Genomic DNA, 144,179 nt, shown 5'->3' with positions numbered 1-144,179 from the left:
CACCAGCACGTGTCAGACAACATCATCCGTGCCCTGACCAACGCCGTTTCTGACAAGGTCCACCTGACCACGGACACGTGGACGAGTGCTGCCGGGCAGGGCCACTATATATCGCTGACGGCACATTGGGTTAACTTGGTGGAGGCTGGGACCGAGTCTGACCCTGGGGCTGCTCATATACTGCCGACGCCGAGGATTGCGGGGCCTACCTCGGTCCAGGTGTTTCAGGCCTACTATGCCTCCTCCTCCTCCCACCCCTCCTCCACCTCCTCCTCCGAACTACCATCCGTGGGCACGGCGCCATCAGTCGGTAGCTCTAGGCACAGCAGCAGTGCCGTCGCTAAGCGACAGCAGGCGGTGCTCAAACTGCTGAGCCTAGGCGACAAAAGGCACACCGCCCAAGAGCTATTACAGGGCATCACGGCGCAGACTGATCTGTGGCTGGCACCGCTGAACCTCAAGCCGGGAATGGTTGTGTGTGACAACGGCCGTAACCTGGTGGCGGCTCTGCAACTCGGCAGACTGACACATGTGCCATGCCTGGCCCATGTGTTAAATCTGATAGTGCAGCGTTTCCTCAAGACATACCCCAATCTGTCTGATTTGCTCACGAAGGTGCGCCGCATCTGTGCGCATTTCAGGAAGTCCAGCCCAGATGCTGCCACTCTCAGGGCAGCGCAGCGCCGCCTCCAACTGCCCGCTCACCGACTGTTGTGCGACGTGCCCACGAGGTGGAATTCAACACTGACCATGTTATCCAGAGTTTACCAGCAGCGCAGAGCGATTGTAGACTGCCAGATGTCAACTTCCACCAGAACTGGTAGTCAGGTCAGTCAGCTTCCTCAAGTCTACAATGAGGAGTGGACGTGGATGTCTGATATCTGTCAGGTGCTGAGTAACTTTGAGGAGTCAACACAGATGGTCAGTGGCGATGCCGCCATCATCAGCCTCACCATCCCGCTGCTTGGCCTGTTGAAAAACTCTCTGGTCAGCATGAAGTCGGAAGCTTTGCGCTCGTCACAAGAGACGGGGGAAGAATATTCCCTTGTTGATAGCCAAAGCACCCTGAGGTCTGTTTCTCAGCGCATATCGGAGGAGGTGGAGGTGGAGGAGGATGAGGAGGAAGAGGAGGAGAATGTTGGCGAGACACAAGAGGGGACCATTGTTGAGTCCTTCACTGTTCAGCGTGTATGGGCAGAAGAAGAGGAGTTGGAGGAGTTGGAGGAGGAGGAAATGGACAGTCAGGCCAGTGAGGGGAGTGAATTCTTACGCGTTGGTACTCTGGCGCATATGGCAGATTTCATGCTAGGCTGCCTATCCCGTGACCCTCGCGTTCAAAGAATTTATTCCAGCACCGATTACTGGGTGTTCACTCTCCTGGACCCACGGTACAAGCAAAATCTTGCCACTCTCATCCCTGCAGAGGAAAGGAGTGTGAGAATGCATGAATACCAGCAGGCCCTGGTGCACAAGCTGAAACAGTATTTCCCTTCTGACAGCGCTAGCGGCAGAGTGCGTAGTTCTGCGGGACAAGTAGCGAGGGAGAGTAGGCGAGCAGGCAGCTTGTCCAGCACTGGCAAGGGTACGCTTTACAAGGCTTTTGCCAGCTTTATGTCACCCCAGCAAGACACTGTCACCTGTCCCCAGTCTCGGCAGAGTAGGGCTGATCTTTACAGAAAGATGGTGAGGGAGTACGTAGCTGACCATACCATCGTCCTAAATGATCACACAGCTCCCTACAACTACTGGGTTTCAAAGCTGGACATGTGGCACGAACTGGCGCTGTACGCCTTGGAGGTTCTTGCCTGCCCTGCCGCTAGCGTCTTGTCCGAGCGGGTTTTCAGTGCAGCTGGTGGCATCATCACCGATAAGCGTACACGCCTGTCGACTGACAGCGCTGACAGGCTGACGCTTATTAAAATGAATAAAGGCTGGATTTCTCATAATTTCCAATCTCCACCAGGTGAAGGAAGCTCAACCTGAATAATTGATCCACTCCTCCTCCTCCTCATTTTCCTCCTTCTCCTCCTCTTTGTACAGTAAAGCAGAGGAAAATGGCTATTTTTTGACAGGGCCCACTGGCTCTTGCTATAGTACTTCATGCATTTAATTTTTCTGGAGGGCCACCTACCCGGTCCTCTGTTTGAAACAATTTTTGTGAGTGCCACATACAGGCACTCAATCTATTCCATTTTACTGCAGGGCCACCTACCCGGTCCTCTGGTTTGAACAATTTTTGGGACTGCCACATACAGGCACTCAATCTATTCCATTTTACTGGAGGGCCACCTACCTGCTCCTCTGGTTTGAAGAATTTTTGGGACTGCCACATACAGGCACTCAATCTATTCCATTTTACTGGAGGGCCACCTACCTGCTCCTCTGGTTTGAAGAATTTTTGGGACTGCCACATACAGGCACTCAATCTATTCCATTTTACTGGAGGGCCACCTACCTGCTCCTCTGGTTTGAACAATTTTTGGGACTGCCACATACAGGCACTCAATCTATTCCATTTTACTGGAGGGCCACCTACCTGCTCCTCTGGTTTGAAACATTTTTGGGACTGCCACATACAGGCACTCAATCTATTCCATTTTACTGCAGGGCCACCTACCTGCTCCTCTGGTTTGAAGAATTTTTGGGACTGCCACATACAGGCACTCAATCTATTCCATTTTACTGGAGGGCCACCTACCTGCTCCTCTGGTTTGAAAAATGTTTGGGACTGCCACATACAGGCACTATCCAAATTAAATTGTCTCCATAGCAGCCTCCACACGTTGTCTCCATTGCTACCTCCAAAAGTCGTCCATATAGCTGCCTCCATACATCGTCCCTTTATCAAACGAGGTGTGTCAGGCAGAAATTTGGGTTGTTTTCATGGATTCCACATCAAAGTTGTTAACTTTGTCGCCACCCTGCTGTGTTATCCACAAAATATACTGGCAAACTTTTATCATTTACCAATAATATTTCAGCGCTTCTTGCGCATCTGTTTACATTCCCCTCACCCGCCATATCCTAAACTTATAAGAACGCTACTACACTTGATCTTATACAAAAGTGCTGTTTGGGGAGGAGCCTAGAGACAGGGGCTTGGATTGGCGAAAGCTCGCCTGGCAGCGGAACGCCAGCTCCATGCGCATCATGCGCTTCTTGCGCATCTGTTTACATTCCCCTAACCCGCCATATCCCAAACTTATAAGAACGCTACTACACTTAACTTGGTGCAGGCTGGGACCGAGTCTGACCCTGGGGCTGGTCATATACTGCCGACGCAGAGAATTGCGGGGCCTACCTCGGTCCAGGTCTCAAAGGCCTACTATACCTCCTCCCACCCCTCCTCCACCTCCTCCTCCTCCGAATTACCATCCGTGGGCATGGCGCCATCAGTCGGTAGCTCTAGGCACAGCAGCAGTGCCGTCGCTAAGCGACAGCAGGCGGTGCTGAAACTGCTGAGCCTAGGCGATAAAAGGCACACCGCCCAAGAGCTATTACAGGGCATTCCACATCAAAGTTGTTAACTTTGTCGCCACCCTGCTGTGTAATCCACAAAATATACTTGCAAACTTTGACCATTTAGGGATATTATTTCAGCGCTTCTTGCGCATCTGTTTACATTCCCCTCACCCGCCATATCCTAAACTTATAAGAACGCTACTACACTTGATCTTATACAAAAGTGCTGTTTGGGGAGTAGCCTAGAGACAGGGGCTTGGATTTGCGAAAGCTCGCCTGGCAGCGGAGCGCCAGCTCCATGCGCATCATGCGCTTCTTGCGCATCTGTTTACATTCCCCTCACCCGGCATATCCTAAACTTATAAGAACGCTACTACACTTGATCTTATACAAAAGTGCTGTTTGGGGAGTAGCCTAGAGACAGGGGCTTGGATTGGCGAAAGCTCGCCTGGCAGCGGAGCGCCAGCTCCATGCCAAGATCCAACTAACATAGTTTTAACTGCAGCACCTTTAATCTACTACTAGTTCACTGCCTCCATACATGGTCCCCTTATCAAACGAGCTGTGTCAGGCAGAATTTTGGGTTGTTTTCATGGCTTCCATGTTAACTTTGTCGCCACCCTGCTGTGTAATCCACAAAATATACTGGCAAACTTTTATCATGTACCGATATTATTTGAGCACTTCTTGCTCACCTCCTTTGGTTCCTCTCTGCCACCCATTGGTTTGAAGCCTGAGTCCATTTAGAGTATGTCGCCATGCCACTCTCTAGCCTGCCGCTGCTGCCTCTGCATGCCGTCCCCTATAGTGTCAGGGTCAATTATTGGATGTTTTAGATGCTATCTAGCTTCATTCTGTCACTCTGTCATGGCCATGCTGTTGCCCATAATTTTGGCATAATGGTGCGTTTAAGCAGCCTCAGAGGCATCCATGCATGCTGCCCCTGCTGTTTCCTGTCCATTTCCGTGGTGTTTCCATCCTTTTCTGAGGTTCCCAGGTGTTTGGCCAAGCTTCCCTGTGCAGAGCCTTGGTCCCCTTGAAAAATGCTCGAGTCTCCCATTGACTTCAATGGGGTTCGTTATTCGAGACGAGCACTCGAGCATCGGTAAAAGTTCGTCTCGAATAACGAGTACCCGAGCATTTTAGTGTTCGCTCATCTCTACTAGTAACCTATTATAACTTATACTGAGTGCACATGTTTGTTACTTTCATTTATAAGTCCCATACTACTGTCTGTTAGTTTACTTTGTATGTCCGATTGAGGACATTTTAATGGTTTTTAAACTGTGTTTATGTGTATGTATAATAAAAATTATCTTGTTGATTTTGCACATATGCATCCCTCTTTTTTTTCCTTTAATCTATCTGATATCCTGCATGTGTCGCTTCCCCGCTCAGGTCCCCGGAGTTCACCTTCTTCTTCCTGGTGCATGTAAGTGCATTGTCTGTGTATAATGCGATGTGCGGGGAGTCACTAAGATCATGCCCCCGATATCCTGCATGTGTCGCTTCCCTGCTCAGGTCCCCGGAGTTCACCTTCTTCTTCCTGGTGAATGTAAGTGCATTGTCCGTGTATAATGCACTGTGCAGGGAGTCACTAAGATCCTGCACCCGATATCCTGCATGTGTCACTTCCCCGCTCAGGTCCCCGGGGTTGACCTTCTTCTTCCTTGTGCATGTAAGTGCATTGTCCGTGTATAATGCGCTGTGCAGGGAGTCACTAAGATCCTGCGTCCGATATCCTGCATGTGTCGCTTCCCCGCTCAGGTCCCTGGAGTTCACCTTCTTCTTCCTGGTGCATGTAAGTGCATTGTCCGTGTATAATGTGCTGTGCGGGGAGTCACTAAGATCCTGCACCCGATATCCTGCATGTGTCACTTCCCCGCTCAGGTCCCTGGAGTTCACCTTCTTCTTCCTGGTGCATGTAAGTGCATTGTCCGTGTATAATGTGCTGTGCGGGGAGTCACTAAGATCCTGCACCCGATATCCTGCATGTGTCACTTCCCCGCTCAGGTCCCAGGAGTTCACCTTCTTCTTCCTGGTGCATGTAAGTGCATTGTCCGTGTATAATGTGCTGTGTGGGGAGTCACTAAAATCCTGCGCCCGATATCCTGCATGTGTCGCTTCCCCGCTCAGGTCCCCGGAGTTCCCCTTCTTCTTCCTGGTGCATGTAAGTGCATTGTCCGTGTATAATGTGCTGTGCGGGGAGTCACTAAGATCGTGCGCCCGATATCCTGCATGTGTCGCTTCCCCGCTCAGGTCCCCGGAGTTCACCTTCTTCTTCCTGGTGCCTGTAAGTGCATTGTCCGTGTATAATGCGCTGTGCGGGGAGTCACTAAGATCCTACGCCCGATATCTTGCATGTGTCACTTCCCCGCTCAGGTCCCCGGAGTTCACCTTCTTCTTCCTGGTGCATGTAAGTGCATTGTCCGCGTATAAGTCGCTGTGCGGGGAGTCACTAAGATCGTGCACCCGATATCCTGCATGTGTCGCTTCCCCGCTCAGGTCCCCGGAGTTCACCTTCTTCTTCCTGGTGCATGTAAGTGCATTGTCCGTGTATAATGCGCTGTGCGGGGAGTCACTAAGATCCTGCACCCGATATCCTGCATGTGTCGCTTCCCCGCTCAGGTCCCTGGAGTTCACCTTCTTCTTCCTGGTGCATGTAAGTGCATTGTCCGTGTATAATGCGCTGTGCGGGGAGTCACTAAGATCCTGCACCCGATATCCTGCATGTGTCGCTTCCCCGCTCAGGTCCCAGGAGTTCACCTTCTTCTTCCTGGTGCATGTAAGTGCATTGTCCGTGTATAATGCGCTGTGCGGGGAGTCACTAAGATCCTGCACCCGATATCCTGCATGTGTCGCTTCCCCGCTCAGGTCCCTGGAGTTCACCTTCTTCCTGGTGCATGTAAGTGCATTGTCCGTGTATAATGCGCTGTGCAGGGAGTCACTAAGATCCAGCGCCCGATATCCTGCATGTGTCGCTTCCCGCTCAGGTCCCTGGAGTTCACCTTCTTCTTCCTGGTGCATGTAAGTGCATTGTCCGTGTATAATGCGCTGTGCGGGGAGTCACTAAGATCCTGCCCCCGATATCCTGCATGTGTCACTTCCCCGCTCAGGTCCCTGGAGTTCACCTTCTTCCTGGTGCATGTAAGTGCATTGTCCGTGTATAATGCGCTGTGCGGGGAGTCACTAAGATCCTGCGCCCGATATCCTGCATGTGTAGCTTCCCCGCTCAGGTCCCTGGAGTTCACCTTCTTCTTCCTGGTGCATGTAAGTGCATTGTCCGTGTATAATGCGCTGTGCGGGGAGTCACTAAGATCCTGCGCCCGATATCCTGCATGTGTCGCTTCCCCGCTCAGGTCCCCGGAGTTCACCTTCTTCTTCCTGGTGCATGTAAGTGCATTGTCCGTGTATAATGCGCTGTGCGGGGAGTCACTAAGATCCTGCACCCGATATCCTGCATGTGTCGCTTCCCCGCTCAGGTCCCCGGAGTTCACCTTCTTCTTCCTGGTGCATGTAAGTGCATTGTCCGTGTATAATGCGCTGTGCGAGGAGTCACTAAGATCCTGCGCCCGATATCCTGCATGTGTCGCTTCCCCGCTCAGGTCCCTGGAGTTCACCTTCTTCTTCCTGGTGCATGTAAGTGCATTGTCCGTGTATAATGTGCTGTGCGGGGAGTCACTAAGATCCTGCACCCGATATCCTGCATGTGTCACTTCCCCGCTCAGGTCCCAGGAGTTCACCCTCTTCTTCCTGGTGCATGTAAGTGCATTGTCCTTGTATAATGCGCTGTGCGAGGAGTCACTAAGATCCTGCGCCCGATATCCTGCATGTGTCGCTTCCCCGCTCAGGTCCCTGGAGTTCACCTTCTTCTTCCTGGTGCATGTAAGTGCATTGTCCGTGTATAATGTGCTGTGCAGGGAGTCACCAAGATCCTGCGCCCGATATCCTGCATGTGACGCTTCCCCGCTCAGGTCCCAGGAGTTCACCTTCTTCTTTCTGGTGCATGAAAGTGCATTGTCCGTGTATAATGCGCTGTGCGGAGAGTCACTAAGATCCTGTGCCCGATATCCTGCATGTGTCTCTTCCCCGCTCAGGTCCCCGGAGTTCACCTTCTTCTTCCTGGTGCATGTAAGTGCATTGTCCGTGTATAATGCGCTGTGCGGGGAGTCACTAAGATCCTTCGCCCGATATCCTGCATGTGTCGCTTCCCTGCTCAGGTCCCAGGAGTTCACCTTCTTCTTCCTGGTGCATGTAAGTGCATTGTCCGTGTATAATGCGCTGTGCGGGGAGTCACTAAGATCCTGGGCCCGATATCCTGCATGTGTCACTTCCCCGCTCAGGTCCCTGGAGTTCACCTTCTTCTTCCTGGTGCATGTAAGTGCATTGTCCGTGTATAATGCGCTGTGCGGGGAGTCACTAAGATCCTGCACCCGATATCCTGCATGTGTCGCTTCCCCGCTCAGGTCCCCGGAGTTCACCTTCTTCTTCCTGGTGCATGTAAGTGCATTGTCCGTGTATAATGTGCTGTGTGGGGAGTCACTAAGATCGTGCACCCGATATCCTGCATGTGTCACTTCCCCACTCAGGTCCCCGGGGTTCACCCTCTTCTTCCTGGTGCATGTAAATGCATTGTCCGTGTATAATGCGCTGTGCGGGGAGTCACTAAGATCGTGCACCCGATATCCTGCATGTGTCGCTTTCCCGCTCAGGTCCCCGGAGTTCACCTTCTTCTTCCTGGTGCATGTAAGTGCATTGTCCGTGTATAATGCGCTGTGCGGGGAGTCACTAAGATCCTGCGCCCGATATCCTGCATGTGTCGCTTCCCCGCTCAGGTCCCAGGAGTTCACCTTCTTCTTCCTGCTGCATGTAAGTGCATTGTCCGTGTATAATGTGCTGTGCGGGGAGTCACTAAGATCCTGCACCCGATATCCTGCATGTGTCACTTCCCTGCTCAGGTCCCAGGAGTTCACCTTCTTCCTGGTGCATGTAAGTGCATTGTCCGTGTATAATGCACTGTGCGGGGAGTCACTAAGATCCTGCCCCCGATATCCTGCATGTGTCGCTTCCCCGCTCAGGTCCCCGGAGTTCACCTTCTTCTTCCTGGTGCATGTAAGTGCATTGTCCGTGTATAATGCGCTGTGCGGGGAGTCACTAAGATCCTGCCCCCGATATCCTGCATGTGTCACTTCCCCGCTCAGGTCCCCGGAGTTCACCTTCTTCTTCCTGGTGCATGTAAGTGCATTGTCCGTGTATAATGCGCTGTGCGGGGAGTCACTAAGATCCTGCCCCCGATATCCTGCATGTGTCACTTCCCTGCTCAGGTCCCAGGAGTTCACCTTCTTCTTCCTGGTGCATGTAAGTGCATTGTCCGTGTATAATGTGTGGGGAGTCACTAAGATTGTGCACCCGATATCCTGCATGTGTCGCTTCCCCGCTCAGGTCCCCGGAGTTCACCTTCTTCTTCCTGGTGCATGTAAGTGCATTGTCCGTGTATAATGCGCTGTGCGGGGAGTCACTAAGATCCTGCCCCCGATATCCTGCATGTGTCACTTCCCCGCTCAGGTCCCTGGAGTTCACCTTCTTCCTGGTGCATGTAAGTGCATTGTCTGTGTATAATGCGCTGTGCGGGGAGTCACTAAGATCGTGCCCCCGATACCCTGCATGTGTCGCTTCCCCGCTCAGGTCCCAGGAGTTCACCTTCTTCTTCCTGGTGCATGTAAGTGCATTGTCCGTGTATAATGCGCTGTGCGGGGAGTCACTAAGATCGTGCACCCGATATCCTGCATGTGTCACTTTCCCGCTCAGGTCCCCGGAGTTCACCTTCTTCTTCCTGGTGCATGTAAGTGCATTGTCCGTGTATAATGCGCTGTGCGGGGAGTCACTAAGATCCTGCACCCGATATCCTGCATGTGTCGCTTCCCCGCTCAGGTCCCTGGAGTTCACCTTCTTCTTCCTGGTGCATGTAAGTGCATTGTCCGTGTATAATGCGCTGTGCGAGGAGTCACAAAGATCCTGCGCCCGATATCCTGCATGTGTCACTTCCCCGCTCAGGTCCCTGGAGTTCACCTTCTTCTTCTTGGTGCATGTAAGTGCATTGTCCGTGTATAATGCGCTGTGCGGGGAGTCACTAAGATCCTGCACCCGATATCCTGCATGTGTCGCTTCCCCGCTCAGGTCCCTGGAGTTCACCTTCTTCTTCCTGGTGCATGTAAGTGCATTGTCCGTGTATAATGCGCTGTGCGGGGAGTCACTAAGATCCTGTGTCCGATATCCTGCATGTGTCACTTCCCCACTCAGGTCCCCGGAGTTCACCTTCTTCTTCCCGGTGCATGTAAGTGCTTGGGCTCTCCACACTATTTGAAAGTTAAATTCCGCAGCCGGACAAATCCCCAAAACATCGTAAAGTGTGTCCGCGGACTCTTAGTAAATAAGCCCCAATGTGTTTGCAGCTCTGGATGTGACTGGAGCTCGGGGTTGTACATTCGGCGGCGCCTCGTTAGCGGGAGGATAATAAGCGCTGAAGCTCCTGATGGCAGAAATCAGCGTCTCCCAGTGGTAAAATTTCGGGATGAGTTTGTGGAGACGTTGATGCTCTACAGGTGGAGGCTCCTGGGGGAACGAAAACTCCCAAACACAACATCTGCATCCGAGAGCGGCAGCAGCACCCAATTATATCTGCACCCACAAACGAGCCGCAAGTCCCAGAACTAGGAGCGACAAAGGAGCAAATGGAGAGGGGGCAGCACAGGGAATGGGGGCTAATGGAGAGGAGAGGGGGCAGCACAGGGAGTGGGGGCTAATGCAGAGGAGAGGGAACAGCACAGGGAATGGGGGCTAATGGATAGGAGAGGGGGCAGCACAGGGAATGGGGGCTAATGCAGAGGAGAGGGGGCAGCACAGGGAATGGGGGCTATTGCAGAGGAGAGGGGGCAGCACAGGGAATGGGGGCTAATGCAGGGGAGAGGGGGCAGCACAGGGAATGGGGGCTAATGAAGAGGAGAGGAGAGGAGAGGGGGCAGCACAGGGAATGGGGGCTAATGAAGAGGAGAGGAGAGGGGGCAGCGAAGGGAATGGGGGCTAATGCAGAGGAGAGGGGGCAGCACAGGGAATGGGGGCTAATGCAGAGGAGAAGGGGCAGCACAGGGAATGGGGGCTAATGAAGAGGAGAGGGGGCAGCACAGGGAATGGGGGCTAATGCAGAGGAGAGGGGGCAGCACAGGGAATGGGGGCTAATGCAGAGGAGAGGGGGCAGCACAGGGAATGGGGGCTATTGCAGAGGAGAGGGGGCAGCACAGGTAGTGGGGGCTAATGCAGAGGAGAGGGGGCAGCACATGAAATGGGGGCTAATTGAGAGGAGAGGAGAGGAGAGGGGGCAGTACAGGGAATGGGGGCTAATGCAGGGGAGAGGGGGCAGCACAGGGAATGGGGGCTAATGCAGAGGAGAGGGGACAGTACAGGGAATGGGGACTAATGGAGAGGAGAGGAGAGGAGAGGGGGCAGCACAGGGAATGGGGGCTAATGCAGGGGAGAGGGGCAGCACAGGGAATGGGGGCTAATGAAGAGAGGAGAGGGGGCAGCACAGGGAATGGGGGCTAATGAAGAGGAGAGGAGAGGGGGCAGCGAAGGGAATGGGGGCTAATGGAGATGAGAGGGGGCAGCACAGGGAATGGGGGCTAATGCAGAGGAGAGGAGAGGAGAGGGGGCAGTACAGGGAATGGGGGCTAATGCAAAGGAGAGAAGGCAGCACAGGGTGTTGGGGCTTATGCAGAGGAGAGGGGGCAAGACAAGGTATGGGGGATAATGGAGAGGAGAGGGGGCAGAACAGGGAGTGGGGGCAGAACAGGGAGTGGGGGCTAATGCAGGGGAGAGGTGGCAGCACAGGGAATGGGGGCTAATGCAGAGCAGAGGGGGCAGCACAGGGAATGGGGGCTAATGGAGAGGAGAGGGGGCACACAGGTAATGGGGGCTAATGAAGAGGAGGGGAGAGGGGGCAGCACAGGGAATGGGGGCTAATGGAGAGGAGAGGAGAGGAGAGGGGGCAGCACAGGGAATGGGGGCTAATGCAGAGCAGAGGAGAGGGGGCAGCACAGGGAATGGGGGCTAATGCAGAGCAGAGGGGGCAGCACAGGGAGTGGGGGCTAATGCAGGGGAGAGGGGGCAGCACGGGGAATGGGGGCTAATGGAGAGGAGAGGGGGCAGCACAGGGAATGGGCGCTAATGCAGAGGAGAGGGGGCAGCACAGGAAATGGGGGCTAATGAAGAGGAGAGGAGAGGGGGCAGCACAGGGAATGGGGGCTAATGGAGAGGAGAGGGGGCAGCACAGGGAATGGGGGCTAATGGAGAGGAGAGGGGGCAGCACAGGGAATGGGGGCTAATGCAGGGGAGAGGGGGCAACACAGAGAATGGGGGCTAATGGAGAGGAGAGGGGGCAGCACAGGGAATGGGGGCTAATGAAGAGGAGAGGAGAGGGGGCAGCACAGAGAATGGGGGCTAATGGAGAGGAGAGGGGGAAGCACAGGGAATGGGGGCTAATGCAGAGAAGAGGGAGCAGCACAGGGAATGGGGGCTAATGCAGAGGAGAGGGGGCATCACAGGGAATGGGGGCTAAGGGAGAGGAGAGGAGAGGGAGCAGCACAGGGAATGGGGTCTAATGGAGAGGAGAGGGGGAAGCACAGGGGAGGGGGAAGCACAGGGAATGGGGGCTAATGCAGAGGAGAGGGGGCAGCACAGGGAATGGGGGCTAATGCAGGGGAGAGGGGGCAGCACAGAGAATGGGGGCTAATGGAGAGGTGAGGGGGCAGCACAGGGAATGGGGGCTAATGGAGAGGAGAGGGGGCAGCACAGGGAATGGGGGCAAATGCAGAGGAGAGGAGAGGGGGCAGTACAGGGAATGGGGGCTAATGCAGAGAATAGGGGGCAGCACAGGGTGTGGGGCCAATGCAGAGGAGAGGGGGCAGCACAAGGTGTGGGGGCTAGTGCAAAGGAGAGGGGGCAGCACAAGGTGTGGGGGCTTATGCAGAGGTGAGGGGGCAGTATAGGGAATGGGGGCTAATGGAGAGGAGAGGGGGCAAGACAAGGTATGGGGGCTAACGGAGAGGAGAGGGGGCAAGACAAGGTATGGGGGCTAACGGAGAGGAGAGGGGGCAAGACAAGGTATGGGGGCAAATGGAGAGGAGAGGGGGCAGCACAGAGAATGGGGGCTAATGGAGAGGAGGGGGCAAGACAAGGTATGGGGGCTAATGCAGAGGAGAGAGGCAGCACAGGGAATGGGGGCTAATGGAGAGAAGAGAAGGCAGCACAGGGAATAGGGGATAATGCAGAGGATAGGTGGCAGCACAGGGAATGGGGGCTAATGCATAGGAGAGGGGGCAGCACAGGGAATGGGGGCTAATGCATTGGAGAGAAGGCAGGACAGGGAATGGGGGCTAATGCAGAGGAGAGGGAACAGCACAGGGAATGGGGGCTAATGCAGAGAAGAGGGAACAGCACAGGGAATGGGGACTAATGCAGAGGAGAGGGAACAGCACAGGGAATGGGGGCTAATGCAGAGGAGAGGGAACAGCACAGGGAATGGGAGCTAATGCAGAGGAGAGGAGAGGGGGCAGCATAGGGAATGGGGGCTAATGCAGAGGAGAGGGGGCAAGACAAGGAATGGAGGCTAATGGAGAGGAGAGTGGCAGGACGGGTAGTGGGGGCTAATGCAGAGGAGAGGGGGCAGCACAGGGAGTGGGGTCTAATGCAGAGGAAAGGGGGCAGCACAGGGAGTGGGGGCAAATGGAGAGGAGAGGAGGCAGCACGGGTAGTGGGGGCAAATGGAGAGGAGTGGGGGCAGCACGGGTAGTGGGGGTTAATGGAGAGGAGAGGGGGCAGCACGGGTAGTGGGGACTAATGGAGAGGAGAGGGGGCAGCACGGGTAGTGGGGGCTAATGGAGAGGAGAAGGGGCGGCACGGGTAGTGGGGGCAAATACAGAGGAGAGGGGGCTGCACAGGGAATGGCGGCTAATTGAGAGGAGAGGGGGCAAGACAAGGTATGGGGGCTAATGGAGAGGAGAGGGGGCAAGACAAGATATGGGGGCTAATGCAGAGGAGAAGGGGCAGCACAGGGAGTAGGAGCTAATGCAGAGGAGAGGGGAAAGCACAGGGTGTGGGGGCTAATGCAGAGGAGAGGGGGCAGCACAGGCAATGGGGGATAATGCAGAGGAGAGGGGGAAGCACAGGGAGTGGGGGCTAATGCAGAGGAGAGGGGGTAGCACAGGCATTGGGGGATAATGCAGAGGAGAGGGGGCAGCACAGGGAGTGGGGGCTAATGCAGAGGAGAAGGGGCAGCACATGGATTGGGGCAAATGCAGAGGAGAGAGTGCAGCACAGGAATTGGGGGCAAATGCAGAGAAGAAGGGGCAGCACATGGAATCGGGGCTATTGCAGAGGAGAGGGGGCAGCACAGAGAATGGGGGCTAATGCAGATCTGAGGCGGCAGCACAGGGAATGGGGGCTAATGGAGAGGAGAGGGGGCAGCACAGGGAATGGGGGCTAATGCAGAGGAGAGGGGGCAATAAAGGGAATGGGGGCTAATGCAGAGGAGAAGGGGCAACACAGGGAATGGGGGATAATGCAGAGGAGAGGGGGCAGCACAGAGAATGGGGGCTAATGCAGAGGAGAGGGGGCAGCACAGGGAATGGGGGCTATTGCAGAGGAGACGGGGCAGCACAGGTGGTGGGGGCTACTGAAGGGGAGAGGGGGCAGCACATGGAATGGGGGCTAATGGAGAGGAGAGGAGAGGGGGCAGCACAGGGAATGGGGGCTAAAGCAGAGGAGAGGGGGTAGCACAGGGAATGGGGGCTAATGAAGAGGAGAGGGGAGGAGAGAAGAGGGGGCAGCACAGGGAATGGGGGCTAATGCAGAGGAGAGGAGAGGGGGCAGCACAGGGAATGGGGGCTAATGCAGAGAAGAGGGGGCAGCACAGGGAGTGGGGGCTAATGCAGGGGAGAGGGGGCAGCACAGGGAATGGGGGCTAATGCAGAGGAGAGGGGGTAGCACAGGGAATGGGGGCTAATGAAGAGGAGAGGGGGCAGCACAGGGAATGGGGGCTAATGAAAAGGAGAGGAGAGGGGGCAGCGAAGGGAATGGGGGCTAATGGAGAGGAGAGGGGGCAGTACAGGGTGTGGGGGCTAATGCAGAGGAGAGGAGAGGAGAGGGGGCAGCACAGGGAATGGGGGCTAATGCAGAGCAGAGCGGGCAGCACAGGGAGTGGGGGCTAATGCAGGGGAGAGGTGGCAGCACAGGGAGTGGGGGCTAATGGAGAGGAGAGGGGGCAAGACAAGGTATGGGGGCTAATGGAGAGGAGAGTAGAGGGGGCAAGACAAGGAATGGGGGCTAATGGAGAGGAGAGGGGGCAAGACAAGGTATGGGGGCTAATGCACAGGAGAGGGGCAGCACAGGGAATGGGGGCTAATGCAGAGGAGAGGGGGCAGCACAGGGAATGGGGGCCAATGCAGAGGAGAGGGGGCAGCACAGGGAATGGGGGCGAATGCAGAGGAGAGGGGACAGCACAGGGACTGGAAGCTAATGCAGAGGAGAGTAGAGGGGGCAGCACAGGGAATGGCGGCTAATGCAGAGGAGAGAGGGCAGCACAGGGAATGGGGCTAATGCAGAGGAGAGGGGGCAGCACAGGGAATGGGGACTAATGGAGAGGAGAGGGGGCAGCACAGGGAATGGGGGCTAATGCAGAGGAGAGGGGACAGCACAGGGAATGGGGGCTAATGCAAAGGAGAGGAGAGGGGGCAGCACAGGGAATGGGGGCTAATGCAGAGGAGAGGAGAGGAGAGGGGGCAGCACAGGGAATGGGGGCTAATGCAGAGGAGAGGGGGCAGCACAGGCAATGGGGGATAATGCAGAGGAGAGGGGGAAGCACAGGGAGTGGGGGCTAATGCAGAGGAGAGGGGGCAGCACAGGGAATGGGGGCTAATGGAGAGGAGAGGAGAGGGGGCAACACAGGGAATGGGGGATAATGCAGAAAAGAGGGGGCAGCACAGGGAATGGGGGCTAATGCAGAAAAGAGGGGGCAGCACAGGGAATGGGGGCTAATGCAGAGGAGAGGGGACAGCACAGGGAATGGGGGCTAATGCAGAGGAGAGGAGAGGGGGCAGCACAGGGAATGGGGGCTAAAGCAGAGGAGAGGAGAGGGGGCAGCACAGGGAATGGGGGCTAATGCAGAAAAGAGGGGGCAGCACAGGGAATAGGGGCTAATGGAGAGGAGAGGGGGCAGCACAGGGAATGGGGGCTAATGCAGAGGAGAGGGGGCAGCACAGGGAATGGGGGCTAATGCAGAGGAGAGGGGGCAGCACAGGGAATGGGGGCTAATGCAGAGGAGAGGGGGCAGCACAGGGAATGGGGGCAAATGCAGAGGGGAGGGGGCAGCACAGGGAATGGGGGCAAATGCAGAGGAGAGGGGGCAGCACAGGGAATGGGGGCTAATGCAGAGGATAGGGGGCCGCACAGGGAATGGGGGCTAATGCAGAGGATAGGGGGTAGCACAGGGAATGGGGGCTAATGCAGAGGATAGGGGGTAGCACAGGGAATGGGGGCTAATGCAGAGGAGAGCGGGCAGCACTGGGATTGGGGGCTCATGCAGAGGAGAGGGGGCAGCACAGGGAATGGGGGCTAATGCAGAGCAGAGGGGGCAGCACAGGGAGTGGGGGCTAATGCAGGGGAGAGGGGGCAGCACGGGGAATGGGGGCTAATGGAGAGGAGAGGGGGCAGCACAGGGAATGGGCGCTAATGCAGAGGAGAGGGGGCAGCACAGGGAATGGGGGCTAATGGAGAGGAGAGGGGGCAGCACAGGGAATGGGGGCTAATGGAGAGGAGAGGGGGCAGCACAGGGAATGGGGGCTAATGGAGAGGAGAGGGGGCAGCACAGGGAATGGGGGCTAATGCAGAGGAGAGGGGGCAGCACAGGGAATGGGGGCTAATGCAGAGGAGAGGGGGCAGCACAGGGAGTGGGGGCTAATGCAGAGGAGATGGGGCAGCACAGGGAATGGGGGCTAATGCAGAGGAGAGGGGGCAGCACAGGGAGTGGGGCTAATGCAGAGGAGAGGGGGCAGCACAGGGAGTGGGGGCTAATGCAGAGGAGAGGGGGCAGCACAGGGAATGGGGGCTAATGCAGAGGAGAGGGGGCAGCACAGGGAATGGTGGCTAATGCAGAGGTGAGGTAGCAACACAGGGAATGGGGGCTAATGCAGAGGATAGGGGGCAGCACAGGGAATGGGGGCTAATGCAGAGGAGAGGGGGCAGCACAGGGAGTGGGGGCTTATGCAGAGGAGAGGAAGCAGCACAGGGAGTGGGGGCTAATGCAGAGGATAGGGGGCAGCACAGGGAATGGGGGATAATGCAGAGGATAGGGGGCAGCACAGGGAATGGGGGATAATGCAGAGGATAGGGGGCAGCACAGGGAATGGGGGATAATGCAGAGGAGAGCGGGCAGCACTGGGATTGGGGGCTCATGCAGAGGAGAGCGGGCAGCACTGGGATTGGGGGCTCATGCAGAGGAGAGGGGGCAGCACAGGGAATGGGGGCTAATGCAGAGGAGAGGGGGCATTACAGGGAATGGGGGCTAATGGAGAGGAGAGGGGGCAGCACAGGGAATAGGGGCTAATGCAGAGTAGAGGGAGCAACACAGGGAATGGGGGCTAATGCAGAGGTGAGGGGGCATCACAGGGAATGGGGGATAATGCAGAGGTGAGGGGGCAGCACAGGGAAAGGGGCTAATGCAGAGGAGAGGGGGCAGCACAGGGAATGGGGGATAATGCAGAGGTGAGGGGGCAGCACAGGGAATGGGGGCTAATGCAGAGGAGAGGAGAGGGGGCAGCACAGGGAATGGGGGCTAATGCAGAGGAGAGGGGGCAGCACAGGGAGTGGGGGCTTATGCAGAGGAGAGGAAGCAGCACAGGGAGTGGGGGCTAATGTAGAGGAGAGGGGGCAGCACAGGGATTGGGGGCTAATGCAGAGGAGAGGGGGCAGCACAGGGAGTGGGGGCTAATGCAGAGGAGAGGGGGCAGCACAGGGAGTGGGGGCTAATGCAGAGGAGAGGGGGCAGCACAGGGAGTGGGGGCTAATGCAGGTGAGGGGGCAGCACAGGGAGTGGGGGCTAATGCAGAGGAGAGGGGGCAGCACAGGGAATGGGGGCTAATGCAGAGGAGAGGGGGCAGCACAGGGAGTGGGGGCTAATGCAGAGGAGAGGGGGCAGCACATGGAGTGGGGGCTAATGCAGAGGAGAGGGGGCAGCACAGGGAGTGGGGGCTAATGCAGAGGAGATGGGGCAGCACAGGGAATGGGGGCTAATGCAGAGGAGAGGGGGCAGCACAGGGAATGGGGGCTAATGCAGAGGAGAGGGGGCAGCACAGGGAATGGCGGCTAATGCAGAGGAGAGGTAGCAACACAGGGAATGGGGGCTAATGCAGAGGAGAGGGGGCAGCACAGGGAATGGGGCTAATGCAGAGGAGAGGGGGCAGCACAGGGAATGGGGGCGAATGCAGAGGAGAGGGGACAGCACAGGGAATGGGGGCGAATGCAGAGGAGAGGGGACAGCACAGGGAATGGGGGCTAATGCAGAGGAGAGGAGAGGGGGAAGCACAGGGAATGGGGGCTAATGCAGAGGAGAGGGGGCAGCACAGGGAATGGGGCTAATGCAGAGGAGAGGGGGCAGCACAGGGAATGGGGGCTAATGGAGAGAAGAGGGGGCAGCACAGGGAATGGGGCTAATGCAGAGCAGAGGGGGCAGCACAGGGAGTGGGGTCTAATGCAGAGGAGAGGGGGCAGCACAGGGAATGGGGGCTAATGGAGAGGAGAGGAGAGGGGGCAACACAGGGAATGGGGGCTAATGCAGAGGAGAGGAGAGGAGAGGGGAGGAGAGGGGGCAGCACAGGGAATGGGGGCTAATGCAGAGCAGAGGGGGCAGCACAGGGAGTGGGGGCTAATGCAGAGGAGAGGGGGCAGCACAGGGAATGGGGGCTAATGGAGAGGAGAGGAGAGGGGGCAACACAGGGAATGGGGGATAATGCAGGGGAGAGGGGGCAGCACAGGGAATGGGGGCTAATGCAGAGGAGAGGGGGCAGCACAGGGAGTGGGGGCTAATGCAGAGGAGAGGGGGCAGCACAGGGAGTGGGGGCTAATGCAGAGGAGAGGGGGCAGCACAGGGAGTGGGGGCAAATGCAGAGCAGAGGGGGCAGCACAGGGAGTGGGGGCTAATGCAGAGGAGAGGGGGCAGCACAGGGAGTGGGGGCTAATGCAGAGGAGATTGGGCAGCACAGGGAATGGGGGCTAATGCAAAGGAGAGGGGGCAGCACAGGGAATGGGGGCTAATGCAGAGGAGAGGGGGCAGCACAGGGAATGGCGGCTAATGCAGAGGAGAGGTAGCAACACAGGGAATGGGGGCTAATGCAGAGGATAGGGGGCAGCACAGGGAATGGGGGCTAATGCAGAGGAGAGGGGGCAGCACAGGGAGTGGGGGCTTATGCAGAGGAGAGGGGGCAGCACAGGGAATGGGGGCTAATGGAGAGGAGAGGAGAGGGGGCAACACAGGGAATGGGGGATAATGCAGGGGAGAGGGGGCAGCACAGGGAATGGGGGCTAATGCAGAGGAGAGGGGGCAGCACAGGGAGTGGGGGCTAATGTAGAGGAGAGGGGGCAGCACAGGGATTGGGGGCTAATGCAGAGGAGAGGGGGCAGCACAAGGAGTGGGGGCTAATGCAGAGGAGAGGGGGCAGCACAGGGAGTGGGGGCTAATGCAGAGGAGAGGGGGCAGCACAGGGAGTGGGGGCTAATGCAGAGGAGAGGGGGCAGCACAGGGAGTGGGGGCTAATGCAGAGGAGAGGGGGCAGCACAGGGAGTGGGGGCTAATGCAGAGGAGAGGGGGCAGCACAGGGAGTGGGGGCTAATGCAGAGGAGAGGGGGCAGCACAGGGAGTGGGGGCTAATGCAGAGGAGAGGGGGCAGCACAGGGAGTGGGGGCTAATGCAGAGGAGATTGGGCAGCACAGGGAATGGGGGCTAATGCAGAGGAGAGGGGGCAGCACAGGGAATGGGGGCTAATGCAGAGTGAGGGGGCAGCACAGGGAATGGCGGCTAATGCAGAGGAGAGGTAGCAACACAGGGAATTGGGGCTAATGCAGAGGATAGGGGGCAGCACAGGGAATGGGGGCTAATGCAGAGGAGAGGGGGCAGCACAGGGAGTGGGGGCTTATGCAGAGGAGAGGAAGCAGCACAGGGAGTGGGGGCTAATGCAGGGGAGAGGGGGCAGCACAGGGAGTGGGGGCTAATGCAGAGGAGAGGGGGCAGCACAGGGAGTGGGGGCTAATGCAGAGGAGAGGGGGCAGCACAGGGAGTGGGGGCTAATGCAGAGGAGAGGGGGCAGCACAGGGAGTGGGGGCTAATGCAGAGGAGATTGGGCAGCACAGGGAATGGGGGCTAATGCAGAGGAGAGGGGGCAGCACAGGGAATGGGGGCTAATGCAGAGTGAGGGGGCAGCACAGGGAATGGCGGCTAATGCAGAGGAGAGGTAGCAACACAGGGAATTGGGGCTAATGCAGAGGATAGGGGGCAGCACAGGGAATGGGGGCTAATGCAGAGGAGAGGGGGCAGCACAGGGAGTGGGGGCTTATGCAGAGGAGAGGAAGCAGCACAGGGAGTGGGGGCTAATGCAGAGGATAGGGGGCAGCACAGGGAGTGGGGGCTAATGCAGAGGATAGGGGGCAGCACAGGGAATGGGGGATAATGCAGAGGATAGGGGGCAGCACAGGGAATGGGGGATAATGCAGAGGATAGGGGGTAGCACAGGGAATGGGGGCTAATGCAGAGGAGAGCGGGCAGCACTGGGATTGGGGGCTCATGCAGAGGAGAGGGGGCAGCACAGGGAATGGGGGCTAATGCAGAGGAGAGGGGGCAGAACAGGGAATGGGGGCTAATGGAGAGGAGAGGGGGCAGCACAGGGAATGGGGGCTAATGCAGAGTAGAGGGAGCAACACAGGGAATGGGGGCTAATGCAGAGATGAGGGGGCATCACAGGGAATGGGGGATAGTGCAGAGGTGAGGGGGCAGCACAGGGAATGGGGCTAATGCAGAGGAGAGGGGGCAGCACAGGGAATGGGGGATAATGCAGAGGTGAGGGGGCAGCACAGGGAATGGGGGCTAATGCAGAGGAGAAGAGGCAACACAGGGAATGGGGGCTAATGCAGAGGAGAGGGGGCAACACAGGGAATGGGGGCTAATGCAGAGGAGAGGGGGCAGCACAGGGTTTGGGGGCTAATGCAGAGGAGAGGGGGCAGCACAGGGAGTGGGGGCTAATGCAGAGGAGAGGGGGCAGCACAGGGAGTTGGGGCTAATGCAGAGGAGAGGGGGCAGCACAGGGAGTGGGGGCTAATGCAGAGAAGAGGGGGCAGCACAGGGAGTGGGGGCTAATGCAGAGGAGAGGGGGCAGCACAGGGAGTGGGGGCTAATGCAGAGGAGAGGGGGCAGCACAGGGAGTGGGGGCTAATGCAGAGGAGATGGGGCAGCACAGGGAATGGGGGCTAATGCAGAGGAGAGGGGGCAGCACAGGGAATGGGGGCTAATGCAGAGGAGAGGTAGCAACACAGGGAATGGGGGCTAATGCAGAGGAGAGGGGGCAGAACAGGGAATGGGGGCTAATGCAGAGGGGAGGGGGCAGCACAGGGAGTGGGGGCTAATGCAGAGGAGAGGGGGCAGCACAGGGAATGGGGCTAATGCAGAGGAGAGGGGGCAGCACATGGAATGGGGGCGAATGCAGAGGAGAGGGGACAGCACAGGGAATGGGGGCTAATGCAGAGGAGAGGAGAGGGGGCAGCACAGGGAATGGGGGCTAATGCAGAGGAGAGGGGGCAGCACAGGGAATGCGGGCTAATGGAGAGAAGAGGGGGCAGCACAGGGAATGGGGGCTAATGCAGAGGAGAGGGGACAGCACAGGGAATGGGGGCTAATGCAGAGGAGAGGAGAGGGGGCAGCACAGGAAATGGGGGCTAATGCAGAGCAGAGGGGGCAGCACAGGGTGTGGGGGTTAATGCAGAGGAGAGGGGGCAGCACAGGGAATGGGGGCTAATGGAGAGGAGAGGGGGCAACACAGGGAATGGGGGATAATGCAGGGCAGAGGGGGCAGCACAGGGAATGGGGGCTAATGCAGAGGATAGGGGGCAGCACAGGGAATGGGGGCTAATGGAGAGGAGAGGGGGTAGCACAGGGAATGGGGGCTAACGCAGAGGAGAGGGGCAGTACAGGGAATGGGGGCTAATGCAGAGGAGAGGGGGCAGTATATGGAATGGGGGCTAATGGAAAGGAGAGGGGGCAAGACAAGGTATGGGGGCTAATGGAGAGGAGGGGGCAAGACGAGGTATGGGGGCTAATGGAGAGGAGGGGGCAAGACAAGGTATGGGGGCTAATGCAGAGGAGAGAGGCAGCACAGGGAATGGGGGCTAATACAGAAAAGAGGGGGCAGCACAGGGAATGGGGGCTAATGGAGAGGAGATGGGACAGCTCAGGGAATGGGGGCTAATGCAGAGGATAGGGGGCAGCACAGGGAATGGGGGATAATGCAGAGGATAGGGGGTAGCACAGGGAATGGGGGCTAATGGAGAGGAGAGGGGGCAGCACAGGGAATGGGGGCTAATGCAGAGGAGAGGGGGCAGCACAGGGAATGGGGGCTAATGCAGAGCAGAGGGGGCAGCACAGGGAATGGGGGCAAATGCAGAGGAGAGGGGGCAGCACAGGGAATGGGGGCTAATGCAGAGGATAGGGGGCAGCACAGGGTATGGGGGATAATGCAGAGGATAGGGGGTAGCACAGGGAATGGGGGCTAATGCAGAGGAGAGCGGGCAGCACTGGGATTGGGGGCTCATGCAGAGGAGAGGGGGCAGAGGAGAGGGGGCAGCACAGGGAATGGGGGCTAATGCAGAGGAGAGGGGGCAGTACAGGGCATGGGGGCTAATGGAGAGGAGAGGAGAGGGGGCAGCACAGGGAATGGGGGCTAATGCAGAGGAGAGGGAGCAACACAGGGAATGGGGGATAATGCAGAGGTGAGGGGGCAGCACAGGGAATGGGGGCTAATGCAGAGGAGAGGGGGCAGCACAGGGAATGGGGCTAATGCAGAGGAGAAGGAGCAACACAGGGAATGGGGGATAATGCAGAGGTGAGGGGGCAGCACAGGGAATGGCGGCTAATGCAGAGGAGAGGGGGCAGCACAGGGAGTGGGGGCTAATGCAGAGGAGAGGGGGCAGCACAGGGAGTGGGGGCTAATGCAGAGGAGAGGGGGCAGCACAGGGAGTGGGGGCTAATGCAGAGGAGAGGGGGCAGCACAGGGAGTGGGGGCTAATGCAGAGGAGAGGGGGCAGCACAGGGAGTGGGGGCTAATGCAGAGGAGAGGGGGCAGCACAGGGAGTGGGGGCTAATGCAGAGGAGATTGGGCAGCACAGGGAATGGGGGCTAATGCAGAGGAGAGGGGGCAGAACAGGGAATGGGGGCTAATGCAGAGGAGAGGGGGCAGCACAGGGAATGGCGGCTAATGCAGAGGAGAGGTAGCAACACAGGGAATGGGGGCTAATGCAGAGGATAGGGGGCAGCATAGGGAATGGGGGCTAATGCAGAGGAGAGGGGGCAGCACAGGGAGTGGGGGCTTATGCAGAGGAGAGGGGGCAGCACAGGGAATGGGGGCTAATGGAGAGGAGAGGAGAGGGGGCAACACAGGGAATGGGGGATAATGCAGGGGAGAGGGGGCAGCACAGGGAATGGGGGCTAATGCAGAGGAGAGGGGGCAGCACAGGGAGTGGGGGCTAATTTAGAGGAGAGGGGGCAGCACAGGGATTGGGGGCTAATGCAGAGGAGAGGGGGCAGCACAAGGAGTGGGGGCTAATGCAGAGGAGAGGGGGCAGCACAGGGAGTGGGGGCTAATGCAGAGGAGAGGGGGCAGCACAGGGAGTGGGGGCTAATGCAGAGGAGAGGGGGCAGCACAGGGAGTGGGGGCTAATGCAGAGGAGAGGGGGCAGCACAGGGAGTGGGGGCTAATGCAGAGGAGAGGGGGCAGCACAGGGAGTGGGGGCTAATGCAGAGGAGAGGGGGCAGCACAGGGAGTGGGGGCTAATGCAGAGGAGAGGGGGCAGCACAGGGAGTGGGGGCTAATGCAGAGGAGATTGGGCAGCACAGGGAATGGGGGCTAATGCAGAGGAGAGGGGGCAGCACAGGGAATGGGGGCTAATGCAGAGGAGAGGGGGCAGCACAGGGAATGGCGGCTAATGCAGAGGAGAGGTAGCAACACAGGGAATGGGGGCTAATGCAGAGGATAGGGGGCAGCACAGGGAATGGGGGCTAATGCAGAGGAGAGGGGGCAGCACAGGGAGTGGGGGCTTATGCAGAGGAGAGGAAGCAGCACAGGGAGTGGGGGCTAATGCAGAGGATAGGGGGCAGCACAGGGAGTGGGGGCTAATGCAGAGGATAGGGGGCAGCACAGGGAATGGGGGATAATGCAGAGGAGAGGGGGCAGCACAGGGAGTGGGGGCTAATGCAGAGGATAGGGGGTAGCACAGGGAATGGGGGCTAATGCAGAGGAGAGCGGGCAGCACTGGGATTGGGGGCTCATGCAGAGGAGAGGGGGCAGCACAGGGAATGGGGGCTAATGCAGAGGAGAGGGGGCAGAACAGGGAATGGGGGCTAATGGAGAGGAGAGGGGGCAGCACAGGGAATGGGGGCTAATGCAGAGTAGAGGGAGCAACACAGGGAATGGGGGCTAATGCAGAGATGAGGGGGCATCACAGGGAATGGGGGATAGTGCAGAGGTGAGGGGGCAGCACAGGGAATGGGGCTAATGCAGAGGAGAGGGGGCAGCACAGGGAATGGGGGATAATGCAGAGGTGAGGGGGCAGCACAGGGAATGGGGGCTAATGCAGAGGAGAGGGGGCAACACAGGAAATGGGGGCTAATGCTGAGGAGAGGGGGCAACACAGGGAGTGGGGTCTAATGCAGAGGAGAGGGGGCAGCACAGGGAGTGGGGGCTAATGCTGAGGAGAGGTGGCAGCACAGGGAATGGGGGCTAATGCAGAGGAGAGGGAGCAACACAGGGAATGGGGGCTAATGCAGAGGAGAGGGAGCAACACAGGGAATGGGGGCTAATGCAGAGGAGAGGGGGCAGCACAGGGAATGGGGGATAATGCAGAGGAGAGGGAGCAACACAGGGAATGAGGGCTAATGCAGAGGAGAGGGGGCAGCACAGGGAATGGGGGATAATGTAGAGGTGAGGGGGCAGCACAGGGAATGGGGGATAATGCAGAGGTGAGGGGGCAGCACAGGGAATGGGGGCTAATGCAGAGGAGAGGGGGCAACACAGGGAATGAGGGCTAATGGAGAGGAGAGGGGGCAGCACAGGGAGTGCGGGCTAATGCAGAGGAGAGGGGGCAGCACAGGGAATGGGGGATAATGCAGAGGAGAGGGGGCAACAGAGGGAATGGGGGCTAATGCAGAGGATAGGGGGCAGCACAGGGAGTGCGGGCTAATGCAGAGGAGAGGGGGCAGCACAGGGAATGGGGGATAATGCAGAGGAGACGGGGCAGCACAGGGAATGGGGGCTAATGCAGAGGAGAGGGGGCAGCACAGGGAGTGCGGGCTAATGCAGAGGAGAGGGGGCAGCACAGGGAGTGGGGGCTAATGCAGAGGAGAGGGGGCAGCACAGGGAATGGGGGCTAATGCAGAGGAGAGGAGAGGAGAGGGGGCAGCACAGGGAATGGGGGCTAATGCAGAGGAGAGGAGAGGAGAGGGGGCAGCACAGGGAATGGGGACTAATGGAGAGGAGAGGGGGCAGCACAGGGAATGGGGGCTAATGCAGAGGAGAGGGGGCAGCACAGGGAATGGGGGCTAATGCAGAGGAGAGGGGGCAGCACAGGGAATGGGGGCTAATGCAGAGGAGAGGGGGCAGCACAGGGAATGGGGGCTAATGCAAAGGATAGGGGGCAGCACAGGGAATGGGGGCTAATGCAGAGGAGAGGGGGCAGCATTTTGTGGGTGGGGGGATACTATGGGGAGGTTTCTGCAGATGATGAGGTTGTAGTCATTCCTGTAATGATCTCAGTCTCCGCCTTCAGTGACTCCAGTGCAGGGTCCGGCGCCCCCCGCAGTTCCTGTTAGGTTACCATGGATTCAGGACCATGAGGAGCAGCAGCGCAGAACCGGAGGGCGACTATAAAGTTACACATTAACCACTGATACACTGTAACAAACACTGTGTATACTGATACATTGTAACAAACCCTCAGCTGTATGAGTACTCACCATGATCATAACATGGACCCTGTGCTTGTCATATTCTAAGGGCAGAGAATAGAGAAGCATGATGCAAGGACTCCCATCCCCGGCCATGGGATCCCACAAGCACACGGTCCAGTCTCCAAGAACTGAGTGCGTGTCCAAAGTTATTTCAGCCTCTGGATTTAATCGGGATGGTTCCTATTCACTGTCAGAAAGCAGAGATGCTGAAAACTATAAGAAACTCTTCACAAACATTTCAGAAAGTTACAAACTTTTATTTCTCTTTTGGCCTTAAAAATTCTATACACAAAATCTCAACAAAATTTACCCCGACTGACCTGACCCCTACACCCGCCCCCTTACCCTCTAGCTCCTCCTCCCTCTGTTTCACCATTCCCCGCCCTTTATCTCCCCACATCCCTCATTCCCTGCCCCCCATCTCCACCTGCCCCCCTCATCCCTCATCCCCCTACCCCCCACATCCCCCATGACCCCTATTCACTGCCCCCCATCTCCCCCTGCCCCCCTCATCCCCTCCATCTCCACCTGCCCCCCTCATCCCTCGCCCCCCATCTCCCCCTGCCCCCCCACGTCCCCCATTCCCTGCCCACCATCTCCCCCTGCCCCCCCACGTCCCCCATTCCCTGCCCCCCATCTCCACCTGCCCCCCACATCCCCCATTCCCTGCCCCCCATCTCCCCCTGCCCCCCCACGTCCCCCATTCCCTGCCCCCCATCTCCCCCTGCCCCCCACATCCCCCATTCCCTGCCCCCCATCTCCCCCTGCCCCCCATCTCCCCCTGCCCCCCATGACCCCTATTCACTGCCCCCCATCTCCCCCTGCCCCCCCACATCCCCCATTCCCTGCCCCCCATCTCCCCCTGCCCCCCACGTCCCCCATTCCCTGCCCCCCTTGGAGTCCTGGTCACTCTGAATGTCCGATGTGACTGCAGCTTCTGTTACAATGTTTCCGCCACCTGATCAGTCATCATAACGAAGGCAGCAGCTTAGACTCCTCCCATTGCGTCTAGTCACATGACGTCACATTGCGTGGGGCTACTATAGACGGCCAACGTTTGGGGTTCCTCAGGGTCCGGTCGTAGTTCGTGATCTCTGCTGAATCCGCCATCTTTATTGTGTGTCCGTCTCCGTCCTGGCCGGGGGGTAGGTGGCCGCTGGATACATTCACCTTCACTAGGAATGTGCGGAGGGCGGCGGCTTCTCTGCGGAGGTCTCCATGGTGAATGGCGGCCGTTCTCTGCAGGACCCTCATCACATGCGTCTTCCGTGCCTCCTCCGCGCGGTTCACCACCCGCGCCCAGCGCAGAGACGCCGTGTCCTCCACCCTCCTAGTGGAAAGCTTTGTCACCCGTCCGGGGGCCAGGACTCTGGGGGTCTCCATCCCAAAGGATCAGAAGAAAGTTCTGTCTGCTTTATAGGAGCTGTGGGAAGAGAGTTAATAATTCCCGGATTCCTTGCATCACTGCTCGCGCCCCGCCCCCGCTGCGATGCTTTGAGGTCTTCACTTTACAAGGAACCAAAATACATTCGTATCAATCATACATGGAACAGCAGAATCTGCACAATCAGGGGTTAATGGGGGCCCTCCAGTGGCTTCACTTCTTAGGGGGCTGAGGAGTCCGGCGAGTTCTGGAGTTACTCCCCCAATCTCTGTAGTCGGCTGCTACCGGGCTCCATAGAATGAGGGGGTGCAGGGTGGTGTCACCTCCCGGCCCACAGATGCATCGGAGGATGAGAGATGATCCAACAGGTTCAGGTTACACTCCTAGAGGCACAAAATACAGACAGACACTGCCCCAGATGCTGCAGCGCATCATCATGATCCTCCTCTTTAGGTCCGGCTCCCGTCGCCCTCCTCTTTAGGTCCGGCTCCCGTCGCCCTCCTCTTTAGGTCCGGGTCCCTTTGTCCTTCTCCCTAGGTCCAGCCCCCCGTCGCCGTCCTTCTCCCTAGGTCCAGCCCCCCGTCGCCGTCCTTCTCCCTAAGTCCAGCCCCCCGTCGCCCTCCTCTCTGGGTCCGGTCCCCGTCGCCCTCCTCTCTGGGTCCGGCCCCCGTCGCCCTCCTCTCTGGGTCCGGTCCCCGTCGCCCTCCTCTCTGGGTCCGGCCCCCGTCGCCCTCCTCTCTGGGTCCGGCCCCCGTCGCCCTCCTCTCTGGGTCCGGCCCCCGTCGCCCTCCTCTCTGGGTCCGGCCCCCGTCGCCCTCCTCTCTGGGTCCGGCCCCCGTCGCCCTCCTCTCTGGGTCCGGGTACCTTCGTCCTTCTCTCTAGGTCCGGGTCGTGTCTCCCTCTTCTCTAGGTCCGGGTCACGTCGCCCTTCTCTCTAGGTCCGGGTACCTTCGTCCTTCTCTCTAGGTCCGGGTCACGTCGCCCTTCTCTCTAGGTCCGGGTCACGTCGCCCTTCTCTCTAGGTCCGGGTACCTTCGTCCTTCTCTCTAGGTCCGGGTACCTTCGTCCTTCTCTCTAGGTCCGGCTCCCGTCGCCCTTCTCTCTAGGTCCGGGTACCTTCGTCCTTCTCTCTAGGTCCGGGTACCATCGTCCTTCTCTCTAGGTCCGGGTACCTTCGTCCTTCTCTCTAGGTCCGGGTACCATCGTCCTTCTCTCTAGGTCCGGGTACCTTCGTCCTTCTCTCTAGGTCCGGGTACCTTCGACCTTCTCTCTAGTTTCGGGTACCATCGTCCTTCTCTCTAGGTCCGGGTACCTTCGTCCTTCTCTCTAGGTCCGGGTACCTTAGTCCTTCTCTCTAGGTCCGGGTACCATCGTCCTCCTCTCTAGGTCCGGGTCACGTCGCCCTTCTCTCTAGGTCCGGGTACCTTCGTCCTTCTCTCTAGGTCCGGGTACCTTCGTCCTTCTCTCTAGGTCCGGGTATCTTCGTCCTTCTCTCTAGGTCCGGGTACCTTCGTCCTTCTCTCTAGGTCCGGGTACCTTCGTCCTTCTCTCTAGGTCCGGGTACCTTCGACCTTCTCTCTAGTTTCGGGTACCATCGTCCTTCTCTCTAGGTCCGGGTACCTTCGTCCTCCTCTCTAGGTCCGGGTCACGTCGCCCTTCTCTCTAGGTCCGGGTCACGTCGCCCTTCTCTCTAGGTCCGGGTACCTTCGTCCTTCTCTCTAGGTCCGGGTATCTTCGTCCTTCTCTCTAGGTCCGGGTACCTTCGTCCTTCTCTCTAGGTCCGGGTACCTTCGTCCTTCTCTCTAGGTCCGGGTACCTTCGACCTTCTCTCTAGTTTCGGGTACCATCGTCCTTCTCTCTAGGTCCGGGTACCTTCGTCCTTCTCTCTAGGTCCGGGTACCTTCGTCCTTCTCTCTAGGTCCGGGTACCTTCGTCCTTCTCTCTAGGTCCGGGTACCTTCGTCCTTCTCTCTAGTTTCGGGTACCATCGTCCTTCTCTCTAGGTCCGGGTACCATCGTCCTTCTCTCTAGTTCCGGGTACCTTCGTCCTTCTCTCTAGGTCCGGGTACCATCGTCCTTCTCTCTAGGTCCGGCTCCCGTCGCCCTTCTCTCTAGGTCCGGGTCGCGTCTCCCTCCTCTCTTGGTCCGGCTCCCGTCGCCTTCCTCTCTAGGTCCGGGTACCTTCGTCCTTCTCTCTAGTTTCGGGTACCATCGTCCTTCTCTCTAGGTCCGGGTACCATCGTCCTTCTCTCTAGGTCCGGGTACCATCGTCCTTCTCTCTAGGTCCGGGTACCATCGTCCTTCGCTCTAGTTCCGGGTACCATCGTCCTTCTCTCTAGGTCCGGGTACCATTGTCCTTCTCTCTAGGTCCGGCTCCCGTCGCCCTTCTCTCTAGGTCCGGGTCGCGTCTCCCTCCTCTCTTGGTCCGGCTCCCGTCGCCTTCCTCTCTAGGTCCGGGTCACGTCGCCCTTCTCTTTAGATCCGGGTCGCGTCGCCCTCCTCTCTAGGTCCGGCGCTTGGTATGGGGACCGGAGGGCTGTCCTACAGCCTGGCAGCTCTCCAGCAGGTGGTGTGTGCAGGAAATATGGAAGGAGAGGCTGAGGTACTGGATCTCCCTGGGGCAAACCCTGAGTGTCTGTAAGATATGTCACTGGGTAATGGATGGGGAGCCCGTGGTGGTAACAGCCATATCCAGGGATCAGCTGGAGGCAACGTTGTGCAAATCAACCCACGGTTCTTTATTGAACAGCAGCAATGGCCAAATGGGTGACAGACGATTCTTAAGCTGGAAAAGTCATGAAGAGCCGTCCACGGGAAGGTCACGCAGCCTGGTAGTAGGTGCAGGACTGGGATGGTTCAGATGGAGCTGAGTCCTAGTGGAGGAAGCTGCCGTTCTGGGCTCAAGTCTCCAGATTTGCCCTGGGTGCCAGGCAGCACTGACATGTGCTCTCACCCAGCAAGGTGGTCAGGTGGTAGCGCCTCTCCAAGCACACTCCAGCTGCACACAGGTGCAGAGAGGAGGAACATAAGCAGGAGCACAGAGGGAGAACATGGGGAGGAGCACAGAGAAGGAACGCGGAGGAGCACAGAGAGAGAACATGGGGAGGAGCACAGAGAAGGAACGCGGAGGAGGAGCACAGAGGGAGAACATGGGGAGGAGCACAGAGAAGGAACGCGGAGGAGCACAGAGAGAGAACATGGGGAGGAGCACAGAGAAGGAACGCGGAGGAGGAGCACAGAGGGAGAACATGGGGAGGAGCACAGAGAAGGAACGCGGAGGAGGAGCACAGAGGGAGAACATGGGGAGGAGCACAGAGAAGGAACGCGGAGGAGGAGCACAGAGGGAGAACATGGGGAGGAGCACAGAGAAGGAACGCGGAGGAGGAGCACAGAGGGAGAACATGGGGAGGAGCACAGAGAAGGAACGCGGAGGAGGAGCACAGAGGGAGAACATGGGGAGGAGCACAGAGAAGGAACGCGGAGGAGGAGCACAGAGGGAGAACATGAAGAGGAGCACAGAGAAGGAACGCGGAGGAGGAGCACAGAGGGAGAACATGGGGAGAAGCACAGAGAAGGAACGCGGAGGAGGAGCACAGAGGGAGAACATGGGGAGGAGCACAGAGAAGGAACGCGGAGGAGGAGCACAGAGGGAGAACATGGGGAGGAGCACAGAGAAGGAACGCGGAGGAGGAGCACAGAGGGAGAACATGGGGAGGAGCACAGAGAAGGAACGCGGAGGAGGAGCACAGAGGGAGAACATGGGGAGGAGCACAGAGAAGGAACGCGGAGGAGGAGCACAGAGGGAGAACATGGGGAGGAGCAGTATTACTACTTACTGGCACTATTACTATTTAAAGGGGTATTCTCCTCTCGTCTGGGCAGTCACATTCAGTTTCATTAATCTGCCATATATAAACATTTCTTCAATTAGATGTTATTAAAAAAAAATGTTCCTGTGTGAAGATAATTTCTCATAAATGTAGTCACATGGTCCCTTAGAAAAGAGATAGCTTCCTCGGATACGACCACCTCTGCCCGAGGGATTGCACAAAGAAACAAAAAGGTTTTGTATATGAACTGTCCAGGAGTTACTACAAGTCCCTCAGCCGCCCTGTGGTAATGATCTCTGAGTCCAGGAGTTACTACAAGTCCCTCAGCCGCCCTGTGGTAATGATCTCTGAGTCCAGGAGTTACTACAAGTCCCTCAGCCGCCCTGTGGTAATGATCTCTGAGTCCAGGAGTTACTACAAGTCCCTCAGCCGCCCTGTGGTAATGATCACTGAGTCCAGGAGTTACTACAAGTCCCTCAGCCGCCCTGTGGTAATGATCTCTGAGTCCAGGAGTTACTACAAGTCCCTCAGCCGCCCTGTGGTAATGATCACTGAGTCCAGGAGTTACTACAAGTCCCTCAGCCGCCCTGTGGTAATGATCTCTGAGTCCAGGAGTTACTACAAGTCCCTCAGCCGCCCTGTGGTAATGATCTCTGAGTCCAGGAGTTACTACAAGTCCCTCAGCCGCCCTGTGGTAATGATCACTGAGTCCAGGAGTTACTACAAGTCCCTCAGCCGCCCTGTGGTAATGATCACTGAGTCCAGGAGTTACTACAAGTCCCTCAGCCGCCCTGTGGTAATGATCACTGAGTCCAGGAGTTACTACATGTGCCTCAGCCGCCCTGTGGTAATGATCACTGAGTCCAGGAGTTACTACAAGTCCCTCAGCCGCCCTGTGGTAATGATCTCTGAGTCCAGGAGTTACTACAAGTCCCTCAGCCGCCCTGTGGTAATGATCTCTGAGTCCAGGAGTTACTACAAGTCCCTCAGCCGCCCTGTGGTAATGATCTCTGAGTCCAGGAGTTACTACAAGTCCCTCAGCCGCCCTGTGGTAATGATCACTGAGTCCAGGAGTTACTACATGTGCCTCAGCCGCCCTGTGGTAATGATCTCTGAGTCCAGGAGTTACTACAAGTCCCTCAGCCGCCCTGTGGTAATGATCTCTGAGTCCAGGAGTTACTACAAGTCCCTCAGCCGCCCTGTGGTAATGATCTCTGAGTCCAGGAGTTACTACAAGTCCCTCAGCCGCCCTGTGGTAATGATCTCTGAGTCCAGGAGTTACTACAAGTCCCTCAGCCGCCCTGTGGTAATGATCACTGAGTCCAGGAGTTACTACAAGTCCCTCAGCCGCCCTGTGGTAATGATCTCTGAGTCCAGGAGTTACTACAAGTCCCTCAGCCGCCCTGTGGTAATGATCTCTGAGTCCAGGAGTTACTACAAGTCCCTCAGCCGCCCTGTGGTAATGATCACTGAGTCCAGGAGTTACTACATGTGCCTCAGCCGCCCTGTGGTAATGATCTCTGAGTCCAGGAGTTACTACAAGTCCCTCAGCCGCCCTGTGGTAATGATCTCTGAGTCCAGGAGTTACTACAAGTCCCTCAGCCGCCCTGTGGTAATGATCACTGAGTCCAGGAGTTACTACAAGTCCCTCAGCCGCCCTGTGGTAATGATCTCTGAGTCCAGGAGTTACTACAAGTCCCTCAGCCGCCCTGTGGTAATGATCTCTGAGTCCAGGAGTTACTACAAGTCCCTCAGCCGCCCTGTGGTAATGATCACTGAGTCCAGGAGTTACTACATGTGCCTCAGCCGCCCTGTGGTAATGATCTCTGAGTCCAGGAGTTACTACAAGTCCCTCAGCCGCCCTGTGGTAATGATCTCTGAGTCCAGGAGTTACTACAAGTCCCTCAGCCGCCCTGTGGTAATGATCTCTGAGTCCAGGAGTTACTACAAGTCCCTCAGCCGCCCTGTGGTAATGATCTCTGAGTCCAGGAGTTACTACAAGTCCCTCAGCCGCCCTGTGGTAATGATCACTGAGTCCAGGAGTTACTACAAGTCCCTCAGCCGCCCTGTGGTAATGATCTCTGAGTCCAGGAGTTACTACAAGTCCCTCAGCCGCCCTGTGGTAATGATCTCTGAGTCCAGGAGTTACTACAAGTCCCTCAGCCGCCCTGTGGTAATGATCTCTGAGTCCAGGAGTTACTACAAGTCCCTCAGCCGCCCTGTGGTAATGATCACTGAGTCCAGGAGTTACTACAAGTCCCTCAGCCGCCCTGTGGTAATGATCTCTGAGTCCAGGAGTTACTACAAGTCCCTCAGCCGCCCTGTGGTAATGATCTCTGAGTCCAGGAGTTACTACAAGTCCCTCAGCCGCCCTGTGGTAATGATCTCTGAGTCCAGGAGTTACTACAAGTCCCTCAGCCGCCCTGTGGTAATGATCTCTGAGTCCAGGAGTTACTACAAGTCCCTCAGCCGCCCTGTGGTAATGATCACTGAGTCCAGGAGTTACTACATGTGCCTCAGCCGCCCTGTGGTAATGATCTCTGAGTCCAGGAGTTACTACAAGTCCCTCAGCCGCCCTGTGGTAATGATCACTGAGTCCAGGAGTTACTACAAGTCCCTCAGCCGCCCTGTGGTAATGATCACTGAGTCCAGGAGTTACTACAAGTCCCTCAGCCGCCCTGTGGTAATGATCTCTGAGTCCAGGAGTTACTACAAGTCCCTCGGCCGCCCTGTGGTAATGATCTCTGAGTCCAGGAGTTACTACAAGTCCCTCAGCCGCCCTGTGGTAATGATCTCTGAGTCCAGGAGTTACTACAAGTCCCTCAGCCGTCCTGTGGTAATGATCACTGAGTCCAGGAGTTACTACAAGTCCCTCAGCCGTCCTGTGGTAATGATCTCTGAGTCCAGGAGTTACTACAAGTCCCTCAGCCGCCCTGTGGTAATGATCGCTGAGTCCAGGAGTTACTACAAGTCCCTCAGCCGTCCTGTGGTAATGATCTCTGAGTCCAGGAGTTACTACAAGTCCCTCAGCCGCCCTGTGGTAATGATCTCTGAGTCCAGGAGTTACTACAAGTCCCTCAGCCGCCCTGTGGTAATGATCTCTGAGTCCAGGAGTTACTACAAGTCCCTCAGCCGCCCTGTGGTAATGATCACTGAGTCCAGGAGTTACTACATGTGCCTCAGCCGCCCTGTGGTAATGATCTCTGAGTCCAGGAGTTACTACAAGTCCCTCAGCCGCCCTGTGGTAATGATCTCTGAGTCCAGGAGTTACTACAAGTCCCTCAGCCGCCCTGTGGTAATGATCTCTGAGTCCAGAAGTTACTACAAGTCCCTCAGCCGCCCTGTGGTAATGATCTCTGAGTCCAGGAGTTACTACAAGTCCCTCAGCCGTCCTTTGGTAATGATCACTGAGTCCAGGAGTTACTACAAGTCCCTCAGCCGCCCTGTGGTAATGATCTCTGAGTCCAGGAGTTACTACAAGTCCCTCAGCCGCCCTGTGGTAATGATCTCTGAGTCCAGGAGTTACTACAAGTCCCTCAGCCGCCCTGTGGTAATGATCTCTGAGTCCAGGAGTTACTACAAGTCCCTCAGCCGCCCTGTGGTAATGATCTCTGAGTCCAGGAGTTACTACAAGTCCCTCAGCCGCCCTGTGGTAATGATCTCTGAGTCCAGGAGTTACTACAAGTCCCTCAGCCGCCCTGTGGTAATGATCTCTGAGTCCAGGAGTTACTACAAGTCCCTCAGCCGCCCTGTGGTAATGATCACTGAGTCCAGGAGTTACTACAAGTCCCTCAGCCGCCCTGTGGTAATGATCTCTGAGTCCAGAAGTTACTACATGTGCCTCAGCCGCCCTGTGGTAATGATCTCTGAGTCCAGGAGTTACTACAAGTCCCTCAGCCGCCCTGTGGTAATGATCTCTGAGTCCAGGAGTTACTACAAGTCCCTCAGCCGCCCTGTGGTAATGATCTCTGAGTCCAGGAGTTACTACAAGTCCCTCAGCCGCCCTGTGGTAATGATCTCTGAGTCCAGGAGTTACTACAAGTCCCTCAGCCGCCCTGTGGTAATGATCTCTGAGTCCAGGAGTTACTACAAGTCCCTCAGCCGCCCTGTGGTAATGATCACTGAGTCCAGGAGTTACTACAAGTCCCTCAGCCGCCCTGTGGTAATGATCACTGAGTCCAGGAGTTACTACAAGTCCCTCAGCCGCCCTGTGGTAATGATCACTGAGTCCAGGAGTTACTACAAGTCCCTCAGCCGCCCTGTGGTAATGATCTCTGAGTCCAGGAGTTACTACAAGTCCCTCAGCCGCCCTGTGGTAATGATCTCTGAGTCCAGGAGCTACTACAAGTCCCTCAGCCGCCCTGTGGTAATGATCTCTGAGTCCAGGAGTTACTACAAGTCCCTCAGCCGTCCTGTGGTAATGATCTCTGAGTCCAGGAGTTACTACAAGTCCCTCAGCCGCCCTGTGGTAATGATCACTGAGTCCAGGAGTTACTACAAGTCCCTCAGCCGCCCTGTGGTAATGATCACTGAGTCCAGGAGTTACTACAAGTCCCTCAGCCGTCCTGTGGTAATGATCTCTGAGTCCAGGAGTTACTACAAGTCCCTCAGCCGCCCTGTGGTAATGATCACTGAGTCCAGGAGTTACTACAAGTCCCTCAGCCGCCCTGTGGTAATGATCACTGAGTCCAGGAGTTACTACAAGTCCCTCAGCCGCCCTGTGGTAATGATCACTGAGTCCAGGAGTTACTACAAGTCCCTCAGCCGCCCTGTGGTAATGATCTCTGAGTCCAGGAGTTACTACAAGTCCCTCAGCCGCCCTGTGGTAATGATCACTGAGTCCAGGAGTTACTACAAGTCCCTCAGCCGCCCTGTGGTAATGATCTCTGAGTCCAGGAGTTACTACAAGTCCCTCAGCCGCCCTGTGGTAATGATCTCTGAGTCCAGGAGTTACTACAAGTCCCTCAGCCGCCCTGTGGTAATGATCACTGAGTCCAGGAGTTACTACAAGTCCCTCAGCCGCCCTGTGGTAATGATCGCTGAGTCCAGGAGTTACTACATGTGCCTCAGCCGCCCTGTGGTAATGATCTCTGAGTCCAGGAGTTACTACAAGTCCCTCAGCCGCCCTGTGGTAATGATCACTGAGTCCAGGAGTTACTACAAGTCCCTCAGCCGCCCTGTGGTAATGATCACTGAGTCCAGGAGGTCAGGCAGGACTCTATAGCGCAAGTCTGGCCACCGCTGCCAGAGTGTGACGTGGTCGTATCCGAGGAAGCCATCTGGTTTCTAAGGGACAACATGACTACATTTATGAGAAATTATCTTCACACAGGAACATTTTTTTTTAATAACATCCAATTGAAGAAATGTTTATATATGGAAGATTAGTGACACTGAATGTGAGTGCCAAGACGAGAATACCCCTTTAAGGACCCTGTGGTACAGGTTGTGGACGGCGGCACAAAGTCTGGGGCACATTTACTTACCTGTACGACAGAGTCACTAAGATCGTTCGTCCGATATCCTGCATGTGTCCATTCCCCGCTCAGGTCCCAGGAGTTCACCTTCTTCTTCCTGGTGCATGTAAGTGCATTGTCCGTGTATAATGCGCTGTGCGGGGAGTCACTAAGATCCTGCACCCGATATCCTGCATGTGTCGCTTCCCCGCTCAGGTCCCCGGAGTTCACCTTCTTCTTCCTGGTGCATGTAAGTGCATTGTCCGTGTATAATGTGCTGTGCGGGGAGTCACTAAGATCCTGCACCCGATATCCTGCATGTGTCACTTCCCCGCTCAGGTCCCCGGAGTTCACCTTCTTCTTCCTGGTGCATGTAAGTGCATTGTCCATGTATAATGCGCCGTGCAGGGAGTCACTAAGATCCTGCGCCCCGATATCCTGCATGTGTCACTTCCCCGCTCAGGTCCCTGGAGTTCACCTTCTTCTTCCTGGGGCATGTAAGTGCATTGTCCGTGTATAATGCGCTGTGCGGGGAGTCACTAAGATCCTGCACCCGATATCCTGCATGTGTCGCTTCCCCGCTCAGGTCCCTGGAGTTCACCTTCTTCCTCCTGGTGTATGAAAGTGTATTGTCCGTGTATAATGCGCTGTGCGGGGAGTCACTAAGATCGTGTACCCGATATCCTGCATGTGTCGCTTCCCCGCTCAGGTCCCTGGAGTTCACCTTCTTCTTCCTGGTGCATGTAAGTGCATTGTCCGTGTATAATGTGCTGTGCGGGGAGTCACTAAGATCGTGTACCCGATATCCTGCATGTGTCGCTTCCCCGCTCAGGTCCCTGAAGTTCACCTTCTTCCTCCTGGTGTATGAAAGTGTATTGTCCGTGTATAATGCGCTGTGCGGGGAGTCACTAAGATCGTGTACCCGATATCCTGCATGTGTCGCTTCCCCGCTCAGGTCCCTGGAGTTCACCTTCTTCTTCCTGGTGCATGTAAGTGCATTGTCCGTGTATAATGCGCTGTGCGGGGAGTCACTAAGATCCTGCCCCCGATATCCTGCATGTGTCGCTTCCCCGCTCAGGTCCCGGAGTTCACCTTCTTCTTCCTGGTGCATGTAAGTGCATTGTCCGTGTATAATGTGCTGTGCCGGGAGTCACTAAGATCCTCCGCCCGATATCCCGCACGTGTCGCTTCCCCGCTCAGGTCCCCGGAGTTCACCTTCTTCTTCCTGGTGCATGTAAGTGCATTGTCCGTGTATAATGCGCTGTGCGGGGAGTCACTAAGATCCTGCGCCCGATATCCTGCATGTGTCGCTTCCCCGCTCAGGTCCCTGGAGTTCACCTTCTTCTTCCTGGTGCATGTAAGTGCATTGTCCGTGTATAATGCGCTGTGCGGGGAGTCACTAAGATCCTGCGCCCGATATCCTGCATGTGTCGCTTCCCCACTCAGGTCCCAGGAGTTCACCTTCTTCTTCCTGGTGCATGTAAGTGCATTGTCCGTGTATAATGCGCTGTGCGGGGAGTCACTAAGATCCTGCGCCTGATATCCTGCATGTGTCGCTTCCCCGTTAAGGTCCCCGGAGTTCACCTTCTTCTTCCTGGTGAATGTAAGTGCATTGTCCGTGTATAATGCGCTGTGCGGGGAGACACTTAGATCCTGCGCCTGATATCCTGCATGTGTCGCTTCCCCGATCAGGTCCCCGGAGTTCACCTTCTTCTTCCTGGTGAATGTAAGTGCATTGTCCATGTATAATGCGCTATGCGGGGAGTCACTAAGATCCTGCGCCCGATATCCTGCATGTGTCGCTTCCCCGCTCAGGTCCCCGGAGTTCACCTTCTTCTTCCTGGTGCATGTAAGTGCATTGTCCATGTATAATGCGCTGTGCAGGGAGTCACTTAGATCGTGCACCCGATATCCTGCATGTGTCGCTTCCCCGCTCAGGTCCCAGGAGTTCACCTTCTTCTTCCTGGTGCATGTAAGTGCATTGTCCGTGTATAATGCGCTGTGCGGGGAGTCACTAAGATCCTGCACCCGATATCCTGCATGTGTCGCTTCCCCGCTCAGGTCCCAGGAGTTCACCTTCTTCTTCCTGGTGCATGTAAGTGCATTGTCCGTGTATAATGCACTGTGCGGGGAGTCACTAAGATCCTGCACCTGATATCCTGCATGTGTCACTTCCCCGCTCAGGTCCCCGGAGTTCACCTTCTTCTTCCTGGTGCATGTAAGTGCATTGTCCGTGTATAATGCACTGTGCGGGGAGTCACTAAGATCCTGCGCCCGATATCCTGCATGTGTCACTTCCCCGCTCAGGTCCCAGGAGTTCACCTTCTTCTTCCTGGTGCATGTAAGTGCATTGTCCGTGTATAATGTGCTGTGCGGGGAGTCACTAAGATCCTGCACCCGATATCCTGCATGTGTCACTTCCCCGATCAGGTCCCCGGAGTTCACCTTCCTCTTCCTGGTGCATGTAAGTGCATTGTCAGTGTATAATGCGCTGTGCGGGGAGTCACTAAGATCATGAACCCGATATCCGGCATGTGTCGCTTCCCCGCTCAGGTCCCCGGAGTTCACCTTCTTCTTCCTGGTGCATGTAAGTGCATTGTCCGTGTATAATGCGCTGTGCGGGGAGTCACTAAGATCGTGCACCCGATATCCTGCATGTGTCACTTCCCCGCTCAGGTCCCTGGAGTACACCTTCTTCTTCCTGGTGCATGTAAGTGCATTGTCTGTGTATAATGCGCTGTGCCGGGAGTCACAAAGATCGTGCACCCGATATCCTGCATGTGTCACTTCCCCGCTCAGGTCCCCGGAGTTCACCTTCTTCTTCCTGGTGCATGTAAGTGCATTGTCCGTGTATAATGCGCTGTGCGGGGAGTCACTAAGATCCTGCATCCGATATCCTGCATGTGTCGCTTCCCCGCTCAGGTCCCCGGAGTTCACCTTCTTCTTCCTGGTGCATGTAAGTGCATTGTCCGGGTATAATGCGCTGTGCGGGGAGTCACTAAGATCCTGCGCCCGATATCCTGCATGTGTCACTTCCCCGCTCAGGTCCCTGGAGTTCACCTTCTTCTTCCTGGTGCATGTAAGTGCATTGTCCGTGTATAATGTGCTGTGCGGGGAGTCACTAAGATCGTGCGCCCGATATCCTGCATGTGTCGCTTCCCCGCTCAGGTCCCAGGAGTTTACCTTCTTCTTCCTGGTGCATGTAAGTGCATTGTCTGTGTATAATGTGCTGTGCGGGGAGTCACTAAGATCGTGCGCCCGATATCCTGCATGTGTCGCTTCCCCGCTCAGGTCCCAGGAGTTCACCTTCTTCTTCCTGGTGCATGTAAGTGCATTGTCCGTGTATAATGCGCTGTGCGGGGAGTCACTAAGATCGTGCGCCCGATATCCTGCATGTGTCGCTTCCCCGCTCAGGTCCCAGGAGTTCACCTTCTTCTTCCTGGTGCATGTAAGTGCATTGTCTGTGTATAATGCGCTGTGCGGGGAGTCACTAAGATCGTGCGCCCGATATCCTGCATGTGTCGCTTCCCCGCTCAGGTCCCAGGAGTTCACCTTCTTCTTCCTGGTGCATGTAAGTGCATTGTCTGTGTATAATGCGCTGTGCGGGGAGTCACTAAGATCCTGCGCCCGATATCCTGCATGTGTCACTTCCCCGCTCAGGTCCCCGGAGTTCTCCTTCTTCTTCCTGGTGCATGTAAGTGCATTGTCTGTGTATAATGCGCTGTGCGGGGAGTCACTAAGATCCTGCCCCCGATATCATGCATGTCTCGCTTCCCCACTCAGGTCCCTGGAGTTCACCTTCTTCTTCCTGGTGCATGTAAGTGCATTGTCCGTGTATAATGTGCTGTGCGGGGAGTCACTAAGATCCTGCACCCGATATCCTGCATGTGTTGCTTCCCCGCTCAGGTCCCAGGAGTTCACCTTCTTCTTCCCGGTGCATGTAAGTGCATTGTCCGTGTATAATGCGCTGTGCGGGGAGTCACTAAGATCGTGCGCCCCGATATCCTGCATGTGTCGCTTCCCCGCTCAGGTCCCCGGAGTTCACCTTCTTCTTCCTGGTGCATGTAAGTGCATTGTCCGTGTATAATGCGCTGTGCGGGGAGTCACTAAGATCGTGCGCCCGATATCCTGCATGTGTCGCTTCCCCACTCAGGTCCCCGGAGTTCACCTTCTTCTTCCTGGTGCATGTAAGTGCATTGTCCGTGTATAATGCGCTGTGCGGGGAGTCACTAAGATCCTGCGCCTGATATCCTGCATGTGTCGCTTCCCCGCTCAGGTCCCTGGAGTTCACCTTCTTCTTCCTGGTGCATGTAAGTGCATTGTCTGTGTATAATGCGCTGTGCGGGGAGTCACTAAGATCGTGCGCCCGATATCCTGCATGTGTCGCTTCCCCGCTCAGGTCCCTGGAGTTCACCTTCTTCTTCCTGGTGCATGTAAGTGCATTGTCCGTGTATAATGCGCTGTGCGGGGAGTCACTAAGATCCTGCGCCTGATATCCTGCATGTGTCGCTTCCCCGCTCAGGTCCCTGGAGTTCACCTTCTTCTTCCTGGTGCATGTAAGTGCATTGTCTGTGTATAATGCGCTGTGCGGGGAGTCACTAAGATCGTGCGCCCGATATCCTGCATGTGTCGCTTCCCCGCTCAGGTCCCAGGAGTTCACCTTCTTCTTCCTGGTGCATGTAAGTGCATTGTCCGTGTATAATGCACTGTGCGGGGAGTCACTAAGATCCTGCGCCCGATATCCTGCATGTGTCGCTTCCCCGCTCAGGTCCCAGGAGTTCACCTTCTTCTTCCTGGTGCATGTAAGTGCATTGTCCGTGTATAATGCACTGTGCGGGGAGTCACTAAGATCCTGCGCCCGATATCCTGCATGTGTCGCTTCCCCGCTCAGGTCCCCGGAGTTCACCTTCTTCTTCCTGGTGCATGTAAGTGCATTGTCCGTGTATAATGCACTGTGCGGGGAGTCACTAAGATCCTGTGCCCGATATCCTGCATGTGTCGCTTCCCCGCTCAGGTCCCAGGAGTTCACCTTCTTCTTCCTGGTGCATGTAAGTGCATTGTCCGTGTATAATGCACTGTGCGGGGAGTCACTAAGATCCTGCGCCCGATATCCTGCATGTGTCGCTTCCCCGCTCAGGTCCCAGGAGTTCACCTTCTTCTTCCTGGTGCATGTAAGTGCATTGTCCGTGTATAATGCGCTGTGCGGGGAGTCACTAAGATCCTGCGCCCGATATCCTGCATGTGTCGCTTCCCCGCTCAGGTCCCAGGAGTTCACCTTCTTCTTCCTGGTGCATGTAAGTGCATTGTCCGTGTATAATGCGCTGTGTGGGGAGTCACTAAGATCCTGCGCCCGATATCCTGCATGTGTCGCTTCCCCGCTCAGGTCCCAGGAGTTCACCTTCTTCTTCCTGCTGCATGTAAGTGCATTGTCCGTGTATAATGCGCTGTGCGGGGAGTCACTAAGATCCTGCACCCGATATCCTGCATGTGTCGCTTCCCCGCTCAGGTCCCTGGAGTTCACCTTCTTCCTGGTGCATGTAAGTGCATTGTCCGTGTATAATGCGCTGTGCGGGGAGTCACTAAGATCGTGCCCCCGATACCCTGCATGTGTCACTTCCCCGCTCAGGTCCCCGGAGTTCACCTTCTTCTTCCTGGTGCATGTAAGTGCATTGTCCGTGTATAATGCACTGTGCGGGGAGTCACTAAGATCCTGCGCCCGATATCCTGCATGTGTCGCTTCCCCGCTCAGGTCCCCGGAGTTCACCTTCTTCTTCCTGGTGCATGTAAGTGCATTGTCCGTGTATAATGCACTGTGCGGGGAGTCACTAAGATCCTGTGCCCGATATCCTGCATGTGTCGCTTCCCCGCTCAGGTCCCAGGAGTTCACCTTCTTCTTCCTGGTGCATGTAAGTGCATTGTCCGTGTATAATGCACTGTGCGGGGAGTCACTAAGATCCTGCGCCCGATATCCTGCATGTGTCGCTTCCCCGCTCAGGTCCCAGGAGTTCACCTTCTTCTTCCTGGTGCATGTAAGTGCATTGTCCGTGTATAATGCGCTGTGCGGGGAGTCACTAAGATCCTGCGCCCGATATCCTGCATGTGTCGCTTCCCCGCTCAGGTCCCAGGAGTTCACCTTCTTCTTCCTGGTGCATGTAAGTGCATTGTCCGTGTATAATGCGCTGTGTGGGGAGTCACTAAGATCCTGCGCCCGATATCCTGCATGTGTCGCTTCCCCGCTCAGGTCCCAGGAGTTCACCTTCTTCTTCCTGCTGCATGTAAGTGCATTGTCCGTGTATAATGCGCTGTGCGGGGAGTCACTAAGATCCTGCACCCGATATCCTGCATGTGTCGCTTCCCCGCTCAGGTCCCTGGAGTTCACCTTCTTCCTGGTGCATGTAAGTGCATTGTCCGTGTATAATGCGCTGTGCGGGGAGTCACTAAGATCGTGCCCCCGATACCCTGCATGTGTCACTTCCCCGCTCAGGTCCCCGGAGTTGACCTTCTTCTTCCTGGTGCATGTAAGTGCATTGTCCGTGTATAATGTGCAGTGCGGGGAGTCACTAAGATCCTGCGCCTGATATCCTGCATGTGTCGCTTCCCCGCTCAGGTCCCAGGAGTTCACCTTCTTCTTCCTGGTGCATGTAAGTGCATTGTCCGTGTATAATGCGCTGTGCAGGGAGTCACTAAGATCCTGCACCCGATATCCTGCATGTGTCGCTTCCCCGCTCAGGTCCCAGGAGTTCACCTTCTTCCTGGTGCATGTAAGTGCATTGTCCGTGTATAATGTGCAGTGCGGGGAGTCACTAAGATCCTGCCCCGATATCCTGCATGTGTCACTTCCCCGCTCAGGTCCCCGGAGTTCACCTTCTTCTTCCTGGTGCATGTAAGTGCATTGTCCGTGTATAATGCGCTGTGCGGGGAGTCACTAAGATCCTGCGCCTGATATCCTGCATGTGTCGCTTCCCCGCTCAGGTCCCTGGAGTTCACCTTCTTCTTCCTGGTGCATGTAAGTGCATTGTCCGTGTATAATGCGCTGTGCGGGGAGTCACTAAGATCCTGCCCCCGATATCCTGCATGTGTCACTTCCCCGCTCAGGTCCCCGGAGTTCACCTTCTTCTTCCTGGTGCATGTAAGTGCATTGTCCGTGTATAATGCGCTGTGCGGGGAGTCACTAAGATCGTGCACCCGATATCCTGCATGTGTTGCTTCCCCGCTCAGGTCCCCGGAGTTCACCTTCTTCTTCCCGGTGCATGTAAGTGCATTGTCCGTGTATAATGTGCTGTGCAGGGAGTCACTAAGATCCTGCGCCCGATATCCTGCATGTGTCTCTTCCCCGCTCAGGTCCCTGGAGTTCACCTTCTTCTTCCTGGTGCATGTAAGTGCATTGTCCGTGTATAATGTGCTGTGCGGGGAGTCACTAAGATCCTGCACCCGATATCCTGCATGTGTTGCTTCCCCGCTCAGGTCCCAGGAGTTCACCTTCTTCTTCCCGGTGCATGTAAGTGCATTGTCCGTGTATAATGCGCTGTGCGGGGAGTCACTAAGATCGTGCATCCGATATCCTGCATGTGTCTCTTCCCCGCTCAGGTCCCTGGAGTTCACCTTCTTCCTGGTGCATGTAAGTGCATTGTCCGTGTATAATGCGCTGTGCGGGGAGTCACTAAGATCGTGCATCCGATATCCTGCATGTGTCTCTTCCCCGCTCAGGTCCCTGGAGTTCACCTTCTTCCTGGTGCATGTAAGTGCATTGTCCGTGTATAATGCGCTGTGCGGGGAGTCACTAAGATCCTGCACCCGATATCCTGCATGTGTCACTTCCCCGCTCAGGTCCCTGGAGTTCACCTTCTTCTTCCTGGTGCATGTAAGTGCATTGTCCGTGTATAATGTGCTGTGCAGAGAGTAACTAAGATCCTGCGCCCGATACCCTGCATGTGTCACTTCCCCGCTCAGGTCCCCGGAGTTGACCTTCTTCTTCCTGGTGCATGTAAGTGCATTGTCCGTGTATAATGTGCAGTGCGGGGAGTCACTAAGATCCTGCGCCTGATATCCTGCATGTGTCGCTTCCCCGCTCAGGTCCCAGGAGTTCACCTTCTTCCTGGTGCATGTAAGTGCATTGTCCGTGTATAATGTGCAGTGCGGGGAGTCACTAAGATCCTGCGCCCGATATCCTGCATGTGTCGCTTCCCCGCTCAGGTCCCTGGAGTTCACCTTCTTCTTCCTGGTGTATGTAAGTGCATTGTCCGTGTATAATGTGCTGTGCGGGGAGTCACTAAGATCCTGCGCCTGATATCCTGCATGTGTCGCTTCCCCGCTCAGGTCCCAGGAGTTCACCTTCTTCTTCCTGGTGCATGTAAGTGCATTGTCCGTGTATAATGTGCAGTGCGGGGAGTCACTAAGATCCTGCGCCTGATATCCTGCATGTGTCGCTTCCCCGCTCAGGTCCCAGGAGTTCACCTTCTTCCTGGTGCATGTAAGTGCATTGTCCGTGTATAATGTGCAGTGCGGGGAGTCACTAAGATCCTGCGCCTGATATCCTGCATGTGTCGCTTCCCCGCTCAGGTCCCTGGAGTTCACCTTCTTCTTCCTGGTGCATGTAAGTGCATTGTCCATGTATAATGTGCTGTGCGGGGAGTCACTAAGATCCTGCGCCCGATATCCTGCATGTGTCGCTTCCCCGCTCAGGTCCCTGGAGTTCACCTTCTTCTTCCTGGTGCATGTAAGTGCATTGTCCGTGTATAATGTGCTGTGCGGGGAGTCACTAAGATCGTGCACCCGATATCCTGCATGTGTTGCTTCCCCGCTCAGGTCCCCGGAGTTCACCTTCTTCTTCCCGGTGCATGTAAGTGCATTGTCCGTGTATAATGCGCTGTGCAGGGAGTCACTAAGATCCTGCGCCCGATATCCTGCATGTGTCTCTTCCCCGCTCAGGTCCCAGGAGTTCACCTTCTTCTTCCTGGTGCATGTAAGTGCATTATCCGTGTATAATGCGCTGTGCGGGGAGTCACTGAGATCCTGTCCCGATATCCTGCATGTGTCTCTTCCCCGCTCAGGTCCCCGGAGTTCACCTTCTTCTTCCTGGTGCATGTAAGTGCATTGTCCGTGTATAATGCGCTGTGCGGGGAGTCACTAAGATCCTGCGCCCGATATCCTGCATGTGTCACTTCCCCGCTCAGGTCCCTGGAGTTCACCTTCTTCTTCCTGGTGCATGTAAGTGCATTGTCCGTGTATAATGCGCTGTGCGGGGAGTCACTAAGATCCTGCGCCTGATATCCTGCATGTGTCACTTCCCCGCTCAGGTCCCCGGAGTTCACCTTCTTCTTCCTGGTGCATGTAAGTGCATTGTCCGTGTATAATGCGCTGTGCGGGGAGTCACTAAGATCCTGCGCCCGATATCCTGCATGTGTTGCTTCCCCGCTCAGGTCCCTGGAGTTCACCTTCTTCTTCCTGGTGCATGTAAGTGCATTGTCCGTGTATAATGTGCTGTGCGAGGAGTCACTAAGATCCTGCGCCCGATATCCTGCATGTGTCACTTCCCCGCTCAGGTCCCAGGAGTTCACCTTCTTCTTCCTGGTGCATGTAAGTGCATTATCCGTGTATAATGCGCTGTGCGGGGAGTCACTGAGATCCTGTCCCGATATCCTGCATGTGTCTCTTCCCCGTTCAGGTCCCCGGAGTTCACCTTCTTCTTCCTGGTGCATGTAAGTGCATTGTCCGTGTATAATGCGCTGTGCGGGGAGTCACTAAGATCCTGCGCCCGATATCCTGCATGTGTCACTTCCCCGCTCAGGTCCCAGGAGTTCACCTTCTTCTTCCTGGTGCATGTAAGTGCATTATCCGTGTATAATGCGCTGTGCGGGGAGTCACTGAGATCCTGTCCCGATATCCTGCATGTGTCTCTTCCCCGCTCAGGTCCCCGGAGTTCACCTTCTTCTTCCTGGTGCATGTAAGTGCATTGTCCGTGTATAATGCGCTGTGCGGGGAGTCACTAAGATCCTGCACCTGATATCCTGCATGTGTCGCTTCCCCGCTCAGGTCCCTGGAGTTCACCTTCTTCTTCCTGGTGCATGTAAGTGCATTGTCCGTGTATAATGCGCTGTGCGGGGAGTCACTAAGATCCTGCGCCCGTTATCCTGCATGTGTCGCTTCCCCGCTCAGGTCCCTGGAATTCACCTTCTTCTTCCTGGTGCATGTAAGTGCATTGTCCGTGTATAATGCGCTGTGCGGGGAGTCACTAAGATCCTGCACCTGATATCCTGCATGTGTCGCTTCCCCGCTCAGGTCCCTGGAGTTCACCTTCTTCTTCCTGGTGCATGTAAGTGCATTGTCCGTGTATAATGCGCTGTGCGGGGAGTCACTAAGATCCTGCGCCCGTTATCCTGCATGTGTCGCTTCCCCGCTCAGGTCCCTGGAGTTCACCTTCTTCTTCCTGGTGCATGTAAGTGCATTGTCCGTGTATAATGCGCTGTGCGGGGAGTCACTAAGATCCTGCGCCCGATATCCTGCATGTGTCACTTCCCCGCTCAGGTCCCCGGAGTTCACCTTCTTCTGCCTGGTGCATGTAAGTGCATTGTCCGTGTATAATGCGCTGTGCGGGGACTCACTAAGATCCTGCGCCCGATATCCTGCATGTGTCGCTTCCCCGCTCAGGTCCCAGGAGTTCACCTTCTTCTTCCTGGTACATGTAAGTGCATTGTCTGTGTATAATGTGCTGTGCGGGGAGTCACTAAGATCCTGCGCCCGATATCCTGCATGTGTCGCTTCCCCGCTCAGGTCCCCGGAGTTCACCTTCTTCTTCCTGGTGCATGTAAGTGCATTGTCCGTGTATAATGTGCTGTGCGGGGAGTCACTAAGATCCTGCGCCCGATATCCTGCATGTGTCGCTTCCCCGCTCAGGTCCCTGGAGTTCACCTTCTTCTTCCTGGTGCATGTAAGTGCATTGTCCGTGTATAATGCGCTGTGCGGGGAGTCACTAAGATCCTGCGCCCGATATCCTGCATGTGTCGCTTCCCCGCTCAGGTCCCTGGAGTTCACCTTCTTCTTCCTGGTGCATGTAAGTGCATTGTCCGTGTATAATGCGCTGTGCGGGGAGTCACTAAGATCCTGCGTCCGATATCCTGCATGTGTCCCTTCCCCGCTCAGGTCCCCGGAGTTCACCTTCTTCTTCCTGGTGCATGTAAGTGCATTGTCCGTGTATAATGCGCTGTGCGGGGAGTCACTAAGATCCTGCACCCGATATCCTGCATGTGTCGCTTCCCCGCTCAGGTCCCTGGAGTTCACCTTCTTCTTCCTGGTGCATGTAAGTGCATTGTCCGTGTATAATGCGCTGTGCGGGGAGTCACTAAGATCCTGCGTCCGATATCCTGCATGTGTCACTTCCCCGCTCAGGTCCCCGGAGTTCACCTTCTTCTTCCTGGTGCATGTAAGTGCATTGTCCGTGTATAATGCGCTGTGCGGGGAGTCACTAAGATCCAGCGCCCGATATCCTGCATGTGTCGCTTCCCCGCTCAGGTCCCCGGAGTTCACCTTCTTCTTCCTGGTGCATGTAAGTGCATTGTCCGTGTATAATGCGCTGTGCGGGGAGTCACTAAGATCCTGCACCCGATATCCTGCATGTGTCGCTTCCCCGCTCAGGTCCCTGGAGTTCACCTTCTTCTTCCTGGTGCATGTAAGTGCATTGTCCGTGTATAATGCGCTGTGCGGGGAGTCACTAAGATCCAGCGCCCGATATCCTGCATGTGTCGCTTCCCCGCTCAGGTCCCCGGAGTTCACCTTCTTCTTCCTGGTGCATGTAAGTGCATTGTCCGTGTATAATGCGCTGTGCGGGGAGTCACTAAGATCCTGCGCCCGATATCCTGCATGTGTCGCTTCCCCGCTCAGGTCCCCGGAGTTCACCTTCTTCTTCCTGGTGCATGTAAGTGCATTGTCCGTGTATAATGCGCTGTGCGGGGAGTCACTAAGATCGTGCACCCGATATCCTGCATGTGTCGCTTCCCCGCTCAGGTCCCTGGAGTTCACTTTCTTCTTCCTGGTGCATGTAAGTGCATTGTCCGTGTATAATGTGCTGTGCGGGGAGTCACTAAGATCCTGCGCCCGATATCCTGCATGTGTCGCTTCCCCGCTCAGGTCCCTGGAGTTCACCTTCTTCTTCCTGGTGCATGTAAGTGCATTGTCCGTGTATAATGCGCTGTGCGGGGAGTCACTAAGATCCTGCGCCCGATATCCTGCATGTGTCGCTTCCCCGCTCAGGTCCCTGGAGTTCACCTTCTTCTTCCTGGTGCATGTAAGTGCATTGTCCCTGTATAATGCGCTGTGCGGGGAGTCACTAAGATCCTGCGCCCGATATCCTGCATGTGTCACTTCACCACCGCTCAGGTAAGTGCATTGGATGCGACACAAATTGGAAGTTAAATCTCACACTCAGTCCGGATCAGTCGGATCGGCCCCCGAATTGTGGTGCATGGAAGCAGCTGCGCCAGAATCCGATGTTGTGTGACACAATCCCAGCGCAGCGGCTACTTATACCGGTCACAGCCGTGTAACCCCTGGAGAACAGGATCAGTCTGATGAAAGTGCAGGGTGACCCTTAGTGAATAAGCCCCACTGATCTGTAATCACCGAATAAAGTCTCAAACTCGTTTTTCCGCTTTCATGTCACTTTTATTGTAAAAGTTCGTTCTTTGTATATTTTTGCTTTATAGAAATCTGCTGAAAATACAAAACATCGCAGGCGTCTGTGACCGGCACGTGGATCTCACCGCCGGGGGGGGGGGCACATATTTTTGGCTTCCTCTATACAAAGCTCTCCTCCATATTAGAACATAGAAGGAAGGAGTCCACGAGCCGCGGGCGGACGAGCTGCTGCAGATCAGCCTCATCCAATCCCTCAGGACAAGCGATCGCCAACCGCCGCAGCGCAGCCTGCAGAGCCCAGGGGAGAAGGGGTTAATGAGCGGCTGTTATACAGAGACTTTATAATCAGTAACAGAAGAGGAAGAGAAATCTGAAAATCTATCAATAATAATCCTGTAATGTAATAAGACATGACTTTTATAACGCTCCAGTACTGATATAACCTGCAGATATTACATCACATGTGACTGATCTCCTCCTCTTATAACGCTCCAGTACTGATATAACCTGCAGATATTACATCACATGTGACTGATCTCCTCCTCTTATAATGCTCCAGTACTGATATAACCTGCAGATATTACATCACATGTGACTGATCTCCTCTTATAACGCTCCAGCACTGATATAACCTGCAGATATTACATCACATGTGACTGATCTCCTCCTCTTATAACGCTCCAGTACTGATATAACCTGCAGATATTACATCACATGTGACTGATCTCCTCTTATAACGCTCCAGTACTGATATAACCTGCAGATATTACATCACATGTGACTGATCCCCTCCTCTTATAACGCTCCAGTACTGATATAACCTGCAGATATTACATCACATGTGACTGATCTCCTCCTCTTATAACGCTCCAGTACTGATATAACCTGCAGATATTACATCACATGTGACTGATCTCCTCTTATAACGCTCCAGCACTGATATAACCTGCAGATATTACATCACATGTGACTGATCTCCTCTTATAACGCTCCAGTACTGATATAACCTGCAGATATTACATCACATGTCACTGATCTCCTCTTATAACGCTCCAGTACTGATATAACCTGCAGATATTACATCACATGTGACTGATCCCCTCCTCTTATAACGCTCCAGTACTGATATAACCTGCAGATATTACATCACATGTGACTGATCTCCTCCTCTTATAACGCTCCAGCACTGATATAACCTGCAGATATTACATCACATGTGACTGATCTCCTCTTATAACGCTCCAGTACTGATATAACCTGCAGATATTACATCACATGTGACTGATCTCCTCCTCTTATAACGCTCCAGTACTGATATAACCTGCAGATATTACATCACATGTGACTGATCTCCTCTTATAACGCTCCAGCACTGATATAACCTGCAGATATTACATCACATGTGACTGATCTCCTCTTATAACGCTCCAGTACTGATATAACCTGCAGATATTACATCACATGTCACTGATCTCCTCTTATAACGCTCCAGTACTGATATAACCTGCAGATATTACATCACATGTGACTGATCTCCTCTTATAACGCTCCAGTACTGATATAACCTGCAGATATTACATCACATGTGACTGATCTCCTCCTCTTATAACGCTCCAGTACTGATATAACCTGCAGATATTACATCACATGTGACTGATCTCCTCCTCTTATAACGCTCCAGTACTGATATAACCTGCAGATATTACATCACATGTGACTGATCTCCTCCTCTTATAACGCTCCAGCACTGATATAACCTGCAGATATTACATCACATGTGACTGATCTCCTCCTCTTATAACGCTCCAGCACTGATATAACCTGCAGATATTACATCACATGTGACTGATCCCCTCCTCTTATAACGCTCCAGTACTGATATAACCTGCAGATATTACATCACATGTGACTGATCTCCTCCTCTTATAACGCTCCAGCACTGATATAACCTGCAGATATTACATCACATGTGACTGATCTCCTCCTCTTATAACGCTCCAGCACTGATATAACCTGCAGATATTACATCACATGTGACTGATCTCCTCCTCTTATAACGCTCCAGCACTGATATAACCTGCAGATATTACATCACATGTGACTGATCCCCTCCTCTTATAACGCTCCAGTACTGATATAACCTGCAGATATTACATCACATGTGACTGATCTCCTCCTCTTATAACGCTCCAGCACTGATATAACCTGCAGATATTACATCACATGTGACTGATCCCCTCCTCTTATAACGCTCCAGTACTGATATAACCTGCAGATATTACATCACATGTGACTGATCTCCTCTTATAACGCTCCAGCACTGATATAACCTGCAGATATTACATCACATGTGACTGATCTCCTCCTCTTATAACGCTCCAGCACTGATATAACCTGCAGATATTACATCACATGTGACTGATCTCCTCTTATAACGCTCCAGTACTGATATAACCTGCAGATATTACATCACATGTGACTGATCTCCTCCTCTTATAACGCTCCAGCACTGATATAACCTGCAGATATTACATCACATGTGACTGATCTCCTCCTCTTATAACGCTCCAGCACTGATATAACCTGCAGATATTACATCACATGTGACTGATCTCCTCCTCTTATAACGCTCCAGCACTGATATAACCTGCAGATATTACATCACATGTGACTGATCCCCTCCTCTTATAACGCTCCAGTACTGATATAACCTGCAGATATTACATCACATGTGACTGATCTCCTCTTATAACGCTCCAGCACTGATATAACCTGCAGATATTACATCACATGTGACTGATCTCCTCCTCTTATAACGCTCCAGTACTGATATAACCTGCAGATATTACATCACATGTGACTGATCTCCTCCTCTTATAACGCTCCAGTACTGATATAACCTGCAGATATTACATCACATGTGACTGATCTCCTCTTATAACGCTCCAGTACTGATATAACCTGCAGATATTACATCACATGTGACTGATCCCCTCCTCTTATAACGCTCCAGCACTGATATAACCTGCAGATATTACATCACATGTGACTGATCTCCTCCTCTTATAACGCTCCAGCACTGATATAACCTGCAGATATTACATCACATGTGACTGATCTCCTCCTCTTATAACGCTCCAGCACTGATATAACCTGCAGATATTACATCACATGTGACTGATCCCCTCCTCTTATAACGCTCCAGTACTGATATAACCTGCAGATATTACATCACATGTGACTGATCTCCTCCTCTTATAACGCTCCAGTACTGATATAACCTGCAGATATTACATCACATGTGACTGATCTCCTCCTCTTATAACGCTCCAGCACTGATATAACCTGCAGATATTACATCACATGTGACTGATCTCCTCTTATAACGCTCCAGCACTGATATAACCTGCAGATATTACATCACATGTGACTGATCTCCTCCTCTTATAACGCTCCAGCACTGATATAACCTGCAGATATTACATCACATGTGACTGATCTCCTCCTCTTATAACGCTCCAGTACTGATATAACCTGCAGATATTACATCACATGTGACTGATCTCCTCCTCTTATAATGCTCCAGCACTGATATAACCTGCAGATATTACATCACATGTGACTGATCCCCTCCTCTTATAACGCTCCAGCACTGATATAACCTGCAGATATTACATCACATGTGACTGATCTCCTCCTCTTATAACGCTCCAGTACTGATATAACCTGCAGATATTACATCACATGTGACTGATCTCCTCCTCTTATAACGCTCCAGCACTGATATAACCTGCAGATATTACATCACATGTGACTGATCTCCTCCTCTTATAACGCTCCAGTACTGATATAACCTGCAGATATTACATCACATGTGACTGATCTCCTCCTCTTATAACGCTCCAGCACTGATATAACCTGCAGATATTACATCACATGTGACTCATCTCCTCTTATAACGCTCCAGTACTGATATAACCTGCAGATATTACATCACATGTGACTGATCTCCTCCTCTTATAACGCTCCAGTACTGATATAACCTGCAGATATTACATCACATGTGACTGATCTCCCCCTCTTATAACGCTCCAGTACTGATATAACCTGCAGATATTACATCACATGTGACTGATCTCCTCCTCTTATAACGCTCCAGCACTGATATAACCTGCAGATATTACATCACATGTGACTGATCTCCTCCTCTTATAACGCTCCAGCACTGATATAACCTGCAGATATTACATCCCATGTGACTGATCTCCTCTTATAACACTCCAGTACTGATATAACCTGCAGATATTACATCACATGTGACTGATCTCCTCCTCTTATAACGCTCCAGTACTGATATAACCTGCAGATATTACATCACATGTGACTGATCTCCTCCTCTTATAACGCTCCAGTACTGATATAACCTGCAGATATTACATCACATGTGACTGATCTCCTCCTCTTATAACGCTCCAGCACTGATATAACCTGCAGATATTACATCACATGTGACTGATCTCCTCCTCTTATAATGCTCCAGTACTGATATAACCTGCAGATATTACATCACATGTGACTGATCTCCTCTTATAACGCTCCAGTACTGATATAACCTGCAGATATTACATCACATGTGACTGATCTCCTCCTCTTATAACGCTCCAGTACTGATATAACCTGCAGATATTACATCACATGTGACTGATCTCCTCCTCTTATAACGCTCCAGCACTGATATAACCTGCAGATATTACATCACATGTGACTGATCTCCTCCTCTTATAACGCTCCAGTACTGATATAACCTGCAGATATTACATCACATGTGACTGATCCCCTCCTCTTATAACGCTCCAGTACTGATATAACCTGCAGATATTACATCACATGTGACTGATCTCCTCCTCTTATAACGCTCCAGCACTGATATAACCTGCAGATATTACATCACATGTGACTGATCCCCTCCTCTTATAACGCTCCAGCACTGATATAACCTGCAGATATTACATCACATGTGACTGATCTCCTCCTCTTATAACGCTCCAGTACTGATATAACCTGCAGATATTACATCACATGTGACTGATCTCCTCTTATAACGCTCCAGTACTGATATAACCTGCAGATATTACATCACATGTGACTGATCTCCTCCTCTTATAACGCTCCAGTACTGATATAACCTGCAGATATTACATCACATGTGACTGATCTCCTCCTCTTATAACGCTCCAGTACTGATATAACCTGCAGATATTACATCACATGTGACTGATCTCCTCCTCTTATAACGCTCCAGTACTGATATAACCTGCAGATATTACATCACATGTGACTGATCTCCTCTTATAACGCTCCAGTACTGATATAACCTGCAGATATTACATCACATGTGACTGATCTCCTCCTCTTATAACGCTCCAGTACTGATATAACCTGCAGATATTACATCACATGTGACTGATCTCCTCTTATAACGCTCCAGTACTGATATAACCTGCAGATATTACATCACATGTGACTGATCTCCTCTTATAACGCTCCAGTACTGATATAACCTGCAGATATTACATCACATGTGACTGATCTCCTCCTCTTATAACGCTCCAGTACTGATATAACCTGCAGATATTACATCACATGTGACTGATCTCCTCCTCTTATAACGCTCCAGCACTGATATAACCTGCAGATATTACATCACATGTGACTGATCTCCTCCTCTTATAACGCTCCAGTACTGATATAACCTGCAGATATTACATCACATGTGACTGATCCCCTCCTCTTATAACGCTCCAGTACTGATATAACCTGCAGATATTACATCACATGTGACTGATCTCCTCCTCTTATAACGCTCCAGCACTGATATAACCTGCAGATATTACATCACATGTGACTGATCCCCTCCTCTTATAACGCTCCAGCACTGATATAACCTGCAGATATTACATCACATGTGACTGATCTCCTCCTCTTATAACGCTCCAGTACTGATATAACCTGCAGATATTACATCACATGTGACTGATCTCCTCCTCTTATAACGCTCCAGCACTGATATAACCTGCAGATATTACATCACATGTGACTGATCTCCTCCTCTTATAACGCTCCAGCACTGATATAACCTGCAGATATTACATCACATGTGACTGATCTCCTCCTCTTATAACGCTCCAGTACTGATATAACCTGCAGATATTACATCACATGTGACTGATCTCCTCCTCTTATAACGCTCCAGTACTGATATAACCTGCAGATATTACATCACATGTGACTGATCTCCTCTTATAACGCTCCAGTACTGATATAACCTGCAGATATTACATCACATGTGACTGATCTCCTCCTCTTATAACGCTCCAGTACTGATATAACCTGCAGATATTACATCACATGTGACTGATCCCCTCCTCTTATAACGCTCCAGCACTGATATAACCTGCAGATATTACATCACATGTGACTGATCTCCTCCTCTTATAACGCTCCAGTACTGATATAACCTGCAGATATTACATCACATGTGACTGATCTCCTCCTCTTATAACGCTCCAGTACTGATATAACCTGCAGATATTACATCACATGTGACTGATCTCCTCCTCTTATAACGCTCCAGCACTGATATAACCTGCAGATATTACATCACATGTGACTGATCCCCTCCTCTTATAACGCTCCAGTACTGATATAACCTGCAGATATTACATCACATGTGACTGATCTCCTCCTCTTATAACGCTCCAGTACTGATATAACCTGCAGATATTACATCACATGTGACTGATCTCCTCCTCTTATAACGCTCCAGCACTGATATAACCTGCAGATATTACATCACATGTGACTGATCTCCTCCTCTTATAACGCTCCAGTACTGATATAACCTGCAGATATTACATCACATGTGACTGATCCCCTCCTCTTATAACGCTCCAGTACTGATATAACCTGCAGATATTACATCACATGTGACTGATCTCCTCCTCTTATAACGCTCCAGTACTGATATAACCTGCAGATATTACATCACATGTGACTGATCCCCTCCTCTTATAACGCTCCAGTACTGATATAACCTGCAGATATTACATCACATGTGACTGATCCCCTCCTCTTATAACGCTCCAGTACTGATATAACCTGCAGATATTACATCACATGTGACTGATCTCCTCCTCTTATAACGCTCCAGTACTGATATAACCTGCAGATATTACATCACATGTGACTGATCTCCTCCTCTTATAACGCTCCAGCACTGATATAACCTGCAGATATTACATCACATGTGACTGATCTCCTCCTCTTATAACGCTCCAGTACTGATATAACCTGCAGATATTACATCACATGTGACTGATCTCCTCCTCTTATAACGCACCAGTACTGATATAACCTGCAGATATTACATCACATGTGACTGATCTCCTCCTCTTATAACGCTCCAGTACTGATATAACCTGCAGATATTACATCACATGTGACTGATCTCCTCCTCTTATAACGCTCCAGCACTGATATAACCTGCAGATATTACATCACATGTGACTCATCTCCTCTTATAACGCTCCAGTACTGATATAACCTGCAGATATTACATCACATGTGACTGATCTCCTCCTCTTATAACGCTCCAGCACTGATATAACCTGCAGATATTACATCACATGTGACTGATCTCCTCTTATAACGCTCCAGTACTGATATAACCTGCAGATATTACATCACATGTGACTGATCTCCTCCTCTTATAACGCTCCAGCACTGATATAACCTGCAGATATTACATCACATGTGACTGATCTCCTCTTATAACGCTCCAGTACTGATATAACCTGCAGATATTACATCACATGTGACTGATCTCCTCCTCTTATAACGCTCCAGTACTGATATAACCTGCAGATATTACATCACATGTGACTGATCTCCTCCTCTTATAACGCTCCAGTACTGATATAACCTGCAGATATTACATCACATGTGACTGATCTCCTCCTCTTATAACGCTCCAGTACTGATATAACCTGCAGATATTACATCACATGTGACTGATCTCCTCCTCTTATAACGCTCCAGTACTGATATAACCTGCAGATATTACATCACATGTGACTGATCTCCTCCTCTTATAACGCTCCAGTACTGATATAACCTGCAGATATTACATCACATGTGACTGATCTCCTCCTCTTATAACGCTCCAGCACTGATATAACCTGCAGATATTACATCACATGTGACTCATCTCCTCTTATAACGCTCCAGTACTGATATAACCTGCAGATATTACATCACATGTGACTGATCTCCTCCTCTTATAACGCTCCAGCACTGATATAACCTGCAGATATTACATCACATGTGACTGATCTCCTCCTCTTATAACGCTCCAGTACTGATATAACCTGCAGATATTACATCACATGTGACTGATCTCCTCCTCTTATAACGCTCCAGTACTGATATAACCTGCAGATATTACATCACATGTGACTGATCTCCTCCTCTTATAACGCTCCAGCACTGATATAACCTGCAGATATTACATCACATGTGACTGATCTCCTCCTCTTATAACGCTCCAGTACTGATATAACCTGCAGATATTACATCACATGTGACTGATCTCCTCCTCTTATAACGCTCCAGCACTGATATAACCTGCAGATATTACATCACATGTGACTGATCTCCTCCTCTTATAACGCTCCAGTACTGATATAACCTGCAGATATTACATCACATGTGACTGATCTCCTCTTATAACGCTCCAGTACTGATATAACCTGCAGATATTACATCACATGTGACTGATCTCCTCCTCTTATAACGCTCCAGTACTGATATAACCTGCAGATATTACATCACATGTGACTGATCTCCTCTTATAACGCTCCAGTACTGATATAACCTGCAGATATTACATCACATGTGACTGATCCCCTCCTCTTATAACGCTCCAGCACTGATATAACCTGCAGATATTACATCACATGTGACTGATCCCCTCCTCTTATAACGCTCCAGCACTGATATAACCTGCAGATATTACATCACATGTGACTGATCTCCTCTTATAACGCTCCAGCACTGATATAACCTGCAGATATTACATCACATGTGACTGATCTCCTCTTATAACGCTCCAGTACTGATATAACCTGCAGATATTACATCACATGTGACTGATCTCCTCTTATAACGCTCCAGTACTGATATAACCTGCAGATATAACATCACGTGTGACTGATCTCCTCCTCTTATAACGCTCCAGCACTGATATAACCTGCAGATATTACATCACATGTGACTGATCTCCTCTTATAACGCTCCAGCACTGATATAACCTGCAGATATTACATCACATGTGACTGATCTCCTCTTATAACGCTCCAGTACTGATATAACCTGCAGATATTACATCACATGTGACTGATCTCCTCTTATAACGCTCCAGTACTGATATAACCTGCAGATATAACATCACGTGTGACTGATCTCCTCCTCTTATAACGCTCCAGCACTGATATAACCTGCAGATATTACATCACATGTGACTGATCTCCTCCTCTTATAACGCTCCAGCACTGATATAACCTGCAGATATTACATCACATGTGACTGATCTCCTCCTCTTATAACGCTCCAGCACTGATATAACCTGCAGATATTACATCACATGTGACTGATCTCCTCCTCTTATAACGCTCCAGTACTGATATAACCTGCAGATATTACATCACATGTGACTGATCTCCTCCTCTTATAACGCTCCAGTACTGATATAACCTGCAGATATTACATCACATGTGACTGATCTCCTCTTATAACGCTCCAGTACTGATATAACCTGCAGATATTACATCACATGTGACTGATCTCCTCTTATAACGCTCCAGTACTGATATAACCTGCAGATATTACATCACATGTGACTGATCTCCTCCTCTTATAACGCTCCAGTACTGATATAACCTGCAGATATTACATCACATGTGACTGATCTCCTCCTCTTATAACGCTCCAGTACTGATATAACCTGCAGATATTACATCACATGTGACTGATCTCCTCTTATAACGCTCCAGTACTGATATAACCTGCAGATATTACATCACATGTGACTGATCTCCTCTTATAACGCTCCAGTACTGATATAACCTGCAGATATTACATCACATGTGACTGATCTCCTCCTCTTATAACGCTCCAGTACTGATATAACCTGCAGATATTACATCACATGTGACTGATCTCCTCCTCTTATAACGCTCCAGTACTGATATAACCTGCAGATATTACATCACATGTGACTGATCTCCTCTTATAACGCTCCAGTACTGATATAACCTGCAGATATTACATCACATGTGACTGATCTCCTCTTATAACGCTCCAGTACTGATATAACCTGCAGATATTACATCACATGTGACTGATCTCCTCCTCTTATAACGCTCCAGTACTGATATAACCTGCAGATATTACATCACATGTGACTGATCTCCTCCTCTTATAACGCTCCAGTACTGATATAACCTGCAGATATTACATCACATGTGACTGATCTCCTCTTATAACGCTCCAGTACTGATATAACCTGCAGATATTACATCACATGTGACTGATCTCCTCCTCTTATAACGCTCCAGTACTGATATAACCTGCAGATATTACATCACATGTGACTGATCTCCTCCTCTTATAACGCTCCAGTACTGATATAACCTGCAGATATTACATCACATGTGACTGATCTCCTCTTATAACGCTCCAGTACTGATATAACCTGCAGATATTACATCACATGTGACTGATCTCCTCCTCTTATAACGCTCCAGTACTGATATAACCTGCAGATATTACATCACATGTGACTGATCTCCTCTTATAACGCTCCAGTACTGATATAACCTGCAGATATTACATCACATGTGACTGATCTCCTCCTCTTATAACGCTCCAGCACTGATATAACCTGCAGATATTACATCACATGTGACTGATCTCCTCCTCTTATAACGCTCCAGTACTGATATAACCTGCAGATATTACATCACATGTGACTGATCTCCTCTTATAACGCTCCAGTACTGATATAATGCTGCTGTGCTGTAATAACATGTGACCCCCGCTGTATAATATGATTAGTGGTGATTATTATAATATAAGGAATAATCGGAGCAGACGTACCAGGCAGGCCACGAGCACAGCGTCACTACTGAACCTCTCCTCCGGGTGGCGGCAGAGGGCAATGAGGCGAGGGATACCTGCAGGGAGCAGAGCGGGGGCTGTTACATATTATACGTCATGTATATCATAGTAGCACATGGACCAGCGCAGTCATGCTGTATTCTATAGGGACCAGCGCAGCCATTCTATATGCTATAGAGACCAGTGCAGCTATGCTATATTCTATAGGGACCAGTGCAATCATGCTGTATTTTATAGGGACCAGTGCAGCTATGCTATATTCTATAGGGACCAGTGCAATCATGCTGTATTTTATAGGGACCAGCGCAGCCATGCCATATGCTATAGGGACCAGTGCTGCCATGCTATATTCTATAGGGACCAGTGCAGTCATGCTGTATTCTATAGGGACCAGTGCAGCTATGCTATATTCTATAGGGACCAGTGCAATCATGCTGTATTTTATAGGGACCAGCGCAGCCATGCCATATGCTATAGGGACCAGTGCAGCCATGCTATATTCTATAGGGACCAGTGCAATCATGCTGTATTTTATAGGGACCAGCGCAGCCATGCCATATGCTATAGGGACCAGTGCTGCCATGCTATATTCTATAGGGACCAGTGCAGTCATGCTGTATTCTATAGGGACCAGCGCAGCCATGCCATATGCTATAGGGACCGACGCAGCCATGCTATATTCTATAGGGACCAGCACAGCCATGCCATATGCTATACTGACCAGTGGAGTCCTGTTATATTCTATAGGGACTAGTGCAGCCATGTTATATTCTATAGGGACCAGTGCAGTCATGCTGTATTTTAAAGGGACCAGCACAGCCATGCTGTATTCTATAAGGACCAGCGCAGTCATGATGTATTCTATAGGGACCATTGCAGCTATGCTATATTCTATGGGGACCAGCACAGCCATGCCATATGCTATAGAGGCCAGCGCAGCCATGCTGTATTATATAGGGACCAGCACAGCCATGCTGTATTCTATAGGGACCAGCACAGCCATGCTGTATTCTATAGGGACCAGCGCAGCCATGCTATATTCTATAGGGACCAGCACAGCCATGCTATATTCTATAGGTACCAGTGGAGCCCTGTTGTATTCTATAGGGAACAGCGCAAGCATGCTATATTTTATAGGGACCGGTGGAGTGCTGTTATATTCTATAGGGACTAGTGCAGCCATGTTATATTCTATAGGGACCAGTGCAGTCATGTTATGTTCTATAGGGACCAGTGCAGCCATATTATATTCTATAGGGACCAGTGCAGCCATTTTATATTCTATAGGGACCAGAACATTCCTGTTATTTTCTATAGGGACCAGAACAGTCATGTTATTTTCTATAGGAACTAGCACAGCCATGCTATATTCTATAGGGACCAGTGCCTGCATCATGTATTCTATAGGGACCAGTGCCTGCATCATGTATTCTATAGGGACCAGTGCAGTCATAGTATACTCTATAGGGACCGGTACAGTTCTGTTATTTTCTATACGGATTAGCACAGTCCTGTTTTATTCTATAGGGACCAGTGCAGCTATATTATATTCTATAGGGACCAGTGCAGCCATATTATATTCTATAGGGACCAGTGCAGCCATAATATATTCTATAGCGTCCAGCACAGTCCTGTTGTTTTCTATAGGGACCAGTGCCGTCATGATATATTCTATAGGGACCAGTGCAGTCATAGTATACTCTATAGGGACCGGTACAGTTCTGTTATTTTCTATACGGATTAGCACAGTCCTGTTGTATTCTATAGGGACCAGTGCATCCATATTATATTCTATAGGGACCAGTGCGGCCATACTGTATTCTATAGGTACCAGTGCAGTCCTGTTTTATTCTATAGGGGCTATTGCAGCCATGTTATATTCTATAGGGACCAGTGCAGCCATACTATATTCTATAGCGTCCAGCACAGTCCTGTTGTTTTATATAGGGACCAGTGCAGTCATGTTATATTCTATAGGGACCAGTGCAGTCATGTTATGTTCTATAGGGACCAGTGCAGCCATGTTATATTCTATAGGGACCAGAACATTCCTGTTATTTTCTATAGGGACCAGAACAGTCCTGTTATTTTCTATAGGGACTAGCACAGCCACGCTATATTCTATAGGGACTAGTGCCATCATGATATATTCTATAGGGACCAGTGCCGTCATGATATATTCTATAGGGACCAGTGCAGTCATAGTATACTCTATAGGGACCGGTACAGTTCTTTTATTTTCTATACGGATTAGCACAGTCCTGTTGTATTCTATAGGGACTAGTGCAGTCCTGTTATATTCTATAGGGACTAGTGCAGTCCTGTTATATTCTATAGGGACAGGCACAGTCCTGTTATATTCTATACGGATTAGCACAGTCCTGTTGTATTCTATAGGGACTATTGCAGTCCTGTTATATTCTATAGGGACCGGTGCAGTCCTGTTATATTCTATAGGGACCAGTGCAGTCCTGATATATTCTATAGGGACCGGAACAGTCCTGTTATATTCTATAGGAACTAGTGCAGTCCTGTTGTATTCTATAGGGACTGGTGCAGTCCTGTTATATTCTATAGGGACCGGTGCAGTCCTGTTATACTCTATAGGGACCAGTGCAGTCCTGTTATATTCTATTGGGACCGGTGCAGTCCTGTTATAATCTATAGGGACCAGTGCAGTCCTGTTACAATCTTTAGGGACTGTAATTCCGGGGTTATACCTATAGTACTGTAATTAGAGGTAATCTTGTAGGGAGTGGACACCGCAGGTCTGATCACCTGTCAGGGTACCCAGCTTTTCTATACAGTATAATCCACTTCTCTCAGAGACCTCTGGATGTAACGGCGGCCGCCATGTTCTTATTCTCTGCAATATTTCTCTATATTTCACTATGTTGTCATGTAACTCACATCCCCCACAATGCAATGCGTTACGTACACTCATGATTTATGGCGGATTTTGCAATCTCCGGATCCCGGCAGAGACGAGCGATGGTGATGGCCGACTTCTGCAGCACCCGCTCACAGGCCGCAACCTCCGCAGCACTGCCGCTCAGGGTCTTCTCCGTCAGCATCCCGATCAGAGACGTCATCCCTGCGTACAGAGGCAACGGCATACACGGAACAGTGAGTGCAGCTCTGGAGGGTAACACAGGTGATGGTGGTATGGAGAGAGGTATTGCTGGGACTAGTGGTGCGGCTATGGTGGGAGGTGATGATGTGAGTAGATACTGGTGTGGCTGGAGGTGTTGCTGGGACTTGTGGTGCTGCTATGGTGGGAGGTGATGATGTGAGTAGATACTGGTGTGGCTGGAGGTGTTGCTGGGACTTGTGGTGCTGCTATGGTGGGATGGTGTTGTGGGATGTTTTGCCGGTGATAGGGGGGGGTATGGTGGGATCTGGTCCTGTTGTGCCCCCAGCGGTGGCAGAAGTTATGCCAGTGTCACTGCTGGGGGAGATTTCGCATCCTCCTCGTCTTGGGGGCAATATTTTGCAGCATCGTCTTCAGAAGGCTCTGAGAAAAGGGGAAAGATCAATCACTGTAGAGGGTGGAGAGGTTGATCTGTCCTTCTGGATAGAGAGGCACGGCCTTGGAGCCTTCTGAGAAAATAGAGGGGGGGAAACTGCATGGTCCCTCCCGACAGCCGGGCCAGGTGGCGCCCGTAGGAACGTGGTCCGTCTTAGGTGGCGGGGCAGTGATGCGTGTCCTCCTAGAGAAGGGCTTCAGGGCGATGGACGTCTTTGGCTCGATCCTTCCTTATGGCACATCTCAGGTCGATGTCAGGTTTGTTCGCCCGGAGGGACTTGAGCTCTTCTGGGGGAATTATGAGCTGAGATAGAACGAGCCCGGGTGGCCAGACTTTGCTGTTCAGGCCGTGTCTCGCCAAAATCAGGTCAAGAAGGTGATCATCTTAACCCTTAATGAATCACTTTCTTGCTATGACATCATGACTTGGCTTGGGCAATATGGTGAAGTGTTAGAAACGATGAGTATGGTATCTGGTCAGGGGCCTGGACCTTCATGGTGAAGTTGAGGCGTTCAGGTAACTCAGTTGCCCACATCCCTTCATCAGCCTTCCTGGGGAGGGATCGGATCCTGATCTTCTACCGGGGGCAGCCTAAGCTCCCATTATGAGAGTATGGATGAGGATAAGAGGGCGTGGCTACAGGAAAAGCGCAAGCGTGGCGCCAAAAAGAAGGGGATTCACAATCTTCTCCCACCCTGACTCAGAAGCCTAAGGAAGGTAAAACTGATTCCCCTCCGGTTGGGAAGTGAGAGTGCTCCTTATGGAGAATGTAAATTAAGGCCACAGGTAGTCTGTTCCTTCTGGAGTAGATAGACGGGTTTGGGTTTAACCCCGCATAATGTCCTTAGGCTTCTTGTAGGTCAGGCCTGATGTCAAGGGAGCCGCCTTACAAGGAGCTACAAGAGGCGTGGTGTTCCTTATCCCGTCCTGGAGAACTTTGCATATTTTTCCAGAATCCCCTCTGGTTGGTCTTTCCAACCGGTTACAAGCCCCTCACAACATCTCTGCCTCAGAGGTTGAGGGTGAGGTCCCGGAGAGGGCGGGAGGGCTTTCAGGAGATGCTGAGTCCTCAGAATGGGAGACTGACCTGGAGTCCGGAGACGAGGATGAAAAAGCTAAAATGGACACAACAGCGTCAAAAAAGAGAGGGAAAGGGTCCTCTTCCGAAACTGAGGAGAAGGGCGGTGGGAAAAAGAAAGCCGTCTAACTCAATCACTCATGATGGCGGCACCCACTCCGTTGATGCTGGCGTCCATTAATGTCGCCAGCATTAAGTCTGATGCGGCTAGATTTGCGGCCTTTGATTTTCTCGGCCGTGTTGAAGCCGACATTTTATTTTTGCAGGAAACCAGGCTGCCGGATTTGGCGGCCGTGTTTAAAGCTAAGAGGGAATGGAGACACGGGCCTTCCTATTGGTCTCTTGCGGCCGAGCCGTATAGCGGAGTGGCGGTCCTTTTTACCGCACCGGTAGAATGCCGACGAGTTATTGAGTTAGAAATGGGGAGGTGCCTGATCCTGGATGTCCTCATGAAGGGACAAGAACTTCGCCTAATTAACATCTATGGTCCCCAGTCCAAGTGGGACAGGAAGTGTCTCTTTATGAGGATCAAGCCCTACCTTTTTACAAGTCGGCAGGTGGTCTTTGGAGGGGACTTCAATGCTGTCACGAGGTCCCAGGATAGGGGAGGTTCCAGAGACGAGCTGACTTATGATAGCGTCGCTCTTAATAGCATAGCCAGTGAGGCTCGCCTGGTGGATGTCCACATCCGGCACACCCCAGGCCACGCGGGGTTCACCTATTATAGGGGTAGCTGCAGGTCTAGAATAGACAGGTTTTATTTAAAGGAGGAAGCCATTTCTTCAGCGGTGTCCGTTGTTGAGGTGGAGTTCTCCGACCACTGTCTAATTTTGTTTTCTCTGAATGTTACAGAGACCCCCCGGATGGGAAGAGGCTACTGGAAGCTCAATTCGTCTCTCCTGGAAGAAGCAGAGATAAGACAATCCTTTGAGGACTTTCTTCAGAGCCAGGTACCATTGCTGGGCCTTTGTAGCAGTAAGTCAGAGTGGTGGGAGATGCTCAAGAAAAGGGTGGCGAGATTCTTCCGCCAGCTCTCGAGCCTCAGGAGTCTGGACAGGTACCGCCTGTATCAGGGCCTGAGGAGGAAACTCCAGCATCTCGTCTCGACTGGAGGTAGTCGTGAGGACATCTCCAGAGTGAAATCCTTGCTGAAGAGGTGTCAGTACGATAGACACGCATCTTTGGTTTTTGAGAGGGATTACGGGAAATACCGCTCTCCCGACCCTTACAGGAACTGCAAGATGTCAGTGAATGGTAAAGTTGTCACAGGACTGGTTGACAGTACGGGATCCCTGAAAAGGTCCAGATCAGGGATTCTGGAGGTCGTCAGATCCTTCTACTCGCACCTCTTGGGCAGGAAGGATCTAGATCGGGATGTGATGTCGGCTTTCCTGGCTGAAACTGTCCCTGAGCCAGGAGTAGACCCCTCTCTTGATGTTTTGACAGAGATGATCAGGGAAGAGGAAGTCAGCCGGGCGATTGAAGGGCTCGCCCTCAAGAAATCGCCGGGTACAGGCTTAACATCTGAGTTCTATAAGACCTTTAAGGACGCCTTGGTTCCCCTCTTGACTGAGGTATTCAATGAGTGTCTTTCCTCGGGCGCTCTGCCGAAGTCAATGAGGAGGTCAGTCCTGATCATCCTGTCAAAGGGTAAGGACCGATCTCGTATTGAGAACTGGCGTCCCATAGCGCTTCTCAATACGGACAGAAAGGTTTTGGCAAAGGTGCTGTTTAATCGGCTGGTGCAGTTTGCACCCCGGCTCCTTTCGGGGACCCAGCACTGCTCTGTTCCAGGCCGCAGTACATTTAGTGCTGTGCTTTGTGTCCGGGAGGCAGTGGAGCAGGGCAGGGCTGGTAACTGGAAGGGGTACTTGCTGTCCTTGGACCAGGCAAAAGCGTTTGATCGGGTTGACCACGAGTACCTCTGGTCTGTCCTTCTGAGGTATGGCCTGCCGGGGGAGTTTGTTGATTGGCTGAAGGCTTTCGCCAGGGTTGTCCTCTGAGCTCACTTCTGCACGTGTTCACAATTGAACCATTCCTTAGGAGGGTTGATCGTTGGGTGCTGGTGGGAGTCGAGATTGACCAGGCAGCACCAGAAGCCACTCTAAGGGCGGTAGTATATGCCATTAATGTCACCATTTATGTGTCCTTGGGAGAAAAGGCACAGTGGGTGATGTTAACCAGTGGAAGGGTTGGTCTTTGACCCTCAGAGAAAGGGTTAACCTGATTAAAACTTACCTGCTCCCGTTGCTGATATATCTGGGCAGTGTGTGCATGTTGCCAGAACCCCTCTGGGCTCGGGTCTACAGTCTGTTCTTCCAGCTGTTATGGGGGAATAGGCTGAACCTTATCAGGAGGGAGGTTACTTACCGCACGAGGAGACAAGGAGGGTTGTGTATGGTCAACCCTGTGGTGTTCCTAGTGAATACCTTTCTTAAGATCAATGTAGCAAACCTCTGAAAAGAGAGGGCTCCTCCATGGGTATACTCCTGCAGGGGATGGGCTCCTCCGTGGGTATACTCCTGCAGGGGATGGGCTCCTCCGTGGGTATACTCCTGCAGGGGATGGGCTCCTCCGTGGGTATACTCCTGCAGGGGATGGGCTCCTCCGTGGGTATACTCCTGTAGGGGATGGGCTCCTCCGTGGGTATACTCCTGCAGGGGATGGGCTCCTCCGTGGGTATACTCCTGCAGGGGATGGGCTCCTCCGTGGGTATACTCCTGCAGGGGATGGGCTCCTCCGTGGGTATACTCCTGCAGGGGATGGGCTCCTCCGTGGGTATACTCCTGTAGGGGATGGGCTCCTCCGTGGGTATACTCCTGCAGGGGATGGGCTCCTCCGTGGGTATACTCCTGCAGGGGATGGGCTCCTCCGTGGGTATACTCCTGCAGGGGATGGGCTCCTCCGTGGGTATACTCCTGCAGGGGATGGGCTCCTCCGTGGGTATACTCCTGCAGGGGATGGGCTCCTCCGTGGGTATACTCCTGCAGGGGATGGGCTCCTCCGTGGGTATACTCCTGCAGGGGATGGTTTCGGCCTTTCTTCCAGGAATGGGAGACAGGAGGACAAGTGAAGGATCTCCGTACACCGCATGGGCATCTTCCGGCTTACGCTACCCCGGTTCTGAAGGTGATTCGCCGGTGGGGTCTGGGAATGTGGGAGATCAGGACCATGTCGAGGAAACTCCTTGACAAGAGGGTTCTGTTGACCCATTTCCAGAAGCCTCTGGCCCTCAGGGATTGCCCAAGTCGGGATCTTGGGGGTGGGTTTGAGTTTATTGAATTCCATCAGGATCCCCTTGAAGTTTTGGGACGTGACTTGGCGCTGCTTCCATGGAAAGCTGTGTGTGAGGGACAATCTGAAGTGTAGGAGCTCTGAGGAAAGGGGTTGTCCCCGGGAGGAGTGCGGTGGCCTGCTGGAGAGCATGGACCACTTCCTGCTTCAGTGCCCCTTTAACACAGAGGTGTACAACCGGGTGGGCGCTTCCATCCATTGGCCCAGGTTGGCCGGTCTCTCCTATGCGGAGTGGGCCTATGGAGTATTCAGAGGCCTGGGTGGCCGGGACCGATGCACGTTATTCCTAGTTAGCCTAGTGGTCAGGTACCACACGTGGAATGCACGGTGTTTAGTATCGACGCAGCGTAAAATACTCCCGGTGGATGAGGTGGATAGGAACATTCTGGGTGACCTGGTGAAGGTGCGCTCTCTGGAGTATGAGAGGCTGGGCACGGGGAGGACCTCTCTCCTTAGTGTCCCTAAGTCTCTCCTCTCCCTCCTGGTGAAGGTGCGCTCTCTGGAGTATGAGAGGCTGGGCACGGGGAGGGCCTCTCTCCTTAGTGTCCCTTAGTCTGTCCTCTCCCTCCTGGTGAAGGTGCGCTCTCTGGAGTATGAGAGGCTGGGCACGGGGAGGGCCTCTCTCCTTAGTGTCCCTTAGTCTGTCCTCTCCCTCCTGGTGAAGGTGCGCTCTCTGGAGTATGAGAGGCTGGGCACGGGGAGGGCCTCTCTCCTTAGTGTCCCTTAGTTTGTCCTCTCCCTCCTGGTGAAGGTGGCTCTCTGGAATATGAGAGGCTGGGCACGGGGAGGGCCTCTCTCCTTAGTGTCCCTTAGTCTGTCCTCTCCCTCCTGGTGAAGGTGCGTTCTCTGGAGTATGAGAGGCTGGGCACGGGGAGGGCCTCTCTCCTTAGTGTCCCTTAGTTTGTCCTCTCCCTCCTGGTGAAGGTGGCTCTCTGGAATATGAGAGGCTGGGCACGGGGAGGGCCTCTCTCCTTAGTGTCCCTTAGTCTGTCCTCTCCCTCCTGGTGAAGGTGCGCTCTCTGGAGTATGAGAGGCTGGGCACGGGGAGGGCCTCTCTCCTTAGTGTCCCTTAGTCTGTCCTCTCCTCTCCTGGTGATGGTGCGCTCTCTGGAGTATGAGAGGCTGGGCACAGGGAGGGCCTCTCTCCTTAGTGCCCCTTAGTCTGTCCTCTCCCTTCCTGGTGCAGGTGCGCTCTCTGGAGTATGAGAGGCTGGGCACGGGGAGGACCTCTCTCCTTAGTGTCCCTTAGTCTGTCCTCTTCCCCCTGGTGCAGATGCGCTCTCTGGAGTATGAGAGACTGGGCACGGGGAGGGTCTCTCTCCTTAGTGTCCCTTAGTCTGTCCTCTCCCTCCTGGTGAAGGTGCGCTCTCTGGAATATGAGAGGCTGGGCACGGGGAGGGCCTCTCTCCTTAGTGTCCCTTAGTCTGTCCTCTCCCTCCTGGTGAAGGTGCGCTCTCTGGAGTATGAGAGGCTGGGCACGGGGAGGGCCTCTCTCCTTAGTGTCCCTTAGTCTGTCCTCTCCCCCTGGTGAAGCTGCGCTCTCTGGAGTATGAGAGGCTGGGCACGGGGAGGACCTCTCTCGTTAGTGTCCCTTAGTCTGTCCTCTCCCCTCCTGGTGAAGCTGCGCTCTCTGGAGTATGAGAGGCTGGGCACGGGGAGGACCTCTCTCCTTAGTGTCCCTAAGTCTCTCCTCTCCCTCCTGGTGAAGGTGCGCTCTCTGGAGTATGAGAGGCTGGGCACGGGGAGGGCCTCTCTCCTTAGTATCCCTTAGTCTGTCCTCTCCCTCCTGGTGAAGGTGCGCTCTCTGGACTATGAGAGGCTGGGCACGTGGAGGGCCTCTCTGCTTAGTGTCCCTTAGTCTGTCCTCTCCCCTCCTGGTGAAGGTGCGCTCTCTGGAGTATGAGAGGCTGGGCACAGGGAGGGCCTCTCTCCTTAGTGTCCCTCAGTCTGTCCTCTCCCCCTGGTGAAGGTGCGCTCTCTGGAGTATGAGAGGCTGGGCATGGGGAGGGCCTCTCTCCTTAGTGTCCCTTAGTCTGTCCTCTCCTCTCCTGGTGAAGGTGCGCTCTCTGGAGTATGAGAGGCTGGGCACGGGAAGGGCCTCTCTCCTTAGTGTCCCTTAGTCTGTCCTCTCCTCTCCTGGTGAAGGTGCGCTCTTTGGAGTATGAGAGGCTGGGCACGGGGAGGACCTCTCTCCTTAGTGCCCCTTAGTCTGTCCTCTACCCCTGGTGAAGGTGCGCTCTCTGGAGTATGAGAGGCTGGACACGGGGAGGACCTCTCTCCTTAGTGTCCCTTAGTCTGTCCTCTCCTCCTGGTGAAGGTGCGCTCTCTGGAGTATGAGAGGCTGGGCACGGGGAGGGCCTCTCTCCTTAGTGTCCCTTAGCCTGTCCTCTCCCCTCCTGGTGAAGGTGCGCTCTCTGGAGCATGAAAGGCTGGGCACTGGGAGGACCTCTCTCCTTAGTGTCCCTTAGTCTGTCCTCTCCCCTCCTGGTGAAGGTGCGCTCTCCGGAGTATGAGAGGCTGGGCACGGGGAGGGCCTCTCTCCTTAGTGTCCCTTAGTCTGTCCTCTCCCTCCTGGTGAAGGTGCGCTCTCTGGAGTATGAGAGGCTGGGCACGGGGAGGGCCTCTCTCCTTAGTGTCCCTTAGTCTGTCCTCTCCCTCCTGGTGAAGGTGCGCTCTCTGGAGTATGAGAGGCTGGGCACGGGGAGGACCTCTCTCCTTAGTGCCCCTTAGTCTGCCCTCTCCCCTCCTGGTGAAGGTGCGCTCTCTGGAGTATGAGAGGCTGGGCACGGGGAGGGCCTCTCTCCTTAGTGCCCCTTAGTCTGTCCTCTCCCCTCCTGGTGAAGGTGCGCTCTCTGGAGTATGAGAGGCTGGGCACGGGGAGGACCTCTCTCCTTAGTGTCCCTTAGTCTGTCCTCTCCCTCCTGGTGAAGGTTCGCTCTCTGGAGTATGAGAGGCTGGGCACTGGGAGGGCCTCTCTCCTTAGTGTCCCTTAGTCTGCCCTCTCCCTCCTGGTGAAGGTGCGCTCTCTGGAGTATGAGAGGCTGGGCACGGGGAGGACCTCTCTCCTTAGTGTCCCTTAGTCTGTCCTCTCCCCTCCTGGTGAAGGTGCACTCTCTAGAGTATGAGAGGCTGGGCACGGGGAGGACCTCTCTCCTTAGTGTCCCTTAGTCTGTCCTCTCCCCTCCTGGTGAAGGTGCACTCTCTAGAGTATGAGAGGCTGGGCACGGGGAGGACCTCTCTCCTTAGTGTCCCTTAGTCTGTCCTCTCCCTCCTGGTGAAGGTGCGCTCTCTGGAGTATGAGAGGCTGGGCACGGGGAGGACCTCTCTCCTTAGTGTCCCTTAGTCTGTCCTCTCCCTCCTGGTGAAGGTTCGCTCTCTGGAGTATGAGAGGCTGGGCACTGGGAGGGCCTCTCTCCTTAGTGTCCCTTAGTCTGCCCTCTCCCTCCTGGTGAAGGTGCGCTCTCTGGAGTATGAGAGGCTGGGCACGGGGAGGACCTCTCTCCTTAGTGTCCCTTAGTCTGTCCTCTCCCCTCCTGGTGAAGGTGCACTCTCTAGAGTATGAGAGGCTGGGCACGGGGAGGACCTCTCTCCTTAGTGTCCCTTAGTCTGTCCTCTCCCCTCCTGGTGAAGGTGCACTCTCTAGAGTATGAGAGGCTGGGCACGGGGAGGACCTCTCTCCTTAGTGTCCCTTAGTCTGTCCTCTCCCTCCTGGTGAAGGTGCGCTCTCTGGAGTATGAGAGGCTGGGCACGGGGAGGACCTCTCTCCTTAGTGTCCCTTAGTCTGTCCTCTCCCCTCCTGGTGAAGGTGCGCTCTCTGCAGTATGAGAGGCTGGGCACGGGGAGGGCCTCTCTCCTTAGTGTCCCTTAGTCTGTCCTCTCCCTCCTGGTGAAGGTGCGCTCTCTGGAGTATGAGAGGCTGGGCACGGGGAGGACCTCTCTCCTTAGTGTCCCTTAGTCTGTCCTCTCCCCTCCTGGTGAAGGTGCGCTCTCTGGAGTATGAGAGGCTGGGCACGGGGAGGACCTCTCTCCTTAGTGTCCCTTAGTCTGTCCTCTCCTCCTGGTGAAGTTGCGCTCTCTGGAGTATGAGAGGCTGGGCACGGGGAGGGCTAATGGGATGTTATTAGAGGGGGTGGGATGTTATTAGAGGAGGTGGGATGTTATTAGAGGGGGTGGGGTGATATTAGAGGGAGAGGAATGTTATTAGAGGGGTGTGGTCTTTTATTAGAGGGTGTGGTCTTTTATAAGAGGGGGTGGGATGATATTTGAGGGTGTGGTCTGTTATTAGAGGGTGTGGTCTGTTATTAGAGGGTGTGGTCTGTTATTAAAGGGTGTAATCTGTTATTACAGGGTGTGGTCTGTTATTACAGGGTGTGGTCTGTTATTACAGGGTGTGGTCTGTTATTACAGGGTGTGGTCTGTTATTAGAGGGTGTGAGATGTTATGTGAGGGGGTGGTCTGTTATTAGAGGGTGTGAGATGTTATGTGAGGGGGTGGTCTGTTATTAGAGGGGGTGGTCTGTTATTAGAGGGGGTGGTCTGTTATTAGAGGGGGTGGTCTGTTATTAGAGGGGGTGGTCTGTTATTAGAGGGGGTGGTCTGTTATTAGAGGGGGTGGGATGTTATTAGAGGGGGTGGGATGTTATTAGAGGGGGTGGTCTGTTATTAGAGGGGGTGGTCTGTTATTAGAGGGGGTGGTCTGTTATTAGAGGGGGTGGTCTGTTATTAGAGGGGGTGGTCTGTTATTAGAGGGGGTGGTCTGTTATTAGAGGGGGAGGATTTTATTAGAGGGGGTGGGATATTATTAGAGGGGGTGGGATATTATTAGAGGGGGTGGGATGTTATTAGAGGGGGTGGGATGTTATTAGAGGGGGTGGGATGTTATTAGAGGGGGTGGGATATTATTAGAGGGGGTGGGATGATATTTGAGGGTATGGTCTGTTATAAGAGGGAGAGGAATGTTATTAGAAGGGTGAGGTCTGTTATTATAGGGTGTGGTCTGTTATTAGAGGGTGTGGTCTGTTATTAGAGGGAGAGGAATGTTATTAGAGGGGTGTGGTCTGTTATTAGAGGGGTGTGGTCTGTTATTAGAGGGGGTGGTCTGTTATTAGAGGGAGAGGGATGTTATTAGAGGGGTGTGGTCTGTTATTAGAGGGGGTGGTCTGTTATTAGAGGGGGTGGTCTGTTATTAGAGGGGGAGGATTTTATTACAGGGGGAGGATTTTATTAGAGGGGGTGGGATATTATTAGAGGGGTGGGATATTATTAGAGGGGGTGGGATATTGTTAGAGGGGGTGGGATGTTATTAGAGGGAGAGGAATGTAATTAGAGGGGGTGTGGTCTGTTATTAGAGGGTGTGGTCTGTTATTAGAGGGTGTGGTCTGTTATTAGAGGGTGTGGGATGTTATTAGAGGGGGTGGTCTGTTATGAGAGGGGGTGGTCTGTTATTAGAGGGGGTGGTCTGTTATTAGAGGGGGTGGTCTGTTATTAGAGGGGGTGGGATGGTATTAGAGGGGGTGGTCTGTTATTAGAGGGGGTGGGATGATATTAGAGGGGGTGGGATGATATTAGAGGGGGTGGTCTGTTATTAGAGGGAGAGGGATGTTATTAGAGGGGTGTGGTCTGTTATTAGAGGGGGTGGTCTGTTATTAGAGGGGGTGGTCTGTTATTAGAGGGGGTGGTCTGTTATTAGAGGGGGTGGGATATTATGAGAGGGGGTGGGATGATATTAGAGGGGGTGAGATTATATTAGAGGGGGTGGGATGATATTAGAGGGGGTGGGATGATATTAGAGGGGGTGGGATATTATTAGAGGGGGTGGGATATTATTAGAGGGGGTGGGATATTATTAGAGGGGCTGGCCTGTTATTAGAGGGGGTGGGATGTTATTAGAGGGGGTGGGATGTTATTAGAGGGGGTGGGATATTATTAGAGGGGGTGGGATGATATTTGAGGGTATGGTCTGTTATAAGAGGGAGAGGAATGTTATTAGAGGGTGTGGTCTGTTATTAGAGGGAGAGGAATGTTATTAGAGGGGTGTGGTCTGTTATTAGAGGGGTGTGGTCTGTTATTAGAGGGTGTGAGATGTTATGTGAGGGGGTGGTCTGTTATTAGAGGGTGTGAGATGTTATGTGAGGGGGTGGTCTGTTATTAGAGGGGGTGGTCTGTTATTAGAGGGGGTGGTCTGTTATTAGAGGGGGTGGTCTGTTATTAGAGGGGGTGGTCTGTTATTAGAGGGGGTGGTCTGTTATTAGAGGGGGTGGTCTGTTATTAGAGGGGGTGGTCTGTTATTAGAGGGGGAGGATTTTATTAGAGGGGGTGGGATATTATTAGAGGGGGTGGGATATTATTAGAGGGGGTGGGATGTTATTAGAGGGGGTGGGATGTTATTAGAGGGGGTGGGATGTTATTAGAGGGGGTGGGATATTATTAGAGGGGGTGGGATGATATTTGAGGGTATGGTCTGTTATAAGAGGGAGAGGAATGTTATTAGAAGGGTGAGGTCTGTTATTATAGGGTGTGGTCTGTTATTAGAGGGTGTGGTCTGTTATTAGAGGGAGAGGAATGTTATTAGAGGGGTGTGGTCTGTTATTAGAGGGGTGTGGTCTGTTATTAGAGGGGGTGGTCTGTTATTAGAGGGAGAGGGATGTTATTAGAGGGGTGTGGTCTGTTATTAGAGGGGGTGGTCTGTTATTAGAGGGGGTGGTCTGTTATTAGAGGGGGAGGATTTTATTACAGGGGGAGGATTTTATTAGAGGGGGTGGGATATTATTAGAGGGGTGGGATATTATTAGAGGGGGTGGGATATTGTTAGAGGGGGTGGGATGTTATTAGAGGGAGAGGAATGTTATTAGAGGGGTGTGGTCTGTTATTAGAGGGGTGTGGTCTGTTATTAGAGGGGGTGGTCTGTTATTAGAGGGAGAGGGATGTTATTAGAGGGGGTGTGGTCTGTTATTAGAGGGTGTGGTCTGTTATTAGAGGGTGTGGTCTGTTATTAGAGGGTGTGGGATGTTATTAGAGGGGGTGGTCTGTTATGAGAGGGGGTGGTCTGTTATTAGAGGGGGTGGTCTGTTATTAGAGGGGGTGGTCTGTTATTAGAGGGGGTGGGATGGTATTAGAGGGGGTGGTCTGTTATTAGAGGGGGTGGGATGATATTAGAGGGGGTGGGATGATATTAGAGGGGGTGGTCTGTTATTAGAGGGAGAGGGATGTTATTAGAGGGGTGTGGTCTGTTATTAGAGGGGGTGGTCTGTTATTAGAGGGGGTGGTCTGTTATTAGAGGGGGTGGGATATTATGAGAGGGGGTGGGATGATATTAGAGGGGGTGAGATTATATTAGAGGGGGTGGGATGATATTAGAGGGGGTGGGATGATATTAGAGGGGGTGGGATATTATTAGAGGGGGTGGGATATTATTAGAGGGGCTGGCCTGTTATTAGAGGGGGTGGGATGTTATTAGAGGGGGTGGGATGTTATTAGAGGGGGTGGGATGTTATTAGAGGGGGTGGGATATTATTAGAGGGGGTGGGATGATATTTGAGGGTATGGTCTGTTATAAGAGGGAGAGGAATGTTATTAGAGGGTGTGGTCTGTTATTAGAGGGAGAGGAATGTTATTAGAGGGGTGTGGTCTGTTATTAGAGGGGTGTGGTCTGTTATTAGAGGGTGTGGTCTGTTATTAGAGGGTGTGGTCTGTTATTAGAGGGAGAGGGATGTTATTAGAGGGGTGTGGTCTGTTATTAGAGGGGGTGGTCTGTTATTAGAGGGGGTGGTCTGTTATTAGAGGGGGTGGTCTGTTATTAGAGGGGGAGGATTTTATTACAGGGGGAGGATTTTATTAGAGGGGGTGGGATATTATTAGAGGGGTGGGATATTATTAGAGGGGGTGGGATATTGTTAGAGGGGGTGGGATGTTATTAGAGGGAGAGGAATGTAATTAGAGGGGGTGTGGTCTGTTATTAGAGGGTGTGGTCTGTTATTAGAGGGTGTGGTCTGTTATTAGAGGGTGTGGGATGTTATTAGAGGGGGTGGTCTGTTATTAGAGGGGGTGGTCTGTTATTAGAGGGGGTGGTCTGTTATTAGAGGGGGTGGTCTGTTATTAGAGGGGGTGGGATGGTATTAGAGGGGGTGGTCTGTTATTAGAGGGGGTGGGATGATATTAGAGGGGGTGGGATGATATTAGAGGGGGTGGTCTGTTATTAGAGGGAGAGGGATGTTATTAGAGGGGTGTGGTCTGTTATTAGAGGGGGTGGTCTGTTATTAGAGGGGTGGTCTGTTATTAGAGGGGGTGGTCTGTTATTAGAGGGGGTGGGATATTATGAGAGGGGGTGGGATGATATTAGAGGGGGTGAGATTATATTAGAGGGGGTGGGATGATATTAGAGGGGGTGGGATGATATTAGAGGGGGTGGGATATTATTAGAGGGGGTGGGATATTATTAGAGGGGGTGGGATATTATTAGAGGGGGTGGGATATTATTAGAGGGGCTGGCCTGTTATTAGAGGGGGTGGGATGATATTAGAGGGGGTGGTCTGTTATTAGAGGGAGAGGAATGTTAGAGGGGTGTGGTCTGTTATTAGAGGGGTGTGGTCTGTTATTAGAGGGTGTGGTCTGTTATTAGAGGGTGTGGTCTGTTATTAGAGGGTGTGGTCTGTTATTACAGGGTGTGGTCTGTTATTAGAGGTTGTGGTCTGTTATTAGAGGGAGAGGAATGTTATTAGAGGGGTGTGGTCTGTTATTAGAGGGTGTGGTCTGTTATTAGAGGGTGTGAGATGTTAATAGAGGGTGTGGTCTGTTATTAGAGGGAGAGGGATGTTATTAGAGGGGTGTGGTCTGTTATTAGAGGGGGTGGTCTGTTATTAGAAAGGGTGGGATTTTATTAGAGGGGGTGGTCTGTTAATAGAGGGGGTGGTCTGTTATTAGAGGGGGTGGTCTGTTATTAGAGGGGGTGGGATGTGATTAGAGGGGGTGGGATGTGATTAGAGGGGGTGGGATGTGATTAGAGGGGGTGGGATGTTATGTAAGGGAGTGGTCTGTTATTAGAGGGGGTGGTCTGTTATTAGAGGGGGTGGTCTGTTATTAGAGGGGGTGGTCTGTTATTAGAGGGGGTGGTCTGTTATTAGAGGGGGTGGTCGGTTATTAGAGGGGGTGGTCGGTTATTAGAGGGGGTGGTCTGTTATTAGAGGGGGTGGTCTGTTATTAGAGGGGGTGGTCTGTTATTAGAGGGGGTGGTCTGTTATGTGAGGGGGTGGTCTGTTATTAGAGGGGGTGGTCTGTTATTAGAGGGGGTGGTCTGTTATTAGAGGGGGTGGTCTGTTATTAGAGGGGTGGTCTGTTATTAGAGGGGTGGTCTGTTATTAGAGGGGGTGGTCTGTTATTAGAGGGAGAGGGATGTTATTAGAAGGGGCGGGATGTTATTAGAGGGGGTGGGATGTTATTAGAGGGGGTGGGATGTTATTAGAGGGGGTGGGATGTTATTAGAGGGGGTGGGATGTTATTAGAGGGGGTGGGATGATATTAGAGGGGGTGGGATGATATTAGAGGGGGTGGTCTATTATTAGAGGGGGTGGTCTGTTATTAGAGGGAGAGGGATATTATTAGAGGGGGTGGGATGGTATTAGAGGGTGAGGGATGTTATTCGAAGGGGTGGGATGTCCCTTAGTCTGTCCTCTCCCCCCTGGTGAAGGTGCGCTCTCTGGAGTATGAGAGGCTGGGCACGGGGAGGACCTCTCTCCTTAGTGTCCCTTAGTCTGTCCTCTCCCCTCCTGGTGAAGGTGCGCTCTCTGGAGTATGAGAGGCTGGGCACGGGGAGGGCCTCTCTCCTTAGTGCCCCTTAGTCTGTCCTCTCCTCCTGGTGAAGGTGCGCTCTCTGGAGTATGAGGGGCTGGGCACGGGGAGGACCTCTCTCCTTAGTGCCCCTTAGTCTGTCCTCTCCTCCTGGTGAAGGTGCGCTCTCTGGAGTATGAGAGGCTGGGCACGGGGAGGGCCTCTCTCCTTAGTGTCCCTTAGTCTGTCCTCTCCCTCCTGGTGAAGGTGGCTCTCTGGAGTATGAGAGGCTGGGCACGGGGAGGGCCTCTCTCCTTAGTATCCCTTAGTCTCTCCTCTCCCTCCGGGTGAAGGTGCGCTCTCTGGAGTATGAGAGGCTGGGCACGGGGAGGGTCTCTCTCCTTAGTGTCCCTTAGTCTGTCCTCTCCCCCCTGGTGAAGGTGCGCTCTCTGGAGTATGAGAGGCTGGGCACGGGGAGGACCTCTCTCCTTAGTGCCCCTTAGTCTGTCCTCTCCCTCCTGGTGAAGGTGCACTCTCTGGAGTATGAGAGGCTGGGCACGGGGAGGGCCTCTCTCCTTAGTGTCCCTTAGTCTGTCCTCTCCCTCCTGGTGAAGGTGCGCTCTCTGGAGTATGAGAGGCTGGGCACGGGGAGGGCCTCTCTCCTTAGTGTCCCTTAGTCTGTCCTCTCCCTCCTGGTGAAGGTGCGCTCTCTGGAGTATGAGAGGCTGGGCACGGGGAGGACCTCTCTCCTTAGTGTCCCTTAGTCTGTCCTCTCCCCTCCTGGTGAAGGTGCGCTCTATGGAGTATGAGAGGCTGGGCACGGGGAGGACCTCTCTCCTTAGTGCCCCTTAGTCTGTCCTCTCCCCTCCTGGTGAAGGGGCGCTCTCTGGAGTATGAGAGGCTGGGCACGGGGAGGACCTCTCTCCTTAGTGTCCCTTAGTCTGTCCTCTCCCTCCTGGTGAAGGTGCGCTCTCTGGAGTATGAGAGGCTGGGCACGGGAGGACCTCTCTCCTTAGTGTCCCTTAGTCTGTCCTCTCCCCTCCTGGTGAAGGTGCGCTCTATGGAGTATGAGAGGCTGGGCACGGGGAGGACCTCTCTCCTTAGTGTCCCTTAGTCTGTCCTCTCCTCCTGGTGAAGGTGCGCTCTATGGAGTATGAGAGGCTGGGCACGGGGAGGACCTCTCTCCTTAGTGCCCCTTAGTCTGTCCTCTCCCCTCCTGGTGAAGGTGCGCTCTCTGGAGTATGAGAGGCTGGGCACAGGAAGGGCCTCTCTCCTTAGTGTCCCTTAGTCTGTCCTCTCCCCTCCTGGTGAAGGTGCGCTCTCTGGAGTATGAGAGGCTGGGCACGGGGAGGACCTCTCTCCTTAGTGCCCCTTAGTCTGTCCTCTCCCCCCTGGTGAAGCTGCGCTCTCTGGAGTATGAGAGGCTGGGCACGGGGAGGACCTCTCTCCTTAGTGTCCCTTAGTCTGTCCTCTCCCCCCTGGTGAAGGTGCGCTCTCTGGAGTATGAGAGGCTGGGCACGGGGAGGACCTCTCTCCTTAGTGTCCCTTAGTCTGTCCTCTCCCTCCTGGTGAAGGTGCGCTCTCTGGAGTATGAGAGGCTGGGCACGGGGAGGGCCTCTCCTTAGTGTCCCTTAGTCTGTCCTCTCCCCTCCTGGTGAAGGTGCGCTCTCTGGAGTATGAGAGGCTGGGCACGGGGAGGGTCTCTCTCCTTAGTGTCCCTTAGTCAGTCCTCTCCCCTCCTGGAGAAGGTGCGCTCTCTGGAGTATGAGAGGCTGGGCACGGGGAGGGCCTCTCTCCTTAGTGTCCCTTAGTCTGTCCTCTCCCTCCTGGTGAAGGTGCGCTCTCTGGAGTATGAGAGGCTGGGCACGGGGAGGGCCTCTCTCCTTAGTGTCCCTTAGTCTGTCCTCTCCCCTCCTGGTGAAGGTGCGCTCTCTGGAGTATGAGAGGCTGGGCACGGGGAGGGTCTCTCTCCTTAGTGTCCCTTAGTCAGTCCTCTCCCCTCCTGGAGAAGGTGCGCTCTCTGGAGTATGAGAGGCTGGGCACGGGGAGGGCCTCTCTCCTTAGTGTCCCTTAGTCTGTCCTCTCCCTCCTGGTGAAGGTGCGCTCTCTGGAGTATGAGAGGCTGGGCACGGGGAGGGCTAATGGGATGTTATTAGAGGGGGTGGGATGTTATTAGAGGGGGTGGGATGTTATTAGAGGGGGTGGGATGTTATTAGAGGGGGTGGGGTGATATTAGAGGGAGAGGAATGTTATTAGAGGGGTGTGGTCTTTTATTAGAGGGTGTGGTCTTTTATAAGAGGGGGTGGGATGTTATTAGAGGGGGTGGGATGTTATTAGAGGGGGTGGGATGATATTTGAGGGTGTGGTCTGTTATTAGAGGGTGTGGTCTGTTATTAGAGGGGGTGGTCTGTTATTAGAGGGGGAGGATTTTATTAGAGGGGGTGGGATATTATTAGAGGGGGTGGGATATTATTAGAGGTGGTGGGATGTTATTAGAGGGGGTGGGATGTTATTAGAGGGGGTGGGATGTTATTAGAGGGGGTGGGATGTTATTAGAGGGGGTGGGATATTATTAGAGGGGGTGGTCTGTTATAAGAGGGAGAGGAATGTTATTAGAAGGGTGAGGTCTGTTATTATAGGGTGTGGTCTGTTATTAGAGGGTGTGGTCTGTTATTAGAGGGAGAGGAATGTTATTAGAGGGGTGTGGTCTGTTATTAGAGGGGTGTGGTCTGTTATTAGAGGGTGTGGTCTGTTATTAGAGGGAGAGGGATGTTATTAGAGGGGTGTGGTCTGTTATTAGAGGGGGTGGTCTGTTATTAGAGGGGGTGGTCTGTTATTAGAGGGGGTGGTCTGTTATTAGAGGGGGAGGATTTTATTACAGGGGGAGGATTTTATTAGAGGGGGTGGGATATTATTAGAGGGGTGGGATATTATTAGAGGGGGTGGGATATTGTTAGAGGGGGTGGGATGTTATTAGAGGGAGAGGAATGTAAATAGAGGGGGTGTGGTCTGTTATTAGAGGGTGTGGTCTGTTATTAGAGGGTGTGGTCTGTTATTAGAGGGTGTGGGATGTTATTAGAGGGGGTGGTCTGTTATTAGAGGGGGTGGTCTGTTATTAGAGGGGGTGGTCTGTTATTAGAGGGGGTGGTCTGTTATTAGAGGGGGTGAGATGGTATTAGAGGGGGTGGTCTGTTATTAGAGGGGGTGGGATGATATTAGAGGGGGTGGGATGATATTAGAGGGGGTGGTCTGTTATTAGAGGGAGAGGGATGTTATTAGAGGGGTGTGGTCTGTTATTAGAGGGGGTGGTCTGTTATTAGAGGGGGTGGTCTGTTATTAGAGGGGGTGGTCTGTTATTAGAGGGGGTGGGATATTATGAGAGGGGGAGGATTTTATTACAGGGGGAGGATTTTATTAGAGGGGGTGGGATATTATTAGAGGGGTGGGATATTATTAGAGGGGGTGGGATATTGTTAGAGGGGGTGGGATGTTATTAGAGGGAGAGGAATGTAAATAGAGGGGGTGTGGTCTGTTATTAGAGGGTGTGGTCTGTTATTAGAGGGTGTGGTCTGTTATTAGAGGGTGTGGGATGTTATTAGAGGGGGTGGTCTGTTATTAGAGGGGGTGGTCTGTTATTAGAGGGGGTGGTCTGTTATTAGAGGGGGTGGGATGGTATTAGAGGGGGTGGTCTGTTATTAGAGGGGGTGGGATGATATTAGAGGGGGTGGGATGATATTAGAGGGGGTGGTCTGTTATTAGAGGGAGAGGGATGTTATTAGAGGGGTGTGGTCTGTTATTAGAGGGGGTGGTCTGTTATTAGAGGGGGTGGTCTGTTATTAGAGGGGGTGGTCTGTTATTAGAGGGGGTGGTCTGTTATTAGAGGGGGTGGTCTGTTATTAGAGGGGGTGGGATATTATAAGAGGGGGTGGGATGATATTAGAGGGGGTGAGATTATATTAGAGGGGGTGGGATGATATTAGAGGGGGTGGGATGATATTAGAGGGGGTGGGATATTATTAGAGGGGGTGGGATATTATTAGAGGGGGTGGGATATTATTAGAGGGGCTGGCCTGTTATTAGAGGGGGTGGGATGTTATTAGAGGGGGTGGTCTGTTATTAGAGGGAGAGGAATGTTAGAGGGGTGTGGTCTGTTATTAGAGGGTGTGGTCTGTTATTAGAGGGTGTGGTCTGTTATTACAGGGTGTGGTCTGTTATTAGAGGTTGTGGTCTGTTATTAGAGGGTATGGTCTGTTATTAGAGGGAGAGGAATGTTATTAGAGGGGTGTGGTCTGTTATTAGAGGGTGTGGTCTGTTATTAGAGGGTGTGAGATGTTAATAGAGGGTGTAGTCTGTTATTAGAGGGAGAGGGATGTTATTAGAGGGGTGTGGTCTGTTATTAGAGGGTGTGGTCTGTTATTAGAGGGGGTGGTCTGTTATTAGAAGGGGTGGGATTTTATTAGAGGGGGTGGTCTGTTATTAGAAAGGGTGGTCTGTTAATAGAGGGGGTGGTCTGTTAATAGAGGGGGTGGTCTGTTATTAGAGGGGGTGGTCTGTTATTAGAGGGGGTGGTCTGTTATTTGAGGGGGTGGTCTGTTATTAGAGGGGGTGGTCTGTTATTAGAGGGGGTGGTCTGTTATTAGAGGGGGTGGTCTGTTATTAGAGGGGGTGGGATGTGATTAGAGGGGGTGGGATGTGATTAGAGGGGGTGGTCTGTTATGTAAGGGGGTGGTCTGTTATTAGAGGGGGTGGTCTGTTATTAGAGGGGGTGGTCTGTTATTAGAGGGGGTGGTCTGTTATTAGAGGGGGTGGTCTGTTATTAGAGGGGGTGGTCTGTTATTAGAGGGGGTGGTCTGTTATTAGAGGGGGTGGTCTGTTATTAGAGGGGGTGGTCTGTTATGTGAGGGGGTGGTCTGTTATTAGAGGGGGTGGTCTGTTATTAGAGGGGGTGGTCTGTTATTAGAGGGGGTGGTCTGTTATTAGAGGGGGTGGTCTGTTATTAGAGGGGTGGTCTGTTATTAGAGGGGTGGTCTGTTATTAGAGGGGGTGGGGTGATATTAGAGGGTGTGAGATGTTATTAGAGGGTGTGGTCTATTATTAGAGGGAGAGGGATGTTATTAGAAGGGGTGGGATGTTATTAGAGGGGGTGGGATGTTATTAGAGGGGGTGGGATGTTATTAGAGGGGGTGGGATGTTATTAGAGGGGGTGGGATGATATTAGAGGGGGTGGGATGATATTAGAGGGGGTGGGATGATATTAGAGGGGGTGGGATGTTATTAGAGGGGGTGGGATGATATTAGAGGGGGTGGTCTGTTATTAGAGGGAGAGGGATGTTATTAGAGGGATGTTATTATAGAGGGGGTGGGATGTTATTAGAGGGGGTGGGATGTTATTAGAGGGGGTGGGATGATATTAGAGGGGGTGGGATGATATTAGAGGGGGTGGTCTGTTATTAGAGGGAGAGGGATGTTATTAGAGGGATGTTATTATAGAGGGGGTGGGATGGTATTAGAGGGGGTGGGATGATATTAGAGGGGGTGGGATGATATTAGAGGGGGTGGGATGATATTAGAGGTGGTGGGATGGTATTAGAGGGGGTGGTCTGTTATTAGAGGGAGAGGGATGTTATTAGAGGGATGTTATTATAGAGGGGGTGGGATGTTATTAGAGGGGGTGGGATGTTATTAGAGGGGGTGGGATGATATTAGAGGGGGTGGGATGATATTAGAGGGGGTGGTCTGTTATTAGAGGGAGAGGGATGTTATTAGAGGGATGTTATTATAGAGGGGGTGGGATGGTATTAGAGGGGGTGGGATGATATTAGAGGGTGAGGGATGTTATTCGAAGGGGTGGGATGTTATTAGAGGGGGTGGGATGTTATTAGAGGGGGTGGGATGATATTAGAGGGGGTGGGATGATATTAGAGGGGGTGGTCTGTTATTGGAGGGAGAGGGATGTTATTAGAGGGATGTTATTAAAGAGGGGGTGGGATGGTATTAGAGGGGGTGGGATGGTATTAGAGGGGGTGGGATGTTATTAGAGGGGGTGGTCTGTTATTAGAAGGGGTGGGATGTTATTAGAAGGGGTGGGATGTTATTAGAGGGGGTGGGATAATATTAGAGGGGGTGGGATGTTATTAGAGGGGGGGGATGATATTAGAGGGGGGGGGATGATATTAGAGGTGGTGGGATGTTATTAGAGGGGGTGGGATGATAATAGAGGGGGTGGGATGTTATTAGAGGGGGTGGGTAGATATTAGCGGGGGTGGGATGATATTAGAGGGGGTGGGATGATATTAGAGGGGGTGGGATGATATTAGAGGGGGTGGGATGATATTAGAGGGGGTGGGATGTTATTAGAGGGGGTGGGATGATATTAGAGGGGATGGGATGATATTAGAGGGGGTGGTCTATTATTAGAGGGGGTGGTCTGTTATTAGAGGGAGAGGGATATTATTAGAGGGGGTGGGATGGTATTAGAGGGGGTGGTCTGTTATTAGAGGGGGTGGTCTGTTATTAGAGGGGGTGGTCTGTTATGTGAGGGGGTGGTCTGTTATTAGAGGGGGTGGTCTGTTATTAGAGGGGGTGGTCTGTTATTAGAGGGGGTGGTCTGTTATTAGAGGGGTGGTCTGTTATTAGAGGGGGTGGTCTGTTATTAGAGGGAGAGGGATGTTATTAGAAGGGGCGGGATGTTATTAGAGGGGGTGGGATGTTATTAGAGGGGGTGGGATGTTATTAGAGGGGGTGGGATGTTATTAGAGGGGGTGGGATGTTATTAGAGGGGGTGGGATGATATTAGAGGGGGTGGGATGATATTAGAGGGGGTGGTCTATTATTAGAGGGGGTGGTCTGTTATTAGAGGGAGAGGGATATTATTAGAGGGGGTGGGATGGTATTAGAGGGTGAGGGATGTTATTCGAAGGGGTGGGATGTCCCTTAGTCTGTCCTCTCCCCCTTGGTGAAGGTGCGCTCTCTGGAGTATGAGAGGCTGGGCACGGGGAGGACCTCTCTCCTTAGTGTCCCTTAGTCTGTCCTCTCCCCTCCTGGTGAAGGTGCGCTCTCTGGAGTATGAGAGGCTGGGCACGGGGAGGGCCTCTCTCCTTAGTGCCCCTTAGTCTGTCCTCTCCTCCTGGTGAAGGTGCGCTCTCTGGAGTATGAGGGGCTGGGCACGGGGAGGACCTCTCTCCTTAGTGCCCCTTAGTCTGTCCTCTCCTCCTGGTGAAGGTGCGCTCTCTGGAGTATGAGAGGCTGGGCACGGGGAGGGCCTCTCTCCTTAGTGTCCCTTAGTCTGTCCTCTCCCTCCTGGTGAAGGTGCGCTCTCTGGAGTATGAGAGGCTGGGCACGGGGAGGACCTCTCTCCTTAGTGTCCCTTAGTCTGTCCTCTCCCCTCCTGGTGAAGGTGCGCTCTCTGGAGTATGAGAGGCTGGGCACGGGGAGGACCTCTCTCCTTAGTGTCCCTTAGTCTGTCCTCTCCCCTCCTGGTGAAGGTGCGCTCTCTGGAGTATGAGAGGCTGGGCACGGGGAGGGCCTCTCTCCTTAGTATCCCTTAGTCTCTCCTCTCCCTCCTGGTGAAGGTGCGCTCTCTGGAGTATGAGAGGCTGGGCACGGGGAGGACCTCTCTCCTTAGTGCCCCTTAGTCTGTCCTCTCCCTCCTGGTGAAGGTGCGCTCTCTGGAGTATGAGAGGCTGGGCACGGGGAGGGCCTCTCTCCTTAGTGTCCCTTAGTCTGTCCTCTCCCTCCTGGTGAAGGTGCGCTCTCTGGAGTATGAGAGGCTGGGCACGGGGAGGGCCTCTCTCCTTAGTGTCCCTTAGTCTGTCCTCTCCCTCCTGGTGAAGGTGCGCTCTCTGGAGTATGAGAGGCTGGGCACGGGGAGGACCTCTCTCCTTAGTGTCCCTTAGTCTGTCCTCTCCCCTCCTGGTGAAGGTGCGCTCTATGGAGTATGAGAGGCTGGGCACGGGGAGGACCTCTCTCCTTAGTGTCCCTTAGTCTGTCCTCTCCCCTCCTGGTGAAGGTGCGCTCTATGGAGTATGAGAGGCTGGGCACGGGGAGGACCTCTCTCCTTAGTGTCCCTTAGTCTGTCCTCTCCTCCTGGTGAAGGTGCGCTCTATGGAGTATGAGAGGCTGGGCACGGGGAGGACCTCTCTCCTTAGTGCCCCTTAGTCTGTCCTCTCCCCTCCTGGTGAAGGTGCGCTCTCTGGAGTATGAGAGGCTGGGCACAGGAAGGGCCTCTCTCCTTAGTGTCCCTTAGTCTGTCCTCTCCCCTCCTGGTGAAGGTGCGCTCTCTGGAGTATGAGAGGCTGGGCACGGGGAGGACCTCTCTCCTTAGTGCCCCTTAGTCTGTCCTCTCCCCCCTGGTGAAGCTGCGCTCTCTGGAGTATGAGAGGCTGGGCACGGGGAGGACCTCTCTCCTTAGTGTCCCTTAGTCTGTCCTCTCCCCCCTGGTGAAGGTGCGCTCTCTGGAGTATGAGAGGCTGGGCACGGGGAGGACCTCTCTCCTTAGTGTCCCTTAGTCTGTCCTCTCCCTCCTGGTGAAGGTGCGCTCTCTGGAGTATGAGAGGCTGGGCACGGGGAGGGCCTCTCCTTAGTGTCCCTTAGTCTGTCCTCTCCCCTCCTGGTGAAGGTGCGCTCTCTGGAGTATGAGAGGCTGGGCACGGGGAGGGTCTCTCTCCTTAGTGTCCCTTAGTCAGTCCTCTCCCCTCCTGGAGAAGGTGCGCTCTCTCGAGTATGAGAGGCTGGGCACGGGGAGGGCCTCTCTCCTTAGTGTCCCTTAGTCTGTCCTCTCCCTCCTGGTGAAGGTGCGCTCTCTGGAGTATGAGAGGCTGGGCACGGGGAGGGCCTCTCTCCTTAGTGTCCCTTAGTCTGTCCTCTCCCCTCCTGGTGAAGGTGCGCTCTCTGGAGTATGAGAGGCTGGGCACGGGGAGGGTCTCTCTCCTTAGTGTCCCTTAGTCAGTCCTCTCCCCTCCTGGAGAAGGTGCGCTCTCTGGAGTATGAGAGGCTGGGCACGGGGAGGGCCTCTCTCCTTAGTGTCCCTTAGTCTGTCCTCTCCCTCCTGGTGAAGGTGCGCTCTCTGGAGTATGAGAGGCTGGGCACGGGGAGGGCTAATGGGATGTTATTAGAGGGGGTGGGATGTTATTGGAGGGGGTGGGATGTTATTAGAGGGGGTGGGATGTTATTAGAGGGGGTGGGGTGATATTAGAGGGAGAGGAATGTTATTAGAGGGGTGTGGTCTTTTATTAGAGGGTGTGGTCTTTTATAAGAGGGGGTGGGATGTTATTAGAGGGGGTGGGATGTTATTAGAGGGGGTGGGATGATATTTGAGGGTGTGGTCTGTTATTAGAGGGTGTGGTCTGTTATTAGAGGGTGTGGTCTGTTATTAAAGGGTGTAATCTGTTATTACAGGGTGTGGTCTGTTATTACAGGGTGTGGTCTGTTATTACAGGGTGTGGTCTGTTATTACAGGGTGTGAGATGTTATGTGAGGGGGTGGTCTGTTATTAGAGGGGGTGGTCTGTTATTAGAGGGGGTGGTCTGTTATTAGAGGGGGTGGTCTGTTATTAGAGGGGGTGGTCTGTTATTAGAGGGGGTGGTCTGTTATTAGAGGGGGTGGTCTGTTATTAGAGGGGGTGGGATGTTATTAGAGGGGGTGGTCTGTTATTAGAGGGGGTGGTCTGTTATTAGAGGGGGTGGTCTGTTATTAGAGGGGGTGGTCTGTTATTAGAGGGGGTGGTCTGTTATTAGAGGGGGAGGATTTTATTAGAGGGGGTGGGATATTATTAGAGGGGGTGGGATATTATTAGAGGTGGTGGGATGTTATTAGAGGGGGTGGGATGTTATTAGAGGGGGTGGGATGTTATTAGAGGGGGTGGGATATTATTAGAGGGGGTGGGATGATATTTGAGGGTATGGTCTGTTATAAGAGGGAGAGGAATGTTATTAGAAGGGTGAGGTCTGTTATTATAGGGTGTGGTCTGTTATTAGAGGGTGTGGTCTGTTATTAGAGGGAGAGGAATGTTATTAGAGGGGTGTGGTCTGTTATTAGAGGGGTGTGGTCTGTTATTAGAGGGTGTGGTCTGTTATTAGAGGGAGAGGGATGTTATTAGAGGGGTGTGGTCTGTTATTAGAGGGGGTGGTCTGTTATTAGAGGGGGTGGTCTGTTATTAGAGGGGGTGGTCTGTTATTAGAGGGGGTGGTCTGTTATTAGAGGGGGAGGATTTTATTACAGGGGGAGGATTTTATTAGAGGGGGTGGGATATTATTAGAGGGGTGGGATATTATTAGAGGGGGTGGGATATTGTTAGAGGGGGTGGGATGTTATTAGAGGGAGAGGAATGTAAATAGAGGGGGTGTGGTCTGTTATTAGAGGGTGTGGTCTGTTATTAGAGGGTGTGGTCTGTTATTAGAGGGTGTGGGATGTTATTAGAGGGGGTGGTCTGTTATTAGAGGGGGTGGTCTGTTATTAGAGGGGGTGGTCTGTTATTAGAGGGGGTGAGATGGTATTAGAGGGGGTGGTCTGTTATTAGAGGGGGTGGGATGATATTAGAAGGGGTGGGATGATATTAGAGGGGGTGGTCTGTTATTAGAGGGAGAGGGATGTTATTAGAGGGGTGTGGTCTGTTATTAGAGGGGGTGGTCTGTTATTAGAGGGGGTGGTCTGTTATTAGAGGGGGTGGTCTGTTATTAGAGGGGGTGGTCTGTTATTAGAGGGGGTGGGATATTATGAGAGGGGGAGGATTTTATTACAGGGGGAGGATTTTATTAGAGGGGGTGGGATATTATTGGAGGGGTGGGATATTATTAGAGGGGGTGGGATATTGTTAGAGGGGGTGGGATGTTATTAGAGGGAGAGGAATGTAAATAGAGGGGGTGTGGTCTGTTATTAGAGGGTGTGGTCTGTTATTAGAGGGTGTGGTCTGTTATTAGAGGGTGTGGGATGTTATTAGAGGGGGTGGTCTGTTATTAGAGGGGGTGGTCTGTTATTAGAGGGGGTGGGATGGTATTAGAGGGGGTGGTCTGTTATTAGAGGGGGTGGGATGATATTAGAGGGGGTGGGATATTATAAGAGGGGGTGGGATGATATTAGAGGGGGTGAGATTATATTAGAGGGGGTGGGATGATATTAGAGGGGGTGGGATGATATTAGAGGGGGTGGGATATTATTAGAGGGGGTGGGATATTATTAGAGGGGGTGGGATATTATTAGAGGGGCTGGCCTGTTATTAGAGGGGGTGGGATGTTATTAGAGGGGGTGGTCTGTTATTAGAGGGAGAGGAATGTTAGAGGGGTGTGGTCTGTTATTAGAGGGTGTGGTCTGTTATTAGAGGGTGTGGTCTGTTATTACAGGGTGTGGTCTGTTATTAGAGGTTGTGGTCTGTTATTAGAGGGTATGGTCTGTTATTAGAGGGAGAGGGATGTTATTAGAGGGGTGTGGTCTGTTATTAGAGGGTGTGGTCTGTTATTAGAGGGGGTGGTCTGTTATTAGAAGGGGTGGGATTTTATTAGAGGGGGTGGTCTGTTATTAGAGGGGGTGGTCTGTTAATAGAGGGGGTGGTCTGTTATTAGAGGGGGAGGTCTGTTATTAGAGGGGGTGGTCTGTTATTTGAGGGGGTGGTCTGTTATTAGAGGGGGTGGTCTGTTATTAGAGGGGGTGGTCTGTTATTAGAGGGGGTGGTCTGTTATTAGAGGGGGTGGGATGTGATTAGAGGGGGTGGGATGTGATTAGAGGGGGTGGTCTGTTATTAGAGGGGGTGGTCTGTTATTAGAGGGGGTGGTCTGTTATTAGAGGGGGTGGTCTGTTATTAGAGGGGGTGGTCTGTTATTAGAGGGGGTGGTCTGTTATTAGAGGGGGTGGTCTGTTATGTGAGGGGGTGGTCTGTTATTAGAGGGGGTGGTCTGTTATTAGAGGGGGTGGTCTGTTATTAGAGGGGGTGGTCTGTTATTAGAGGGGGTGGTCTGTTATTAGAGGGTGTGGCCTGTTATTAGAGGGGTGGTCTGTTATTAGAGGGGGTGGGGTGATATTAGAGGGTGTGAGATGTTATTAGAGGGTGTGGTCTATTATTAGAGGGAGAGGGATGTTATTAGAAGGGGTGGGATGTTATTAGAGGGGGTGGGATGTTATTAGAGGGGGTGGGATGTTATTAGAGGGGGTGGGATGATATTAGAGGGGGTGGGATGATATTAGAGGGGGTGGGATGATATTAGAGGGGGTGGGATGTTATTAGAGGGGGTGGGATGATATTAGAGGGGGTGGTCTGTTATTAGAGGGAGAGGGATGTTATTAGAGGGATGTTATTATAGAGGGGGTGGGATGGTATTAGAGGGGGTGGGATGTTATTAGAGGGGGTGGGATGATATTAGAGGGGGTGGGATGATATTAGAGGGGGTGGTCTGTTATTAGAGGGAGAGGGATGTTATTAGAGGGATGTTATTATAGAGGGGGTGGGATGGTATTAGAGGGGGTGGGATGGTATTAGAGGGTGTGGGATGTTATTAGAGGTGGTGGGATGGTATTAGAGGGGGTGGTCTGTTATTAGAGGGAGAGGGATGTTATTAGAGGGATGTTATTATAGAGGGGGTGGGATGTTATTAGAGGGGGTGGGATGTTATTAGAGGGGGTGGGATGATATTAGAGGGGGTGGGATGATATTAGAGGGGGTGGTCTGTTATTAGAGGGAGAGGGATGTTATTAGAGGGATGTTATTATAGAGGGGGTGGGATGGTATTAGAGGGGGTGGGATGATATTAGAGGGTGAGGGATGTTATTCGAAGGGGTGGGATGTTATTAGAGGGGGTGGGATGTTATTAGAGGGGGTGGGATGATATTAGAGGGGGTGGGATGATATTAGAGGGGGTGGTCTGTTATTGGAGGGAGAGGGATGTTATTAGAGGGATGTTATTATAGAGGGGGTGGGATGGTATTAGAGGGGGTGGGATGGTATTAGAGGGGGTGGGATGTTATTAGAGGGGGTGGTCTGTTATTAGAAGGGGTGGGATGTTATTAGAAGGGGTGGGATGTTATTAGAGGGGGTGGGATAATATTAGAGGGGGTGGGATGTTATTAGAGGGGGGGGGGATGATATTAGAGGGGGGGGGATGATATTAGAGGTGGTGGGATGTTATTAGAGGGGGTGGGATGATAATAGAGGGGGTGGGATGTTATTAGAGGGGGTGGGTAGATATTAGCGGGGGTGGGATGATATTAGAGGGGGTGGGATGATATTAGAGGGGGTGGGATGATATTAGAGGGGGTGGGATGATATTAGAGGGGGTGGGATGATATTAGAGGGGGTGGGATGTTATTAGAGGGGTTGGGATGTTATTAGAGGGGGTGGTCTGTTATTAGAGGGGGTGGTCTGTTATTAGAGGGGGTGGTCTGTTATTAGAGGGTGTGGGATGTTATTAGAGGGGGTGGTCTGTTATTAGAGGGGTGTGGGATGTTATTAGAGGGTGTGGTCTGTTATTATAGAAGGGGTGGGATGATATTAGAGGGGGTGGGGTGATATTAGAGGGTGTGGAGTGATATAAGAGGGTGTGGGGTGTTATTAGATGGTGTGGGAGGTTATTAGAGGGTGTGAGATGTTATTAGAGGGTGTGGGATGTTAATAGAGGGTGTGGTCTGTTATTAGAGGGTGTGGGGTGATATTAGAGGGTGTGGGGTGATATTAGAGGGTGTGGGGTGATATTAGAGGGTGTGGGGTGTTATTAGAGGGTGTGGGGTGTTATTAGATGGTGTGGGAGGTTATTAGAGGGGGTGGTCTGTTATTAGAGGGGGTGGTCTGTTATTAGAGGGAGTGGTCTGTTATTAGAGGGGGTGGTCTGTTATTAGAGGGGGTGGGATGTTATTAGAGGGGGTGGGATGTTATTAGAGGGGGTGGTCTGTTATTAGAGGGGGTGGTCTGTTATTAGAGGGGGTGGTCTGTTATTAGAGGGGGTGGGATGTTATTAGAGGGGGTGGGATGTTATTAGAGGGGGTGGGATGTTATTAGAGGGGGTGGGATGTTATGTGAGGGGGTGATGTGTTATTAGAGGGGGTGGTGTGTTATTAGAGGGGGTGGTCTGTTATTAGAGGGGGTGGTCTGTTATTAGAGGGGGTGGTCGGTTATTAGAGGGGGTGGGGTGATATTAGAGGGGGTGGGGTGATATTAGAGGGTGTGAGATGTTAATAGAGGGTGTGTTCTGTTATTAGAGGGAGAGGGATGTTATTAGAAGGGGTGGGATGTTATAAGAGGGGGTGGGATGTTATTAGAGGGGGTGGGATGTTATTAGAGGGAGAGGGATGATATTAGAGGGGGTGGGATGATATTAGAGGGGGTGGGATGATATTAGAGGGGGTGGTCTATTATTAGTGGGTGTCGGATGTTAATAGAGGGTGTGTTCTGTTATTAGAGGGAGAGGGATGTTATTAGAAGGGGTGGGATGTTATTAGAGGGGGTGGGATGTTATTAGAGGGGGTGGGATGATATTAAAGGTGGTGGGATGATAATAGAGGGGGTGGTCTGTTATTAGAGGGGGTGGTCTGTTATTAGAGGGGGAGGATTTTATTAGAGGGGGTGGGATGATATTAGAGGGGGTGGGATGATATTAGAGGGGGTGGGATGTTATTAGAGGGGGTGGTCTGTTATTAGAGGGGGTGGTCTGTTATTAGAGGGGGAGGATTTTATTAGAGGGGGTGGGATATTATTAGAGGGGGTGGGATATTATTAGAGGGGGTGGGATGTTATTAGAGGGGGTGGGATGTTATTAGAGGGGGTGGGATGTTATTAGAGGGGTTGGGATGTTATTAGCGGGGGTGGGATGTTATTGGCGGGGGAGGGATGTTATTAGAGGGTGTGGTCTGTTATTAGAGAGTGTGGTTTGTTATTAGAGGGGGTGGGATGTTATTAGAGGGGGTGGGATGTTATTAGAGGGATGTTATTAGAGGGTGTGGGGTGTTATTAGAGGGTGTGGTATGTTATTAGAGGGTGTGGCCTGTTATTAGAGGGTGTGGCCTGTTATTATAGAGGGGGTGGGATGATATTAGAGGGGGTGGGGTGTTATTAGAGGGGTGGGATGATATTAGAGGGGGTGGGATGTTATTAGAGGGAGTGGTCTGTTATTAGAGGGGGTGGGATGATATTAGAGGGGGTGGGATGATATTAGAGGGGGTGGGATGTTATTAGAGGGGGTGGGATGATATTAGAGGGGGTGGGATGATATTAGAGGTGGTGGGATGTTATTAGAGGGGGTGGGATGTTATTAGAGGGGGTGGGATGATAATAGAGGGGGTGGGATGATATTAGAGGGGTTGGGATGTTATTAGAGGGGGTGGGATGTTATTAGAGGGGGTGGTCTGTTATTAGAGGGGGTGGTCTGTTATTAGAGGGGGTGGGATGATATTAGAGGGGTTGGGATGTTATTAGAGGGGGTGGGATGTTATTAGAGGGGGTGGTCTGTTATTAGAGGGGTTGGGATGTTATTAGCGGGGGTGGGATGTTATTAGCGGGGGAGGGATGTTATTAGAGGGTGTGGTCTGTTATTAGAGGGATGTCATTAGAGGGTGTGGGGTGTTATTAGAGGGTGTGGTGTGTTATTAGAGGGTGTGGCCTGTTTTAAGTGGGTGTGGCCTGTTATTATAGAGGGGGTGGGATGATATTAGAGGAGGTGGGGTGTTATTATAGAGGATGTGGGATGATATTATAGGGGGTGGGGTGTTATTAGAAGGGGTGGGATGTTATTAGAGGGGGTGGGATGTTATTAGAGGGGGTGGGATGATATTAGAGGGGGTGGGATGATATTAGAGGGGGTGGGATGTTATTAGAGGGGGTGGGATGTTATTAGAGGGGGTGGGATGATATTAGAGGGGGTGGGATGTTATTAGAGGGGGTGGGATGTTATTAGAGGGGGTGGGATGATATTAGAGGGGGTGGGATGTTATTAGAGGGGGTGGGATGTTATTAGAGGGGGTGGGATGATATTAGAGGGGGTGGGATGTTATTAGAGGGGGTGGGATGATATTAGAGGGGGTGGGATGTTATTAGAGGGTGTGGTCTGTTATTAGAGGGGGTGGGATGTTATTAGAGGGATGTTATTAGAGGGTGTGGGGTGTTATTAGAGGGTGTGGTCTGTTATTAGAGGGTGTGGCCTGTTATTAGAGGGTGTGGCCTGTTATTATAGAGGGAGTGGGATGATATTAGAGGGGGTGGGATGATATTAGAGGGGGTGGGATGTTATTAGAGGGGGTGGGATGATATTAGAGGGGGTGGGATGTTATTGGCGGGGGTGGGATGATATTAGAGGGGGTGGGATGTTATTAGAGGGGGTGGGATGATATTAGAGGGGGTGGGATGTTATTAGAGGGTGTGGTCTGTTATTAGAGGGGGTGGGATGTTATTAGAGGGATGTTATTAGAGGGTGTGGGGTGTTATTAGAGGGTGTGGCCTGTTATTAGAGGGTGTGGCCTGTTATTATAGAGGGAGTGGGATGATATTAGAGGGGGTGGGGTGTTATTAGAGGGGGTGGGGTGTTATTAGAGGGGGTGGGGTGTTATTAGAGGGGGTGGGATGGTATTAGAGGGGGTGGTCTGTTATTAGAGGGGGTGGTCTGTTATTAGAGGGGGTGGGATGGTATTAGAGGGGGTGGAGTGTTATTAGAGGTGGTGGGATGTTATTAGAGGGGGTGGGATGATATTAGAGGGGGTGGGATGATATTAGAGGGGGTGGGATGATATTAGAGGGGGTGGGATGTTATTAGAGGGTGAGGGATGTTATTAGAGGGGGTGGGATGATATTATAGGGGGTGGGGTGTTATTATAGAGGGTGGGATGTTATTAGAGGGGGTGGGATGATATTAGAGGGGTTGGTCTGTTATTAGAGGGGGTGGGATGTTATTAGAGGGGCTGGTCTGTTATTACAGGGGGTGGGTCTGTTATTAGAGGGGGTGGGATGTTATTAGAGGGGGTGGGATGATATTAGAGGGGGTGGGATGATATTAGAGGGGGTGGGATGTTATTAGAGGGGGTGGGATGATATTAGAGGGGGTGGGATGTTATTAGAGGGGGCGGGATGTTATTAGAGGAGGTGGGATGTTATTAGAGGGGGTGGGGTGTTATTAGAGGGGGTGGGGTGTTATTAGAGGGGGTGGGATGTTATTAGAGGGGGTGGGATGTTAATAGAGGGGCTGGCCTGTTATTAGAGGGGGTGGGATGTTATTAGAGGGGGTGGGTAGTTATTAGAGGGGGTGGTCTGTTATTAGAGGGTGTGGCCTGTTATTAGAAGGGGTGGTCTGTTATTAGAGGGTGTGGTCTGTTATTAGAGGGTGTGGTCTGTTATTAGAGGGGGTGGCCTGTTATTAGAGGGGGTGGCCTGTTATTAGAGGGGGTGGCTTGTTATTAGAGGGAGTGGGATGTTATTAGAGGGGGTGGTCTGTTATTAGAGGGGGTGGTCTGTTATTAGAGGGTGTGGCCTGTTATTAGAGGGGGTGGGATGTTATTAGAGGGTGTGGCCTGTTATTAGAGGGGGTGGGATGTTATTAGAGGGGGTGGTCTGTTATTAGAGGGGGTGGTCTGTTATTAGAGGGTGTGGTCTGTTATTAGAAGGGGTGGTCTGTTATTAGAGGGTGTGGCCTGTTATTAGAGGGTGTGGCCTGTTATTAGAGGGGGTGGCCTGTTATTAGAGGGGGTGGCCTGTTATTAGAGGGGGTGGCCTGTTATTAGAGGGGGGGGTTGTGTGTTGTTCTGTGGTGTATCTATTCCCGGTGATGCTGTAGTCTGCGGCCGGTGCTGTTATTATGTAATTGGGTCGGGTTGGATCTGGTGACTCATTGCATCATTTTTATTGTTTTGCAGCAATTTACCGTTTTCCTGCTGGATTTCCGCTGCGCTCTGCTCTAGGATGGAAAGGTTTGCTAAAATTGTCACAATCTGAAAAAAAGTTACAAATATTGGAAGTTACAAATCTGGGAATGAAGCTGCAGTACTAGTCCCTGCCATGGACAGGGGGGCAGTGTTCTCCAGGGACAGTACATAACACTGGCTGCAGAGAGCACAGAGCACAGCAGTGTGAGGTCTGATTACACGTCTCTCCAGGGACAATACATAACACTGGCTGCAGAGAGCACAGAGCACAGCAGTGTGAGGTGTGATTACACATCACTCCAGGGACAATACATAACACTGGCTGCAGAGAGTACAGAGCACAGCAGTGTGAGGTCTGATTACACATCTCTCCAGGGACAATACATAACACTGGCTGCAGAGAGCACAGAGCACAGCAGTGTGAGGTCTGATTACACATCTCACCAGGGATAATACATAACACTGGCTGCAGAGAGCACAGAGCACAGCAGTGTGAGGTCTGATTACACATCTCTCCAGGGACAGTACATAACACTGGCTGCAGAGAGCACAGAGCACAGCAGTGTGAGGTCTGATTACACATCTCTCCAGGGACAGTACATAACACTGGCTGCAGAGAGCACAGAGCACAGCAGTGTGAGGTCTGATTACACATCTCTCCAGGGACAATACATAACACTGGCTGCAGAGAGCACAGAGCACAGCAGTGTGAGGTCTGATTACACATCTCTCCAGGGACAATACATAACACTGGCTGCAGAGAGCACAGAGCACAGCAGTGTGAGGTCTGATTACACATCTCTCCAGGGACAATACATAACACTGGCTGCAGAGAGCACAGAGCACAGCAGTGTGAGGTCTGATTACACATCTCTCCAGGGACAGTACATAACACTGGCTGCAGAGAGCACAGAGCACAGCAGTGTGAGGTCTGATTACACATCTCTCCAGGGACAGTACATAACACTGGCTGCAGAGAGCACAGAGCACAGCAGTGTGAGGTCTGATTACACATCTCCCCAGGGACAATACATAACACTGGCTGCAGAGAGCACAGAGCACAGCAGTGTGAGGTATGATTACACATCTCTCCAGGGACAATACATAACACTGGCTGCAGAGAGCACAGAGCACAGCAGTGTGAGGTCTGATTACACATCTCTCCAGGGACAATACATAACACTGGCTGCAGAGAGCACAGAGCACAGCAGTGTGAGGTCTGATTACACATCTCTCCAGGGACAATACATAACACTGGCTGCAGAGAGCACAGAGCACAGCAGTGTGAGGTCTGATTACACATCTCTCCAGGGACAGTACATAACACTGGCTGCAGAGAGCACAGAGCACAGCAGTGTGAGGTCTGATTACACATCTCTCCAGGGACAGTACATAACACTGGCTGCAGAGAGCACAGAGCACAGCAGTGTGAGGTCTGATTACACATCTCTCCAGGGACAGTACATAACACTGGCTGCAGAGAGCACAGAGCACAGTAGTGTGAGGCCTGATTACACATCTCTGCAGGGACAATACATAACACTGGCTGCAGAGAGCACAGAGCACAGCAGTGTGAGGTCTGATTACACATCTCTCCAGGGACAATACATAACACTGGCTGCAGAGAGCACAGAGCACAGCAGTGTGAGGTCTGATTACACATCTCTCCAGGGACAATACATAACACTGGCTGCAGAGAGCACAGAGCACAGCAGTGTGAGGTCTGATTACACATCTCTCCAGGGACAATACATAACACTGGCTGCAGAGAGCACAGAGCACAGCAGTGTGAGGTCTGATTACACATCTCTCCAGGGACAATACATAACACTGGCTGCAGAGAGCACAGAGCACAGCAGTGTGAGGTCTGATTACACATCTCTCCAGGGACAATACATAACACTGGCTGCAGAGAGCACAGAGCACAGCAGTGTGAGGTCTGATTACACATCTCTCCAGGGACAGTACATAACACTGGCTGCAGAGAGCACAGAGCACAGCAGTGTGAGGTCTGATTACACATCTCTCCAGGGACAGTACATAACACTGGCTGCAGAGAGCACAGAGCACAGCAGTGTGAGGTCTGATTACACATCTCCCCAGGGACAATACATAACACTGGCTGCTGAGAGCACAGAGCACAGCAGTGTGAGGTATGATTACACATCTCTCCAGGGACAATACATAACACTGGCTGCAGAGAGCACAGAGCACAGCAGTGTGAGGTCTGATTACACATCTCTCCAGGGACAGTACATAACACTGGCTGCAGAGAGCACAGAGCACAGCAGTGTGAGGTCTGATTACACATCTCTCCAGGGACAATACATAACACTGGCTGCAGAGAGCACAGAGCACAGCAGTGTGAGGTCTGATTACACATCTCTCCAGGGACAATACATAACACTGGCTGCAGAGAGCACAGAGCACAGCAGTGTGAGGTCTGATTACACATCTCTCCAGGGACAATACATAACACTGGCTGCAGAGAGCACAGAGCACAGCAGTGTGAGGTCTGATTACACATCTCTCCAGGGACAATACATAACACTGGCTGCAGAGAGCACAGAGCACAGCAGTGTGAGGTCTGATTACACATCTCTCCAGGGACAATACATAACACTGGCTGCAGAGAGCACAGAGCACAGCAGTGTGAGGTCTGATTACACATCTCTCCAGGGACAATACATAACACTGGCTACAGAGAGCACAGAGCACAGCAGTGTGAGGTCTGACATCTCTCCAGGGACAATACATAACACTGGCTGCAGAGAGCACAGAGCACAGCAGTGTGAGGTCTGATTACACATCTCTCCAGGGACAATACATAACACTGGCTACAGAGAGCACAGAGCACAGCAGTGTGAGGTCTGACATCTCTCCAGGGACAATACATAACACTGGCTGCAGAGAGCACAGAGCACAGCAGTGTGAGGTCTGATTACACATCTCTCCAGGGACAATACATAACACTGGCTACAGAGAGCACAGAGCACAGCAGTGTGAGGTCTGACATCTCTCCAGGGACAATACATAACACTGGCTGCAGAGAGCACAGAGCACAGCAGTGTGAGGTCTGATTACACATCTCTCCAGGGACAATACATAACACTGGCTACAGAGAGCACAGAGCACAGCAGTGTGAGGTCTGACATCTCTCCAGGGACAATACATAACACTGGCTACAGAGAGCACAGAGCACAGAGCACAGCAGTGTGAGGTCTGATTACACATCTCTCCAGGGACAATACATAACACTGGCTGCAGAGAGCACAGAGCACAGCAGTGTGAGGTCTGATTACACATCTCTCCAGGGACAATACATAACACTGGCTGCAGAGAGCACAGAGCACAGCAGTGTGAGGTCTGATTACACATCTCTCCAGGGACAGTACATAACACTGGCTGCAGAGAGCACAGAGCACAGCAGTGTGAGGTCTGATTACACATCTCTCCAGGGACAATACATAACACTGGCTGCAGAGAGCACAGAGCACAGCAGTGTGAGGTCTGATTACACATCTCTCCAGGGACAATACATAACACTGGCTGCAGAGAGCACAGAGCACAGCAGTGTGAGGTCTGATTACACATCTCTCCAGGGACAATACATAACACTGGCTGCAGAGAGCACAGAGCACAGCAGTGTGAGGTCTGATTACACATCTCCCCAGGGACAATACATAACACTGGCTGCAGAGAGCACAGAGCACAGCAGTGTGAGGTATGATTACACATCTCTCCAGGGACAATACATAACACTGGCTGCAGAGAGCACAGAGCACAGCAGTGTGAGGTCTGATTACACATCTCTCCAGGGACAATACATAACACTGGCTGCAGAGAGCACAGAGCACAGCAGTGTGAGGTCTGATTACACATCTCTCCAGGGACAATACATAACACTGGCTGCAGAGAGCACAGAGCACAGCAGTGTGAGGTCTGATTACACATCTCTCCAGGGACAGTACATAACACTGGCTGCAGAGAGCACAGAGCACAGCAGTGTGAGGTCTGATTACACATCTCTCCAGGGACAGTACATAACACTGGCTGCAGAGAGCACAGAGCACAGCAGTGTGAGGTCTGATTACACATCTCTCCAGGGACAATACATAACACTGGCTACAGAGAGCACAGAGCACAGCAGTGTGAGGTCTGACATCTCTCCAGGGACAATACATAACACTGGCTACAGAGAGCACAGAGCACAGCAGTGTGAGGTCTGATTACACATCTCTCCAGGGACAATACATAACACTGGCTGCAGAGAGCACAGAGCACAGCAGTGTGAGGTCTGATTACACATCTCTCCAGGGACAATACATAACACTGGCTGCAGAGAGCACAGAGCACAGCAGTGTGAGGTCTGATTACACATCTCTCCAGGGACAGTACATAACACTGGCTGCAGAGAGCACAGAGCACAGCAGTGTGAGGTCTGATTACACATCTCTCCAGGGACAATACATAACACTGGCTGCAGAGAGCACAGAGCACAGCAGTGTGAGGTCTGATTACACATCTCTCCAGGGACAATACATAACACTGGCTGCAGAGAGCACAGAGCACAGCAGTGTGAGGTCTAATTACACATCTCTCCAGGGACAATACATAACACTGGCTGCAGAGAGCACAGAGCACAGCAGTGTGAGGTCTGATTACACATCTCTCCAGGGACAATACATAACACTGGCTGCAGAGAGCACAGAACACAGCAGTGTGAGGTCTGATTACACATCTCTCCAGGGACAGTACATAACACTGGCTGCAGAGAGCACAGAGCACAGCAGTGTGAGGTCTGATTACACATCTCTCCAGGGATAATACATAACACTGGCTGCAGAGAGCACAGAGCACAGCAGTGTGAGGTCTGATTACACATCTCTCCAGGGACAGTACATAACACTGGCTGCAGAGAGCACAGAGCACAGCAGTGTGAGGTCTGATTACACATCTCTCCAGGGACAATACCTCACACTGGCTGCAGAGAGCACAGAGCACAGCAGTGTGAGGTCTGATTACACATCTCTCCAGGGACAATACATAACACTGGCTGCAGAGAGCACAGAGCACAGCAGTGTGAGGTCTGATTACACATCTCTCCAGGGACAATACATAACACTGGCTGCAGAGAGCACAGAGCACAGCAGTGTGAGGTCTGATTACACATCTCTCCAAGGACAATACATAACACTGGCTGCAGAGAGCACAGAGCACAGCAGTGTGAGGTCTGATTACACATCTCTCCAGGGACAATACCTCACACTGGCTGCAGAGAGCACAGAGCACAGCAGTGTGAGGTCTGATTACACATCTCTCCAGGGACAGTACATAACACTGGCTGCAGAGAGCACAGAGCACAGCAGTGTGAGGTCTGATTACACATCTCTCCTGGGACAATACATAACACTGGCTACAGAGAGCACAGAGCACAGCAGTGTGAGGTCTGATTACACCTCTCTCCAGGGACAATACATAACACTGGCTGCAGGGAGCACAGAGCACAGCAGTGTGAGGTCTGATTACACATCTCTCCAGGGACAATGCATAACACTGGCTGCAGAGAGCACAGAGCACAGCAGTGTGAGGTCTGATTACACATATCTCCAGGGACAGTACATAACACTGGCTGCAGAGAGCACAGAGCACAGCAGTGTGAGGTGTGATTACACATCTCTCCAGGGACAATACATAACACTGGCTGCAGAGAGCACAGAGCACAGCAGTGTGAGGTCTGATTACACATCTCTCCAGGACAATACATAACACTGGCTGCAGAGAGCACAGAGCACAGCAGTGTGAGGTCTGATTACACATCTCTCCAGGGACAGTACATAACACTGGCTGCAGAGAGCACAGAGCACAGCAGTGTGAGGTCTGATTACACATCTCTCCAGGGACAGTACATAACACTGGCTGCAGAGAGCACAGAGCACAGCAGTGTGAGGTCTGATTACCCATCTCTCTAGGGACAATACATAACACTGGCAGCAGAGAGCACAGAGCACAGCAGTGTGAGGTCTGATTACACATCTCTCCAGGGACAATGCATAACACTGGCTGCAGAGAGTACAGAGCACAGCAGTGTGAGGTCTGATTACACATCTCTCCAGGGACAATACATAACACTGGCTGCAGAGAGCACAGAGCACAGCAGTGTGAGGTCTGATTACACATCTCTCCAGGGACAGTACATAACACTGGCTGCAGAGAGCACAGAGCACAGCAGTGTGAGGTCTGATTACACATCTCTCCAGGGACAATACATAACACTGGCTGCAGAGAGCACAGAGCACAGCAGTGTGAGGTCTGATTACACATCTCTCCAGGGACAATACATAACACTGGCTGCAGAGAGCACAGAGCACAGCAGTGTGAGGTCTGATTACACATCTCTCCAGGGACAATACATAACACTGGCTGCAGAGAGCACAGAGCACAGCAGTGTGAGGTCTAATTACACATCTCTCCAGGGACAATACATAACACTGGCTGCAGAGAGCACAGAACACAGCAGTGTGAGGTCTGATTACACATCTCTCCAGGGACAGTACATAACACTGGCTGCAGAGAGCACAGAGCACAGCAGTGTGAGGTCTGATTACACATCTCTCCAGGGATAATACATAACACTGGCTGCAGAGAGCACAGAGCACAGCAGTGTGAGGTCTGATTACACATCTCTCCAGGGACAGTACATAACACTGGCTGCAGAGAGCACAGAGCACAGCAGTGTGGGGTCTCATTACACATCTCTCCAAGGACAATACATAACACTGGCTGCAGAGAGCACAGAGCACAGCAGTGTGAGGTCTGATTACACATCTCTCCAGGGACAATACCTCACACTGGCTGCAGAGAGCACAGAGCACAGCAGTGTGAGGTCTGATTACACATCTCCCCAGGGACAATACACTGACTGCAGAGAGCACAGAACACAGCAGTGTGAGGTCTGATTACACATCTCTCCAGGGACAGTACATAACACTGGCTGCAGAGAGCACAGAGCACAGCAGTGTGAGGTCTGATTACACATCTCTCCAGAGACACTACATAACACTGGCTGCAGAGAGCACAGAGCACAGCAGTGTGAGGTCTGATTACACATCTCTCCAGGGACAATACATAACACTGGCTGCAGAGAGCACAGAGCACAGCAGTGTGAGGTCTGATTACACATCTCTCCAGGGACAGTACATAACACTGGCTGCAGAGAGCACAGAGCACAGCAGTGTGAGGTCTGATTACACATCTCTCCAGGGACAATACATAACACTGGCTACAGAGAGCACAGAGCACAGCAGTGTGAGGTCTGATTACACCTCTCTCCAGGGACAATACATAACACTGGCTGCAGGGAGCACAGAGCACAGCAGTGTGAGGTCTGATTACACATCTCTCCAGGGACAATGCATAACACTGGCTGCAGAGAGCACAGAGCACAGCAGTGTGAGGTCTGATTACACATATCTCCAGGGACAGTACATAACACTGGCTGCAGAGAGCACAGAGCACAGCAGTGTGAGGTGTGATTACACATCTCTCCAGGGACAATACATAACACTGGCTGCAGAGAGCACAGAGCACAGCAGTGTGAGGTCTGATTACACATCTCTCCAGGACAATACATAACACTGGCTGCAGAGAGCACAGAGCACAGCAGTGTGAGGTCTGATTACACATCTCTCCAGGGACAGTACATAACACTGGCTGCAGAGAGCACAGAGCACAGCAGTGTGAGGTCTGATTACCCATCTCTCAAGGGACAATACATAACACTGGCAGCAGAGAGCACAGAGCACAGCAGTGTGAGGTCTGATTACACATCTCTCCAGGGACAATGCATAACACTGGCTGCAGAGAGTACAGAGCACAGCAGTGTGAGGTCTGATTACACATCTCTCCAGGGACAATACATAACACTGGCTGCAGAGAGCACAGAGCACAGAGCACAGCAGTGTGAGGTCTGATTACACATCTCTCCAGGGACAGTACATAACACTGGCTGCAGAGAGCACAGAGCACAGCAGTGTGAGGTCTGATTATACATCTCTCCAGTGACAATACATAACACTGGCTGCAGAGAGCACAGAGCACAGCAGTGTGAGGTCTGATTACACATCTCTCCAGGGACAATACATAACACTGGCTGCAGAGAGCACAGAGCACAGCAGTGTGAGGTCTGATTACACATCTCTCCAGGGACAATACATAACACTGGCTGCAGAGAGCACAGAGCACAGCAGTGTGAGGTCTGATTACACATCTCTCCAGGGACAGTACATAACACTGGCTGCAGAGAGCACAGAGCACAGCAGTGTGAGGTCTGATTACACATCTCTCCAGGGACAGTACATAACATTGGCTGCAGAGAGCACAGAGCACAGCAGTGTGAGGTCTGATTACACATCTCTCCAGGGACAGTACATAACACTGGCTGCAGAGAGCACAGAGCACAGCAGTGTGAGGTCTGATTACACATCTCTCCAGGGACAATAAATAACACTGGCAGCAGAGAGCACAGAGCACAGCAGTGTGAGGTCTGATTACACATCTCTCCAGGGACAGTACATAACACTGGCTGCAGAGAGCACAGAGCACAGCAGTGTGAGGTCTGATTACACATCTCTCCAGGGACAGTACATAACACTGGCTGCAGAGAGCACAGAGCACAGCAGTGTGAGGTCTGATTACACATCTCTCCAGGGATAATACATAACACTGGCTGCAGAGAGCACAGAGCACAGCAGTGTGAGGTCTGATTACACATCTCTCCAGGGACAGTACATAACACTGGCTGCAGAGAGCACAGAGCACAGCAGTGTGGGGTCTCATTACACATCTCTCCAAGGACAATACATAACACTGGCTGCAGAGAGCACAGAGCACAGCAGTGTGAGGTCTGATTACACATCTCTCCAGGGACAATACCTCACACTGGCTGCAGAGAGCACAGAGCACAGCAGTGTGAGGTCTGATTACACATCTCCCCAGGGACAATACACTGACTGCAGAGAGCACAGAACACAGCAGTGTGAGGTCTGATTACACATCTCTCCAGGGACAGTACATAACACTGGCTGCAGAGAGCACAGAGCACAGCAGTGTGAGGACTGATTACACATCTCTCCAGGGACAATACATAACACTGGCTGCAGAGAGCACAGAGCACAGAGCACAGCAGTGTGAGGTCTGATTACACATCTCTCCAGGGACAGTACATAACACTGGCTGCAGAGAGCACAGAGCACAGCAGTGTGAGGTCTGATTACACATCTCTCCAGGGACAGTACATAACATTGGCTGCAGAGAGCACAGAGCACAGCAGTGTGAGGTCTGATTACACATCTCTCCAGGGACAGTACATAACACTGGGTGCAGAGAGCACAGAGCACAGCAGTGTGAGGTCTGATTACACATCTCTCCAGGGATAATACATAACACTGGCTGCAGAGAGCACAGAGCACAGCAGTGTGAGGACTGATTACACATCTCTCCAGGGACAATACATAACACTGGCTGCAGAGAGCACAGAGCACAGCAGTGTGAGGTCTGATTACACATCTCTCCAGGGACAGTACATAACACTGGCTGCAGAGAGCACAGAGCACAGCAGTGTGAGGTCTGATTACACATCTCTCCAGGGACAATACATAACACTGGCTGCAGAGAGCACAGAGCACAGCAGTGTGAGGTCTGATTACACATCTCTCCAGGGACAATACATAACACTGGCTGCAGAGAGCACAGAGCACAGTAGTGTGAGGTCTGATTACACATCTCTCCAGGGACAATACATAACACTGGCTGCAGAGAGCACAGAGCACAGCAGTGTGAGGTCTGATTACACATCTCTCCAGGGACAATACATAACACTGGCTGCAGAGAGCACAGAGCACAGCAGTGTGAGGTCTGATTACACATCTCTCCAGGGATAATACATAACACTGGCTGCAGAGAGCACAGAGCACAGCAGTGTGAGGTCTGATTACACATCTCTCCAGGGACAGTACATAACACTGGCTGCAGAGAGCACAGAGCACAGCAGTGTGAGGGCTGATTACACATCTCTCCAGGGACAGTACATAACACTGGCTGCAGAGAGCACAGAGCACAGCAGTGTGAGGGCTGATTACACATCTCTCCAGGGACAGTACATAACACTGGCTGCAGAGAGCACAGAGCACAGCAGTGTGAGGTCTGATTACACATCTCTCCAGGGACAATACATAACACTGGCTGCAGAGAGCACAGAGCACAGCAGTGTGAGGTCTGATTACACATCTCTACAGGGACAATACATAACACTGACTGCAGAGAGCACAGAGCACAGCAGTGTGAGGTGTGAATACACATCTCTCCAGGGACTATACATAACACTGGCTGCAGAGAGCACAGAGCACAGCAGTGTGAGGTCTGATTACACATCTCTCCAGGGACAATACATAACACTGGCTACAGAGAGCACAGAGCACAGCAGTGTGAGGTCTGATTACACATCTCTCCAGGGACAATACATAACACTGGCTGCAGAGAGCACAGCAGTGTGAGGTCTGATTACACATCTCTCCAGGGACAGTACATAACACTGGCTGCAGAGAGCACAGAGCACAGCAGTGTGAGGTCTGATTACACATCTCTCCAGGGACAATACATAACACTGGCTGCAGAGAGCAGAGAGCACAGAGCACAGCAGTGTGAGGTCTGATTACACATCTCTCCAGGGACAATACATAACACTGGCTGCAGAGAGCAGAGAGCACAGAGCACAGCAGTGTGAGGTCTGATTACACATCTCTCCAGGGACAATACATAACACTGGCTGCAGAGAGGACAGAGGACAGCAGTGTGAGGTCTGATTACACATCTCTCCAGGGACAGTACATAACACTAGCTGCAGAGAGCACAGAGCACAGCAGTGTGGGGTTTGATTACACATCTCTCCAGGGACAATACATAACACTGGCTGCAGAGAGCACAGAGCACAGCAGTGTGAGGTCTGATTACACATCTCTCCAGGGACAATACATAACACTGGCTGCAGAGAGCACAGAGCACAGCAGTGTGAGGTCTGATTACACATCTCTCCAGGGACAGTACATAACATTGGCTGCAGAGAGCACAGAGCACAGCAGTGTGAGGTCTGATTACACATCTCTCCAGGGACAGTACATAACACTGGGTGCAGAGAGCACAGAGCACAGCAGTGTGAGGTCTGATTACACATCTCTCCAGGGATAATACATAACACTGGCTGCAGAGAGCACAGAGCACAGCAGTGTGAGGACTGATTACAAATCTCTCCAGGGACAATACATAACACTGGCTGCAGAGAGCACAGAGCACAGCAGTGTGAGGTCTGATTACACATCTCTCCAGGGACAATACATAACACTGGCTGCAGAGAGCACAGAGCACAGCAGTGTGAGGTCTGATTACACATCTCTCCAGGGACAATACATAACACTGGCTGCAGAGAGCACAGAGCACAGCAGTGTGAGGTCTGATTACACATCTCTCCAGGGACAATACATAACACCGGCTGCAGAGAGCACAGAGCACAGTAGTGTGAGGTCTGATTACACATCTCTCCAGGGACAATACATAACACTGGCTGCAGAGAGCACAGAGCACAGCAGTGTGAGGTCTGATTACACATCTCTCCAGGGACAATACATAACACTGGCTGCAGAGAGCACAGAGCACAGCAGTGTGAGGTCTGATTACACATCTCTCCAGGGATAATACATAACACTGGCTGCAGAGAGCACAGAGCACAGCAGTGTGAGGTCTGATTACACATCTCTCCAGGGACAGTACATAACACTGGCTGCAGAGAGCACAGAGCACAGCAGTGTGAGGGCTGATTACACATCTCTCCAGGGACAGTACATAACACTGGCTGCAGAGAGCACAGAGCACAGCAGTGTGAGGGCTGATTACACATCTCTCCAGGGACAGTACATAACACTGGCTGCAGAGAGCACAGAGCACAGCAGTGTGAGGTCTGATTACACATCTCTCCAGGGACAATACATAACACTGGCTGCAGAGAGCACAGAGCACAGCAGTGTGAGGTCTGATTACACATCTCTACAGGGACAATACATAACACTGACTGCAGAGAGCACAGAGCACAGCAGTGTGAGGTGTGAATACACATCTCTCCAGGGACTATACATAACACTGGCTGCAGAGAGCACAGAGCACAGCAGTGTGAGGTCTGATTACACATCTCTCCAGGGACAATACATAACACTGGCTACAGAGAGCACAGAGCACAGCAGTGTGAGGTCTGATTACACATCTCCCAGGGACAGTACATAACACTGGCTGCAGAGAGCACAGAGCACAGCAGTGTGAGGTCTGATTACACATCTCTCCAGGGACAATACATAACACTGGCTGCAGAGAGCACAGCAGTGTGAGGTCTGATTACACATCTCTCCAGGGACAGTACATAACACTGGCTGCAGAGAGGACAGAGGACAGCAGTGTGAGGTCTGATTACACATCTCTCCAGGGACAATACATAACACTGGCTGCAGAGAGCAGAGAGCACAGAGCACAGCAGTGTGAGGTCTGATTACACATCTCACCAGGGACAATACATAACACTGGCTGCAGAGAGCAGAGAGCACAGAGCACAGCAGTGTGAGGTCTGATTACACATCTCTCCAGGGACAATACATAACACTGGCTGCAGAGAGGACAGAGGACAGCAGTGTGAGGTCTGATTACACATCTCTCCAGGGACAGTACATAACACTGGCTGCAGAGAGCACAGAGCACAGCAGTGTGAGGTCTGATTACACATCTCTCCAGGGACAATACATAACACTGGCTGCAGAGAGCACAGAGCACAGCAGTGTGAGGTCTGATTACACATCTCTCCAGGGACAGTATATAACACTGGCTGCAGAGAGGACAGAGCACAGCAGTGTGAGGTCTGATTACACATCTCTCCAGGGACAGTACATAACACTGTCTGCAGAGAGCACAGAGCACAGCAGTGTGAGGTCTGATTACACATCTCTCCAGGGACAGTACATAACACTGGCTGCAGAGAGTACAGAGCACAGCAGTGTGAGGTCTGATTACACATCTATCCAGGGACAATACATAACACTGGCTGCAGAGAGCACAGAGCACAGCAGTGCGAGGTCTGATTACACATCTCTCCAGGGACAATACATAACACTGGCTGCAGAGAGCACAGAGCACAGCAGTGCGAGGTCTGATTACACATCTCTCCAGGGACAGTACATAACACAGGCTGCAGAGAGCACAGAGCACAGCAGTGTGAGGTCTGATTACACATCTCTCCAGGGACAATACATAACACTGGCTGCAGAGAGCACAGAGCACAGCAGTGTGAGGTCTGATTACACATCTCTCCAGGGACAGTACATAACACTGGCTGCAGAGAGCACAGAGCACAGCAGTGTGAGGTCTGATTACACATCTCTCCAGGGACAATACATAACACTGGCTGCAGAGAGCACAGAGCACAGCAGTGTGAGGTCTGATTACACATCTCTCCAGGGACAATACATAACACTGGCTGCAGAGAGCACAGAGCACAGCAGTGTGAGGTCTGATTACACATCTCTCCAGGGACAATACATAACACTGGCTGCAGAGAGCACAGAGCACAGCAGTGTGAGGTCTGATTACACATCTCTCCAGGGACAATACATAACACTGGCTGCAGAGAGCACAGAGCACAGCAGTGTGAGGTCTGATTACACATCTCTCCAGGGACAATACATTACACTGGCTGCAGAGAGCACAGAGCACAGCAGTGTGAGGTCTGATTACACATCTCTCCAGGGACAATACATAACACTGGCTGCAGAGAGCACAGAGCACAGCAGTGTGAGGTCTGATTACACATCTCTCCAGGGACAGTACATAACACTGGCTGCAGAGAGCACAGAGTACAGCAGTGTGAGGTCTGATTACACATCTCTCCAGGGACAATACATAACACTGGCTGCAGAGAGCACAGAGCACAGCAGTGTGAGGTCTGATTACACATCTCTCCAGGGACAGTACATAACACTGGCTGCAGAGAGCACAGAGCACAGCAGTGTGAGGTCTGATTACACATCTCTCCAGGGACAGTACATAACACTGGCTGCACAGAGCACAGAGCACAGCAGTGTGAGGTCTGATTACACATCTCTCCAGGGACAGTACATAACACTGGCTGCACAGAGCACAGAGCACAGCAGTGTGAGGTCTGATTACACATCTCTCCAGGGACAATACATAACACTGGCTGCAGAGAGCACAGAGCACAGCAGTGTGAGGTCTGATTACACATCTCTCCAGGGACAATACATAACACTGGCTGCAGAGAGCACAGAGCACAGCAGTGTGAGGTCTGATTACACATCTCTCCAGGGACAGTACATAACACTGGCTGCACAGAGCACAGCAGTGTGAGGTCTGATTACACATCTCTCCAGGGACAATACATAACACTGGCTGCAGAGAGCACAGAGCACAGCAGTGTGAGGTCTGATTACACATCTCTACAGGGACAGTACATAACACTGGCTGCAGAGAGCACAGAGCACAGCAGTGTGGGGTTTGATTACACATCTCTCCAGGGACAGTACATAACACTGGCTGCAGAGAGCACAGAGCACAGCAGTGTGAGGTCTGATTACACATCTCTCCAGGGACAATACATAACACTGGCTGCAGAGAGCACAGAGCACAGCAGTGTGAGGTCTGATTACACATCTCTCCAGGGACAATACATTACACTGGCTGCAGAGAGCACAGAGCACAGCAGTGTGAGGTCTGATTACACCTCTCTCCAGGGACAGTACATAACACTGTCTGCAGAGAGCACAGAGCACAGCAGTGTGAGGTCTGATTACACATCTCTCCAGGGACAATACATAACACTGGCTGCAGAGAGCACAGAGCACAGCAGTGTGAGGTCTGATTACACATCTCTCCAGGGACAGTACATAACACTGGCTGCAGAGAGCACAGAGCACAGCAGTGTGAGGTCTGATTACACATCTCTCCAGGGACAGTACATAACACTGGCTGCACAGAGCACAGAGCACAGCAGTGTGAGGTCTGATTACACATCTCTCCAGGGACAATACATAACACTGGCTGCAGAGAGCACAGAGCACAGCAGTGTGAGGTCTGATTACACATCTCTCCAGGGACAGTACATAACACTGGCTGCACAGAGCACAGCAGTGTGAGGTCTGATTACACGTCTCTCCAGGGACAGTACATAACACTGGCTGTAGAGAGCACAGAGCACAGCAGTGTGAGGTCTGATTACACATCTCTCCAGGGACAGTACATAACACTGGCTGCAGAGAGCACAGAGCACAGCAGTGTGAGGTCTGATTACACATCTCTCCAGGGACAGTACATAACACTGGCTGCACAGAGCACAGAGCACAGCAGTGTGAGGTCTGATTACACATCTCTCCAGGGACAATACATAACACTGGCTGCAGAGAGCACAGAGCACAGCAGTGTGAGGTCTGATTACACATCTCTCCAGGGACAATACATAACACTGGCTGCAGAGAGCACAGAGCACAGCAGTGTGAGGTCTGATTACACATCTCTCCAGGGACAATACATAACACTGGCTGCAGAGAGCACAGAGCACAGCAGTGTGAGGTCTGATTACACATCTCTCCAGGGACAATACATAACACTGGCTGCAGAGAGCACAGAGCACAGCAGTGTGAGGTCTGATTACACATCTCTCCAGGGACAATACATTACACTGGCTGCAGAGAGCACAGAGCACAGCAGTGTGAGGTCTGATTACACCTCTCTCCAGGGACAGTACATAACACTGTCTGCAGAGAGCACAGAGCACAGCAGTGTGAGGTCTGATTACACATCTCTCCAGGGACAATACATAACACTGGCTGCAGAGAGCACAGAGCACAGCAGTGTGAGGTCTGATTACACATCTCTCCAGGGACAATACATAACACTGGCTGCAGAGAGCACAGAGCACAGCAGTGTGAGGTCTGATTACACATCTCTCCAGGGACAGTACATAACACTGGCTGCAGAGAGCACAGAGCACAGCAGTGTGAGGTCTGATTACACATCTCTCCAGGGACAGTACATAACACTGGCTGCACAGAGCACAGAGCACAGCAGTGTGAGGTCTGATTACACATCTCTCCAGGGATAATACATAACACTGGCTGCAGAGAGCACAGAGCACAGCAGTGTGAGGTCTGATTACACATCTCTCCAGGGACAGTACATAACACTGGCTGCAGAGAGCACAGAGCACAGCAGTGTGAGGTCTGATTACACATCTCTCCAGGGACAGTACATAACACTGGCTGCAGAGAGCACAGAGCACAGCAGTGTGAGGTCTGATTACACATCTCTCCAGGGACAGTACATAACACTGGCTGCAGAGAGCACAGAGCACAGCAGTGTGAGGTCTGATTACACATCTCTCCAGGGACAATACATAACACTGGCTGCAGAGAGCACAGCAGTGTGAGGTCTGATTACACATCTCTCCAGGGACAATACATAACACTGGCTGCAGAGAGCACAGAGCACAGCAGTGTGAGGTCTGATTACACATCTCTCCAGGGATAATACATAACACTGGCTGCAGAGAGCACAGAGCACAGCAGTGTGAGGTCTGATTACACATCTCTCCAGGGACAGTACATAACACTGGCTGCAGAGAGCACAGAGCACAGCAGTGTGAGGTCTGATTACACATCTCTCCAGGGACAATACATAACACTGGCTGCAGAGAGCACAGAGCACAGCAGTGTGAGGTCTGATTACACATCTCTCCAGGGACAGTACATAACACTGGCTGCACAGAGCACAGAGCACAACAGTGTGAGGTCTGATTACACATCTCTCCAGGGACAGTACATAACACTGGCTGCACAGAGCACAGAGCACAGCAGTGTGAGGTCTGATTACACATCTCTCCAGGGACAGTACATAACACTGGCTGGACAGAGCACAGAGCACAGCAGTGTGAGGTCTGATTACACATCTCTCCAGGGACAATACATAACACTGGCTGCAGAGAGCACAGAGCACAGCAGTGTGAGGTCTGATTACACATCTCTCCAGGGACAGTACATAACACTGGCTGCACAGAGCACAGAGCACAGCAGTGTGGGGTCTGATTACACGTCTCTCCAGGGACAGTACATAACACTGGCTGTAGAGAGCACAGAGCACAGCAGTGTGAGGTCTGATTACACATCTCTCCAGGGACAGTACATAACACTGGCTGCAGAGAGCACAGAGCACAGCAGTGTGAGGTCTGATTACACATCTCTCCAGGGACAGTACATAACACTGGCTGCACAGAGCACAGAGCACAGCAGTGTGAGGTCTGATTACACATCTCTCCAGGGACAGTACATAACACTGGCTGCACAGAGCACAGAGCACAGCAGTGTGAGGTCTGATTACACATCTCTCCAGGGACAATACATAACACTGGCTGCAGAGAGCACAGAGCACAGCAGTGTGAGGTCTGATTACACATCTCTCCAGGGACAATACATAACACTGGCTGCAGAGAGCACAGAGCACAGCAGTGTGAGGTCTGATTACACATCTCTCCAGGGACAGTACATAACACTGGCTGCACAGAGCACAGCAGTGTGAGGTCTGATTACACATCTCTCCAGGGACAATACATAACACTGGCTGCAGAGAGCACAGAGCACAGCAGTGTGAGGTCTGATTACAAATCTCTACAGGGACAGTAGATAACACTGGCTGCAGAGAGCACAGAGCACAGCGGTGTGGGGTTTGATTACACATCTCTCCAGGGACAGTACATAACACTGGCTGCAGAGAGCACAGAGCACAGCAGTGTGAGGTCTGATTACACATCTCTCCAGGGACAATACATAACACTGGCTGCAGAGAGCACAGAGCACAGCAGTGTGAGGTCTGATTACACATCTCTCCAGGGACAATACATTACACTGGCTGCAGAGAGCACAGAGCACAGCAGTGTGAGGTCTGATTACACATCTCTCCAGGGACAATACATAACACTGGCTGCAGAGAGCACAGAGTACAGCAGTGTGAGGTCTGATTACACATCTCTCCAGGGACAATACATAACACTGGCTGCAGAGAGCACAGAGCACAGCAGTGTGAGGTCTGATTACACATCTCTCCAGGGACAGTACATAACACTGGCTGCAGAGAGCACAGAGCACAGCAGTGTGAGGTCTGATTACACATCTCTCCAGGGACAATACATAACACTGGCTGCAGAGAGCACAGAGCACAGCAGTGTGAGGTCTGATTACACATCTCTCCAGGGACAATACATAACACTGGCTGCAGAGAGAACAGAGCACAGCAGTGTGAGGTCTGATTACACATCTCTCCAGGGACAGTACATAACACTGGCTGCACAGAGCACAGAGCACAGCAGTGTGAGGTCTGATTACACCTCTCCAGGGACAGTACAGAACACTGGCTGCAGAGAGCACAGAGCACAGCAGTGTGAGGTCTGATTACACATCTCTCCAGGGACAGTACATAACACTGGCTGCACAGAGCACAGAGCACAGCAGTGTGAGGTCTGATTACACATCTCTCCAGGGACAATACATAACACTGGCTGCAGAGAGCACAGAGCACAGCAGTGTGAGGTCTGATTACACATCTCTCCAGGGACAGTATATAACACTGGCTGCACAGAGCACAGCAGTGTGAGGTCTGATTACACATCTCTCCAGGGACAGTACATAACACTGGCTGCAGAGAGCACAGAGCACAGCAGTGTGAGGTCTGATTACACATCTCTCCAGGGACAGTACATAACACTGGCTGCAGAGAGCACAGAGCACAGCAGTGTGAGGTCTGATTACACATCTCTCCAGGGACAGTACATAACACTAGCTGCAGAGAGTACAGAGCACAGCAGTGTGAGGTCTGATTACACATCTCTCCAGGGACAATACATAACACTGGCTGCACAGAGCACAGAGCACAGCAGTGTGAGGTCTGATTACACATCTCTCCAGGGACAATACATAACACTGGCTGCAGAGAGCACAGAGCACAGCAGTGTGAGGTCTGATTACACATCTCTCCAGGGACAGTACATAACACTGGCTGCACAGAGCACAGAGCACAGCAGTGTGAGGTCTGATTACACATCTCTCCAGGGACAGTACATAACACTGGCTGCAGAGAGCACAGAGCACAGCAGTGTGAGGTCTGATTACACATCTCTCCAGGGACAATACATAACACTGGCTGCAGAGAGCACAGAGCACAGCAGTGTGAGGTCTGATTACACATCTCTCCAGGGACAATACATAACACTGGCTGCAGAGAGCACAGAGCACAGCAGTGTGAGGTCTGATTACACATCTCTCCAGGGACAATACATAACACTGGCTGCAGAGAGCACAGAGCACAGCAGTGTGAGGTCTGATTACACGTCTCTCCAGGGACAGTACATAACACTGGCTGTAGAGAGCACAGAGCACAGCAGTGTGAGGTCTGATTACACATCTCTCCAGGGACAGTACATAACACTGGCTGCAGAGAGCACAGAGCACAGCAGTGTGAGGTCTGATTACACATCTCTCCAGGGACAGTACATAACACTGGCTGCACAGAGCACAGAGCACAGCAGTGTGAGGTCTGATTACACATCTCTCCAGGGACAGTACATAACACTGGCTGCACAGAGCACAGAGCACAGCAGTGTGAGGTCTGATTACACATCTCTCCAGGGACAATACATAACACTGGCTGCAGAGAGCACAGAGCACAGCAGTGTGAGGTCTGATTACACATCTCTCCAGGGACAATACATAACACTGGCTGCAGAGAGCACAGAGCACAGCAGTGTGAGGTCTGATTACACATCTCTCCAGGGACAATACATAACACTGGCTGCAGAGAGCACAGAGCACAGCAGTGTGAGGTCTGATTACACATCTCTCCAGGGACAATACAGAACACTGGCTGCAGAGAGCACAGAGCACAGCAGTGTGAGGTCTGATTACACATCTCTCCAGGGACAATACATAACACTGGCTGCAGAGAGCACAGAGCACAGCAGTGTGAGGTCTGATTACACATCTCTCCAGGGACAATACATTACACTGGCTGCAGAGAGCACAGAGCACAGCAGTGTGAGGTCTGATTACACATCTCTCCAGGGACAGTACATAACACTGGCTGCAGAGAGCACAGAGCACAGCAGTGTGAGGTCTGATTACACATCTATCCAGGGACGATACATTACACTGGCTGCAGAGAGCACAGAGCACAGCAGTGTGAGGTCTGATTACACATCTCTCCAGGGACAGTACATAACACTGGCTGCAGAGAGCACAGAGCACAGCAGTGTGAGGTCTGATTACACATCTCTCCAGGGACAATACATAACACTGGCTGCAGAGAGCACAGAGCACAGCAGTGTGAGGTCTGATTACACATCTCTCCAGGGACAGTACATAACACTGGCTGCACAGAGCACAGAGCACAACAGTGTGAGGTCTGATTACACATCTCTCCAGGGACAGTACATAACACTGGCTGCACAGAGCACAGAGCACAGCAGTGTGAGGTCTGATTACACATCTCTCCAGGGACAGTACATAACACTGGCTGCACAGAGCACAGAGCACAGCAGTGTGAGGTCTGATTACACATCTCTCCAGGGACAATACATAACACTGGCTGCAGAGAGCACAGAGCACAGCAGTGTGAGGTCTGATTACACATCTCTCCAGGGACAGTACATAACACTGGCTGCACAGAGCACAGAGCACAGCAGTGTGGGGTCTGATTACACGTCTCTCCAGGGACAGTACATAACACTGGCTGTAGAGAGCACAGAGCACAGCAGTGTGAGGTCTGATTACACATCTCTCCAGGGACAGTACATAACACTGGCTGCAGAGAGCACAGAGCACAGCAGTGTGAGGTCTGATTACACATCTCTCCAGGGACAGTACATAACACTGGCTGCACAGAGCACAGAGCACAGCAGTGTGAGGTCTGATTACACATCTCTCCAGGGACAGTACATAACACTGGCTGCACAGAGCACAGAGCACAGCAGTGTGAGGTCTGATTACACATCTCTCCAGGGACAATACATAACACTGGCTGCAGAGAGCACAGAGCACAGCAGTGTGAGGTCTGATTACACATCTCTCCAGGGACAATACATAACACTGGCTGCAGAGAGCACAGAGCACAGCAGTGTGAGGTCTGATTACACATCTCTCCAGGGACAATACATAACACTGGCTGCAGAGAGCACAGAGCACAGCAGTGTGAGGTCTGATTACACATCTCTCCAGGACAATACATAACACTGGCTGCAGAGAGCACAGAGCACAGCAGTGTGAGGTCTGATTACACATCTCTCCAGGGACAATACATAACACTGGCTGCAGAGAGCACAGCAGTGTGAGGTCTGATTACACATCTCTCCAGGGACAGTGCATAACACTGGCTGCAGAGAGCACAGAGCACAGCAGTGTGAGGTCTGATTACACATCTCTCCAGGGACAATACATAACACTGGCTGCAGAGAGCACAGAGCACAGCAGTGTGAGGTCTGATTACACATCTCTCCAGGGACAGTACATAACACTGGCTGCAGAGAGCACAGAGCACAGCAGTGTGAGGTCTGATTACACATCTCTCCAGGGACAATACATAACACTGGCTGCAGAGAGCACAGAGCACAGCAGTGTGAGGTATGATTACACATCTCTCCAGGGACAATACATAACACTGGCTGCAGAGAGCACAGAGCACAGCAGTGTGAGGTCTGATTACACATCTCTCCAGGGACAGTACATAACACTGGCTGCAGAGAGCACAGGGCACAGCAGTGTGAGGTCTGATTACACATCTCTCCAGGGACAATACATAACACTGGCTGCAGAGAGCACAGAGCACAGCAGTGTGAGGTCTGATTACACATCTCTCCAGGGACAGTACATAACACTGGCTGCAGAGAGCACAGAGCACAGCAGTGTGAGGTCTGATTACACATCTCTCAATGGACAGTACATAACACTGGCTGCACAGAGCACAGCAGTGTGAGGTCTGATTACACATCTCTCCAGGGACAGTACATAACACTGGCTGCACAGAGCACAGAGCACAGCAGTGTGAGGTCTGATTACACATCTCTCCAGGGACAGTACATAACACTGGCTGCACAGAGCACAGAGCACAGCAGTGTGAGGTCTGATTACACATCTCTCCAGGGACAATACATAACACTGGCTGCAGAGAGCACAGAGCACAGCAGTGTGAGGTCTGATTACACATCTCTCCAGGGACAGTACATAACACTGGCTGCACAGAGCACAGAGCACAGCAGTGTGAGGTCTGATTACACGTCTCTCCAGGGACAGTACATAACACTGGCTGTAGAGAGCACAGAGCACAGCAGTGTGAGGTCTGATTACACATCTCTCCAGGGACAGTACATAACACTGGCTGCAGAGAGCACAGAGCACAGCAGTGTGAGGTCTGATTACACATCTCTCCAGGGACAGTACATAACACTGGCTGCACAGAGCACAGCAGTGTGAGGTCTGATTACACATCTCTCCAGGGACAGTACATAACACTGGCTGCACAGAGCACAGAGCACAGCAGTGTGAGGTCTGATTACACATCTCTCCAGGGACAATACATAACACTGGCTGCAGAGAGCACAGAGCACAGCAGTGTGAGGTCTGATTACACATCTCTCCAGGGACAATACATAACACTGGCTGCAGAGAGCACAGAGCACAGCAGTGTGAGGTCTGATTACACATCTCTCCAGGGACAATACATAACACTGGCTGCAGAGAGCACAGAGCACAGCAGTGTGAGGTCTGATTACACATCTCTCCAGGGACAATACATTACACTGGCTGCAGAGAGCACAGAGCACAGCAGTGTGAGGTCTGATTACACCTCTCTCCAGGGACAGTACATAACACTGTCTGCAGAGAGCACAGAGCACAGCAGTGTGAGGTCTGATTACACATCTCTCCAGGGACAATACATAACACTGGCTGCAGAGAGCACAGAGCACAGCAGTGTGAGGTCTGATTACACATCTCTCCAGGGACAATACATAACACTGGCTGCAGAGAGCACAGAGCACAGCAGTGTGAGGTCTGATTACACATCTCTCCAGGGACAGTACATAACACTGGCTGCAGAGAGCACAGAGCACAGCAGTGTGAGGTCTGATTACACATCTCTCCAGGGACAGTACATAACACTGGCTGCAGAGAGCACAGAGCACAGCAGTGTGAGGTCTGATTACACATCTCTCCAGGGACAGTACATAACACTGGCTGCACAGAGCACAGAGCACAGCAGTGTGAGGTCTGATTACACATCTCTCCAGGGACAGTACATAACACTGGCTGCACAGAGCACAGAGCACAGCAGTGTGAGGTCTGATTACACATCTCTCCAGGGACAGTACATAACACTGGCTGCACAGAGCACAGCAGTGTGAGGTCTGATTACACATCTCTCCAGGGACAATACATAACACTGGCTGCAGAGAGCACAGAGCACAGCAGTGTGAGGTCTGATTACACATCTCTCCAGGGACAGTACATAACACTGGCTGCACAGAGCACAGAGCACAGCAGTGTGAGGTCTGATTACACGTCTCTCCAGGGACAGTACATAACACTGGCTGTAGAGAGCACAGAGCACAGCAGTGTGAGGTCTGATTACACATCTCTCCAGGGACAGTACATAACACTGGCTGCAGAGAGCACAGAGCACAGCAGTGTGAGGTCTGATTACACATCTCTCCAGGTACAGTACATAACACTAGCTGCAGAGAGCACAGAGCACAGCAGTGTGAGGTCTGATTACACATCTCTCCAGGGACAATACATAACACTGGCTGCAGAGAGCACAGAGCACAGCAGTGTGAGGTCTGATTACACATCTCTCCAGGGACAGTACATAACACTGGCTGCAGAGAGCACAGAGCACAGCAGTGTGAGGTCTGATTACACATCTCTCCAGGGACAGTACATAACACTGGCTGCACAGAGCACAGAGCACAGCAGTGTGAGGTCTGATTACACCTCCCTCCAGGGACAATACGTAACACTGGCTGCAGAGAGCACAGAGCACAGCAGTGTGAGGTCTGATTACACATCTCTCCAGGGACAATACATAACACTGGCTGCACAGAGCACAGCAGTGTGAGGTCTGATTACACATCTCTCCAGGGACAGTACATAACACTGGCTGCACAGAGCACAGAGCACAGCAGTGTGAGGTCTGATTACACATCTCTCCAGGGACAGTACATAACACTGGCTGCACAGAGCACAGAGCACAGCAGTGTGAGGTCTGATTACACATCTCTCCAGGGACAATACATAACACTGGCTGCAGAGAGCACAGAGCACAGCAGTGTGAGGTCTGATTACACATCTCTCCAGGGACAATACATAACACTGGCTGCAGAGAGCACAGAGCACTGCAGTGTGAGGTCTGATTACACATCTCTCCAGGGACAATACATAACACTGGCTGCAGAGAGCACAGAGCACAGCAGTGTGAGGTCTGATTACACATCTCTACAGGGACAGTACATAACACTGGCTGCAGAGAGCACAGAGCACAGCAGTGTGGGGTTTGATTACACATCTCTCCAGGGACAGTACATAACACTGGCTGCACAGAGCACAGAGCACAGCAGTGTGAGGTCTGATTACACATCTCTCCAGGGACAATACATAACACTGGCTGCAGAGAGCACAGAGCACAGCAGTGTGAGATCTGACATCTCTCCAGGGACAATACATAACACTGGCTGCAGAGAGCACAGAGCACAGCAGTGTGAGGTATGATTACACATCTCTCCAGGGACAATACATAACACTGGCTGCAGGGAGCACAGAGCACAGCAGTGTGAGGTCTGATTACACATCTCTCCAGGGACAATACATAACACTGGCTGCAGAGAGCACAGAGCACAGCAGTGTGAGGTCTGATTACACATCTCTCCAGGGACAATACATAACACTGGCTGCAGAGAGCACAGAGCACAGCAGTGTGAGGTCTGATTACACATCTCTCCAGGGACAATACATAACACTGGCTGCAGAGAGCACAGAGCACAGCAGTGTGAGGTCTGATTACACATCTCTCCAGGGACAATACATAACACTGGCTGCAGAGAGCACAGAGCACAGCAGTGTGAGGTCTGATTACACATCTCTCCAGGGACAATACATAACACTGGCTGCAGAGAGCACAGAGCACAGCAGTGTGAGGTCTGATTACACATCTCTCCAGGGACAATACATAACACTGGCTGCAGAGAGCACAGAGCACAGCAGTGTGAGGTCTGATTACACATCTCTCCAGGGACAATACATAACACTGGCTGCAGAGAGCACAGAGCACAGCAGTGTGAGGTCTGATTACACATCTCTCCAGGGACAATACATAACACTGGCTGCAGAGAGCACAGAGCACAGCAGTGTGAGGTCTGATTACACATCTCTCCAGGGACAGTACATAACACTGGCTGCAGAGAGCACAGAGCACAGCAGTGTGAGGTCTGATTACACATCTCTCCAGGGACAGTACATAACACTGGCTGCAGAGAGCACAGAGCACAGCAGTGTGAGGTCTGGTTACACATCTCTCCAGGGACAATACATAACACTGGCTGCAGAGAGCACAGAGCACAGCAGTGTGAGGTCTGATTACACATCTCTCCAGGGACAGTACATAACACTGGCTGCAGAGAGCACAGAGCACAGCAGTGTGAGGTCTGATTACACATCTCTCCAGGGACAATACATAACACTGGCTGCAGAGAGCACAGAGCACAGCAGTGTGAGGTCTGATTACACATCTCTCCAGGGACAATACATAACACTGGCTGCAGAGAGCACAGAGCACAGCAGTGTGAGGTCTGATTACACATCTCTCCAGGGACAGTACATAACACTGGCTGCAGAGAGCACAGAGCACAGCAGTGTGAGGTCTGATTACACATCTCTCCAGGGACAATACATAACACTGGCTGCAGAGAGCACAGAGCACAGCAGTGTGAGGTCTGATTACACATCTCTCCAGGGACAGTACATAACACTGGCTGCAGGGAGCACAGAGCACAGCAGTGTGAGGTCTGATTACACATCTCTCCAGGGACAGTACATAACACTGGCTGCAGGGAGCACAGAGCACAGCAGTGTGAGGTCTGATTACACATCTCTCCAGGGACAATACATAACACTGGCTGCAGAGAGCACAGAGCACAGCAGTGTGAGGTCTGATTACACATCTCTCCAGGGACAATACATAACACTGGCTGCAGAGAGCACAGAGCACAGCAGTGTGAGGTCTGATTACACATCTCTCCAGGGACAATACATAACACTGGCTGCAGAGAGCACAGAGCACAGCAGTGTGAGGTCTGATTACACATCTCTCCAGGACAATACATAACACTGGCTGCAGAGAGCACAGAGCACAGCAGTGTGAGGTCTGATTACACATCACTCCAGGGACAATACATAACACTGGCTACAGAGAGCACAGAGCACAGCAGTGTGAGGTCTGATTACACATCTCTCCAGGGACAGTACATAACACTGGCTGCAGAGAGCACAGAGCACAGCAGTGTGAGGTCTGATTACACATCTCTCCAGGGACAATACATAACACTGGCTGCAGAGAGCACAGAGCACAGCAGTGTGAGGTCTGATTACACATCTCTCCAGGGACAATACATAACACTGGCTGCAGAGAGCACAGAGCACAGCAGTGTGAGGTCTGATTACACATCTCTCCAGGGACAATACATAACACTGGCTGCAGAGAGCACAGAGCACAGCAGTGTGAGGTCTGATTACACATCTCTCCAGGGACAATACATAACACTGGCTGCAGAGAGCACAGAGCACAGCAGTGTGAGGTCTGATTACACATCTCTCCAGGGACAATACATAACACTGGCTGCAGAGAGCACAGAGCACAGCAGTGTGAGGTCTGATTACACATCTCTCCAGGACAATACATAACACTGGCTGCAGAGAGCACAGAGCACAGCAGTGTGAGGTGTGATTACACATCACTCCAGGGACAATACATAACACTGGCTACAGAGAGCACAGAGCACAGCAGTGTGAGGTCTGATTACACATCTCTCCAGGGACAGTACATAACACTGGCTGCAGAGAGCACAGAGCACAGCAGTGTGAGGTCTGATTACACATCTCTCCAGGGACAATACATAACACTGGCTGCAGAGAGCACAGAGCACAGCAGTGTGAGGTCTGATTACACATCTCTCCAGGGACAATACATAACACTGGCTGCAGAGAGCACAGAGCACAGCAGTGTGAGGTCTGATTACACATCTCTCCAGGGACAATACATAACACTGGCTGCAGAGAGCACAGAGCACAGCAGTGTGAGGTCTGATTACACATCTCTCCAGGGACAATACATAACACTGGCTGCAGAGAGCACAGAGCACAGCAGTGTGAGGTCTGATTACACATCTCTCCAGGGACAATACATAACACTGGCTGCAGAGAGCACAGAGCACAGCAGTGTGAGGTCTGATTACACATCTCTCCAGGGACAATACATAACACTGGCTGCAGAGAGCACAGAGCACAGCAGTGTGAGGTCTGATTACACATCTCTCCAGGGACAATACATAACACTGGCTGCAGAGAGCACAGAGCACAGCAGTGTGAGGTCTGATTACACATCTCTCCAGGGACAGTACATAACACTGGCTGCAGAGAGCACAGAGCACAGCAGTGTGAGGACTGATTACAGTACATAACTCCGTGCAGGCTGTGGGGTGACACCGGATGATTGAGGGATCTGTTCCGGTGATGTCTCTTCCAGTCACATGACATTTGGGAAGTTTCCGGAAAGTAAACTCTGTGACCCGTGAGCCCTGGTGTGGTTTGGGACGTGTCATTATGTGGCGTCGCTGTCACTCATAAACAACATTTAGTAAATGGAGGCAAAAAGCTGCGGCAAATCCCGCAAGGTCTGGTCCTAAGCAGATGCAGGAGACGCGTCATTAGCGAGGCGCCACCTCAGGGCTCTCTGATGACTGAAGGTTTTCATCACTATAATCATCAGATCTCACATGCAGCGTGATACGGATGTGATTGCGAGGTTTATAAATGTGTCAATTACACGGAGTAATTACAGCGAGCGCCAGCCCTGATGTCATTCCCTATAGGAGGAGACGCAGCCGGACCGCACTCACCTGATCCCGAGCGTACGACGAGTTAACCCTTTGCCTGTCTGCACAGGCGCCGAGCAGAACCTTCACGGCGTCCATGTGCAGCAGCATCTCACAGGCCATCGAGTCGTAGAAGGTGATATTAGCCAACGCTGCCGAGGCCAAGAGGCACACCTCCCCCCCCGACGCCTCGTCACACAGCCCTGCAGAGACACAGAGGGGGCGTGACCAGGGTGTACAGGGGCGGGGCGTCACACAGGGTGTACAGGGGCGGGGCATCACACAGGGTGTACAGGAAGGGGCGGGGCATCACACAGGATATACAGGGGCGGGGCATCACACAGGATATACAGGCAGGGGCGGGGCATCACACAGGATATACAGGGGCGGGGCATCACACAGGATATACAGGCAGGGGCGGGGCATCACACAGGATATACAGGGGCGGGGCATCACACAGGATGTACAGGGGCGGGGCAACACACAGGATATACAGGCAGGGGCGGGGCATCACACAGGATGTACAGAGGCGGGGCATCACACAGGATATACAGGGGCGGGGCATCACACAGGATATACAGGGGCGGGGCATCACACAGGATATACAGGGGCGGGGCATCACACAGGATATACAGAGGCGGGGCATCAAACAGGATGTACAGGGGCGGGGCATCACACAGGATGTACAGGGGCGGGGCATCACACAGGATGTACAGGGGCGGGGCATCACACAGGATATACAGGAAGGGGCGGGGCATCACACAGGATATACAGGCAGGGGCGGGGCATCACACAGAATATACAGGCAGGGGCGGGGCATCACACAGGATATACAGGGGCGGGGCACCACACAGGATATACAGGCAGGGGGCGGGGCATCACACAGGATATACAGGCAGGGGACGGGGCATCACACAGGATATACAGGCAGGGTGCGGGGCATCACACAGGATATACAGGGGCGGGGCATCACACAGGATATACAGGGGCGGGGCATCACACAGGATATACAGGCAGGGGGCGGGGCATCACACAGGATATACAGGCAGGGGACGGGGCATCACACAGGATATACAGGCAGGGGCCGGGGCATCACACAGGATATACAGGCAGGGGACGGGGCATCACACAGGATATACAGGCAGGGGGCGGGGCATCACACAGGATATACAGGCAGGGGACGGGGCATCACACAGGATATACAGGCAGGGGACGGGGCATCACACAGGATATACAGGCAGGGGGCGGGGCATCACACAGGATGTACAGGGGCGGGGCATCACACAGGATATACAGGCAGGGGACGGGGCATCACACAGGATATACAGGCAGGGGACGGGGCATCACACAGGATGTACAGGGGCGGGGCATCACACAGGATATACAGGCAGGGGACGGGGCATCACACAGGATATACAGGCAGGGGACGGGGCATCACACAGGATATACAGGCAGGGGACGGGGCATCACACAGGATATACAGGCAGGGGACGGGGCATCACACAGGATATACAGGCAGGGGACGGGGCATCACACAGGATATACAGGCAGGGGGCGGGGCATCACACAGGATATACAGGGGCGGGGCATCACACAGGATGTACAGGGGCGGGGCATCACACAGGATATACAGGGGCGGGGAATCACACAGGATATACAGGCAGGGGCGGGGGATCACACAGGATATACAGGGGCGGGGCATCACACAGGATATACAGGGGCGGGGAATCACACAGGATATACAGGGGCGGGGCATCACACAGGATGTACAGGGGCAGGGCATCACACGGGATGTACGGGGGCGGGGCATCACACAGGATATACAGGCAGGGGGCGGGGCATCACACAGGATATACAGGCAGGGGCATCACACAGGATATACAGGGGCGGGGAATCACACAGGATGTACAGGGGCAGGGCATCACACGGGATGTACGGGGGCGGGGCATCACACAGGATATACAGGGGGCGGGGCATCACACGGGGTGTACAAGGGGGGCCTCAGACAGGATGTACAGGGGCGGGGCATCACACAGGATATACAGGCAGGGGCGGGGCATCACACAGGATATACAGGCAGGGGCGGGACATCACACAGGATATACAGGCAGGGGCGGGGCATCACACAGGATATACAGGCAGGGGACGGGGCATCACACAGGATATACAGGCAGGGGCGGGGCATCACACAGGATATACAGGCAGGGGCGGGGCATCACACAGGATATACAGGCAGGGGCGGGGCATCACACAGGATATACGGGGGGCGGGGCATCACACAGGATGTACAGGGGCGGGGCATCACACAGGATGTACAGGGGCGGGGCATCACATAGGATATACAGGGGGCGGGGCATCACACAGGATATACAGGCAGGGGGCGGGGCTGTGACTCACTTAGCAGAGCTGTGATGATCTCCTCCATGTTCTCCAGGAAGGTGCTGAGATGTTGGGTGGCAGTGAGGTGCGGGGATGTGATTTGCGCTATCACTGCGGCGGCCTCGGCTCTCGTGGCTTCTGGTTGGGTCTCATCGGTCAGGATTTCTGTGAGACATAAGATTCCGTCCACCTGGAAAAGTTACAAATGTCAAAATGAGGAAAGGAAAATGTTACATCTCATATCAACTCCATTCACATGAAAAGAAACCTCTCTCCCTCCTCCATGGAGCAGAAGCCCGGGAGGAGATGTGAGAGTCTCCTGAGGTGAGCGGCCCTCACTGCTGAGTATCTGGAGCAGTGTAGCAGGAAGTGGACATCATCCTCGGTGGCCTTCTGGTCCGGTCTGTAGTGTCTCCGGGTACGGGGCCGGTCTGTAGTGTCTCCGGGTACGGGGCCGGTCTGTAGTGTCTCCGGGTACGGGGCCGGTCTGTAGTGTCTCCGGGTACGGGGCCGGTCTGTAGTGTCTCCGGGTACGGGTCCGGTCTGTAGTGTCTCCGGGTACGGGGCCATTCTGTAGCGTCTCCGGGTACGGGGCCGGTCTGTAGCGTCTCCGGGTACGGGGCCGGTCTGTAGCGTCTCCGGGTACGGGGCCGGTCTGTAGCGTCTCCGGGTACGGGGCCGGTCTGTAGCCTCTCCGGCTACGGGGCCGGTCTGTAGCGTCTCCGGGTACGGGGCCGGTCTGTAGTGTCTCCGGGTACGGGGCCGGTCTGTAGCGTCTCCGGGTGCGGGGCCGGTCTGTAGCGTCTCCAGGTACGGGGCCGGTCTGTAGTGTCTCCGGGTACGGGGCCGGTCTGTAGTGTCTCCGGGTACGGGGCCGCTCTGTAGTGTCTCCGGGTACGGGGCCGCTCTGTAGTGTCTCCGGGTACGGGGCCGCTCTGTAGTGTCTCCGGGTGCGGGGCCGGTCTGTAGTGTCTCCGGGTACGGGGCCGGTCTGTAGTGTCTCCGGGTACGGGGCCGGTCTGTAGTGTCTCCGGGTGCGGGGCCGGTCTGTAGCGTCTCCAGGTACGGGGCCAGTCTGTAGTGTCTCCAGGTGCGGGGCCGGTCTGTAGCGTCTCCGGGTACGGGGCCGGTCTGTAGTGTCTCCGGGTACGGGGCCGGTCTGTAGCCTCTCCGGGTACGGGGCCGGTCTGTAGTGTCTCCGGGTACGGGGCCGGTCTGTAGCCTCTCCGGCTACGGGGCCGGTCTGTAGTGTCTCCGGGTACGGGGCCGGTCTGTAGTGTCTCCGGGTACGGGGCCGGTCTGTAGCGTCTCCAGGTACGGGGCCGGTCTGTAGCGTCTCCAGGTGCGGGGCCGGTCTGTAGCGTCTCCGGGTACGGGGCCGGTCTGTAGCGTCTCCGGGTACGGGGCCGGTCTGTAGTGTCTCCGGGTACGGGGCCAGTCTGTAGCGTCTCCAGGTGCGGGGCCGGTCTGTAGCGTCTCCGGGTACGGGGCCGGTCTGTAGCGTCTCCGGGTACGGGGCCGGTCTGTAGTGTCTCCGGGTGCGGGGCCGGTCTGTAGCGTCTCCAGGTACGGGGCCGGTCTGTAGTGTCTCCGGGTACGGGGCCGGTCTGTAGTGTCTCCGGGTACGGGGCCGGTCTGTAGTGTCTCCGGGTACGGGGCCGCTCTGTAGTGTCTCCGGGTACGGGGCCGGTCTGTAGTGTCTCCGGGTGCGGGGCCGGTCTGTAGTGTCTCCGGGTACGGGGCCGGTCTGTAGTGTCTCCGGGTACGGGGCCGGTCTGTAGTGTCTCCGGGTGCGGGGCCGGTCTGTAGCGTCTCCAGGTACGGGACCAGTCTGTAGTGTCTCCGGGTGCGGGGCCGGTCTGTAGCGTCTCCGGGTACGGGGCCGGTCTGTAGTGTCTCCAGGTACGGGGCCGGTCTGTAGTGTCTCCGGGTGCGGGGCCGGTCTGTAGTGTCTCCGGGTGCGGGGCCGGTCTGTAGCGTCTCCGGGTACGGGGCCGGTCTGTAGTGTCTCCGGGTGCGGGGCCGGTCTGTAGTGTCTCCGGGTACGGGGCCGATCTGTAGTGTCTCCAGGTACGGGGCCGGTCTGTAGTGTCTCCGGGTGCGGGGCCGGTCTGTAGTGTCTCCGGGTGCGGGGCCGGTCTGTAGCGTCTCCGGGTACGGGGCCGGTCTGTAGTGTCTCCGGGTGCGGGGCCGGTCTGTAGTGTCCGGTCATACCTGCACCCGCTGTGACCGAGCACTGGGGGAGCGGCCAGGCAGAGCGAGGCCCTGCGCTCTGCCTAGTCACGGTGACATTAGGAGATAAGGCACAATCTATGGGGACAATCTAAACCGCTTGTTACTCCTAGTTTATAGTCACGAGGTAAGTGATGGGTTGGTCATTAAGCTTTATGTACATGCTGTTTTCTCACTAACTCAGTGCACACCCCAGATGGGTCATACTAAGTGTACAATGTATTTCTCTTCCTTCAGTGTTATAATCTTCTCCTGGACACATATTATACTATCCCCTCACATCCGGCCGCTCCCAGAGCCCCTGTGCGCAGGATCATCCACCTTTGTCCCTGATCTTGTGTCCCTGATCTTGTGTCCCTGATCTTGTGTCCCTGATCTTGTGTCCCTGATCTTGTGTCCCTGATCTTGTGTCCCTGATCTTGTGTCCCTGATCTTGTGTCCCTGATCTTGTGTCCCTGATCTTGTGTCCCTGATCTTGTGGCCCTGATCTTGTGTCCCTGATCTTGTCTCCCTGATCTTGTGGCCCTGATCTTGTGTCCCTGATCTTGTGTCCCACCTATTCTCTGGATTATAACCCCTGGTTACAGGCGATAAAAGTCTAGAATGAAAGATAAAGGCATTGGCAGAAGAAGTAGTAAGACTCCTTTGGGCCGTTACCAGTGATAGAGGCCGAGGAGTTGTAGACCACCGTCACAGCTTGGAAGCCCACCATGAACGCTCCAAGAATTAGTTGTAATTAGTCTTAGCACGAAACATAGAGGAATAGGAGACGTGACATGAGAATTATGCAGAGCTAAACCTGAAGACAAACAACAAGCGGAGACATTCATGAAAAGTCTACAAAACCAACTGGTCCCAACACAAGCGACAAATGTATGAGATAAAAGAGACTGTGAGAATAATCTGGCGCTCAAAAAAGAAACCGCGAGAGAACAGACCCGAACAATCCGCACCTAGAAGACCCTCAGGCCAAGGACCTCCGATGAATATAGAAACTCAGGCAGCGATCGCTTTAGGACGGACCCCGGGAGACGACGTATATGAAGAGGGAGAACACAAACAAGGAAACAAGTCTCTAGGGAATAGAACAAAACGAAGATCTAATAACGAAGATCTCGGGCACATGAGACTGGATTACAAAAGGGATAACATTTATGTCAGACGCATAAATTTGACAGTGTGAACTTTGACCTAGACCTATTCAAGGGTACAAAAAAAATGGCCCAACATTAAAGCATTTATCCCAGTGAAGGGCTAACGTAGAGAAGGGACTAGTGTCCTAGAGGACAGCAGAAAGGCCATTGCCCTCACACCCCAAAAAGCCAAAAAGAACATAGAACCCCCCCGGACCGCCCTTTGGCTTCAGCATCAGGATCACTAACACAACCTTGTCCCACTATATAGACGATACACAGTATGGAATGGCCGCCATAACCTTGTCCCACTATATAGACGATACACAGTATGGAATGGCCGCCATAACCTTGTCCCACTATATAGACGATACACAGTATGGAATGGCCGCCATAACCTTGTCCCACTATATAGACGATACACAGTATGGAATGGCCGCCATAACCTTGTCCCACTATATAGACGATACACAGTATGGAATGGCCGCCATAACCTTGTCCCACTATATAGACGATACACAGTATGGAATGGCCGCCATAACCTTGTCCCACTATATAGACGATACACAGTATGGAATGGCCGCCATAACCTTGTCCCACTATATAGACGATACACAGTATGGAATGGCCGCCATAACCTTGTCCCACTATATAGACGATACACAGTATGGAATGGCCGCCATAACCTTGTCCCACTATATAGACGATACACAGTATGGAATGGCCGCCATAACCTTGTCCCACTATATAGACGATACACAGTATGGAATGGCCGCCATAACCTTGTCCCACTATATAGACGATACACAGTATGGAATGGCCGCCATAACCTTGTCCCACTATATAGACGATACACAGTATGGAATGGCCGCCATAACCTTGTCCCACTATATAGACGATACACAGTATGGAATGGCCGCCATAACCTTGTCCCACTATGTAGACGATACACAGTATGGAATGGCCGCCATAACCTTGTCCCACTATATAGACGATACACAGTATGGAATGGCCGCCATAACCTTGTCCCACTATATAGACGATACACAGTATGGAATGGCCGCCATAACCTTGTCCCACTATATAGACGATACACAGTATGGAATGGCCGCCATAACCTTGTCCCACTATATAGACGATACACAGTATGGAATGGCCGCCATAACCTTGTCCCACTATATAGACGATACACAGTATGGAATGGCCGCCATAACCTTGTCCCACTATATAGACGATACACAGTATGGAATGGCCGCCATAACCTTGTCCCACTATATAGACGATACACAGTATGGAATGGCCGCCATAACCTTGTCCCACTATATAGACGATACACAGTATGGAATGTCCGCCATAACCTTGTCCCACTATATAGACGATACACAGTATGGAATGGCCGCCATAACCTTGTCCCACTATATAGACGATACACAGTATGGAATGGCCCCCATAACCTTGTCCCACTATATAGACGATACACAGTATGGAATGGCCGCCATAACCTTGTCCCACTATATAGACGATACACAGTATGCAATGGCCGCCATAACCTTGTCCCACTATATAGACGATACACAGTATGGAATGTCCGCCATAACCTTGTCCCACTATATAGACGATACACAGTATGGAATGGCCGCCATAACCTTGTCCCACTATATAGACGATACACAGTATGGAATGGCCGCCATAACCTTGTCCCACTATATAGACGATACACAGTATGGAATGGCCCCCATAACCTTGTCCCACTATATAGACGATACACAGTATGGAATGGCCGCCATAACCTTGTCCCACTATGTAGACGATACACAGTATGGAATGGCTGCCATAACCTTGTCCCACTATATAGACGATACACAGTATGGAATGGCCGCCATAACCTTGTCCCACTATATAGACGATACACAGTATGGAATGGCCGCCATAACCTTGTCCCACTATATAGACGATACACAGTATGGAATGGCCGCCATAACCTTGTCCCACTATACAGACGATACACAGTATGGAATGGCTGCCATAACCTTGTCCCACTATATAGACGATACACAGTATGGAATGGCCGCCATAACCTTGTCCCACTATGTAGACGATACACAGTATGGAATGGCCGCCATAACCTTGTCCCACTATATAGACGATACACAGTATGGAATGGCCGCCATAACCTTGTCCCACTATATAGACGATACACAGTATGGAATGGCCGCCATAACCTTGTCCCACTATATAGACGATACACAGTATGGAATGGCCGCCATAACCTTGTCCCACTATGTAGACGATACACAGTATGGAATGGCCGCCATAACCTTGTCCCACTATATAGACGATACACAGTATGGAATGGCCGCCATAACCTTGTCCCACTATGTAGACGATACACAGTATGGAATGGCCGCCATAACCTTGTCCCACTATATAGACGATACACAGTATGGAATGGCCGCCATAACCTTGTCCCACTATATAGACGATACACAGTATGGAATGGCCGCCATAACCTTGTCCCACTATATAGACGATACACAGTATGGAATGGCCTCCATAACCTTGTCCCACTATATAGACGATACACAGTATGGAATGGCCGCCATAACCTTGTCCCACTATATAGACGATACACAGTATGGAATGGCCGCCATAACCTTGTCCCACTATATAGACGATACACAGTATGGAATGGCCGCCATAACCTTGTCCCACTATATAGACGATACACAGTATGGAATGGCCGCCATAACCTTGTCCCACTATATAGACGATACACAGTATGGAATGGCCGCCATAACCTTGTCCCACTATATAGACGATACACAGTATGGAATGGCCGCCATAACCTTGTCCCACTATATAGACGATACACAGTATGGAATGGCCGCCATAACCTTGTCCCACTATATAGACGATACACAGTATGGAATGGCCGCCATAACCTTGTCCCACTATATAGACGATACACAGTATGGAATGGCCGCCATAACCTTGTCCCACTATATAGACGATACACAGTATGCAATGGCCGCCATAACCTTGTCCCACTATATAGACGATACACAGTATGGAATGGCCGCCATAACCTTGTCCCACTATATAGACGATACACAGTATGGAATGGCCGCCATAACCTTGTCCCACTATATAGACGATACACAGTATGCAATGGCCGCCATAACCTTGTCCCACTATATAGACGATACACAGTATGGAATGGCCGCCATAACCTTGTCCCACTATACAGACGATACACAGTATGCAATGGCCGCCATAACCTTGTCCCACTATATAGACGATACACAGTATGGAATGGCCGCCATAACCTTGTCCCACTATATAGACGATACACAGTATGGAATGGCCGCCATAACCTTGTCCCACTATATAGACGATACACAGTATGGAATGGCCGCCATAACCTTGTCCCACTATATAGACGATACACAGTATGGAATGGCTGCCATAACCTTGTCCCACTATATAGACGATACACAGTATGGAATGGCCGCCATAACCTTGTCCCACTATATAGACGATACACAGTATGGAATGGCCGCCAGGGCCTCGCTTATTGTCCACAGACGTGGAGAGGCTTCACACCGGGATTCCACACCGCGTAGCCATCGAAGCCACCAGAGAGACACTTACCCTGCACGAGACAATGAGGACTACAGGCAGTCCCCGGGTTACATACAAGATAGGGTCTGTACACCTTCTTTATTTGTGAGGCGTTACAATCCCTACTGACACAATAAGAGGGCGCGGCCGTGGGGACTCCCGTCTCCTGCACATACGCCAATGACAAGTATATTTATTCTGAACCCGTATTCGACTAATATCCAAACTCATAGACGTTATGTGGATGACGTCTCCATAATATGGACCAAGATAACATAACAGTTCCAAGATACGGAGTCTTATTGTCTTATTGAAGACGCAAAATGATACGAATATGTTATTTACATACAATATTATATACAATATTGGGGGGGGGCTAGTCTAGAATTTTTAGATGTTCTAGTGGAACAGAAAGGAGATAAATTGAACACAAGAGCGTTTCCAAAAAGTACGGCAAAGAATGCACCCTTACACTATCAGAGTTACCATCCACACTACATGAAAAGGGCGTCCCGTGCGGTCACTAAGGGCGTCCCGTGCGGTCACTAAGGGCCCTCCTGTATGGTCAATAAGGGCGTCCCGTGCGGTCAATAAGGGCGTCCCGTACGGTCACTAAGGGCGTCCCGTGCGGTCACTAAGGGCGTCCCGTGCGGTCAATAAGGGCGTCCCGTGCGGTCAATAAGGGCGTCCCGTACGGTCACTAAGGGCGTCCCGTGCGGTCAATAAGGGCGTCCCGTACCGTCAATAAGGGCGTCCCGTACAGTCAATAAGGGCGTCTCGTACAGTCAATAAGGGGGTCCCGTACAGTCAATAAGGGCGTCCCGTACAGTCAATAAGGGCGTCCCGTGCTGTCAATCAGGGAGACAAGATCAGGGAGACAAGATCAGGGACACAAGATCAGGGACACAAGATCAGGGAGGACAAGATCAGGGAGGACAAGATCAGGGAGGACAAGATCAGGGAGGACAAGATCAGGGAGGACAAGATCAGGGAGGACAAGATCAGGGAGGACAAGATCAGGGAGGACAAGATCAGGGAGGACAAGATCAGGGAGGACAAGATCAGGGAGGACAAGATCAGGGACACAAGATCAGGGAGGACAAGATCAGGGAGGACAAGATCAGGGAGGACAAGATCAGGGAGGACAAGATCAGGGAGGACAAGATCAGGGAGGACAAGATCAGGGAGGACAAGATCAGGGAGGACAAGATCAGGGAGGACAAGATCAGGGACACAAGATCAGGGACACAAGATCAGGGAGACAAGATCAGGGAGACAAGATCAGGGACACAAGATCAGGGAGGACAAGATCAGGGAGGACAAGATCAGGGAGGACAAGATCAGGGAGGACAAGATCAGGGAGGACAAGATCAGGGAGGACAAGATCAGGGACACAAGATCAGGGACACAAGATCAGGGAGACAAGATCAGGGACACAAGATCAGGGACACAAGATCAGGGACACAAGATCAGGGAGGACAAGATCAGGGAGGACAAGATCAGGGAGACAAGATCAGGGAGACAAGATCAGGGAGGACAAGATCAGGGAGGACAAGATCAGGGAGGACAAGATCAGGGAGGACAAGATCAGGGAGGACAAGATCAGGGAGGACAAGATCAGGGAGACAAGATCAGGGACACAAGATCAGGGACACAAGATCAGGGACACAAGATCAGGGAGGACAAGATCAGGGACACAAGATCAGGGATACAAGATCAGGGACACAAGATCAGGGAGGACAAGATCAGGGAGGACAAGATCAGGAAGGACAAGATCAGGGACACAAGATCAGGGACACAAGATCAGGGACACAAGATCAGGGACACAAGATCAGGGACACAAGATCAGGGACACAAGATCAGGGACACAAGATCAGGGAGGACAAGATCAGGGAGGACAAGATCAGGGACACAAGATCAGGGACACAAGATCAGGGACACAAGATCAGGGAGGACAAGATCAGGGAGGACAAGATCAGGGACACAAGATCAGGGACACAAGATCAGGGAGGACAAGATCAGGGACACAAGATCAGGGACACAAGATCAGGGACACAAGATCAGGGAGGACAAGATCAGGGACACAAGATCAGGGACACAAGATCAGGGACACAAGATCAGGGAGGACAAGATCAGGGAGGACAAGATCAGGGAGGACAAGATCAGGGAGGACAAGAAATAAAAGTGACACATTTGGTGTAGACCGGAGGTTGTAGTATGAGTATTACTATGTGCATGTGGTGGGTTCTATATAGTGGGACCATAAGGAATCCATATAGTGAGCACCTCAGGTCTATAAGAAGGGCCCCGGGGCTCATGGAGCATGTGAGGCCTTGTCATAATTCAGACCCAAATCATTAGAATTCGTGGGCTTAGAATATGTCCCCATCATGGGTGAGGGAGGTGATAGACGGCGCCTCCTCCTGCAGAGAGAAGGTGGATGATCCTGCGCACAGGGGCTCCGGGAGTATAATATGTGTCCAGGAGAACATTATAACACTGAATACATTGTACACTTAGTATGACCCATCTGGGGTGTGCACTGAGTTAGTGTCCGCATTAGTGAGTATGACGGCGCCATGTTGGAGGTGGCAGGAGCCTGCCCTCATAGCTGCGGGTGCCGAGCCGGCGCTGCCATTTCAGGGGGGGGCGGCAGACCACCGGCTCCCTCAGATGATCCCTCTGGGGGTGGGTTTTCAGACACACAACCAACCACTCACACGTGAGTGTGCGCTCACTTACTACTTGCGTTAGGGATACTATTTGCGTTAGGGATTTGGTGAAAGTAGGATGGACGTAATAACAAACCAATCATGGAAATCCATTACAGCTCCATCACTGGAGGGCGAGGGCTGCGACACAGAATGTATTGTGTCTACAAGCGAGCCAGATGAAGCGCTATACGTGCAAAACCGCTGTCACATTACTTGTCCACGCGAGCCGCACTCCCCACATTGGGGGTCATTTACTAAGGGCCCGATTCGCGTTTTCCCAACGTGTTACCGAAATATTTCTGATTTGCGCCGATTGTACCTGAATTGTCCCGGGATTTTGGCGCACGCGATCGGATTGTGGTGCATCGGCGCCGGCATGCACGCGACGGAAATCGGGGGGCGTGGCCGAGCGAAAACCCGACGGATTCGGAAAAACTGCCGCATTTAAAAAAAAATTGTGTCGCGAAAATTTCACTCACCTTCATCCAGGATAGGCCGGTGTATTTCGAGGCATTCCAGCGGACTTCAGCCCAGGAGGAACTACCATCATAAATCCTGGCCGGACCCGAATCCAGCGCAGAGAACGCGCCGCTGGATCGCGAATGGACCGGGTAAGTAAATCTGCCCCATTGTCTCATTACATGGACTCACAACTCAGCCAATGAGCAGCCTCCTCGGACTATAAGAGGGTCCCTCATCGGATGAGGTGGGTTATGTGACAACCCCCGGGAGCAGAGCCTTGGACAATGTGGGTATCCGTATATTTCCGCTATCGCTGCCTCAGAGCCCGTGGGTTTCCTGTAGTCCTAGAAAACCCCTGTAATGTTTAGTCCTTTCCATTTCTGCATTTTCTATTTTCTGGTTTCCAATGTTTTACTTTAAGGCCACGTCACCGCACAGGTTTTCAAGTGCAACTTCCAAGGTCACAAAAATATAAAAAAGTCTCAGAAATAAACCACAGAGAATCATCACATCTATCTCAGCAAATGTTGACGTTGTCCCCCTGTCCCTGCGCCCCCCTTTCCCTGCGCCCCCCTGTCCCTGTGTCCCCCTGTCCCTGTGGCCCCCCTGTCCCTGTGCCCCCTGTCCCTGTGTCCCCCTGTCCCTGTGTCCCCCCTGTCCCTGTGTCCCCCTGTCCCTGTGCCCCCTGTCCCTGTGTCCCCCTGTCCCTGTGTCCCCCCTGTCCCTGTGTCCCCCCTGTCCCTGTGTCCCCCTGTCCCCATGTCTCCCCTGTCCCCGGGTCCCCCTGTCTCCCCTGTCCCCGTGTCTCCCTTGCCCCTGTGGCCCCCTGTCCCCATGCCCCCCTGTCCCTGCTCCCCCCTGTCCCTGTGTCCCCCCTGTCCCTGTGTCCCCCTGTCCCCCCTGTCCCCGTGTCTCCCTTGTCCCTGTGTCCCCCTGTCCCTGTGTCCCCCTGTCCCTGCTCCCCCTGTCCCTGTGTCCCCCTGTCCCTGCTCCCCCCTGTCCCTGTGTCCCCCTGTCCCCCCTGCCCCCCTGTGTCCCCCCTGTCCCTGTGCCCCCCTGTCCCTGTGTCCCCCCTGTGTTCTCCCTGTCCCTGCTCCCCCCTGTGTCCCCCTGTCCCTGTGTCCCCCCTGTCCCTGTGTCCCCCTGTCCCTGTGTCCCCCTGACCCTGTGTCCCCCTGTCCCTGCTGCCACCCTGTGTCCCCGCTCCCCCCTGTGTCCCCCCTGTCCCTGCTCCCCCCTGTGTCCCCCCTGTCCCCGTGTCCCTGTGTCCCCCTGTCCCTGTGTCCCCCCTGTCCCTGCTCCCCCCTGTGTCCCCCCTGTCCCCCTGTGTCCCCCCTGTCCCTGCTCCTCCCTGTGTCCCCCCTGTCCCTGCTCCCCCCTGTGTCCCCCCTGTCCCTGCTGCCCCCCTGTCCCTGCTCCCCCCTGTGCTCCCCCCTGTCCCTGCTCCCCCCTGTGTCCCCCCTGTCCCTGTGTCCCCCCTGTCCCTGTGCCCCCCCTGTGTCCCCCCTGTCCCTGCTCCCCCCTGTGTCCCCCCTGTGTCTCCCCTGTCCCTGCTCCCCCCTGTGTCCCCCCTGTCCCTGTGTCCCCCCTGTCCCTGCTCCCCCCTGTGTCCCCCCTGTCCCTGTGTCCCCCCTGTCCCTGCCCCCCCCTGTGTCCCCCCTGTCCCTGTGTCCCCCCTGTCCCTGCCCCCCCCCTGTGTCCCCCCTGTCCCTGCTCCCCCCTGTGTCCCCCCTGTGCTCCCCCCTGTGTCTCCCCTGTCCCTGCCGCCCCCCCTGTGTCCCCCCTGTCCCTGCTCCCCCCTGTGTCCCCCCTGTCCCTGCTCCCCCCTGTGTCCCCCCTGTCCCTGTGTCCCCCCTGTCCCTGCTCCCCCCTGTGTCCCCCCTGTCCCTGCTCCCCCCTGTGTCCCCCCTGTCCCTGTGTCCCCCCTGTCCCTGCTCCCCCCTGTGTCCCCCCTGTCCCTGTGTCCCCCCTGTCCCTGCCCCCCCCCTGTGTCCCCCCTGTCCCTGTGTCCCCCCTGTCCCTGCCCCCCCCCTGTGTCCCCCCTGTCCCTGTGTCCCCCCTGTCCCTGCCCCCCCCCCGTGTCCCCCCTGTCCCTGATCTATTACAGTATTGTGACAGTATTTCCTTCTGTTCCCTGAGAATGATCCGTCCGGTTCTGGATGATGGATGGGAGGAATATTCTTGCGCTGTGGAGAATCGCTCGGTTCTGGTGCCTTTTTCTGAACCTAAATTGGATTATTTATCGTTTCTCTGTAAATTGAATAAATTCGCATTAATCAGACCCTAATTGATTCATTAGTTGCGCTTGTTTTGGTTTTAATTATGTCAGGATTAATTATCGTTTTCAGGCGGAGAAATTCTGAATCCATCTGACGGTTATTCCTTGTGGGATTAGAGATAATTCCCGACTGTCCTCTACCACCCAATGTCATTCCCCTCCCGCAGAAATGGCGCCTGCCGCCCCCTGGTGCTGGGGATCGGTGCTGCAGCTCCCCCTCCCCCGCACGCATTCCTCCGGGCCAGGACGTCGTAATATATCGGCTTCTTTGTGTCTAATTGTACAGTGAAACATTGGGGGTCATTTATCATGCGCTGGCGCCACTGACTATTCACATGTGATAATTTACCGTATGCAGTGAGTGCAGGGGACTGGAACGTGGGGGAATGTGCCGACATGGAGGGGGGCGGCATGTAGCGGGGCGGCATGGAGGGGGGCGGCATGGAGGGGGGCGGCATGGAGCGGGGCGGCATGGAGGGGGGCGGCATGGAGCGGGGCGGCATGGAGGGGGGCGGCATGGAGGGGGGCGGCATGGAGGGGGGCGGCATGGAGGGGGGCGGCATGGAGCGGGGCGGCATGGAGGGGGGCGGCATGGAGGGGGGCGGCATGGAGGGGGGCAGCATGGAGCGGGGCGGCATGGAGGGGGGCGGCATGGAGGGGGGCGGCATGGAGCGGGGCAGCATGGAGGGGGCCGGCATGGAGGGGGCCGGCATGGAGCGGGGCGGCCTGGAGCGGGGCGGCATGGAGGGGGGCGGCATGGAGCGGGGCAGCATGGAGGGGGGCGGCATGGAGCGGGGCGGCATGGAGGGGGGCGGCATGGAGGGGGGCGGCATGGAGGGGGGCAGCATGGAGCGGGGCGGCATGGAGGGGGGCGGCATGGAGGGGGGCGGCATGGAGGGGGGCGGCATGGAGCGGGGCGGCATGGAGCGGGCCGGCATGGAGCGGGGCGGCATGGAGATGGGCGGCATGGAGGGGGCCGGCATGGAGGGGGCCGGCATGGAGCGGGGCGGCCTGGAGCGGGGCGGCATGGAGGGGGGCGGCATGGAGCGGGGCAGCATGGAGGGGGGCGGCATGGAGCGGGGCGGCATGGAGGGGGGCGGCATGGAGGGGGGCGGCATGGAGGGGGGCAGCATGGAGCGGGGCGGCATGGAGGGGGGCGGCATGGAGGGGGGCGGCATGGAGGGGGGCGGCATGGAGCGGGGCGGCATGGAGCGGGCCGGCATGGAGCGGGGCGGCATGGAGCGGGGCGGCATGGAGATGGGCGGCATGGAGGGGGCCGGCATGGAGGGGGCCGGCATGGAGCGGGGCGGCCTGGAGCGGGGCGGCATGGAGGGGGGCGGCATGGAGCGGGGCAGCATGGAGGGGGGCGGCATGGAGCGGGGCGGCATGGAGGGGGGCGGCATGGAGGGGGGCGGCATGGAGGGGGGCGGCATGGAGGGGGGCAGCATGGAGCGGGGCGGCATGGAGGGGGGCGGCATGGAGGGGGGCGGCATGGAGGGGGGCGGCATGGAGCGGGGCGGCATGGAGCGGGCCGGCATGGAGCGGGGCGGCATGGAGAGGGGCGGCATGGAGCGGGGCGGCATGGAGCGGGGCGGCATGGAGGGGGGCAGCATGGAGGGGGCGGCGTGGAGCGGGGCGGCATGGAGAGGGGCGGCATGGAGTGGGGCGGCATGGAGCGGGGAGGCATGGAGGGGGGCGGCATGGAGGGGGGCGGCATGGAGCGGGGCGGCATGGAGCGGGGCGGCATGGAGCGGGGCAGCATGGAGGGGGGCAGCATGGAGGGGGCGGCGTGGAGCGGGGCGGCATGGAGAGGGGCGGCATGGAGTGGGCCGGCATGGAGCGGGGCGGCATGGAGTGGGGCGGCATGGAGCGGGGAGGCATGGAGCGGGGAGGCATGGAGCGGGGAGGCATGGAGTGGGGCGGCATGGAGTGGGGCGGCATGGAGCGGGGCGGCATGGAGCGGGGAGGCATGGAGTGGGGAGGCATGGAGTGGGGCGGCATGGAGTGGGGCGGCATGGAGCGGGGAGGCATGGAGTGGGGAGGCATGGAGTGGGCCGGCATGGAGCGGGGCGGCATGGAGTGGGGCGGCATGGAGCGGGGAGGCATGGAGCGGGGAGGCATGGAGCGGGGAGGCATGGAGTGGGGCGGCATGGAGTGGGGCGGCATGGAGTGGGGCGGCATGGAGCGGGGAGGCATGGAGTGGGGCGGCATGGAGCGGGGCGGCATGGAGCGGGGGAGCGGGGCGGCACGGGACGTTCCAGTCCCCGGTACTCCCCGCCTCTTCACACCCCACTGCCGTGAATGTGGCGGATTGGGGATAATAATCACGAGTGCTCGGTATAAGCTCAGGATTTTCTTCCATTTGAAAAGTTGTGAGAAATGTAAAATATTATCCCCATTACACATAAGGACATGAATCCAGTCTCCTGCCCCATCCCACCCTGCAGGGGGCAGCCCTGGGGTCCTGTGCTGTCCCTAGGTGCTGCTGTGCACAGGCTGAGGTGTTAGTATTGCCACACATTACACTGAACAGGTGACTTGTCCTTGTCCCACAGCGAAACCAAACAATACAGTAAAAAAAAAAAAATGTTAATGTACTCATACGGTGAACGCCATTAAAATAAAAAACAAAAAAATGATATTTTAACATCCATCCTCATAAAAACAGAATAAAAAGTGATTAAAGAGCACAATAGCAATAAAAAGTACAGCTGCTCCTGCAAAAAACAAGCCCCCAAACACAGTGGCGTAACTAGAGTCCACTGGGCCCCGGGACAAAATTCCTAATGGGCCCCCCCCAATTATACCTAAAAAAAAAAAAACCTCTAAACCCTTTCTGCTAACCGATATTTCAGTGATTATTACATATTCTGCCCCCCACAATTAATTATTACATATTCTGCCCCCCCCACAATTAATTATTACATATTCTGCCCCCCACAATTAATTATTACATATTCTGCCCCCCCACAATTAATTATTACATATTCTGCCCCCCACAATTAATTATTACATATTCTCCCCCCCCCACAATTAATTATTACATATTCCCCCCCCCACAATTAATTATTACATATTCTGCCCCCCCCCACAATTAATTATTACATATTCTGCCCCCCCACAATTAATTATTACATATTCTGCCCCCCCCACAATTAATTATTACATATTCTCTCCCCCCACAATTAATTAGTACATATTCTGCCCCCCACAATTAATTATTACATATTCCCCCCCCACAATTAATTATTACATATTCTGCCCCCCCCACAATTATTACAATCTCTCCCCCCACACAATGAATTATTACATATTCCCCCCCCCCCCACAATTAATTATTACTATACTCCCCCCACACAATGAATTATTACATATTCTCCCCCCACACAATGAATTATTACATATTCTCCCCCCCCCCACAATTATTACAATCTCTCTCCCCCCACAATGAATAATTACATATTCTGCCCCCCCACAATTAATTATTACATATCCCCCCCCCCACAATTAATTATTACATATTCTCTCCCCCCACAATGAATAATTACATATTCTGCCCCCCACAATTAATTATTACATATTCTCCCCCCCCCACAATTAATTATTACATATTCTCCCCCCCCCACAATTAATTATTACATATTCTCCCCCCCCCACAATTAATTATTACATATTCTCCCCCCCCACAATTAATTATTACAACTCTCTCCCCCCCAAAAAAAATTATTAAAATCTCTCTCCCCCCACACAATTAATTATTACATATTCTGCCCCCCCCCCCACAATTATTACAATCTCTCCCCCCACACAATGAATTATTACATATTCTCCCCCCACACAATGAATTATTACATATTCTCCCCCCCCCCACAATTATTACAATCTCTCCCCCCCACAATGAATTATTACATATTCCCCCCCCACAATTATTACAATCTCTCCCCCCACAATGAATAATTACATATTCTGCCCCCCCACAATTAATTATTACATATTCCCCCCCCCACAATTAATTATTACATATTCTCTCCCCCCACAATGAATAATTACATATTCTCTCCCCCCACAATGAATAATTACATATTCTGCCCCCCCACAATTAATTATTACATATTCCCCCCCCCCACAATTAATTATTACATATTCTGTGCCCCCCCACAATTATTATTACATATTCTCTCCCCCCACAATGAATAATTACATCTATCTGCCCCCCCACAATTAATTATTACATATTCCCCCCCCCCCACAATTAATTATTACATATTCTGCCCCCCCCACATTAATTATTACATATTCTGCCCCCCCCACATTAATTATTACATATTCTGCCCCCCCCACAATTTAATTATTACATATTCTCTCCCCCCACAATGAATAATTACATATTCTGCCCCCCCACAATTAATTATTACATATTCCCCCCCCCACAATTAATTATTACATATTCTGCCCCCCACAATTAATTATTACATATTCTCCCCCCCCCCACAATTAATTATTACATATTCCCCCCCCACAATTAATTATTACATATTCTCCCCCCCCCCACAATTAATTATTACATATTCCCCCCCCCCACAATTAATTATTACATATTCTGCCCCCCCCACAATTAATTATTACATATTCTGCCCCCCCCCACAATTAATTATTACATATTCTGCCCCCCCCACAATTAATTATTACATATTCTCTCCCCCCACAATGAATAATTACATATTCCCCCCCCCCCACAATTAATTATTACATATTCTGCCCCCCACAATTAATTATTACATATTCTCCCCCCCCCACAATTAATTATTACATATTCCCCCCCCCCACAATTAATATTACATATTCTCCCCCCCCCACAATTAATTATTACATATTCCCCCCCCAAAAAAAATATTAAAATCTCTCTCCCCCCACACAATGAATTATTACATATCCCCCCCACAATTAATTATTACATATTCCCCCCCCCCACAATTAATTATTACATATTCTGCCCCCCCACAATTAATTATTACATATTCCCCCCCCCCACAATTAATTATTACTTATTCTCCCCCCCCACAATTAATTATTACAATCTCTCCCCCCCAAAAAAAAATATTAAAATCTCTCTCCCCCCACACAATTAATTATTACATATTCTGCCCCCCCCCACAATTATTACAATCTCTCCCCCCCCCACAATGAATTATTACATATTCTGCCCCCCCCACAATTATTACAATCTCTCCCTCCACACAATGAATAATTACATATTCTGCCCCCCCACAATTATTATTACATATCCCCCCCC

General features: G+C 52.6%; 1 protein-coding gene across 1 annotated transcript; it reads right to left on the bottom strand.

Moving 5' to 3' along the window:
• Window positions 1–49,084: 49,084 nt before the first annotated feature.
• Window positions 49,085–126,653, bottom strand: LOC140107033 (protein inscuteable homolog). Its single transcript, XM_072131595.1, has 6 exons — window positions 126,465–126,653; window positions 124,092–124,270; window positions 95,788–95,854; window positions 63,244–63,399; window positions 60,285–60,361; window positions 49,085–49,358 (listed from the first exon to the last, which is right to left on the bottom strand). Exons 1-6 carry the CDS (start codon window positions 126,490–126,492, stop codon window positions 49,230–49,232), a joined length of 636 nt encoding a protein of 211 aa, XP_071987696.1. The 5' UTR covers window positions 126,493–126,653; the 3' UTR covers window positions 49,085–49,229.
• Between the last annotated feature and the right edge of the window lie 17,526 nt (window positions 126,654–144,179).

Source organism: Engystomops pustulosus, unplaced genomic scaffold (genome assembly GCF_040894005.1).
Source record: "Engystomops pustulosus unplaced genomic scaffold, aEngPut4.maternal MAT_SCAFFOLD_99, whole genome shotgun sequence".
NCBI classification, from domain to species: domain Eukaryota; kingdom Metazoa; phylum Chordata; class Amphibia; order Anura; family Leptodactylidae; genus Engystomops; species Engystomops pustulosus.
Note: the sequence above shows the minus strand (reverse complement) of the source record. Positions and strands in the feature narration are given on the sequence as shown.

What these genes read in the sequence shown, in the direction of transcription:
- LOC140107033 (XM_072131595.1), bottom strand. Translation starts at nt 126,492, where the DNA reads ATGGAGGAGATCATCACAGCTCTGCTAA. An exon ending in GGAAATCCAGCAGGAAAACG is followed by an intron (nt 63,400 to 95,787) that starts GTAAATTGCTGC and finishes CTCTGTACGCAG; the next exon opens with GGATGACGTCTCTGATCGGG. An exon ending in CTGTGCTCGTGGCCTGCCTG is followed by an intron (nt 49,359 to 60,284) that starts GTACGTCTGCTC and finishes TGGGCTCTGCAG; the next exon opens with GCTGCGCTGCGGCGGTTGGC.